General features: G+C 34.1%; 1 protein-coding gene and 1 pseudogene across 1 annotated transcript; both read left to right on the forward strand.

The window, feature by feature from the left end:
- Window positions 1-2,631: 2,631 nt before the first annotated feature.
- Window positions 2,632-2,765, forward strand: LOC145294387 (U2 spliceosomal RNA; annotated as a pseudogene).
- A 34,149-nt stretch (window positions 2,766-36,914) lies between these two features.
- LOC145293966 (ADP-ribosylation factor 4-like) lies at window positions 36,915-96,943 on the forward strand. Its single transcript, XM_080140841.1, has 7 exons — window positions 36,915-37,212; window positions 37,556-37,762; window positions 64,823-64,903; window positions 78,503-78,612; window positions 81,166-81,237; window positions 87,724-87,849; window positions 96,417-96,943. The coding sequence occupies exons 2-7, from the start codon at window positions 37,696-37,698 to the stop codon at window positions 96,504-96,506; spliced, it is 546 nt and encodes a 181-aa protein (XP_079996967.1). The 5' UTR covers window positions 36,915-37,212; window positions 37,556-37,695; the 3' UTR covers window positions 96,507-96,943.
- Window positions 96,944-124,777: the final 27,834 nt, after the last annotated feature.

A 124,777-nucleotide genomic window follows, 5' to 3' on the forward strand; every position in this document is an offset into this window, starting at 1 on the left:
ATGTCTGCCTACCCTATATACAAATTTCCAAATCTGTGCCCAAAAATGTGTGGAATATATAGGTTGAGAATTGTTCTCTCTCTCTCTCTCTCTCACACATATTCTCACTTTTATAGGTTATATAGGTTGAGAATTTTTTGCTCTTTCCATCACTCACATTCACACTTTTATAGATATAATACATAGATTATGCCAGATATATTTACATATGTCTGAATACCCAATATACACATTTTCAAATCTGTAGATAAAAAATTAGTTGAATATATAGGTTGAGAATTGTTCTCTCTCTCTCTCTTTCTCTCTCTCTCACACACACATTCTCACTTTTATAGATATAATAGATAGATTATGCTAGATATATTTCCATACGTCTGAATACCCTATATCCAAATTTTCTAATATGTAGATAAAAAATTTGTTGAATATATAGGGTGAGAATTTTCCTTCCTCTCTTTCTCTCTCTCTCTTTCTCACACACACACAAGCTGAAAATTGTTCTCTCTCTCTCTCTGACTCTCTCTCTCTCTCACACACACACACACATGGTCATTTTATAGATATAATAGATAGGTTATGCTAGATATATTTCTATATGTCTGAATACCCTATATACAAATTTTTAAATCTGTAGATAAAAATTTTGTTGAGTATATAGGTTGAGAATTGTTCTTTCTCTCTCTCTCACACACACATTCTCACTTTTATAGATATAATAGATTATGCTAGATATATTTCCAAATGTCTGAATACCCTATATACAAATTTTCAAATCTGTAAAGATAGAATTTGTTGAATATATAGGTTGAGAATTGTTCTCTCTCTCTCTCTTTCACACACATTCTCATTTTTATAGATATAATAGATAGATTATGCTAGATATATTTCCTTATGTCTGAATACCCTATATACAAATTATCAAATCTGTAGATACAAAATTTGTTGAGTATATAGGTTGAGAATTGTTCTCTCTCTCTCTCTCTCTCTCTCACTCACTCACTCACTCACTCACTCACAAACACACACACACATTCTACCTTTTATAGATATAATAGATTATGCTAGATATATTTCCATATGTCTGAATACCCTGTATACAAATTTTCAGATCTGTACATAAAAATTAGTTGAATATATAGGTTGAGAATTGTTCTCTCTCTCTCTCTTCTCTCTCTCTCTTTCACACACATTCTCACTTTTCTAGATATAATAGATAGATTATGCTAGATATATTTCCATATGTCTGAATACCCTATATACAAATTTTATAATCGGTAGATAAAAAATTTGTTGAATATATAGGGTGAGAATTGTACTTACTCTCTCTCTCTCTCTCTCTCTCTCTCTCTCTCTCACGCACACATTCTCACTTTTATGGATATAATAGATAGATTATGCTGGATATATTTCCATATGTCTGAATACCCTATATACAAATGGTCAAATCTGTAGATAACAAATTTATTGAATAGATAGGTTGAGAATTGTTCTCTCTCTCTCTCTCGCAACCTTACACACACAACCACACGCAAACATTCTGACTTTTATAGATATAATAGATCGATTATGCTAGATATATTTCCATATGTCTGAATACCCAATATACAAATTTTCAAATCTGTAGGTAAAAAATTTGTTGAATATATAGGTTGAGAATTGTTCTCTCTCTCTCACACACTCACATTCTCACTTTTATAGATATAATGTATAGATTATGCTAGATATATTTCTATATGTCTGAATACCCTATATACAAAGTTTAAAATCCGTAGATAAAAATACGTTGAGTATATAGGTTGAGAATTGTTCTCTCTCTCTCTTACGCACACACACACACACACACACATTTTCACTTTTATAGATATAATAGATAGATTATGCTAGATATATTTCCATATGTCTGAATACCCTATATACAAATTTTCAAATCTGTAGATAAAAAATGTATTGAATATATAGGTTGAGAATTGTTGTCTCTCTCTCTCTCTCTCTCTCTCTCTCTCTCTCTCTCTCTCTCTCTCTCTCTCTCTCTCTGGCTACCTCACACACACACACACATTTTCACTTTTATAGATATAATAGATAGATTATGCTAGATATATTTCCATATGTCTGAATACCCTATATACAAACTTTCAAATCTGTAGATAAAAAATTTGTTGAGTATATAGGTTGAGAATTGTTCTCTCTCTCTCACACGAAACTGTGCGCTCGGCTTCTTCCCCCCCTTCCCACCTCAAATGCTTGGGAAACTGTGCACTGTTTTTGTTGGTTTTCAAGCTGCCTCTTCCCCCCCCCCCACACACACAGTTTAACAGTAGTAGGAGGTCAAGAGAAAGAGGGTGAGAGAGAGAGAAGAGTAAGTTGGTGAGAGAGAGAGAAAAGAGAAAGAGGGTGTTGGTTTTATATTTTTATTATCGTCTAATATTTTGAAAGCTGAATTTCTAATAAAATGTGCATCTATAGGAGATAATGCCTGGGAATGTGTTCCCCCCCACAGTTTAACAGTGGTGTGACGTCAAGAGAAAGAGGGTGAGAGAGAGGGAAGAGTAAGTGGGTGAGAGAGAGAAAGAGAGAGAAAAAAAAGAAAGACGGTGTTGGTTTTGTGAAAAAAGTTGTTATTTACAATTGTTCGCATTCTTGGCCTTTTGGTCAAGATCAAAGTGTAGTATCTGTTCTTCAGATGCTGCACTTCTATTTCTTGTTCTCTTTCGGTGGAGGAGAAATCCTCCACGACTGAGACAATTTTTATTTTTGTACCTTTTCTCCACGTTAAAAAACGACCCTGGTGTCTAACTCTGTCCCGTGGGGAGGCATAGTAAATAGGTACAATTGTTCGCCATTAGTGGATGTTGACGTCACGTCACGTGACATGACTAAGCGTTTTTTTTTTAGTATGAATAACATTTTTTGTTTTAATTATAAAGTCTACACTTAATTTTATAGAAAATGATGTATATATAATAGAAAAAAAAAATTACTGGTTTTGTTGGATTCAAGTGGATCCCCCCCCCTCCAGTTTAAGAGATAGCAGGTCACGTGGTAATATACAAAATGGCTAGCGTAAATATAAAGATCGGTTTTTTTATCGACGAATATTTTGAAAGCTGAATTTTTTTTTATTCCTGTACATTTTTTCCTGATATTTTTCGTTAAAACTCTTGTATAAATACTATTTTTAACCAGTTAAATACGTTGGAGACATTGTCATGGAGTTTAATAATCTCTAGAACAAAGCAGAAGAGAAATTACAAAAGTATCGGTAAAACAAAGTGTTTGTTTACATTTGTTCGCCATTACTGGATGTTGACGTCACGTCACGTGACATGACTAAGCGTTTTTGGATTATGTAATATTAACATTAAAATGACAGGTTTTTTGGGGGCCCCCCCCTAGGAGAGAAATGATCAGTTCACCCCCTTTTAATGGTCCGTTTGGTGTGGAATTTCGATATTTGTCATGCGGGTGATCAAGGTTCAATATGATACATAATTTGTCAACTTTGGTTGTGTCTGTCAAAAGTTTGAGCTGACGTCACGTCACGTGACACGTATTGAATAACGTTAAAATGACAGGTTTTTTTGGGGGCCCCCCTAGGAGAAAAACGATCAGTTGACCCCTTTCTACTGGTCCGTTTGACGTGAAATTTCGATATTTGTCATCCGGGTGATCAAGGTGCAATATGATACCAAATTTGTCAACTCTGGTTCCGTCTTTCAAAAGTTTTAGCGTTACAAACAAACATACATACATACATACATACATACATACATACACACCGATTTTTGCCTTTTATATATATAGATGATATGATATATATATATATATATATATATATATATATATATATATATATATATATATATATATATATAATGAAGCCAGACATAACTTTTGTTGCCAAGGTTGCAACCTCTCAAGTGACGTTAATCAGGACACCCTACACTGAAGATTCCCGAAAGGATGAAGCACTAGTGTCTGTAGATATTTACTTATTATAGTATATATATATATATATATATATATATATATATATATATATATATATATATATATATATATATATATACTAGCAGAAGTACCCGTCGTTGACTGGGTTCCGAAACAGCCTACAGGAAATGGACTGTGATTGATGAAAGCATGATAGGTTATGAAAAGGAGGGGGTGTAAAGAGATAGGTTTTGATACTCAAAAATTTTACCCTAAGCAAAATATGATGAAAGTAAAGATAATTTCGCGAAAATATATTTTTTTATATCAACTTTGTTTCCATTCGTAGCCAAGAGTGACCAACAAAATGATGTTTCCTTACAAAGAGAAAAAGTTATATATATAATAATATAAATATACAAGAAATAAATGTTACCATAGTCAATAAAAGTTACTTTTGTTGTAGAAAAGTTCATTGGTTTGTATTTTTAAGTAGTTTGTAAAAAAAATTTTTTTTTTTTTTAAATTCACGAACCGGTTTTAAAAAAATCAAAATAGCAGCGACTTTGAAATGGAGAGCCCCGTTTTCAATTTGAAGGAGGGGCACCTGAGCATTCTGTGTTAATAATTTAAGAGAGTTCCGTCAACGTAAGGAATATTTATAAACATATTTTAATGTTTTCCATTATTTTGTGCTTGAGGAATATTCGATTATGGTGTGTGTAGTTTATATAAAAATTCACTTAAGTAGTTATCGCCTCAAATTTCATTTTAATTTCGGTTCATTGAAATTATTTCAAGTAAAGAGCATTAAAAACTATTTCAAAACAAAAAAAAAAACATGACCTGAACTTTTATTGACTATGGTAACATTTATTTCTTGTATATTTATTTTTTCAGTGAGTCGTTTGTTGGCTTTTCTGCTAAACACTCTTACTAAATAATATCGACGAAATATTGAAAAACAAAGAAACAAAAGCAGTTTTGAAAAATAATGAAGCTTTACTTACTTTAGTAAAATAATCCAAAACAGCAAAATGGGATATTAAAAAAGTAAACACGTAATTACTTTAGTTTTTTAAAGCAAAGAATCGATATAAATATGAATACAAAGAAAATGGCGCCCTTTTCAAGCAGAACATCTTTATTTCAGTTTTACAGTATTGAACGGTGTAGTATTGTGCCGTCGGATTCAGGGTTGTACTATTGTAATGTAAAGAACACACAGAAAGGGTTGTAATCAATTGAATTCCTTCTAGTACACTGACAAAAAAAAAAGCTTAAACAGATATATAAATAAAAATAAAATAAAAAGGTTATGTAAATGTTTTTAAAAAGACATGTAATCACGTGAGAAGGATTTTTTCCTTCTTTTGACACGATAAAAAGTAATGTTCTTATTTTTTATTATTTATTTATTTATCTATTTTCGAAAGAGTACCACGTGTAAGTGGAGAAGAAAAAAAACAAAATTATGCAAAATTTGTGTCGAGAATTGTCTAAAGTTGCGACTTTTTGGGGGGGGCTTTCACTTTAATAAGAACATGAATTTATGAGGTGAATTTATTCGACACAATATGATTCAACTCAAAAAAATAAATAAAAGCTAACATGAATTAAGATTAAAGTTAAGGTGTTATTTTGGACCCTCATCCCTTTTAAAAAACCTTGTTAAACTTTGTGACATATTTACATTCTATGGAGGTCAGGCACGAACGAACACCCAATAATTTTATTATACCATATTTCTTCAAACTGAAACATAATTATCAAAGTATACTTACGCAAATAGATATGAAAAGTCTTTGTTAAAGTTTGTGCCATATTTCTATGGAGTACAGGCGTGGACGCAGACCCCACAATTTTATTGTACCATCCCTATTTAAGTTGAAAGATACTTATCAAAGTATTCTTATGTACATCTATATCAAAAACCCTTGCAAACGGTTTTTTTTTCATTTTTTATTTCCATACTTTGGGGGCCAGGCGCAAACGCAGACCCCACAATTTTTATGAACCACCGTTCTGCCAGATTAAACATACCCATTCCTGATCCTCGATACATCTTCTATCATTATATGTAATCAGTTTTTTAAAATAGTCAACCAAATAGGAGCCTATTCGTGACCACACACACACACACACACACACACACACACACACACACACACACACACACATATATATATATTTTACTTTGAGATATTGAAATGAATTATATTACAGGTTGGTGAATCTAGTGGTTTCAAGTCTTATAGAATACTAGAAGGAAATATTCATATTAGACAATCCCAGCCAAATAAAATTGCTCAATATACTAGATAGAGCAAATAAAAATCATAGTTTATATGTTCAAACTTCATTTAAAAGAATTCATTTCTAAATAAAATTTAAAATTTATAATTTAAAATGATGAAATGAGAAATGTTTATTCGTTTAAATGACCAGTTAAACTGAAATCATAATCTATCCCTAACCCTAACCCTAGCGTCTAAAATTTATTACCAAGGCAGAAGTTAGGTTTTTGGTTAAATTTATTTGTCACATTTTATTTAGAAATTTCGAAAGGATTGGAATCGGTAATTATATCATAATTGAGAATTTAGAAAAGAATCTGTAATTCTATTCGAATCGTCCCATCACTTTTTAGGAATTGTCCCATTGAAAATTGATAAATCCAACTATTTCTTGATGTCTCAAAAAGAGAAGAGACAACGGTGTATATATATATATATATATATATATATATATATATATATATATATATATATATATATATATATATATATATATATAGGACAACAAGAGTATGAAATGAAGTCACAAATCTACTAATATATAGTTTTGTGACTTCATTTCATACTCTTGTTGTCCTATTGTATAAGCTCCAATAATAATTGTTGAGCTTGGCATTATCCGGATAAGTTTCCTCTCGTGGAATTGAACTCTCTCTTTTCCTCTTACACATTAAGATATATATATATATATATATATATATATATATATATATATATATATATATATATATATATATATATATATATATAGCAAGTTTAAAAAATGTATATGGCGATTAAGCTACACTGAATATTCCGCGTTTCATCCACTCTAGGACTCTTCAGGCTGAAGAGTCCTAGAGTGGATGAAACACGGAATATTCAGTGTAGCTTAATCGCCATATACATTTTTTAACTTACTAACTAGCTCTACCTACGTATTGAACACTTTTGAAGTAAATACTTAAAGTTTACGCATAAATATATACTTTCGTATATTAATTTATGTGAGTAAAGTAAGTAATTATATATATATATATATATATATATATATATATATATATATATATATAGTATTATATTTATTTCTTCCTCTCATAGTAGTTATGTCAATATCGATGTTAATATAAGCTCAATAATTAATAATTTCTACTGATTAGAGCGGTTACCTTATTGTTTCCACTTCACTTCCGGTTTCCTCTCCTCATGCTAAGAATGTTTTTGTTTTTTTTTCTTTTTTAATAATTACGGTATTATTTAGAAAAACTAAGAAGGGAGAGAGAGTTCCTTTAACTATTCCCTTCTCTGACTGTAATGGGGGGAGGGATAAAAAAGTAAATAACATATATATATAAGCAATACTTGAAACAGCTGCAACATGCTAAGCTGATGAAAGCAGAATAAATTATGATCTTTTCCTTTCTGGAGACGAAAGGAGAATAAATGGATATTTATATTTTTAGCAACTGAAACAATATTTGAAAGTGAATAAATTATATCTATTATTATTTTTTTTTTTTCAAAGTAAGACAGTATTTATACAATTGAAACTAAAATCTTTCAACACTGTAACAGTTGTATAGTACACTTGCATTTAAGATGAGCAAGAAAAAACATGCATTATTTGCTTTTTTTTTTCATTTATTATTAAATTCATATTGAAAAGGCGGTTAAAACACTGTAACTTGCTTACTTTTATAGAATGGTCCCTGGCTTTGGTAGAGGGCCTCACACCAATATTTAATATGCACTGGGTAAAAAAAAAAAAAAAAAAAAAAAAAAAGCTATGTTTTAATGCAGGAAGAACATGAAGAGAATATAACAGGGTGTTTCAAAAGTCTTGGGAACATTACTAGTTATTAAAAATCGTTATGTTCCCAAGACTTTTGGAAACACCCTGTATATTAAACGTGTATGCATAATAAAATTAAATTACAATGAAACATTGAAATAATAGAAGGTTCATCAGATAGCAAATGCTACCTAAAACATAAATAAAGTTATAAGAAAATCCGTCGCCTCTGTCGAAAGTTTTAGGCATACATACATACATACATACATACATACATATATTTAAACAGACAGGTGAGATTTATATTATAGATAAGACTATAGAAGTTACTTTAATATAAATAAATGTTCATAGTTCAACAAAAAAACGTAAATGTAAAAAAAGTTGAGTGAATATTATTTACAAGTCAATGTGTTCATAGTGTATTGGGCAGCATGGCATTGTGTATGTGTGTGCATTTACCTGTGTTATTTTAGTGCATGTATAGATGTGTGTGAGTGATAAATGCTGGATACATGAGTCACTGAGTTCTTTCCTCTGGCCATCCTGGCCCACAGCATGGGATGGGGTGTCAAGTAGACATTCTTGGTTCATTTTGTTCTGTCCAAACTGATTTTCTTGACAAGGTCTTATAGGAATTTGTAAGTTTGCACTGACTTACTATATTCACATATAGGTGTTATTTTTTGAGGTTTGGAAAGATTTCCATCAGTTGTGTAAAAACGTAAAAAACGTTGAGTGAATATTAGTTACAAGTCAATATGTTCATGGTGTATTGGGCAACGTAGCATTGTGTATGTGTGTGCATTTACCTTTGTTTTTGTAGTGCGTGTGTAGCTGTGCTCGAGTTGAAATTGGTATGTGAGTCACTGGGTCCTTTCAGCTTGCCACCCAGCCATAGGCATAGGATGAAATGTTGAGTAGACATTCTTGGGGTCCTTTTCTTTGCTGGCTATATGAAGGATCTCTCAAACTGATTTTCTTGACCAGGTCCTTTAGGAATTTCTAATTTCGAACTGGCTTACTACATTTACATATAGGTGTTACTTGTTTTGTTTTTTTTGAGGTTTGGAAAAATTTCCATGAGTTCAAAATTCTTGGATTGAACATCTTTATATCAAAACCTTGCTAGCTTTAAGAAGTGATGGGAACTGGAACACGAACTAGAGAAAGAAAGACGGTGAATAATTAGGACCACTTGCATTTTAGTATTCATTTGAATCATACGAGATGCATTCAATAAGTTTCCAGACTTTTTTGTACAGGCATTTAAAATTGTCATAGACTCTTTAAAATTCAGTATGTTATTTCTATACATCTTATGATATGACTGGCTAATTTTTATGATTTCACATTCAAATGAACAACAGCAGGAATTGGAATACACCCTACTAAAACTTGATTGTCACAGCTGGTAAATTTCAAAAATGCAATCTGGATGTGGGGACACTTTAGAAGAACGATATGCAATAAAATTCTGTTTTTCACTTGGAAAAATGCCACAGAAACGTATGGAATGCTTGATACTGCTTTTGGACCATCTTGTATGAATCGAGCATCAGTTTTGAGTGGCATAAGAGATTCAAGGAAGGCAGGGAGTCTGTGAGGGATGATGAGAGGTGTGAGAGGAGTAAGAAAACCAGAACACCAGATTGATTGGTCAAATAAAGAATTTCATGCATAAGGACTGTTGTGCGTCTATAGAGACAATATGTGCACAGTTTGATATCAGTGTGGCAACTGTACAGACAATTATTCGCAAGAAACTGAATATGTGGAAGATTTGCACAAATGAACCAGTTCACAATTCCATCTGTCACAGACTATTTGACTAAGATGGGCATCAAGGCAGTTCCTCACCCTCCCTACAGTCCAGACCTTGCTCTTTGTGACTTTTGGTTATTCCCTAAGCTCAAGAAAAACCTTAGAGGCTGTCATTATGAGAAAATTGAGGAGATGAAAGAGGCTATGAAGAGGGTCATTGACACGCTCACACAAGAGGACTTTCATAGGGGTTTCCAGAAGTTGTTGGAAGAGTAAAACAAATGCATTGCAGCCGGAGGAGATTACTTCGAAGGGGACTAGAGTTTCATGTTTGGACTATCAATAAAAGTGTCCATACGAAAAAATTCTGGAAACTTATTTAAGGCATCTCATATCTGGATGGTTAATCTTCAACACGTTTTCCAATTTTGATTCCGTTTTCCAAAGGATAATGATTTCAGTGATTGATACAAGTTTACAAATTAAATAAATTCTTGTGCATATGTATTTTTAATTAATTCTATTAAATAAATAGTTTTTCAGATTGAATTCAAATTCATGATATCTTTTTGTTTTTATTAAATTGTGTGGTGGAAGTACAGAAGAGTTACAAAACACTCTCCCCTCCCAATGTTAAGAATGGCTTTCGAAATAATAACGTCATTATTTCAGAGCAATACCAAAAATACATAAATACCTAAATCCTTTCTATTATTAATTTATTCATAAAACAGATACAACTTTTCATCTTTCTTAAATTGTTCCATGTTTGTGGGAAACACAGCTAACTATTTCTCTTAGTCTTGTTCCATGTTTGTGGGAAACACTGCTAACTATTTCTCTTAGTCTGTCTGTCTGTCTCTTTGCCTGTCTGTTCGTTCCACTTTCTCTCAGAAACTATCGTACTGTAGTAGGTTTGGCTGAAATTTTGCATGCACCTTTGTTATGATAAGGTGCAGCGAAAGAAGTATTATGGTATCCATTCAATGCACAGTTAGAAATTAATAGGGATTAGTATTTAATTACACATTTTCTCAGAAACTAATGAGCTAATCTGGCTAAAATTTTGTATGCTCCTTTGTTATGATAAGCTGCAGCGAACTAAATATTATGGTATCCATTCAATGCATAGCTGGGGATTAATAGCGATTAGTATTTAATGAAAAAATTGGCACAAATTTAATTATATACAACCCAAATTCCAGTAACCATGTGTTTATTCATTCTTGATGGACAGTTTCGTTAACACTTAGTTGGTTAAAATGTTATATATCTTTATTTTTATGAGTGTAAATCATACTTGTTAGCAACAGAACCAACTTAAAAAAAGCACATCTTTCATAAAGTTTGTAATACCAAATTATACATATATCTCATCCATGGAAACACCTCAGCCATCACCATGTAAAAGGAGAATTATAATTGCTTATATCAATTTGCAATTAAGGTTACCGGTGACAAATGAAACTTGTTAACTTCAGGTCGGCGAACGACTACATCGAGGGATTAACAAGATTATGAATCAGGTCGGTGCATTTTGAGTGCGAACTGGTTAACGGGATGTTACCACCCCACACATGCACCTTAATATAAATAGAGGATGCACATGCATTTCCAGTCAGAGAGTCAGAGAGTTCTTGAGTTGAGTCTGCAGTCAACCTTTGAGTTCCGAGTTATAAGTCGTGAAATGCGAAAGAAGAAAACGCGTAAAGGTCAAGATGGAGAAGGAACAGTAGGTCACTTGCAAGAAGGGTTTTCCACCGTTTGACCGTTTGGAGGAATCAGAGTAAAGACTACCCCCCCAAAAAAAAAACTCAGCGCACTTGTTTGTGCCAGAGTCATTTCCAGATCCAAGAATTAAGTTAATTTTTTTAAATTGACATGAACACTAGGATACTTCAAGAAAAAATCAAATATGAACTAGTAAAATAAAAGGCAAATCAAATGAGGTATAGGTTGTTTAATTTAGCTTAAATTTGTGTTTTTTTTTTTTAAATGACAAGTACGGACTTTCTTTTTGGCACCACATATATATATATATATATATATATATATATATATATATATATATATATATATATATATATATATATATATAACAATTAGTGTTGGAACAATGAATTAGAGTCAGAAACTGGAAAAATTAGTGTATTCCAATGACAAAAACGATTCTTTCAAATCTTTTTTTATTGCTTTTGTTGAAAATTTAATTTTCCATTGTTGGTACTCATGATAAATATTTATTGTTTTTTAAACTACCAGTAAAATTAAAATCTATCTATCTCCCACAACAAGTGTAGTTTTATGTTTGTGAAAATATACGCACATATTACATGGGCTTTTATATCATCTGAAATTAAAAAAACAAATTTATAATTAAATATTTAGAAACATTTAAAAAGAAGCAGAAGTGGAAACGGTAATTGTATCATAATCAGAAATTTAGAACAGAATCTGTAATTGTATCGGAATCGAGAAAAATATTGGAATCGTCCCATCCCTAACATATATATAATACTTGCAGGTGCACCCGGCGTTGCACGAGGTCATATCAATTTAAATACAAGTGGCATTATGTGTTATCTTTATATTACAATTTCTATCTCCTCCCTCTCTCTTAAGCTCTCTTTACCTCTCCTCTTCTTACAGTCTTTATCCATAAATCTTTTAGTATCTTTCGCCAAACTCATTCCTCTCTCTCTCTCTTGTTTTGTTGTACTGAAAAAACTGTAATTCATATACTACAGCTAGCTTTTTCAAATATAATACTGCATTCTCACGTTTATTGCTTTGTGACAACTTCAAATCGCACAAAACAGTGAATAAAAGTAATTCCATTCATACCATTTACTTTCACAATATTATGAAGAGAAATTAAAAAGAAAAGATCTTAAAAATATATATGAAATAAAATAATTGTAAGATCGTAAATTGCTTCCGCCATTTCAGGACTGATTCCATATAACTCTTTCTTAAAAATATATACAAAATGAAGTCATTTTCAGATCGTGAACTGCTTCAGCCATTTCTGGAACTGGCTCCATATGTCTTCTTAAAAATATATATGAAATGAAGTAATATTCAGATTGTAAATCGTTTCAGCCATTTCCGGGACTGACTCTATAGACCCCCACCTCTTGAAAATAAATATTAAAATAAAGTAATTTTGAGGTTAAAAATTGTTTCAGCCAATCATGGAACTGGCCCCATATACTCCCCAACTTAAAAACATATGAAATAAAGTAATTTTGAGATTGTAAACTGCTTCAGCCATTTTCAAGACTGGCTACATACATCCCCTCTTCTTAAAAATATATAAGAAATAAAGCAATTTTCAGATCGTAAACTGTTTAAGCCATTTTCAGGACTGCCTTTATATACCAACACCTCTTACAAATAAACATGAAATAAAGTAATTTTATCATCGTAAACTGCTACAGCGATTTTGAAGACTGACTTCATATGCCCTCCTCTTAAAAATATATATGAAATAAAGTAAATTTGGCATCGTAAATTGCTTCAGTAATTTCCAAGATTGACACCATATTCCCCACTTCTCTTAATAATATATATATAAAATAACTAAAAATATAGATCGCAAACTGCTTAAGCCATTTCCGAGACTTACTCCATATACCCTCCCCTTATAAAATTATATATAATATAAAGTAATTTTGAGATCCTAAATAGCTTCAGCAATTTCTGAGATTGAGCTATATAAACCCTATCTTATATATATATATATATATATATATATATATATATATATATATATATATATATTTCATATATATATATATATATATATATATATATATATATATATATTTCATATATATATATATATATATATATATATATATATATATATATATATATATATATATATATATGAAATAAAGTAATTTAGAGAGTGTAAACTGCTGCAGCTATTTCCGGAACTTACTCCATATCTTCCTCCTACTCTTAAAAATAGATATGAAATAAAGTAATTTTGAGATCATAAACTGCTTCAGCCATTTCCGAGACTTCCATATCCCCCACTCTTCAAAATATATATGAAATAAAGTCATTTTTAGATTGGAACATGCTCCAGCTATTTCCGAGACTGACTTTTTTTTTTTAATTACATTTTCACCCTAAACAAGGCACATTGCCACTTTGATATAGGGGACTACTATCAGGGACATAAGCCACAGGGATACTATGTGGGGAGTTGGGCAGTAAGATGTCAGTTCACATTACACTTGAACTTCTGCATGCCAGTACAGTTGGGGAAGCAGGGACCTGGAATGGAATTCCAAAGTCTATCGGTTCTGGGAAAGAAATTACTTGAGTAGAAGGCTCTCTTACATCTACTGTGGAGGGGTGGGATTTTAGCTGCTTGTCGGGTTTGTCGGGTGTATTTATGTCAAGGGAGTACAAGTGCTTGCAATTCGTCGGAGCATTCACTGTTAAAGTACTTGTAGAACAGGCAGAGGGATGCTACATTTCGTCGATGGGACAGAGGCTGAAGCTTAGATGACAGTTCAGGACCTATCAGGTTGACGACTCTCTTTTGAACCTTGTTTAAGAGCGAGAGACTAGTAGCAGATGCACCGGTCCAAATATAACAACAATACTCCATACATGGGCGAATGGTGACCTTATAGAGGTACAGGATACTATCAGGCATTAGTAGCTTTCTAGCATGGTAGAGAGAATCTACTTCTTCGCAGTGGTCCTGGCAATGCTCTCAATGTAATTGTTCCAACTCATGTTTACTGTGAACGTTAGGCCGAGGAGTTTAAAAGATGTACTTTCAGATAAAGAGTCTTTGGCCATTGCTATTGGTGGTAGAGAAGGTTTCTTGTAATTATTGAAGGAAACAAGTTTAGTCTTGGCAGCATTGAATGTGACCATCCATTTTTGTCCCCATTCCACTACAGATTGGAGGTAATCCTCTAGTGTTTCTGCCATTTCTTTAGATATGTGTTCATTTGTTTTCCTGTCATGTGTGTTATAGAGCATGGTGTCATCAGCATATATACCCATGTCAGAGACAATTTTTCAGGAAGGTCATTTATGCATATTAGGAATAATAGAGGTCTAAGGATAGACCCTTGAGGCACTCTCGCATTTATATCATATTGTTTAGATGTACAACCGTCAAGGACAACCTGGATTTTTCTCTTATCTAAGAAGGATTTAATTATGTTAAGTATTCTTCCAGTGATACCGCATGATTTGAGTTTCCTGAAAAGACCTTCATGCCATACCCTGTCAAAAGCCTTAGATATATCTAGAGCTACTGCTCTACTCTCCCCTGCTTTGTCCAGTGAATAGTTTATACATTCAGAGATTACAGTTAGGATGTCTACTGTGGAATGGTCTTGCTTAAATCCATATTGTTGGTCGGTTAGAAGTTTAACATCTGTAAGGTGATGGACTAGAGCTTGGTTAATTATGGACTCAAATATTTTGGCGAAAAGTAGGAGGTGGCTAATGGGGTGATAATTTACTGGGTCAGTTCTTTCGCCAGAATGATTAAAAACTGGTACCACAGAAGCAGTTTTCCAGCAAGTAGGAAAGCAAGATTCATTAAGGCATTTGCTGTAAAGTTTGGAGAGAACTGGAGTTACTTCAGCGGAGCACTTTTTTAATAGCACAGCCGGGATGAGATCAGGTCCACATGCTTTTGAAGTGTCAAGATATTTTATGATAACATGCACCTGAGAAGGGGTGATTTTCAGATCATCTAGTGTGGCATCTGTCCATAAAGGAAAGTCAGGAGGAGGTAGTTAGCAGGGTCCAGTGTGGAGTTGGAGGCAAACCGACTGGCAAGCATGTTAGCCTTCTCAGTTGCTGAGCAAACAACTTCATGATTGTTGGATAGTGGGGAAATTGTTGATTGCCCATTATTTACTACACTGTTGTAAATTTTCCAGAAGTCATGGGTTCCTAATTTCTGTGCTTCGATGCATTTTTTAGTGGTTTCAGTAAATTCTCTCTTAGCTGTCGCTATTTCTTTCTTACAGTTACTTCTGGCTTCTATATACTTCTGTCTGTTTGAACTGGACTTATGTCAATTAAATCTGCGGTATGCATGCTGCCTTTGTGCAATGACAGCTGCACAAGTAGAAGTAAACCATTGGGGAGAGTGGGGCTTGCTATAAAATTTCCGCGTGGGAGCATGTGCTCCAATTACTGTTTTGAACTGTTCAGTGGTCTCATTTGCACACTGTTCAGCAAGTGAAAAGATATTTCCCCAATGATGTGATCCCTGATGGCTTCTCAGTCAGCCTTTTTATAATATCTTGTTGTTTTGAGCAATGGCTCTTCAGGTTTGGCTCTAGAGTTTAGGGCGATTTAAACCATTATCACTGCATGATTAGCGTTCCCAGGTGGGTTGTGGGCATTCATAACACAATCAATGTGGTTAGAAACAGATCTAGAATGATGCGTGTTGTCCTTGCTGATCTGGGAAACGGGTTGGAAATGTAACCATCTGTGATAAGGAATGAGATATAGAGAAGCTGCGTCTGTGTAAGTAGAAAATCGAAGCCAGTTGCTGTGGTGGACATTGAAGTGACCAAATACGTGCACTTGTGGACTAGTGTCGAGGGAAAGTGCTGTATCTATGCTGTCAGAGACTTTGTTTATTAGGGTACAGCTCTGGGTCGAGGGTGAGCGGTAGAGAAAATAAAAATAACTAATGTTATGTTGCATGTTAAGTCTAAAGTACATAAAGGCTTGATCGTCCAATTCTAGTTTTGTTTCTCTAGTCAAGGGGAGGGTGTTTTGAATATAGACTCCAAACCCGTGCATATGTCTGTCAGAATCCTTACGGCAGAGTGGGAGATATCCAGGCATGTTAAAGTAGTTAGAGGGGATGGAGAGTGTAGGTAAGTCTCACTTAGTGCTTAGATATCCGGGGTATTTGTTAGGAGAAATGCTTCAACGTCATTTAAATTAGTTCTAAGCCCACGGATGTTCGTAAATGCAAGGGAGGAGGCAAGTTGGTTTTGTTTGCGTTTTGGCCTTGTTTAAGCATAATTTTAGATTGTACTGTAATTTTTTTTTTTTTAAGAGTTTCAATTTAGATAAGGTGTGCTGAACAAGTGGTTATGCAGAATACTAGACATGCAACACAAGTAGACCATCAGTTGACCTTCCATCTAGTAGGATTGTGGCCTCAGAAAAGCCCTCCAGGGATGAGTGAAGGGTCCCTTTCCATGTGCGACATGGCACTACAAACATCCCAATATTATTCAACTGTTGATGGAGCAGCCGCTCTAAGCTCTACCAAAGAGTAAGGGCTCCTGTAATACCAGTCGGGAACAGCAGCAAGGAACTGTCAATTCGGTACCCTCAACCCATCAGACGATAGTCAACCCAATCTACTTGCACTGGCACTATGGCATTCAAGCATTCCCAAATGCCCAGTTTAGAGGGATGGGATGTGTCGCAAATGAGGAAAATGGCGTTCATTGCCCTAGTCAGGAAACAAGATCAACCACTGAGTGTTTCTCTCAAATCTCTGTGATTCGACCTCTACGCCTGAATAATAGGCAAAGGAGTATGGAAGCCGGGCGATAGACAGTGACTATCAAGCAGTTTGCAGACCGGTAATTTGTTTGAGTCACCAGCCCTATGAAGGTTGTCATCCAAGACTGGAGAGGCCTCCCTCCTTTTAGATTTAGCTTCAAAGTTTTCCTTCTTCTAGACAGATGACCTGGGAAGATCTACAGGTCTATCAACACCTAGAGGGTTTGCCCCACGCCTGGGTCTTAATCCAGGTATTTCTGCGACCCGGCATAGGTAGTTAATGTTACTGGGTTAGTTTGTAAAGGTTATATATCTACTGAAAAATTACATTTCATTGTTACTGGAGGAGGGGTGAGTAAAAGTTCATGCAGTGGAAGCAGCTATATTTGCAACAGGTTTAATATTTTTCCTTTAAATTTATAAAAAAAATTTTTTATGTTGGCTTAGGAATAGGATAACGTGTTACAGAATGGCTTGATATTAAGTATTAACTAAAAATTTGTTGCCCAAGCTGTGGATATTTCAGATGGCAGGAGGGTTAAGATGTATATTCAATGTAGATACAAGTAACGTCAGTTTTTATATGAAGTACAATACAGTACAGGTATAATTGGAAGAAAATTATAAGCTATGGCATATTCAGTATGTATAATAAAGTAAATAGATATATGGGCAGATTTCCAGTAGATGCATATATATGGAAATTGTAGGTATTAAGTATGCTTCCACTTCTAATGACAATATCTTCAGCTTTCGTTTAAGAATCAGGAAGTTGTATTTTGCATTACAGAGTATCGGTTCAGTTTTTGCATTTATCATTGCAAAACTAAGGAAGAGATAGCTATCGCTATGTAATATAGATAGCTGTAAATCTAAGTACAGACTATAGCTAGTAAGTATCTACCTGGATAAGAATAAACTAATGCATGTCTTAGAGGTAGAAATGTATAGATGTTTAGTGATAATGACTTCCAATCGATCAGCATGTGATGGTTAAGGGCTGAGAGCTAAGGCGTGTATAATGTATGAGTGTTAGTGACAGCTTGGGGAGTAGAGCAGATTGTTAGTTTTCAGAAGAGGATTAAACTTACAGAATACAGTAGAACTAATTATTAGAATTTAGAGTGTCAAGTTTAGGTAGAGAAAACATTTTTTTTTAAATTTAACATGCAAATTAGACAAAGGCAGTCGTCCTGGAGGTAAAATATATATTGGATATACGTAGCAAGCCAGCAGGGGTGTTTGTACCGTAATGAGAGAAACAATTAGTACATGGCACGTCGGAATTCGTAGTTAAAGACAGTCAATTAGGTCAGGCACAAAGCATTGTGTATCTATTCAGAAATAGTCTTAGTGACGTATCTAAGATCACTGTATATTTCAGGTACAAATATAATTGAAAGTAAGACAAACTATATTCAGTGGTTTGATATAGATAGAAAGGAAGTCACATAATACAAACGATCTTATAGTAATTGTAGATATTCAGTGTATTACTTAAATAAGGTCCTATCTTCTTCTAATGTAGGAAAAATAAATCCCGGTTTGTGATAAATTCGGAAATTAACTTTGCCTAGGCTTTTTAATCACTAGTTTACTTGGAATATAGAAGGGGTGAACAGTGTTTTGCCCGTTCGAGGGGGCTTTACGAATTTCAGCTTAAGACAAGAGAAAGTTCGCAAAACAAGAAAAATAAAGACACAATAAATAAATATAAATAAATACATAAAACAAAACAAAAAATAAACGAGGTAGCATGTATAGATTTGTTAGGATTAAGATGAATTTTTTAAAATTAGCACTTATCGTTTGTTTTAGGCACCATGGTTTCCAGCCCGTTTTGCTGGGCCGAAAGAGAATTTGACCATATTTTTTTTTAGGTGGGAGGGTACTTTCTTAACCCGGATATTGTGTGCACATGTGTCTATCTATTTATAGAAGAATATTCTTCCTTGCGCTCATGCGTGTAAATATGTTAATTTTATTTACATTTTTTTTTTTTTGGTTTAGATAAAATCCTATCTCCTTCTAATGTAGGAAAATTAAATCCCGGTTTATGATAAATTCGGAAATTAACTTAATATTACTCAATAGTACCCCCACCCCCACCCTTGAAAATATATATAAAATAAAGTAATTTTGAGATCGTAAGCTGCTTCAGCCATTTCTGGAACTTACTCCATATACCACCCCTATTCTTAAAATCTACACATAGGGGGTAAAAAATTATATAGTCGGGGGTAAATAACTGAAGTATCTGATAATTTAAAATATAATTATTTCTTTTCAAATTGTCTTAGAAACGTAATACAAATTAATTTCATTCTTTTCTATTTAAAAAAAGGTTTGATTTTATTTATTTTTGTGATATGAATGTTATACATATCTATACAAAACCTGAAGCCTTAAACGGTACTTAGGCATCCTTTGAACCAAACATAATTTAGTGTTCAGCTCGACTTTTCCTGGAACACGACGTCAACAGCTCGGGTTTAGCTACTGTCTAACCTAACATGGCGATCAATATGCTGAGTTTCAACTCAACATGCATGCACACACCCAAGCAACAAACAAGAATTTGGAAGAGGAAAAAGAAAAATCCACCATTTCTTACATGTAAGTCAGGAAAAGTAGAGAAAATTAAAAATAAAAAAATAATTTGACCATCTTGGAACAACAGCTCCAGACACCGGATGCAGTGATAGACTTTTGTCAACAGAGGAAACTAATGGCAAAATCACTAAAATGTGCAACCTACGGCCACAAGTGTATCCTAACAAAAAGAGGGAGCATAACAGACGACTTTGGTTGGAGATGTAGCAATGTTAAATATATACGGTGGACAGCAATCAGAACTGGGACCTCCTTTGCAAAAATCACGGCTGAAAATCGCATGCATTATCAAACTGATGTATCTATAGGTGTGCAAGATGGTAACAACCTCCTTCATAGATCCTGAAATGTAGATAACTACAAATCATGTGGAGCAAACAGAGAGGAGGCCAAACAGCGCAACAAAGAAGAATGCGGAACCAGCCAGGAACTTTCGGACACCTATCTTTTAGAGTTTATATGGAGGTAAAAATTTGGTAGCGATCCGTTTGCCTCCATATTAAAAACATCTTCCTAAGGAAACTTTCCTGGCATTGGAAGAACAAAAGATTTCAACTACTCCCAGTAGAATCGACAAAAAAATAAACATGCCCAACCCACCTACTTTTGTTGTTTCATAAAAAATACTTGAAAAATTAAAAAAAAACAAAAAAACAAAAAAAAAAAAAACACCACCACCTCTAAAAAAGTTTGTTTCAGTTTTTCTTCATGAAATAAAAAAAATACTTGAAAAAAAAAAATTATCAAAAACATTTGCTTTAAATTATTTATTGGACAAAAAAAAAAACATTTGCTAACACTTATTTATTTGAAAAAAAAAATTGCTTAAAAATTATTTTTTTGACACAAAAAATAACCACCTTTTCTTTACACAGTTAATACAAACTAAAAATTATGATAGGTTTTTACTTTTTTTCTGTTGATGTTGTTACATTTAAAATTTTACATTTTTCTTTTACGTAGTGTTGTTATGATTTCATTAGCAACGCTTGGCATTATCCGGCTTTTGGTTGAGAATGGGTATTCAGTTATAATTGATATCATCCATTATACTATATTTTAAAAATTATTTTCTACTTTAACAGATTCTTATACGATATAAATACTGTTTATCCGAAAATTGCAAATAAGATACAGCATCACCTATTTCATTAAACTTTTGCAAAGTATTATTATTATTATTATTATTATTATTATTATATACAAAACTGAGCGTATGGCATCACATCTCGACCTGACCGAAGGGAAAATCCTGGTCCTTTGTTGTTGTGGCAAGGGCTTGTGCTTGTGTGCGGGGGCGGGTGTTGATACCTGCAATTGGTTTTAAAGCAGGGGTGGCCTTTGAGGTATCTCTGGCATATGGGGAAATGTTTTGGTTGTTGATGAACCTATCGATGCTGCTGCTGGTGTGGGTTGATCTGTTCGCTAGTGCTCGCACAGTTCGGTTAAGGGTGTCTGTTAGGTCAGGTGTATTCGTTCGTTGGGTTTCTCTGATTCGAGTGGTGTTTTTGAGAGAGAAACGCGGTGTCTTGGAGAGCGGCGGAGTTGGATTTTACACCACGATCTAAGTATCTCTGAACCTCAGATGCTATGCCAGTTGCGTTGTAGTGGCTGTCCATTGTTTTGACAAGGTGGGGGTAAATGTTATAGTTCCATGCTTTGACCTTTCCGCTCATAAACATTGCACCTATGATTGAAATAAGCCCGTCGACGGATAGCTTGGAATTCTTGTCCTTTTTAAATTTTCTTTGGATGTGCACAGCTGCTTCTCTAAGTGTGTTTTCAAGCCGGCCTGCAAAATACGTCAGTCTTTCATCTTCTCGCCGTTCTAATTCCCAAGCTCGGCTTAAGTGCTGAAAAGTGGTCATCTAGCTGCCGTGGGTTGCCAGAAGATACTCCTTTAGGAGGATGAAAGTGGCTGTATCCTGCTCAGAGTCGAGCATCTGTTAGAATACGCCTTGGTCCAATAAGTCTTTTGCGGACTTAATGAATTCGTCTTCCAAGCTGGGGTGAGATGGTAGTTCTGGTGCAACGTGAATCATATATATTTTGTTTAGTGTAGTAATAAACTGACTCCCGTCGTTTCCCGGGCGGAAGGTCTTTTGCTGTCTCATGGCATCTCAAATTGTTTGTTGACGCATGAGTAGTCTGTAATCGCCGTTTGCTGTGTGGGTCCGGTCATTAAGTTGAAAAGAAACTGTTTTTGTTCCTTAATTAGCGTGAACAGTTCGAACCATGTGAAAGCAGTGTAGTTGTTCATGTTTCTCTTGCTAAACGCTCTGACACCAATTTGTTATATACAAAACTGAGCGTATGGAAAACAAGAAATTGACAAACGAATGGGGTTAAGTTCAAACGTTTATTTAAAGTTTAGAACGATCGTGAAACGAAACGGCGTGTCAGGATAGTTTGGCAATAGCGGCTACTGGTTGCTGATGGAGCAAAGTTCACAGTATGGCTCACATTAGTTTTGGCGATGGCGGCGGAAGTGGCTACTGGTTGCTGACAGAGCGAAGTTCACAGCGCAGCTCACATAGGCCTAACTGCCCGTTTGTTGAGAAGGCTGACGCTTTTATAGTCATGACACAGACGTAGGTGAAGGTAAAGAGAGTTCTGATCACTGGCTTGAGTTTTGTTTTTTTAACTGTGTTTGTTTTTTGTGCTTTAATGTGTTGTAAAGAATCGTCTGTTTGGTGTATGTATGCATGTGTTATATCGATTTAAAGTTGTGAATGTAATCTAGTTAGTTTTGTATTGTTGCAGTGTTTTGTGAAATAAATATTCGTGTTTATATGCTGCAGGAGTTGCATTTACTGTGAGGTTTGTATTTTGTATTTTGGTTTTTCTTTTGATGTGCGGCCTTCTCCGGCGTTTTTCTTTGTTAAAGTGATGTGCGAGCTATTCTATTGATGGGTGTACATGAAAAAATGGGCTTTGAAGTTGTCGTGTGTTTTTAGTGAGTTCATTTGCGTTGTATCGACGAACGACTTTGTCTTAGCATTGCCATTATTGTCGCTGTCGCTGCTGCTGGTTTCTGGTTTATTATTAATATGGAGGGATATGTGATATAACATTATTATTATTATCTTGTTTTTCTTTTTACAGTAAGACAACAAAAAATGGGTGGAACGATAAATTTGTCACTCTAAAGAAAACAACACTACAGCTTTATTTAAAAAATTTTTATGGAAAAAATTAATTAAGAAAACTTGATTATGTAGTAGAGCTGATAAATATTCAATGTAGCCACCTTCAGCCTCAATCACCGCCTCGAAACAGCTCCAGAACTGGGAGCATGCCTTTTCCACAAGCGCCAATGGGAGCTCGCCGAATACTCGGTGGATCCCGGTGATCAGGCTAGCTTTGGTGTTGTGGGAGGTCATGTTGGTGATGTTCTCAACATATGACCAAATGAAGTAGTCCAGCGGGTTCAGGTCAAGGGAAGGAGGGGGCCAGTGAGAGAAAAGTACAAAGTTGTAGCACTCCTTCTGAAGCCAAGACTGGATCTATTTGGACTTGTGAACCGACGTTGAGTTTTGCTGCCATACCCAGTGTCTGCCAGCGGCCACCTGATTGCACTAGGGGATCGCCACATTTTTCAGCACATCTAGGTACAATTTGATGTTGACTTTAAAGCTAATTTCGAAGATGTGAGGTGGCATAATGTGGCCCGTACTTGAAACCACACCAAAGATCATAACTGTAGCCGGAAACTTTGTTGAGCTGTGCCCTCAAGCATTGAACCATCTTGATTTGCATTTTGAGGGTGCTGGCAATGGTCCTGTTGTCATAACATGGATCCATAGAGAGCATGAGTTGTACATTCCCAATATCGCTTGTTGAACATTGTGTCACTTTCAGACATGATAGAAGACTCCTATCGCTCTTGGGATTTGTACACATCTGGCCAACTATGAGTAGTAGATGGTCTGCAAAAAAAAAAATGAGTAGTAGATGGTCTACAACAAAAAAAAAAGAAAACTGGAAACGGAATCATGTCATCTTTTCTATCGCGACAATTTTATCATTCCACCGTATACATACTTGTTATTTTGACAGTACCAATAAAAGGCCAAATTTTTAGATCAGAATAAAAACGTAAACATTATTTGATAGGGTGAAGTATGAGTTAAAATTCTGCATTGCTTAGGAATACATCAAAACAAATATTATATTATATTATATTATATTATATTAAAACTTGACGTTGTCCGAGCATATATTAAAACAAATATTATATTGTTGATGAGGAAGGTAGAAAAGAAACTCGGTATTGGTCAAGAATACATTAACCAAGTATGCATTTCATTATATTGTTGAGGTGAAAGGAGAAGAAACTTAGCGTTTCTTGAGAATACATTAAAACAAGTATGTGTTTCATTATAGTTTGGAGGGAAAGAGAAAGAAAACAAAAACTCAGCATATATGTTTCATTATATTGTTGACAAGAAACTCGGCATTCATCAATAATATTTTAAAACAAATATATTTTTCATTATATTGTTGGAGAGAGGAAGTTTTGAAAGAAAGATGTTACACACTTTTTAATTTTATTTTTTATGCCCCAGGAGTAACACTAGGTAACCATACTAGTTAATTATAAAATAAAGTCTTTGTTAGTCTTAATAATCCCAGGCAGTGCCAGATTGAAACAGCTAGTATGATATATAATAAATACAAGATTATAAATTTAACACCATATCGACTTTAAAAGGAATGAACGTTTGACAGAGTTCAAATTGGTATTATTTGAATTTTTGGGACTACTGTTTTATCTTCAGTGTTATTCACGTTATTTTCACATTTCAATCAATATAACTTCCGACCTTTTTAGGTGTATTTTATCAAACTTGGACACAGTTTGAAGTTCCACGCAGATTTCCAAGTTCAACAGAAATATTCCCGAGTTTGATTGAAAAATAACCAAGTTCAACAAGATACACCTGAAGAAAGTCAGAGGATACATCAGCCGAAACGTTGTGAAAATAATACTCAAGATGAGAACTGTAGTTCAAAGAATCCAGATAATACTAATAATCAATCCTCATCTAAAAAATTTAGAAACATAGAATTAAAGTTTTAACACACATGCACAGTAACGTTTCTTTCTTTTTCTTTCTTTTCTTTTTTTTTCGTTTTACTAAGTTGTTACTGTTAAATACAATCTATTTATTTTTCCTGACCAGATTCAAGATAAATAGACAACAAAAAGACATACATTTTTTAAATTAAATATTGAAAATACACTATATTTGATCATCTCATCTATATGAATAAATATCAAGTTCAATATACTGGTCAACAGTCTGGGAACGATCGATATAAAGTCTCTTGCTTTTCTTTTCTTTTTTTTTTTTTTTTTTTTTTCAAAGGATTATCATGACAACTTGCGCATTTGTAAATAACTCATCAGATGACCTATTTCTGACAGATTGGTTTTGAAGTTCAAAAGCATACGTTTTCACGCACTCTTTTGATGATGTACTCCCTTTTCTGCACACTCCCACTATTCCTTCTAGACGTACTAAATCAGCAGTCACTTGGTTTATTTATTTATTTTTTTTTACTCTTTTTCATCTCAAACAAGACATATTGCCACTTGGAATGAAAGGGACCACTATTGGGGACTATGTCTAACAGGGAGCTGTAAGGGATTTGAGCAGCGAGATGTCTGTTCACATTATATTCTTGCAGGTTATCGTGGCTTAGTGGGGGATGCCCTTTTCTCTACCCTGCAACCTCTTTCCCACAGAAGAGACGTTGCGTGCCTATCCCTGTTTTATCGGTATTTCCATGGCAGGTGCTCGTCTGAACTCCAATCTCTGGTCCCCCCTCGCCAATCTTTCACGAAAAACACCCGTCTAGCCGAATCCACTGTGAAAAATTTCCCCCACTCTTTATCTGTGCCTAAATCAAAACACGGATTCCATGAACAAAGCTTCTTTCTTAGAACTGCACGCCTGTGGAACTCTGTTCCGTCTGCCTGCTTCCCACCTGACTACAACTTGGATATGTTCAAGTCCAACGTTAACAAATTCCTAATGAACCACCCCCTTAAGTAAACACTTCATCAAATCTCCAAACTAACGTAATGTACTTGCAATAACCCTTATCCCTGAGTGGCTTCCGGGCCTTGATAAGTGGTGACCACTGTGTAAAAAAAAAAAAAAAAAAAAAAGCGTTAGTACAATCAGGGAAGCCGGAAACAGAGAGGGAATTCTAAAGTCTAACAATCCAAAGAAGAAACTATTAGACTAGAAGGCCTTCCGGCATCTAGACACCTCAAGAGTGGAAGGGTGTGATTTTGTTGCTTGTTATGGCAGGATCCACAATAATTTTTTACTTCTCATTGACACTTTTTAAAAAAATTCTTTTTCACCCCAAACAAGGCATATTGCCACTTGGATCATATGGTGTTATTATTTATAGATCATGTCTAACAGGATACTGTGGGGAGTTGAGCAGTGAGATTTTTGTTCACATTACATTTAAACTTCTTCAGGTTAGAACAGTCAGAGGAGCAGGAAACGGAGAGAATTCTAAAGTCTAGCAGTCCGAGGGAAAATAACTATTAGAGTAGAAGGCTTTCTAGTATCTAGGGACCTCAACAGTGAAGGGGTGGGGATTTTCTGTTTGTCAGGTTAGTCAGGGGTATGTACGTCAAAAGGGCACAAGTGCTATGAGTTCATTAGAGCACATTCCATTAAGGTACTTGTACAAATAAACATAGAGATGCAGCATTGCAGTGAAAGGGCAAAGATCGGAGCTTGGCTGATAATGCAGGGTCTATTAGACTTGAGACTTTTTTTTGGATCCTGTCTAAGAGTGAAAAACTAGTAGTAGACACATCATCCAAGATGTGGTAATAATACTGAATGTATGGGCTAATTGTGTTTTTTTTTTGTTAAAGATATTAGAAACTCTCTGGTGTGAGTAATTTTCTAGTACAGTAGAGGGATTTCACCTTTTTTGCAGCAGCCTTGGCAATGTCCTCAATTTATTTGTTCTAATTCAGGCCGCTTGTGAATGTCAAGCCGAGGAGTTTGAAGAATGAGATCTCGGGTAGAGTGTTATTTGTCATGGCAATCGTCTCGTTAGCATTAAATGTTCCCATCCATTTACGAGCACCTTTTACTAAAGACAAAAGGTCATTTCCTTGGGTTTCTGCCATTACTTTTAATATATGTACCTTCGTTTTCCCTCTTATCTGTTATAGAGCATGATGTCATCAGCAAATACAATAATCTCAGACACAATTTTATATGAGAGGTCGTTTATGAATACCAGGAATAATAAAGGATCAACCCGGACACACACTTATATTAATATCATGTTATCCAGATTTGGGTGCATTTCAGGGTCAAACAATGGCTCATCACTAAGGACCCATCCTGGGACAGATACTTGTACTAGTTAGCAACAAATGAAAATAACGAATAGAACTTGATTCAGCAATGTCGCATAATAAAAAAACAAAAAAACAATTCATGAGAGAAACAAATACAAATGTCTCTAGTCTTGTCACAGCTGTGAAAAAGGAACTCACTTACATAACCTCATTCTCCTGAAAAAAATTCTGCATCAATAATTATATTTAACGAAAAGGTGACCCCGATATAAAAAACAATTAATCTCTTTTGATAAATAAATAAATAAATAAATAGATAAAAACACCTGCAAAATTGATAATGTAATGTATTTTTTTATATATTCAAAAGTAAATATTAATTAAGTTGCAGATGTTAGTGTACTCTAGTTATATCTGAACGGGTATATTATTTTAGTTGCTTTTTCCTCAACGTTCTTGATTGAAACACTATTAGGCCTGTGGCATCTTTATTTGGTCTTTGTCTAGTTTCACTGGTAACTTAGCTTTCCATCTGACTTTGCTGCATTTTGAGCTTTGTTCAAATTCTGCATGTCTTTGTTTACCCCCGTTTTCCGCAGACCATTCTGGTTCATGATGAATGTTCTGAAAAAGTCTCTCATGATTAATGTTTACCGGTTTTAAAAAAAGCAAACGAACTTGGTTGTTTTTCAGAATAGCAGAATATTTTTTAACTGGTAAAAAAAAAAAAAAAAAATTATTTGTATTTTAGAAAGACATTTTTCATGAGACAGTAGTGTATTACATATATTAATACTGATAATTTAGACTGTCCTAATTATCTCTTTTTTGTTATACCTCTTTAATACCTGTAGTAGTAAAGACTTCACTAATTATCTCCCCTTATTTAGAACATTTTTAAAATGCCTCAAACATATATATATATATATATATATATATATATATATATATATATATATATATATATATAGTAATTTATAAAATATATATGGCGATTAAGCTACACTGAATATTCGGCGTTTCATCCACTCTAGGATTCCTCAGACTTGGCGATTAAGCTACACTGAATATTCGGCGTTTCATCGACTCTAGGATTCCCTGAGGAATCCTAGAGTGGATGAAACGCCGAATATTCAGTGTAGCTTAATCGCCATATATATTTTATAAATTACTAACTAGCTCTACCTACGTATTGAGCACTTTTGAAGTAAATACTTAAAGTTTACGCATAAATCTATACTTTCGTATATTAATTTTATGTGAGTAAATGAAGTAGTTATATATATATATATATATATATATATATATATACATATATATATATATATATATATATATATATATATATATAACAAATAAATGACAAGTCTATATTCCAAATTTCAAGATGTTGACCATCTTACCGTTTATTCTTTTAAGTAAGTTGACATGCACAATTTTTGATAGCACCTGTTTTCGTAGCGCAAAATCACCTTAAGGGCAAATATCACATAGCTGACCACACAAGTCATGGCATTATCTTCCCAACGAACCTACATTTGTTAAATTCTGATCAATAGTCACTGAGATTTGAAACTTATAAAATTGCCAGAAAAGGTGATATATTTTTATATATATATTTCCCCAAAACCTCTGGCCTTGATAGAGAGGAGACTAAAGAGTGCTGCTATGGTTTCAAATCATCTTAAATAACAGCAAGGGGAGACTTGATCCCAAATATTTCTCATATGCTATATCTCCCCCTCTTTGGTTTTCATACGCAAAGTAAATTTCACAGTGTATAAGGATTATTTGATACTGGAGATATTCATAATTCTATTTCCAAAAGAGAGGAGGCATAACATATGAGAAATATTTGGAATCAAGTCTCCCCTTACTGTTATTTAAGATCATTTGAAACCATAGCAGCAAGTTTTAGTCTCCTCTCCATCAAGATCAGAGGTTTTTGGGAAATATATATATATATATATATATATATATATATATATATATATATATATATATATATATATATATATATAGCCAAATTGAATATTGAAATACTCATATCTTTGGTTCTATGGGGCGAAACTACATGAAAATTTGCAGGGTTTTTTTAAGATTATGATACTATTAAAATTTTATGACAATTGGTAAAAAAAGAACCTATATTTTCAAACCAATAAAATATGCCCAAATTTGCTTACGTTTGGGTATATAGTGTCCTGGAAAGCCAGCTTCAATTTTGCTGCTTTGGGATGAATTTTGCTTATGACTTTTCTTTGCTTGGTTGTCCTGTGGCCTTGCCAGGACACTAATATGGATATATTTATACTGGTAGTCAAATTGAATATTAAAATGATCATACCTTTGGCTCTCTGAAACGAAACTACATGAAAATTTGCAGACTTTTTAAAGATTAAAATACTATTCTATGGTAAAAATTTTATGACAATTGGTAAAAAAGAACCTATATTTTTAAACCAATAAAATATGCCCAAGTTTGCCTACATTTAGGTATATAGTGTCCTAGAAAGCCGGCTTCAGTTTTACTGCTTCGGTTGTCTCCTCTCTGGCCTTGCCAGTCTACTAATATATATTTATATGCATATAAAGATGTTGGAGGCAATTATATATATACTAGCAAAGATACTCGAGCTTCGCACGAGATTTTGCTGTACACTTGGGTGCCTGTTTCGCGGGCACCCTTGCAGTAAGTGGATGTTGCAAGAGCAACTATTGCTTAAAGTGTTAAAATTTTTAACTACCTCATGAAGTGACTGAAATCCAACTATGATTTTAAAGCAAATAGATTATAGCAAAGTGGACACTTATATTGTTACACATAAAAATTGAAACAATTACAAAGAATCACAATGGTTAACAGTGGTTTAATTGGTTGAGGGAATGGGGTGGAAGAGGGGGATCTGATTCAAATTCACAAAGAAGTTGGCCTGCACCATGGTGGCGGCACCCTGGGATAGTGACAAACTCCCAACTTTGTGTGCACCATCCCTAGGTGGGGAAGTTTATGAAGAGCCGCACTAAATATAACCTTAACCTTGGACCTTGACATTGAAAAATGGTGTGCACCATCCCTAGGTTTGGGACCATCATCATATCAGGTTTGGTTATGATTGGTCCAGTGATGTGGGCTGTAGGAGGGTATGTATACATAGGCTATGACCTTGACCTTTGACCTTTACCTTGGAATATGGTGTGCACCATCCCTAGGTGGGGGACCATCATCATATCAGGTATAGTCATGATCGGTCCAGTGGTGTGGGCTGTAGGAGAATACAGGGTGTTCCAATAAAATGTATACACTCTTTAAATGAACATAAAACCAACATTTATTATAAGAAGAAAAGTTTCATACATCAAAATACTGTGAACAAATATACGAACCAGTTAATTATCAAAAGTGTTCAAATTATTGGCCATTGTGCTCCATGAACAGCTCCCAACGCTCACTGATTGAATTGAAAACGTTCCTAATCAGTTCAATTGGTATGTTGACATATCTTCTTTCAATTGTTACTTTCAAGTCATTCATTGTAGCTTATTTTGTGGTATGAGCCCCGTGTTTAACATGCCCCCACTCCCCACCCCCAAAAAGAGAAAAATCCAGTGGGGGGGGGGCCGTCAGATCTGGTGAGCGTGGACAGTACTGGATACTTTCTCTTCATCCTAACTATCTGTTTCACAGGTGACTATCAAGATATGCTCCTACGTCATGATGATAGTGGGGAAGTGCTCCATCCTGCTGGAAGTGCCATTCTTTATTCCAAAACATTTCTTGGGAATGTGGCATAGCGTCTTCATGTAGCAAGTGTATACATTTTATTGGGACATCTTATATATATATACATAGGCTATGACCTTGACCTTAACCTTGAAAAATGGTTTGCATCATCCCTAGGTAAAGGATCATCATGCCAGGTTTGGTCATGATCACAGTCCAATAGTGTGGACTGTAAGAGAGTATGTGCACACACACACACACACACACACACACACACACACACACACACACACGCTACTACTTATATATATATAAAGAAACATAATTAAAATATAATTAAAATTGCAAAGATAAATATCATCTTTATATTAGAACCTATCATATAATTAATAAAACCCCCAATATATTAGATAGAGCAATTAATAAACAAGAAAAATTGATGATGAAAATAAAAATTTAATAAATTACAACATTTATTAATTCATCAAAAATTCAAACAAGGAATTATAATGAAAATAAATCCTTAACTCGCGGATTTTCAAAGATAGGTGCTTTTCATCCAAAGATAAACATTAAGAAAAAATATATTACTGATTAACATAAATTTGAAAATATATATAAAAAGATTTCTGTGAACTAAAAGCTATTTTCTACAGAATTAAAGGGTGAAAGTAAAAATGGAAAAATCAATCAATCATTTAAGTTGTAAGCTGTAAGGTTCAAACATAATAATTAGAAATCTGTAGTCTGAATGGATTATATTCAAATCCAAAACATCAGTAAAATTTGACCATTGGCCAGGGATATTTTCGTCGGGCTTCAAAATCAACAGGGATTAGACTATTCCTGTAATGATCTGGTCCTGGTTGATTGTGGTGTAATGCTGGTTCTGTGTAGTTCTAGGAGGGTCACTTTTCCAACGTTTGCCAATTCTCTTTGAGAAGAGGTTAGTTTATTGCTAATCACCTGAGGCGCCTCTGTTGGGAGATACCGAGCTGAACAGGCATCTTTTGCAGGGTCAGAGTGCTACTCTTCTGGGGTGCTGATTTTTCAATCCCACTTTCCGACTCTAGTGTCACATTTCTCATAGTGGGAGAGAAATAAATACCTCAGTTAAATTTGAACATAGCAAATAATTAATGTTTTCTGTTATATTAGGGGGAGAGGGGAATGTTGTGGCAGCCGTGGTCGGCACAACCCCCCCCCCAATGTAAACAGAATTTGTGCAAAATATTAAACAATTCTTCCGCTCAGTTAATGTTGGTACATTACTTACAGAAAAACGGTTAATTAAACTGCAAAAGCACCTGTTAAAAAATTTACAAGTTTATTGTAGTGTTGCCATCACCCTCGCAAACAACAGTGAGGGCTACTCAACTACAACAATCGTAGCGCGCAATGCATGTCTGCTTGCTAACCGATTGTCGACGCCTCTACTCTTCTAGACGAAATGCATAAAACCCAGTTGCATGCATGCGGCTGTATAAAGGGCATTTCGGTTGCGTGCACAGTTGTTTTCTACACCACACAAATATTCCACCATAAATAGCAAAACTTGGTAATTGTCGCAGACGGTGTTGTTGAAAGCACCCCACGTGACGGAGGTGTTGACTTTTCGTCCAATCGGTGCTTGGAAAAAACGCATTTTTATAAATAATTTTCTGACTGTCTCCACAAACTGGTCGAGGTCCTTATAAACTCACCATACACCAAAAATAGGCAGTGAAGCCCAGCCCAGCATGCTGTAAACAAACAATATGGGCTCCATCCTGGTGATGTGAAACTCATGCACACCTGTCATTTAATTCTCCACATGGATTGTGTACCCTCATCTGATTTTTTTGCTGAAGTAAGCAATTGAATTCTGATTGTTTTAATTTCATTTAAAAGAACATTACTTCACCAGCCAGGGTAACATTCTTGTCAAATTTTATGTTTTTAATTATTTCTGAAAAGAACTGGTTTATTCAACCTAGAATTTTAACTTTTCCTACTTCATTTCCTAAAGAACATTTATTACCTCGGTCGCAGGAAGAGACTCTTAATTAAGGGGAAACTTTCTGGCTGTTTTCATTTATTTTCAATTTTGAGGAAATAAATTTTATAATAAAATTTATTCTCCGCCTTGGTCATCTTTGTTTTGGTTGATCAACCCATTTTTAAAAAATTTTTCCTGAGTTTGCGGGGTTAAAACCGATACACAGTCCCACAACAAGTCCTATAATTGAATAATCCCCTCCAAAAAATAAAACGAAAAACATAAAATATGTTTTTGTAAACCGCTCGTGAAAACTTAATTTTTTAGATCAATTAAAAAGCATTAAAAACTACGTAACACAAAAAAAGGAACCACATTCTTTTTTTTAACTTTCTTATTTCAAATGTCCGCTAAAGATTCCTCTGTGATATGACAAGTCGATTTACTACGCAAACGTATCATGTAAGAAAAGCGTTAACGAAAGCGGTGAAATGACGTAAAATAGTACCAGGGTCCAGGGGTTAATACCATGCAAATGGTAAATTTGCGACGGGTTTAAATGCCAGATTCATTTTCAGCGGCCTCAATAACCCCTAGAATGGTCGGCATTGTGTTACAGTTAAAATAAACATTTATAAATAAATTTAATGACTTTTAAGAAGGGGGTTCACTTTCTTGTTATAAGGTTCTACTTCATTGCTACCTGACTTACTATCCATTACTTTACCGACGTATCACATGATTAGAATATTATAAAGTCATTAAATTAATTTTCTTTTCAAAATTTTGTCTTCTAATATGATGCTTAAGGGAAAAAAATTTTTTTTTAAATAAGTGAAAAACATATTTTTAGTGGATGGGCACTCTCGTACAGGTTCGCCATAAAATAAATTTATTTTTTATATAACTCATTTTTTGTGTCCTTATTTGCAAAATTCTTTTAAGCATTTGAATAGGAGGGACTCCGCGTGCCCCTAAGGGATCTCTTGAATAGTACTCTTACATATATTTATATCTATCTATGCATCTATAAAAGTGAAAGTGTCTGTCTGTCTGTGTGTCTGTCTGTGTACATTTCCCGATACAATAACTCTGTCAATTCTCAATCTACAGACTCGAAATTTGATATACAGGGTTTGGGAAAATCTTTGTAATCCGTTTTCGGCCAGAAATTTGGCTGTTAAGGGGTCAAAGTTCACCAATTTGATCTTTGAGAACTCTACCAAACTCCTCCGCCAATTTTGGGTTTAAACATTTGACATTTTAGATATAGGTTCCTTGGATATGGATCTAACTTAATAACTTTATTTGAGCCTAAAATCAATAAATGTTAGGGGGTCATAATAGGAGTCAAAGTTTAAAAAAATTTGACCGCTTCGGTCTCTACCAAATTACTCATACAATTTCTAGTCTAAACATTTGAAATTTTACATAAAGGGTATTCAGAGATGGGGCAAACTTTTTAATCAGTTTGGGTCGAAAATTTTTAGTTACCAATATATAAATGTATGTACATATGTCTGTTTGCATCTCTGCCTAAAACTTTCGACAGAGGCGATGGATTTTACAAGATCAGTATCGTTTTGAACTTTGACCCTTCAGACGACAAATATCCAAAAATTGGCTAAAAACATTCATTTCTCCACCCTCAACTGGGCACTTTTCTACAGGGAGGGCTCGCTTTTTTCACCGATATTTTTGAAAGTCATCCCCTCTTTTCGATTGTCTAGCCTTAATTTAAACCTACGTCACTTCCGATTTGGCGGTGGTCATAACAGCAAACACGTCAGGTTTTTTTCCCATTCTTTTCCTCCCTCACAGTACAGGTTCAAGCCTGCCTTCCTACTACCACTTTTTCTTTTTGTTCAACACACCTCCAAACACCTGGGTAACGCTGAACACCCATGTTAGTCTTTGTAATCAGTTTTTGGACAGAAATTTGGCTATTAAGGGGTCAAAGTTCAACGATTTGGCCTTTGAGAACTCTACCAAACTTCTCCGCCAATTTTGGGTCTAAATACTTGAAATTTCAGATATAGGTTCTTTGGACATGGATCTAACTTAATAACTTGATTTGAGCCTGAAACAATAAATGTTAAAGGGGTCATAATAGGGGTCAAAGTTAAAAAAAAATTACCTTTTTTTTTTTTGCTCCAAACACCCGGGCAACGCCGGGCAACCATGTTAGTATATCTATAAAAGTGAGTGTCTGTCTGTCTGTCTGTGTACATTTCGCAACACAATAACTCTCAATTTTCAGTCTACAGACTTTAAATTTTATATACAGGGTATGGAGATTTGAGAAAATTGTTTTAATCCGTTTTCGGACAGAAATTTGGCTGTTAAGGGGTCAAAGTTCAACGATTTGACTTTTGAGAACTCTATCAAACTCCTCCACCAATTTTGGGTCTAAACACTTGAAATTTTAGATATAGGTTTCTTGGACATGGATCTTAATAACTTGATTTGAGCCCAAAACAATAAATGTTAAAGGGTCATAATAGAGGTCAGAGTTAAAATAAATTTGACTGCTTCAGTCTCTACCAAATTACTCAAACAATTTCTGGTCTAAACATTTGAAATTTTACATAAAGGATTTTCAGAGATAGGGCGCGCTTTTTAATTAGTTTGGGTCGAAAATTTGAGCTACCAATATATAAATGTATGTATGTTTGCGTGTTTGCCTAAAACTTTCGACAGAGGCAACGGATTTTAACAGGATCAGTATCGTTTTGAAGCTCAACCCTTCAGACGACAAATATCGAAAAATTAGCTAAAAACATTAATTTCTTCACCCTCAACTAGGCACTTTTCTACAGGGAGGGCTCGCTTTTTTCACTGATATTTTTGAAAGTCATCCCCTCTTTTCGATTGTCTAGCCTTAATTTAAACCTATGTTACTTCCGATTTAGCGGTGGTCATAACAGCAAAGACATCAGGTTTTTTCCCTGTTCTTTTCCTGCCTTCCTACAACCACTTTTTTTTTTTTTTTTGCTCAACACATGCCTCCAAACACCCGAGCAACGCCGGGCACCCATGCTTGTATCTATACAAGTGAAATTGTGTGTGTGTGTGTGTGTGTGTGTGTGTGTATATTTCCCTACCAAACTACTCTGTCAATTTTTAGTCTACAGACTCAAGGTTTGACATAAGGGGTATTGAAATTTGGAAAAATCTTTTTATTCGATTTTTGGCTGTCGAGGGATCAAAGTTCAACGATTTGACCTTTGAAAATTCTACCAAAATCCTCCATCAAGTTTAGGTTTAAACACTTGAAATTTTAGATGTAGGTGACTTGGACATGAATCAAACTTTTTAATTTGATTTGAGTCCAAAACAATAAATGTTAAGGGGTCAAAATTGGGGTCAAAGTTAGAAACATTTGACCTCTGCGGTCTCTACCAAATTACTCTGCCAATTTTTGGTCTAAACATTTAAAATTTTACATAAAGTATATTGAGACATGTGGCAAGCTTTTTAAGCAGTTTTTGGCTGAAATTTTCCTGCCAAGGGGTCAAAGTTCAAAAGATTTGACCTTTGCGGTGTCTAGCAAACTATTCAGCCAGTTTTGGGTCTAAACATTTGAAATTTTACATAAAGGGTATTCAGACATGCAGCAAGCTTTTGAATGGGTTTTGGGGAAAAAATTTGGCTGCTAAGAGGTCAAAGTTGAAAGAGTTGACCTTTGCAGACTCTACCAAACTCCTCTGCCAATTTTGGGTCTAAACTCCTGAAATTTTAGATGTAGGTTACCTGGACATGAGTCAAACTTTTTATAATATGCCCACAAAGTTATGAACAATACGTAGGGCCCGAGCAAAGCCAGGCTGAACTGCTAGTATATATTCAAAAATGACAATGTAATTATTTCTTTTTGGGAGGGTGTAATGATTCTAATAATAAACATTTAGAAATTCTGCTAAAGGTATTATAGTAAAAAGATTAATTGTTAAAACACACACACACACAGAAAAGGAAAAAGGTGTTGGTTATTGGTTGAGTGTCTTGTGCCATGCTGTCTAAATACATGGGATGTGGTGGGCGTGACGTCACGCGCAAAGAAGACGCTTGTGTGTGGCTGGCACATTTGACGTGGCACTGGTCTCAAAACACAACACCACCAACTTAACAATCCTCTTTACTATATAACTTCTCCGACAACAACCAGGTTTTAAACCTGTGGATGTTGTTCGTTGTTCTTTAGTCTCCTTAAATAATCACAAGTTTTGGGGATTTTTTAAAGAAAGTTGACCCGCCTTCGTACGTGTTTTGTTTTTTTATTTTTTTCTTCTTTCTTTCTACGGACTCGGAAAAAAAAAAAGAAATTAAAAAGCCAGTCTAATATTAATCTTATGGATGAAATTATAATATTCTAGTTTTAATATTTTTTTGCTATTCGTGTTTAAAAAAAAAAAAAGTTTGCTCCTCTGGGTTATTTTATAATCTTAAATATGCAACTTTATTTTGTTTTTAAGGAAGTACGATATTCCTGGTTGAAACGTTTTACAAAAAAAACAAGGATCTAATTGTTTCGTAAATTTAACAGAAAATCTTGTAAATCGTGCAGAAATTAAAAAAAAAAAATCTCTTCTTTCTTTTCTAGATTTTTATACTCAAAGGATTTAATAAGTGTCTGTCGTCAATGAAGAAAAAGTTTAATCGAAGGAAAAACGATTAAAAAAAAATTGTGCTCCATAATACAATACTACTACTACTACTACGACAGCAGATTGCAAAATAATCATGGGTCTGACCATTTCCAATATTTTCAATCGGCTTTTTGGCAAAAAGCAGATGAGGATTCTTATGGGTAAGTAAACTCAATTAAAAAAAATGCTAATATCTGACTGTGTGTATTGATTTAATGTTTTTACACTTTTTTATAATAGTGCAAAGAAAAAAAATCTGTTCGATTTCATAAACGCATTCATCGCAACCAACATGGCGATTATTAACCAGTTTTTTTTTTCTTTTAATTTAATTTCACAATTTTATCATTAGTTACACATTATCTTCATAATTTTTAAAAATTTCGATTACATTAATTAGTATTTGATTCTAGAGCAGCTTTTTCAAATTTCTTATGCATAATCTTTTTTTGCTTTCGTAAAAAGGTTTTGTCTAAAATGACATCGTTTCTTTCTTGATATTTAAATTTTTAAATGTATTTTGTTTATTTAGCAAAATATATAGTAATAAATCTAAGGGATTTCGTTTTTTTGTTTTTGTTTAACTTATATCGCTGTATCCGTCAAAGATTATCAAATACATTATTTACACGTTTTAACACTTCGTGTCATTACTCTAGCTCAATGGTTCTCAACCTTTTTTTAATCATGACTTTCTTTTCTTTTTAATGTATTTTGGTGAACCCTTATAGCTTATTTTATTTTTCAGTAATGTAAAGAAAACCAAAGAACATATAAACAGTTAATCTTGAAGACTGAACCAATATTAACGTTATATGTACCATGGGGGTCCACATGGACCCCGGTTGAGAACCATTGCTGTAGCTGTAGCTAATGAATAAGAAATGCTACGATTTTATTAATTATTCACCTAACTTCTCATGTGTACGGAAGTTTTTTAACTTCCCGTAGAGGCTTGAAATTCAAGCCTCTACGTGACTTGCACACATTAAAAATGCAATGTAAATAAGCCCACTTTTAAATTCTATATAATTACGAAATTAAAAATCCACCAGAATGCATTTCGATTTCATAAACAGATTTGAAGTTTTTATTGAGATATGAAACCGCGTTGCGATTTTAAACTGCTATTCATTTCTGGATTACAAATATTGGCATATATATATATATATATATTAATAAAAATAAGTTAAATTCAATTTTTACGGTATTTTTTGGCTACTTTTTACGAGTGTACTCAGTAGTATAACCCCCCCCCAACCTCCCATATGTTAAGATCGGCTTTCGGAAAAAACACCCCCAACCTCGAAAGCCGTTCTTAACATGCGGATGTTGGGTGTTTATACAACGTTGGGTTAGGTCAGGTCGTAAAAAAGTAGCAATAACGTGCTGAAATGTTATTTAGAAAGCCATTCTTAACATGGGAGAGAGGGTGTTTACTGTTTTAACTATTCTCTACTTTCACTTAACAATTTAAGATATCGTAAAACTTGAATTCAACTTGAAAATATTTTTAAAAAAGTGTGGTAACAAAAGTGCATAAACACCAAAACACTTTTATGCCCTCCTCCACATTTTTAAGAATGGCTTTCTGAATGTTATTTCAACATGGTACCTAAACTGCATAAGTATTAAAGTTTTTTTGTTTTGTTTTTTTGTTTAAGCAAATCCTAAAATGTTATTTTTATTTTAAAATTATGGTGCTAATGCAATGCACTTATACTGATCCGCGCTATTTTTTAAATCGTATTTACAAGTTTAAAGCTTTTTTTGTTTGTTTTTTTTTTGTACTCATGCAGTCACTTTTTTTTTTTTTTTTTTTTTAAATAACGTTATTATTTCAGCACGGATCAATAAGTGACTTCATGAGTACAAAAAAAACAAAAACTTGGAAATACGATTTAAAAAATAGCGCGGATCAGTAAGTGCACTGCGTGCACACACTGCACTAGCACCGTTTTTTTTTTGTTTTTTTTATTCAATCGTAAGGTTAAAGTACAGAATAGGTACAAAACGCCTCCCCTCCCCATGTTAAGAATGGCTTTTTAAATAATAACGTTATTTCAGCACGGATCAATAAGTGCATGCATGAGTACCAAAATTATCGTTTTTAATTTAGTTTCACCTAATTTTTTAATGGTCAAACGAATAATTCAATTATACATTAAAAATGTGAAAAAAATTTAAATTCCAGAGTTCAACTCTGGGCAACAATATTTTTATTGCTTTTTTTTATTTCAAATATGCTTTTTTTTTTTTTTTTTTTTTTTTTTTTTTTTTTTTTTTTTTTAAACCCTTTCTGGGTTTGTATTACTGTACACATAGATTCGAAAAAGTTGTCAAAAAACAAATATTTAACAAATGTTATCAAAAGCAAGATAAGTTACTTTTCTACCTAACTGGATATATTTTTCGTGTTTTTATTCAATGTAACATGTTTATTCGGCTCGAAAAGCATAGTGTTTACCGATGTATTGGATAATTCAAAATGGCGCCCGACACTCTTTAACACGGTAAGTTCAGGAAAAGATGTTATAAATAATAAACTAGACAAAATACTGTTAGAAATTCGCTCATTATATGTTGCCGTGACATAAGTTGACATATATTCGGTGGGTTTTTAATAGTATTTTGTCTAGTTTATTATTTATAACACCTTTTCCCAAACTTACCATGTTACAGTGTCGGGCGCCATTTTGAATTTTCCAATACATCGGTAAACACTGCATGTTTTTCGAGCTGAATAAACATGTTACATTGAATAAAAACGAAAAAAATGTATCCAGTTTGGTAGAAAAGTAACTTATCTTGCCTTTGATAACATTTATTTGTTATATATTTGTTTTTTGACAACTTTTTCGAATCTGTGTACAGTAATACAAACCCCACTTTATTTTGAAGTCAAATTTATTCACAAACTAGAAGTGGAAAGAAAAATTTGACAGGCCTCCTACATATTTTCTACATTAATTTTCTTTTTCTGGTTTGAAAAACTAATGCCGCATAAAAATGTTCTCCGGAGCAATTTAACATTTTTCTCTGAGGGATAAAAGTAAAAAAATTATGCTAATTTACATTAAAATGGTGTTTGGTGGGGGAGATAAAGCTAAGGAAGGCTAATTTATATTCATCTCGATTAGTTGAAAGAGTAAAATAGTAATTTTTTGCGATGTTGGGTATTTCACTCATTCATTTCCCTTTTCTACTTGTGGAAGCAGATGTTTATTTCTGACGTGTCCTTTTTTGTTTGTTTTTTTTTCCTCTTTCAAGTGAAATGTCATTTAGAAAACCATAAAAATATTCCACTTTATTATAAAATCTTGCTATTCCTGTCGATATTTCTTTAAATTTCCCGAAAAAAATGTTCTGAAAGAATTAAAAAAATTTTTTTTTTTTTTTTTAATTCCTTTTAAAGAATAATTAATGAAAATACCAATTAAGGGAGGAAAATGACTAGGGACATGTCTGCTCTAGTTGGGGAAGGCAAGTGTCATAGTAAAAACAAATATTTTTGTTCTATCCAGAGTTTAGTTTCACTTATTGGAGCTGGGGTGGAAGGGGGCGGTATTTTTTTTTTTTTTTAACTTTACATTTCAGCAATCACCACTGTCATATTGACGACTTTCATGGCTATGCTGAAAACGTATATCACATTTAAATGTGGGGCAGACAAGTAGTTTTCCGGATATTAAAACCTTTTTATCTAATGTCTTTGTTTTTACTGGATGCCATGTTTCCCCCCCCCCCAGCTGAGAAGTACTAAGGCGCATGCGTGTTACAAAACACTCTCTCCTCCCCATGTTAAGAATGGCGAACACCACTGACAGTTATTAATACATTGGGGAAAAAATGTCTTAATATCCAAAAAAAAAATTGTCTACTTCAAAATTGAATAATACAGGTTTTCAGTAGATCCGAAAACCTGTAAGTCATCATTTAACACCTTTTTAAAGTGAAAAGAAAGTAATTTTTAGGAAAAATATTTTCTCTGGTGTGAAGAAAATCCAGAGATGAAAGACCCTTAAAGATTCGAAATTTGTAAACGAGAACACATCTTTGAATGGATTTCTGTATTTAATCTGTAGTTGCCTTCTCCAAGGAACCTATCCTTCTTGACTGAGGCAAATCAAGAATTTGGGACAATGACGATTATTCTTATCACTGTATTTGGTTGAAAAGTTCTCATAAGGTTTATGACAGGAATTGGGATGAATCTGTAATTTCCTTTACAAGTTCCTAACTGGGAATTCAACCTGCCCACAAAAAAGCAAGTTTCTGAGAATGCTTTCTGTAGGAATAAGGCAGGAAAAATTGGCCTTTGGACAAGATCAGTGTAGTATCTGTTCAGATGCTGCACTTCAATTTCTTGTTGTCGGTGGAGGAGAAATCCTTCACGACTGAGACAATTTTTATTTTTGTTCCTTTTCTCCACGTTAAAAAACGACCCTGGTGTCTAACTCTGTCCCGTGGGGAGGCATTGTAAATAGGAGCTTCCTTGGATTAGAGACGAATGTAACCCATCCTTATACGTTGAAACATAATTGGAAACTGATTTTAGGGCACCTTTTCAAAATGAAACCATGCGGAGGAAAAAGTTTAAAGGTAACTCTCGAAATGCAATAGCTGAAGTGTTCTAGATAATACGAATTCCAACACTTTGTCTCTGGAGGGACAAATGAATACGGACAAGATGTCTTTCTTGCCTATATGTAACATGTAACTTTGATGGATACATATTGACGCTTTTTTTTTTTTTTTTTTTTAGCTGTCTGTGTTCAGGCCCTATGTACTTTATGTGCATCTTTTGATTTTAGTGTGCTCAATATGACAAATCCATTGGCCGCTTATGTTTGCTTGATTAAATTTTGATGTTTTAAACAGATTTTCCCCAAACTTTAATTTTCGTTAGCCTTTTCATTCCAACCAATTGGTTGGTTCTACTCATGTTTTAGTGGGTGTAACTTGACCAGTGGGAACTCCTTACTTTATGCTGATATTTTGAATATAGTTTAAATCTCTCATAAGTTATAGTTCATACCTTCCGAAGCTGATTGTATACAAAAGGTAGAGAAAACAGTTTTATTCTCAGCAGTGACTGAAAACTATTTGGCACATAATTGGGAAACAGAACTGAGTCAGTATTTTTATATTTGGAACCTTAATTGGATAATTCGAAAACATAAGTATGAACATTTTTTTTGTAATGTTAACACTGAAGACAAAAATTAGAAGTGATTTTCCTTTTTAATTGAATTTTCTTTTCATTGGCAAATGAAGCAGTAATAATGATGTAAGCAAAGAGCAAAAAAAATTTCAGTGGTAAAAGAAAACGTCTGTGTCAATCACAGTAATTCCATTGTAGGATAACATAGAAGGCCAGCTCGAAAGAACAAATTGGAAAAGTTGATTGCTTGATTTGATTTTCCTTTAAATAAAATGACATGTTAATGGAATTTTTTTTTTTTGTGGTGTAAATACACATAGAAATGTAGATAGTTCAGCGATTCCCCTTTTCATGAAAACAATCAATTGAAAGGATGTTTATCAAGAGTTTTATTGTCAGTAAATCGAGCTTAACTTTGGTATAAAACCTCATTGTAAACATTTGTTTCTTGGTTGGGAATGTATGCAAAAAGGCTGTTGCAACTGCTCACATGAGAACAGTCAACGTAAAGTTGCCCGTGTGAAAAGCATGGCTCTACCAGATGAAGGCGGGCAACAGGTAGTTTGGCCCTAGGATTTGTTAATCGACATTGCAAATTTTTTTTTTTTTTCTTTAAAATAATAAATTTTTAGATAGGGAAAAATTATTTTAAAAATTTGAAAAAATATTTTTTTCCTGAAATATTTAAGTTCAGTTAATTTTGTATAGCAAGGAATTTAAAATGTTTAGTTTTCAGTCTTTTCAAATTTGAGTCTAAAATTGTCAAACAGAAGCATGTATATTTAAATATTGGTTTATATAGAGCCCTCCATAAGCTGTGAAACAATGTTTTGATGGAGATTTGGAGCAAAGAAGGTAACTCTTGAAATGCCTATGGTGGAGTGATTGTGACATTATCTTATTTAAAACGTGTTTTAGTTCATTTTCTTTAGTTTCATAATGTTGACCTTGTCTACACTGTCATTCAAATTATATTTGTAATTCTTAATTAGGATGATTGGTTTATTAAAATTCTGGATTGTTGATATTTTTATTTCTTTATTTTTTCTTAATTATCAAAACTTTATATTCTACATGGAACAGCATTTTTAATTTACAAAGTATTTTCATTTTAACATCTTAAATAGATGTTGATGCAATTCGAAAGTGACAAATCTATTGACTTCCATAGCAGTCCAAGATTTGTTTTATCTTAAACTAGTGGGGGTACCCGGCGTTGCCCGAGTGTTTGTTTCCGGGACGGGGGGGGGGGGGGTTAAAAAATGTTATGGTAGGTAAGTAGGAAGGATCAAACCCGGAGTCATGAGTAAAAGTAGGAAAATAAAGTGTGAAAAAAAAAACAAAAAAAAACAAAAAAAACATCTGCAACGTTAACAGTTCGGCCACCAAGAAAAGTCCATTCCAGTTGTTTAGGAAAAAAAAAAACAAAAAAAAAGAAAACGACTACGGTAGGTCGGCGCGAACGTGAAAATATAATGTGAATTGTCCAGCACGCTAACCACTACGCCACAGAGCACTGCAGCTTAGTTTAGTGATTTTTAATAACTTCACATGAAAGAACTACGAAGCCAAACCGGTGTTCTCTTCTCAACTGTTCCTTGTGAACGATCCCCAAATGGTGTTAAGTGGTGGCAGAGGGAGGAGGAATTTATTAGAGAAAATATTTTACCACTTCCATTGATCTTAACCGATTTTGGCCGTGACTTCTCAGCAGAAAAAGTATAGAAATCTAAGATTATCGAGGAATTTGAAAAATAAGCCTATAACACACCTCAGATATTGTTCTGCCGTTTGTGCATATTATATTTGCATGAAATATCTTAATTTTTAATCCTATTAATGTCAAAATCAGACGGGGGGAAAAAATGAGTTCATTTTATTTATATAGATGAGCTCTCCAAATTCATTGAAGGTTTTATTTTATAAAAGGCACTATTAATTTTTATAGTTTTGTATGAAAAGATATGAAGCCATTTGTATGTGCAAGATCTGCCATGGTGGTTTGCCTTTGTTCTCATGAGTTGATTTTTTTTTTTTTCATGTTAATATATATATGAACACCAATTTTACAAAATGAGAATGGATTCAAAACTGCAGATGGTAAGCAAAATTTATTAGCTGTATACTCCTGAAGTACAATGGATGATATCTTCCACTAAAATAGGTTGAAAACATCTGGAAAGGATCCTTTATGATATAAATTACTAAAACAAGACAGGCCTTGTGTGTTAACGGTACAGAAATTTCATGATCTCACCATCTATGTGGACAATGTTTTACATTGACGAACCAGAGGATCTAGTATACTACTAAAAACTCTAAATCTTGTTTGCCTTTATAACAGATAGATAGCATTGTCTATTAAAACAGACAAGTGGACAGTGTGTGGCAAAACATCTAGACCAGGAGGGTCTAGTATACTTATGAAACATAATCTTTTGTTTGTATATTTAGTGCTATGTACATTAATAATAGCATTATAAAACTATTATTCTTTATCATAACAATTATTGATCCATGGTGTCACAAATAGTCTAGCATACAACTAAGATGATCACTAGAAAGGCAAGTCAAAATTTTGTTTAACATCAAAACTAAATGACTAGTTCTGTGCATTTCTGTTCAGACATTAACATGTATTTAAGCTTAAAGCTGATTGAAATAAAATTGGCTGCTTAAATTCATTATGACAAATATTTGTTTTTAAAAACTTGAGTGGGTTATTGATTTAATGAATATTTATACAGACTATGACATTGTCTATACAGAGTTAGTCCTATGGGATCTATATTGATTGAAGTATATACAGTGGGTAAGGTATGAACCCATCTTTTTCCTTATGGGTAAACTTCAAGTAAAATACCTATTGGATAGCCTTTAAAAATGAGAAATCACTGTTATATTGAAGCTGTTTCTTTACTTTTTTTCCATGTGTCAATAAGTAAAATTGTTACATTGTCTTACTATTGGAAAATGTTTTGAAATATAAGGAATGTTGGTTATTTGATTATTTAAAAATCAATCTTGTCTTATTGACTATATCTAATCTTTGTAGCTTGATATTAATACAATGACACAAAAACCTAAATGGATTGCATGTTATTTATTTTTTCCTAAAGTGGCTGTCATTTAGGACAGCTTAACAACTATCCTTTTATTGACCTAAAATAGTCGGTCATAAAGACGTTTTCATTTTTATTCTTGATGTATTCGACACAAATAGCAAGTATTTAATTTCTCTATTTAAATGTGTACTGATAATTATTGGTAGTAGAATTTGCCAAAAATCCTTATTTTCTCATTCTCTTAAAGATCCGTTACTAATCTCTATTCCAGTAATTATAGAAGCAACTGGATTCATGAACAAAGAATTTCAAAAACTGCCTGGCAAATATACTCTGTGAACCAAGTGCAAAAGATTCAAACAATTGCACTTTAAAGGGATGGTTAAAATCTTAAAAAGATCTCTCTGAATATGAGTTGGCAGGTGAATTTTTGGCATCTGGTAGGATGCCCCATCCCCAGATTGAACAAACTGATAAAATTTTTAAAAATGCAGATTCATAACCTGTCTGAAGCTAAAAGTATTAATTTGATTAATTGTACTAATTTTTAATGTTCAGTTTTGAAGGTGTAGTATCTCTTGTTATATCATGCTCTCAAGCATTATCTCATCCTCTTGAGGCAGTGTAGTGTTATATATATTAGCAAAAAATATGCCCCTTCTTCTTGCATATTTTTTTTACTAATTCCTATAATCAAAATTTGTCCACTGATGCAGTTTATGCTCATTTCTTCAGGTGGTCAAAACTTAAAATAAGTTTTTAAATTTGCTTTAAATTTTAAAGCTCATTTTAAGTCTTTTTTTTTTTTTTTTTTTTTTTTTTTTTTACACAGTGATCACCACTTATCAAGGCCCGGAAGCCACTCAGGGATAAGGGTTATTGTAAGTACATCACGTTAGTGAGGAGATTTTATGAAGTGTTTAATAAGGGGGGCGGTTCATTAGGAATTTGTTAACATTAGACTTGAAGACATCCAAGTTGTAGTCCGGAGGGAAGCAGGCAGACGGAACAGAGTTCCACAGGCGTGCAGTTCTAAGAAAGAAGCTTTGCTCATGAAATCCGCGTTTTGATTTAGGCACAGATATAGAGTGGGGGAAATTTTTCACAGTGGATTCAGCTAGACGGGTGTTTTTCGTGAAAGACTGGCGAGGGGGGACCAGGGATTGGAGTTCAGACGAGCACCTGCCATGAAAATAACGATAAAACAAGGATAGGCTCGCAACGTCTCTTCTGTGGGAGAGGGGTTGCAGGGTAGAGAAAAGGGCATCCCCCACTAAACCACGAAGTCTATTTTGTACTCTGTCAAGGCATGATAGGCTGTTTTTGGCAGCTCCTGCCCAGATATGGCAACAGTATTCCATCCTTGGCCGTACTTGGCTTTTATATAGATAGAGAATTGCATCAGTAGTGAGATATCTTCTGGAGCGGTAGAAGGATCCCACCATCTTTCCTGCGACCTTGGCAACAGACTTGATGTACGTGTTCCATTTCAGATCAGGAGTAAAGGTCAAACCCAGAAGCTTGTCAAAACACGGGGCCTCACCCAGACGAGAGCCATCCATCACAATTGATGCCAGCTGGGGATCAGAGCGTTGATGATGTAAGGATAGGAGTTTGGTTTTGGATGCATTAAAGGTAACTAGCCACATCTTCCCCCACTGAACCACGCGCTCGAGATCAGAGGAGAGAGAATCCGAGAGAACTTCGTCATTTACAGCCTTTGATGTGTTGCCGTAGATGGTCGTGTCATCAGCATAGATGTCAACGAATGATTTAAGTATGTGTCTAGGGAGGTCATTGATGTAGATCAGGAAGAGAGTTGGGCCCAGGATTGACCCCTGAGGGACTCCAGCATTTATATTGCAGGCCTCCGATTTTTGTCCATCTACCACTACTCTTATGAGCCTATCAGAGAGAAATGATTTAATGATTGAGAAAACATTTCCAGTTATACCATAGCTGGAAATCTTGTGAAGTAGACCCTTATGCCATACTTTGTCAAAGGCCTTTGATATGTCGAGAGCAATTGCCCTAGAAAGGAAGCCTTTGTCAAGAGATTCACTAATCCTGTGGGATATAACCGTCAGCACATCTGCGGTAGATCTTGCAGAGCGGAAACCATATTGTGTGTCACTAAGAAGGTTATTCCTGCTGAGGTGGTTTACTATTTCTCTATTTAATATTGATTCCAGTAACTTACTCATAACACAGAGAAGACTTATTGGTCTGTATTGAGAGGGAGATGACTTATCACCTGAATTCTTAAATACAGGGCAAACTGAGGAGGTCTTCCAGGGGGTCGGAAAGCACTTCTCCTTAAGGCAGCGCTTAAATAGTTTCGTAAGTATGGGAGCAAGTTCTGGTTGAAGCTTTTTTAACACTATAATTGGGATGCCATCAGGGCCAGTTGCTTTACTGGAATCTAGGTTTTTTATTAGCTTGGCGACCTCATGCACGGATATTTGTATGTTACCTAGCTTGTTCTGTGTTATAGGAGGAAATATGGGGAGTTGATGGCCTTCGTCGCATAGGGTAGAATTAGCTGCAAAGTTCTTTGCAAATAGTTTGGCCTTGTCTGATGCTGACGAGATAACCTCTGGTCCATTGATAATGGTTGGGATAGAACGCACACTTCTGTTCAAGATCCTATTTGTTATTTGCCAAAACTGGTGGGAACCAAGCGCTGATCAGCTACCTTGGATTTAACAGACTGGGCATATAGCTCTCTTGCATTTTTTATTACTCTTTTACAGTGGTTGCTGGCAGTCCTGAAAGCAGCTTTAGTCTCAGTGCATCTATTACGTTGGTAGTTATGGAAAAAGTGATTTCTGTGCACAATAGCAGCAGCACATTCTGGGGGGAACCATGGCTGGCTGTTAGGTTTTTGTTGGAATTTTTTAGATGGTATGAATTGGTCTATGCCTACAATTAACCATTCGGTCAGATCTGATACTATAGAGGACACTTCCTTTTTAAACATGGAGTGCAGAGGTAAATCAGATATGAATGTACGGAAGCTATCCCAGTCAGCCATAGAGTATCGGTATACAGTACGGTGGAGGGGTACGTCTGATGGCTTCTTACATTTTGTTTTTATCTTAACTGATACGACGGAGTGGTCGGAGGATCCTAACGGAGAATGAACGGTACATGAACATAGCTCAGGGGAAGTTGAAAGAAAAAGGTCTAAGAGGCTTGCATATTGATTGGGTGTATCGGGCACACGGGTGGGTTCGCGAACAATCTGAGTGAGGTCATAAGCAATGGCAAAATCATGACAAAACCTCCCCTCATCATCTGTCTTATTTGAATGGGTCAGCCATTCCACGTTATGGACGTTGAAGTCACCACAGATGTGGATGTTAGCCGAGGGATGTGAAGACAGTATGTGGTCTATTTTCTCAGATATGCTCTTAAAGATAGTAACTCCGCTGTTGTGGGGCCTATAGAGGGCAAATATAAATACAGTGGTGTTAGCAAGTGCAACCCTGAAGCACATATAGGGTAAATTAGGATCTTCTCTAGAGATATCCCTGCCACATGGGAAGCCATCCTTAATGTAGGCACATATTCCATGCCCATGGCGATCTTGGGAGTCAGATTTAGCTGTTAAATTGGAGTATCCATTAATTATGAACTCATCTAGGGAAGTGGTCGGCCCTATTCCAGTTTCACATAGAAATAATATGTCCGGTTTCGTCTCCTGTAATTGGGTTTCAACCTCTGGAAGGTTGGAACGTAGACCCCTGATATTGGAGAAGGAGACCTGGTAGTAGGGGTCTACGCTGGAAGATGGGGTTCTAGGTTTAATCGAGTTTTTATTCTGGAGATATTTCATGTTGAGGTTTTGGGATTTGTGGAATAGGTCGGCATACTTGGTTAGAGCAGTACAGAGAGGGAAAGTAAGAGAGAAAAAGACAGGAAAAATTTTTTTTTTTATTTGTAGCACACGAAAAGGTAAAGCCGTAACAATTACCCACTAGTATGGCATCGAGAGGCCCCACCAGAGACTACTGCATGGTCCAGATCCACTCACCAAATGGCAATACAGCAGTCCCAGTACTTTGCGCCTGCTGATAGGACAGCCTCCTTAGTGGTTAATCCAAGGTTCGGGTCCCTGACTATCAGGCGGATAACGTCAGCCCAGACAAAACGTTTACCTCCAGCACCCTTACTAGTGACATGGCAACAAGGACAGACAAAGACAGAAAAATATCCGACATCTCAGACTACTGGTCACTAAGTACTACCGACCTTTAAGCAGCTTTTTCTTCACCCTTTGTCAGAAACATCACTCATTGAATGAGGACTGAATGACAAAATAGGAGAAGCGAGAGTTACTGGAGCTGCCGATAACACATCCACTGTATTATCTACTCTCCATTAAAAAAAAAAAAAAAAAAAAAAAAAAGGGGGGGGAGGAGAAAGGGGAATGGGTACAAGTGACTTATATCTAAGTAGTAAGTCCGGTGCGAACTTAATAATTCATGACACTTTTGGTGATAATCTCCCCTCCCATATTAATGGGTGGAAGTTTGTCGGTTATCTCTCTAGTTTGAATCATTAAAGTTTCATCTTATAATAAATTAAAATCCAATAATTAACTATTATCAATTTGTAAAGACTGCTTAATATTAATTTACATTAGAGTTTAAATAATTATTCAAGGTTTAGGAGGTCCGTTTTCATGAGTGACTTTCTTTGCACTGTATTATATTTCGAATGTACTTGAACATAAGGCTAACTATATGAGGTAGGATTCGAAAACAAGAAGAAAGAATTTTCAATACAGGCAAGCTTGCAGTAATAGTATATATTAAGTATACTACTTAAATAAAGTCCTAAGTTTATCTACTCTAGAGAATAATTTCCGGCATTTTTTTTTTTTTTTTTTCGTTAGTTGCCGGCATTTTGATTGTTTTCATGGTTCAGCTTTGTAGCAGGAGGGGGGGACGGATAAGACGGAATAAAGACAAAAAGACAGGAGAAATACAGACAAAATACATAAAACACGAAAAGTAAATTTAAAACAATGTAACAAAACATTTAGGATTAGTTTAGAAAAAAAAAATAAAAATAAATAAAAATACTTAACGTTTTTGCACTAGAGATTCCGCCAGCGGTTTTTTTATCAACTGTTAGCTAGCATATGGCTTACTAGAGTGACAGGAGATTTCTACTTCCGGATGACTTGGTCGAGTGCCTTTCTATAGAATAAAAGTGGTAACGCTTCTATGTGTAAACAATATCTAATTTACATTTTTTTTTTTGTTAAAAAAAAAAAAAAAAAAAAAAAAAAAAAAATTAAAATTCTAGCTTTTTTTTTTTTATAAAGTCCTAAGTTTATCTACTCTAGAGAATAATTTCCGGCATTTTTTTTTTTTTTTTTTTTCGTTAGTTGCCGGCATTTTGATTGTTTTCATGGTTCAGCTTTGTAGCAGGAGGGGGGGACGGATAAGACGGAATAAAGACAAAAAGACAGGAGAAATACAGACAAAATACATAAAACACGAAAAGTAAATTTAAAACAATGTAACAAAACATTTAGGATTAGTTTAGAAAAAAAAATAAAAATAAATAAAAATACTTAACGTTTTTGCACTAGAGATTCCGCCTTATAGAATAAAAGTCGTAACGCTTCTATGTGTAAACAATATCTAATTTACAAGTCTTCACCCAAAGTCATTTTAATCATCATCTAGAAATTGTTTGTAATATAGTCGACCTTTTTATTAAAAAAAATATCTAACCCTGTTTTCACTGAAAGTAAAAGAATTTTTTAAATTCTAAACCAATAGTTTCAATTAAAATTAGTCTATTTTCTTATTGGCATCAGAAAAAATAAACTTTATTTTTCATACAGATTTTATTCAACTTTTTTATTGCAGCCTGTTTTTCAGTTTATCTTATGCATGCGTTTACGTCGTGAAATTTAAACCTTTCTTTTGATTTTTTTAACAACTCTGTAGTATCTGTTCTTCAGATGCTGCACTTCAATTTCTTGTTCCCTCAGTGGAGGAGAAATCCTTCACGATTGAGACAATTTTTATTTTTGTTCCTTTCCTCTGTTAAAAACAACCCTAGTGTCTCTATCCCATGGGGAGGCATTGTAAATAGGAACTCTTAGTTTCCGATTTGATAAATACCCAATTTAAGCATTATGCCATAAAATATGTACTATTTTGAAAGTTAGGAAGTCATTAAAACTTTTTCATCAAATTTATGTCCTTAAATAAATCCTTAAGTATTTGGATTGGTATCACAATATGAACAATAGTAATAAATTAAGGATTTCTTGGTGTGTCCCTCCTCCTTTAATTAATTGCAAATATGTAGGATGACCGAAGGTTGATATAGAATAACTTTGTGTTGCAAGTACGAATCTATTTTTGTGAATAGATTGTGAGTCTAAAATTCAGGTTTATGGAAAGGGATTAATGAGTTGGAGGATTCATATTTTATCTGATAATACACATAATCCTCGGTTTAATATAGAACTAATGTTGCTTCAGATATTTACATCTGTTCAAGGCCACAATGAACCTTTCTGTTTGATGCAAAGTTTTTGTAAGTAGATGAATCATATATATAACCAGTGGTTCTTGTTTCTATGTATTAACATATATATGATCTGAAAACCAAATATAGAAAAATGCAGCCCCCCCCCCTCCCCGTAACAAGATTCAAATTTGCGACACAAAGGAGCCAGGATCCTAATGTATACAAACTGTTACAGGGCAAGTATAGTCTTAAGAAAACTGTAACCAATGCCAAGTTGACTACATTATCTCAATATCTCTTTTCAAAACTGTTTCAATAAATAAGCTGTCAGTCATATATTTGCAAAAGATTAAGACTGTTATGTATTATTGCTTAGAAAAGTAAAACTTAAGTTTATTTTGCTGATAATTTCATAAATTGATTTTCTAATTACAAGTTAATCACACAAAAATATCTATTTTCTGTTTCCTTGTTCTCAATTCTTGCTTGGGTGTGACTGGTCATTTTTAAAACTAATACACTTTAATTTTTAATTTTACTTTTATATTTTTTTAACAAGGAGTTACGACTTATCAAGGTCTAAAGGCCACTCAAGGATAAGGGTGAGTAAGTGTAAGGTGGTCAGGGAGAATAGTGTAGTGATTAGTAGTGGTAGAATTTGATTAAGGTGACGGTTCAACAAGTACTTGTTTACATTGGATTTGAAGACTACCATGTTGTAGTTAGCCGAAACTAGGTCCATGGCACAGTTCCATAGGTGGGCAGTTCAAGGAAAGAAACTTTGTTCATGGAATTTGCATTTAGATTTAGGCACAGTGGAAGAAATTGTTGACAGTGGGTGTAGCAAGATGAGTATTTGTTTACATTGTTTTTAATAGGTTTAATGTTTCTGCATTTGATGGTTGCTTTACTGCTACTTTGTTGAGTATTTCCCATAAAGTGTTTGAAGTGTTTCAATAGAATCTTATGATTTTAGATAAAAAGTTCTGCACAATCTTCACAGCATTAAGCATTAGAATGAAAGTATTGAATTATAATTGTTTTAACAACTTCCGATCACTGTGTGTTTACAGAGCAGGTGCACTTATGAGTGTTCATTAATGTGTTCCTGTTTTCACTTCAGATTTGGATATAACAATCCAAATCCTCTAGCTTTGTTTCATGGTCATGATTACATACTTTTGATCAAATCTATTGTGAAGAGGCCACCTATTATTAAGTATTATGAATTGTTGCAAAGTAGATTAATCTGAAGACTTCATTTTAGGTGTACAAGCTTTATATAGCACGAGGAAAATTTTGGATAATTTGAGGCTTCATATTAATTGTTTGATATGATTTGCAGGCTGGTTTAAATGGTTTTAGATCAAATTCTAACTGCTTGAAACAAATCTACAATTAATATTTGAAGCCGTGCAACATATCTTGCAAGAAGTTGTCCAGAAACTTTTAGTAATTTAACACTCTGGTTTTATTTGGGTGGACCTCTCCCCCCCCCTCCCCACCTTCTTTTTTTTGTTTTAAATTCACAATGACACTGCTACAGCATGGTTATAAAAAAAAAGGACTTCAATTTGAGCCCTTCATAAATTGGAGGAGAGGAAGGCTGTTTGAAATTGTTTTATCATATTTATTAATCTAAATGTGAGTTAATCAGCTTTTGTTTCTCTAAGGTTTTTTTTCTTATGTAATTTAACTAGCATTTCAGCCCAGCGTTGCCCGGGGATTTGGATGTGTGTCCCCCCCCCCCTGTAGAAAAGTTCCCAGTTGAAGGTAAAGAAATTAGTGTTTTTAGCCAATTTTTCAATATTTGTTGTCTGAAAGGTCGGACTTTAAAACAATACTGATCTTGGTAAAATCCATCGCCTCTGTCGAAAGTTTTAGGCAGACATGCAAACATACATACATACATACATACATTTATATATTGGTAACTAAAAATTTTCAACCCAAACCAATTAAAGTGTGCCCTATTTCTGAAAGCCCTTTATGTAAAATTTCAAATGTTTAGACCAGATCGTTTGAGTAGTTTGGTAGACCGCAGAGGTCATTTTAAACTTTGACCCCTATTATGACCCCTAAGTATTTGTTTTAGGATCAAATTAAGTTAGATCCAGGTCCAAGGAACCTATATCTAAAATTTCAAGTGTTTAGACCCAAAATTGTCAGTTTGGTAGAGTTCTCAAAGGTCAAATCGTTGAACTTTGACCCCTTCGCCAAGTTTCTGACCGAAAACCGATCACTAAGATTTTCCCAAATCTTAGTAGTCTGTATATATAATTTCGAGTCTGTAGATTTAAGATTGACAGTTATTGCATAGGGAAATGCACACACACACAGGCACGTTCACTTTTATAGATATATAGATAACCCGAAATACATTCTAAAATATGCTTTATTTCTTGAATTGAGTCACGCATTGAAAAAAATAACTTTTGTTCTATTTAGTCATAAATTAACTGAACAAGTCACTCATACGTTTTAGCTGTCTAGGTATTTCTCTCTCTCCCCCTCTCTCTTTGTCTATTTAAGTAGAATAGACACTGAGTGATAAAAATACATCCAGAAAAAAATGGCAAACTGAAAAATGACTTCTGTGAAGAAAGTACAATTTTGAAAATGTGCATATCTCTCTCTCCCCACTCCCTCTCATACTAGTGGTTGAATTTTGACCTCTAATAGTTTTGTATCACTGAGCATTTAGAGAAAGTCATCTAATTTGCATGCCTGTACATACAAAAATGCATGTAAATTTGATGTCAAAATAAATCTTTATATATAAAGATAATATAGAGGTGAAGACTTATTTCTAGATAAATACGAATATCTTAAAAGATGTCAGTTTATTAATTTTCAAATTAAATCAAAGAATAAATATTGATACATGTGTATATATGTAATAATAATTATGGAGTTAATCCAACAAAAATTAAAACTAAAAATTGATAAGTATTTATTCAGACTGAAGATGAAGGAAAATTTGAAAATGTGATGAGTCTAACACAAAATGTTAGACAACATTTAAGCATTTAATTAGACATTTTGTGTCTACATTCTTGTAAATTTCCAGCAGCACTACATAAATCAGAGTAAGTTAAATAAAGTTTGCAAAAATCGTATTTTGAAGAGGACGTTGGGTTTACTTTTGACAGCCTCATAACTTTGCTTCCTCTGAATTTTGTCTTTTAGTCCTCATATTCATGAACTGTTTTTGACAAAGAGGAGGGAAGAATTGTTATTTTCTAGATCGGTTGTTTTGAGTTTGTGATATATGGAAATTTTCATTATTCAACTGTCAATCTATTCATCTTAACCTTTAGTGATGTTTGACTTTTTAATAAGTGCTGACTCATTGAAGAAAAAACAAACCTGCATTTTGGAAGTGTTTGTTTACAGCTTTATTTCCATAAGTGTTAATGTTGATCAATAAATTAGATCTCTTTAACATTCCTAGTTTAGTGAAAATTATAGATTTTTTTTGTTTCCTTTTGCCTGCTCCCTTTTCCAAGTACCAAGCATAGTTGTAATGCTACAAAATCAAGCGCGTTTTTAAGCTTTATCCTGTAAAAGTAGGGCTCTGCACAAATATGTGAATTTAACTGTACATGTTCAATAAGCTATATTTATTCATAAGCCAATAAAAAATACAGTTGGACAAAGATGTTAACATTGAATGTGAATAACTGGTGACAGCTGTTCTTTGTCGTCTGACAATATTAGTATAAATTCACATTTTCTTTTTTAAAAGAAAAAATCACCTTTTCTTTCCAGTGAACACAAACTAAAGTTTATTAAATTGATTGAAGAAAGCATGTTGTGTGAAATATATTTGTTTCGCCAACCACAATATTTCTTAAGATTGCTGTTTAAAACTCGTTTGTTAGTGAGATCATTTTAACAACTTTTTAAACAATTAGAAAAGGTGAATAGGAACTGTAACCATGTGTTACATATCACATGGATGTCGACAAAAATAAAATAAAAAGAATGACGTATAAAAGATATCAAAGTCATAGGATTAATGCTTAATTTTATTAGGTGAAATTCATGAAAGATATGTTTATGTGAAAAGAGTAAGAGATAGCAATGAGTAGAAGGGAGATTAGGTAGATCGGTTTGAATGTAGGAAATCATCAAAAGAGGAAATATAGAAAAGGCAAGAAGTTAAAAAGGGGTGATCAAAAAGATTGCTAAGAACAATAGGTCATGATTCATATCCAGATGTGTCAGGGAAGGGAATATAAGCATGAAAGAGAGGTTGAACAAAAGTTGCAGTTAATGAGAGGTTGAAATTCAGCTATTTCTCCCAGTGTCAAGATTAATAGAATCGCCTATGTTTGATCAGGATGGGAATAATCTGAAAAAGAAATTCCATTCTTTGCTTTTTTTTTATATTATTGAAATCCTGATATAAAAGCAGCTTTTCTATAATGTCTGCAATAAGTTGTATTTTTCATAAGAGGTTTTCAAAATGAAGTCAAATGCATGGTTGAAATAAAACGTGTGCAACAAGAACATTTTTGTTGTTGCAGAGTTAATTGTTTGTGCATCCTCTTGTCTGCTGAGCACTGTTTTTCAAATGTAATTACTGCATGTACCATAAGGAATGGCATGTGTGGTGTTCATGTTTTTTTTTTTTTGTTTTTTTTTTTTTGTTTACTGAGATTTTTGATAGTTTGTGAGACAGCTTCTATTTCTCCATAAGGACATTTAGTTACAAGATTTGTTTTGAATGTGGGAAAATTCAGCTCCCCCAAAAGGGGGCATTTTGGATTGGAACAAAAGTAAAAGTTGCTTGTTACTGACGGAGGACAGAAAAGATGAAGTGTAAAGATATTAGACTTTGCTCGTTTCCAATGCTATTGATAATATTTATCCGTTCATTTATTTTGCTGATGTTCAAATTCATATTTTCAAACGTGATATAAATCAAATCTGACGTCACACCAAAGCAATAATTATTTCATTATGGTAACATTTTAAGCTCTGAGAAAGTCCAAACAGGTCGATTGGTAGAAACTCAGCCTGAAGATCTTAGGGTTTCCATTTCAATTTCTAATGTCATTCAATTTATTTGTTAGGAATTGTTTGTTAACTAGCAGAGGTACATGGTACAAGACAAAGGGAAAAAATATAGTTGCATTTAAACACATCTAAAAAAAAAAAAAAAATGTGTACGTTTTCAGTGTCCTAAACTCACTTATCAACAAATATTCATAAAATCATTAAAAAGGTTTTATGACAATTATTTCTTTGTGTATGGACTTATTGCCTTGTTCTAATTTTTAAATAGTATTTTCAAATTAAAATAAGTTTTATGCACAGTAAGAAAAAAAAAAGAAAAAAAAAGGGTAATGTTTAGCACTTCGCAAAACGCACAACATTTATGAGGACAGAAAATGTTTTTAGTGTCCCAAATTCACTTTTCAAAAAACGATAATATAAAAAAAAAATATTTTAATCCTGTTTAAATGCAAAAGCTTGCCGGAATAGTAAACATTTTCAAAAACCTGTTAAAAATAAAACAAAGCACCCGCTGTAAGGTGGGCGCATACTCAAAAGCTAATACTTCTCGGTAGACGCTCTAGCTCATTTGGCCATGGCGATAGTCATACCATGACATTGCAACTTAATGTATCCATGAGGTGAAACGGTTCAAGTATGCACATGTTGAAATCGTTTAGAAAGAGATGATTTTACGTGACCTCCCTATCGGTCATTAAGGTAGAAAAAATGAATCTGTCTATATAAGTGACCTTGTTTGTCCATGTGCGAAACGGTCACTACCAAACTACTCTATCAATTTTTGGTCTACAGACTTGAAACTTGATATATAGGCGATTCGGATTTGTGGAACATTTGATTTGGTCCTTGGCTGGTAAAAATACCTGCTAAATGATCAAAATTTTAAAGAATGGAACTTGCCAAGCATAAGTTGATTAAACATGTTACTTTTACGCATGTGCAAATGTACATTAATACCTTGAATAACATTTAAGTTTTTATGTGCATCAACTTAATTCAGATGGTAACGAATAATGCTGGCACGCTAAATGTTTTAGTTTTGGCACATAATGAAGGCAAGTCACTTTTCAAAACTGCTCGCTTTGTTCTAAATTTCACACATGTCAAAGTCTCTGTCCTTTAAGATAGTACTGGACTCATTCTTATTCGATTTGGATTGTGAAAGTTTTAGTGAGACAAACATACATAGTTACACACTAATAGACATTCCGCCTTTATATAATAGTAATCATTTTTAAAGTAGTTCAAATCTTTGATAGTCTGAAATGAAACAAATTCTACAATGTATTGTTTTAAAAACTGACAAAGATAGACAATATCTCTCAATTAGAATAACATTGAATGCAATGGATTTGAAGCATTCTACAATGTATACGTTAGGTTTTTAAAATTGTGACAGATGGACAGGATTTTTTTTTTATAAAAAATGTGACTAAATATTGAATACTTAGTTTTCAGGGTGGGGGTAATCAATATTTAAACAACTATATAAATTGTAAAAACTGAAGATTTAGAAAATAGATATAATTTCAAAAACCAAATGAAATTTTTAAAGCTATAAGAAAAAGGTAGACATTTGTCTACCTTTTTGTTAATTTATTGCGGACTATTATCCTCATATTTTTTTTAGTTGTTTCACGACATTTCAGCCAACTCTTCCTCTGGCCTTCGTCAGGTGGTAACCGCAACGGGATAGGAATTCCGAATCGCTTAACTGCATTCTCAGCAATTACTGCCATCCATAGTTGTCTCGCCACGTTTTGGCCAAGTACGCCTCTGGCCGGTTTTGGGTAGGACAACAACTATGGATGGCAGTAATTGCTGAGAATGCAGTAAGGAGATTTGGAGTTCCTATTCCGTCATAGTTACCACCTGACAAAGGCCAGAGGAATAATCGGCCGAAACGTTGTGAAACAACAACTCAGAAAGATAATAGTCCGCAATAAATAAATTAATAGTACTCATCTCAATGAATTCCAATTAAATAATATAAATACCTTTTTAAATTTGACTTTTGGAGTTATGATTTGGTAGTTTTTTTTGTTTTTTTTTCTAAATGTAATCCAGTGTTTATTATCTTACAAGGTGTTGCTTTTAAGACTTCCCAATTGATACTAATATTGTAGTATTTTTATATTTTTGCTGTCATGACTTTATTTACCTTTTTAATGGGGACATAACTCCCTTAAAACTTCAAATCTATCCTATTTCTATGAAATTATTAAATTATGTATAAAATTTTCCAGAGAAAACAGAAATAGGCCCCAAATCTCTACATTACTCTTTATTGTGCAGAATATTCACGTGCACCCACCTAAGTGACCTGTGGTCATCGTCATGGTCACAGCATTCACCCCGGATCAGTTGGACTGGCTCTTTCCAACTTTACCGCATTCCAAACACTGGCTGATCAGGCACAGTGATTAAGACTGCTTCTGTTATGAGTGAAAGCCATTCGTGGTTATAACAATGGACTCCGTAAAGGTGGGCACACAGAATCAGTTCAACATCCTGCTTTACAGTCCTGAGCCAGGTTTTGAGTTGACCACCGCAACGTTTTTTTTCAGCCTGGTGGTGGAACTGGGTCAATGACTTCAAGGATTAAGTCACCTGGGTGTGTCGACGAAAGGTGTGGCTGAAACGGTGAAGGCGTATGGTCAGGAGATGTTTGGAAGGAGTGGATTCTGCAGTGAGTGCAAATTGTACTGTTGACCTATGAGAACAGAACAAATTTAAAACTTCAAATATGTTTATCCAATTTTAATGGAATTTAAACTACATGTATAAGACTAGTTCAGAGAAACTTCTAAAATTTTCTAACTATATTAGCATGTTAACAAGAGGGGAGGCAGCAAAAAACAAAGAAAGTCAGTGTTATAAGCATAGTGAAAAAAAATTCATATATACGTAAGCAAGGTCACTGGTATGCTCTGCTAATATAGTTCCTAAAAGATGTAAAGGAAAGCAAGAGGAACTTGATAGTACTGTTTGGATCTTGCCAATGCCTACAGGGCCATGCCTCAATCTGGTGAGACACCCTAAAAGATCTTGCGTACCTTCTTCCGTATATGATCTTATCATTAACTATTATAGTTACCAGTTGAGAGTAGTTTCAAGACTAGCAGGCCATGGAATAAGGTACTATTACAGGTTAAACTATATCTGCTATCCTCTTGGTCATGAACATTAATGAATGCAACCAAGGTAGAATGCTGGGGTCCATTTTGTAAGTCAGGAGTTTGTCAAGCCCTAGCTTGAAGGTTTATTTTCACCGTGATATCAGCCATAGGAGGCAGATTGTATTTGATGGAAATTGAAAAAAAAATGTTTGGTGCTAAAATTAATTTTAAACCAGCAAAATCTAGGTTGCCTTAGTATTGGGAAAAGATAAGGTTAAGAGGAAAGTTTACAATTGCAGCACCAACCATCCCTATCTTGAATGAAAGGCCTCTTAAGAACTTTGACCAAACTTTCAGTAGTCATTTGAAAGGCAATGTAACAGACTATTAAACACTTCAATGAATGACTGATCCAAGTAAAAGAAATGGATTGCAGTTCTCATTTACCAGCCTTGTGGGGAAAGTTAGTTTCCCGTGCAGTTGCAGTACACAGAATTGAAACCGCAGGAATTTAGATACCATCTGGTAGGAAATGGTGCTGAAGGAGAGTTGGCATTAGGCTATATTGGGGACACTAGCTAATGACAAAACGGGGTTATTTTCTAGAGTCCCAAACTTGGCAAAGGCAAGTGTCTGATAATCTAAGTGGAAGTACGCATGAATGTAGAAGAATGATACTGCAAAATGATCCACCTAAGTTAGCAGACTCGGATAAAATGGAAAGGAGTTTAAGAAAAGAATTATCTGGTTTGATTGCTGGCAGTTGAATGTCAACAAGGTTAAATTCCATTTACAAGAGGGGAGGGAAATGTATCCAATTGCTAGTTGTCTGCAAAGAGACACCTTGTAACAAACAGTGTTCAGAATATTTTTAAAATAATTCAAGAAACATTTTACATATTTAATAGCAGTAAAGTACAATAGCTGGTTGTTTTTTTTTTTTTATTTATTTATTTTATTTATTTATTAATGGTTTTGAAAATTGGAGAACATCACCAATTGAAAAGCAATAGAAGATTGGAAGAGTGACCAGCGTTGATGAATTTAAAAACCCAAATCTTATCTGTATTTCGGTGCTCCTTGAAGGCCATGAAACCCGAGCTGGAGAATCAGAATGAAGATGTTGAAGTGTTTTTTTTAGCAGAAAAGATCATGGCAAGCATTCTTTGTCTGCACAATAAAATTTGAAGTTGCAAAAAGTTGTGATTAAGACTACTGACTTAGGTGAGAGAAATGGGTGTTCATGTAGCAACTATAAAAAAAAAATGCTTAATGAGTATCTGTGCTACGCCTCATACAAAAATTGCAAGCGTAAACTACTGTCAAAACTCAAGAGAATCGCCTTAAGAAAGCCAAAAAAGTTCTCAAAGTCAAGCTGAAGATGCTTTGGTTCTTTGACAAGAACTGCCAGGATATATAATTTGTAGAATCATGTGTTTCTGAATTTATGGTCTTGATTTCTCGATTACTATCTGTAACTGTAGGGTTAGTTTTCAGGTTAATGAGGGCATGTTTTTAACTTCGCCAAATTACAGAATGAAATTGTTTTCTATTGTCTGTTTACCTTTATTTTCGACTAGCGGGGGTACCCAGCGTTGCCCAGGTGTTTGTGTGTTAAACTTTAAAAATCGTAAAAACAAAAAAACTGCCCGGCATCGCCCTTGTGGCAAAAGAAGTTTTGGTAAGTAGGTAGGATGGAACCTTGAGGCGAAGGTGGGAAAATATCCTGACATGTAACCCACGGCAGAGTAACAGAAAAGTGATTTAACAAAACTTAAATCCGCGATTTTAATGATGAGGTCAAACATATCACGCAGTTAGCTTTCACTGCAAGGCTTTTTTTTTTTTTTTCTTTCCCCAACTTTGGCTATTTGTTTTCCCAAGATGTTGGAAGGTGAAACCAACTCCCTATAAAAAGGGAAGTGTCCCAATGTCTGATATGCGGTTTCCCCCGTATTGATCAAACTTTATTGCTTTTCTGGACGTCCCTGCCACGAGTGCCAGAGAACTCCTGATACGGATTCAGTTTCGCTTTTTTATACTGAAAAGCAAAACAGACGCAATTGAAAATAAAATCTCGAAAGTAGTGTGTAAAAGTTGGGCAAATTAAAGATAGACGCGACCTCCATTCGTAACTCGTATATATTATGATTTAGACAGTATATAAAGTTTTAAGAATGAGTGAGCACACCAAGCGCCCCCCCCCTTCAAAAGCCTTTGCCGGACATACACAAAAAGTGCACACACAAACACATTTTCGCTTTTATATATATAGATATTGTTCCCTTTTTAATAGCCAAGTATCTAGGTTTATTAACACACTCACCTCAAAAAAAATAAACCTTTACTGAAGGAAGCAAAAAAAAAAAAAAAAAAAAAAAACTTAAATTTCTTAAAAGATGATTTTTTAGGGTTACATCAAAGATAGGTGGTAACTTAAAGTTATTTATGAACATTTTGTAGATTAGGAGCCATGTCCACAGGGGCATCTTAAGTGGGGAGCTGTGCAGTTAGATGTTTGTTCACTTTACATTTTCTATAGTTGCATTTTACTGTTAAGAGGGCACCAAAGCAGCAAGTTCATTGGAGCACATTCCATTGAAGTACTTGTAAAACAAGCACTGGAGTGCAACGTTGTGGTGATGGAGCTTGGTAAACCATGAGACCTATTAGAGACTCTTTATTGGACCCGGTATAAGAGGGAGAAACTAGTGGTTGGTGCATCAGGGAAGCAAGATTTGGTAAGAGGAAAGTACAGAGGCTAGGTAAGCATTTCTTTATATAGCAGGGATAAGATCAAACTCACATACTTTGGAAGTGTCATGATTTTTACAAGATTGATGAAAGGCTAATGATCAGGTCATCAAATGTGGTGTCAGTTTTGCAATCAGAAATTTTGGAAGTGGTTTGTGTTCATATTCAATTATGTTTTTATCCTCCAAATCAATCTTCACCAACTTTGGATGTTTTGCTCAGCTGATGAAATTGATTACAAAATTAATTTTTCAATTTACAAATTTCTTGAAAAATTTAAAAAAAAAAAAAAAATTTTTTTTTTTTTTTTTTTTTTCCAAAATATTTTCCAACTCACTTGAAGGTCCAAAGTTACATTAGCCAGAACGCGAGAATAACATTCAAGATAGGAACAGTAGTTCGAATAATCCAAATCACTTTCCTTTCATAAAAATGTCATTGATTACTTATCCGTAGAGGTGGGGGGGTAGTTCAGATGAATTTTATTTTCTTGTTGATATTCATGTTGTTTTTTTTTTTTTTTTTTTTTTTTTTTAATCGATCTATATAATAATTGGCCTCTGAGTAACAAAAACCCTGTCCTTTAATAATTTGTGTATACTTTAGATTTGCCGATGTTTATCGTTAAACATCATGTTCAATTTATGAATATTTAAATTTATGGTCTGAATAAAAAGAAAATAAGATTTATTTAATGTAAAACTCAAATTTGAACAATCTTTTTCTGTAGACTTAAAGAAATTTATGTAATTTGTAACCTGAAATAAATTTAGTTGCCATCGAATAACACTTTAGTGTTAAAATATTAACCTAGAAAAAATATTTAAAAAAAAACAAAAAACTCATAAGCGCAATTACAATAAGCTAGCTGCATTATAATAAAGAACCTGCTGTTGTCGATAATTGTACTTTAAATAAAAAAATGCCTTACCAAAATCATAATATATAAAACTAAAATTGAGGAGCCTTATATAATAACATACACAAATTTCCTTCAAATCCTGATTAGGAAATCACCTTCACTTCTTCACAAACGATAGGATTAAGAGCTGCATTTATTCATAAGTTATTTCAAAGTTACAAAGCCAGGATTAGACAACAATCATGAAATGGAAAATTCTAAAAACGTTTTCAGGTCATGAGGAATACCCATTTCTTGTGTTTTCATAAAACACAAGCGAAATTTACATTTTGTGATAAACATAACCTATGAAACATCTTTAATTGTTTAGCGTATGTCAACATAGATACAACTAACCGTTTGTGTATGTATAAACCACGTAGGATAAATAAGAACTAATCAATTTAAATATAGCCGTAAAATTCCTAATATTTTTATGTAATCAGTCAACATGCCTGTTCCATCAGAACAATCACACTCTCAAATACTCGTCCCCCCTCTCCCATACCTCACACTAAAACATTAACAAAAAGATTACTTCTGGTGTTGACAAAAAAATTTGCAAGAATACACTTTCGATGATTAAGTCTATTGTGAAACTGCAGTTAAAATGTTAGTTTTAATTATTCATTGGTTTTTATATGTATCATGATTTTTGTCCTAAATTTTTCATTTTTTCTTTTATTTTACAGTTGGCCTTGATGCAGCTGGAAAGACCACTATTTTATACAAGTTAAAACTTGGAGAAGTTGTTACTACAATTCCAACTATAGGTAAGTAAAAACTGAAGATTTTATTATTCTGTACAAATTTGTAATTTAGTACTTGTCGATTTTTCTTTTGGAATTTTTTTTATACTTAAAAGTAGTGTTGGGACGATTCCTAAATTTTCTGATTCCAGGAAAATGTTGATTAACGATCCCGATACCAAGTATAATTCCAATTCCCGTAGAATTGTTATTTTGGAATATACCATTATATATTTGAAAGTTTTTTTGGGTTTTTTTTTTGTGTGTGTGGGGAAAAAATTTAGTACAGCGAAAAAGTGGAAATATGATTAAGGGAATTTCGAAAACGATTTGATTTTTTTCGTAAAATTTCTTTCATTGAAGATAAAAGTCAAAACAAATATTTTGACCATGAATTAAACATGCACCATGAAATTAATAACAATCAATTTCAGGAGTTATTTTATATATTAAAAAATATAAAGAAAAAGTAAGTCATGATTAATTCAACAAAAATACAAAAACATCAAATTTCAAGGGGAATAACATGTTTTCTTTATCTTTTGATAGTCATTTTTTCCTTTTTTTTCTCTTTATCTTCGACTAGCGGGGCCCAGGTGTGTGTAGGTGGGTTTTTAGGTAAATGAAAAGAAAAATCGTTGGCTGGGTGTCCCAGGTGTGTTTTAAAAAAAAAAAAAAAAAAAAAAAAACTGACACGCAGTTGGAAAATAATAAAGTGTGAAAAAAAAAACATGCGACGTTTAACGGCAGGTGCCCGTTTTTGATGAGTTAATGACATCAACTTCTATTTTCCAATACATTGGTAAACACTGTTTTTCGAGCTGAATAAACATGTTACATTAAATAAAAGCACTAAAAACATATCCAGTTAGATAGAAAAGTAACTTATCTTGCCTTTGATAACATCTATTTTGTTCTATATTTGTTTTGTGACAACTTTTTCGAATTTGTGTACAGTAAAACAAACCCAAAAGTAAATTTTTAGTAATTGGGTCAAGTTGAGATAAGTAGGTCCCGCAGACAAGCCTTATTCTGACATTCGGAAAATTTAGGTTAACCGGTGAAGCTACCGAAAAGTAACTCTTTTGAATGAAGATGGATATAAACAATATTTTTAAAATTAATTTCAATTTATTTAAAACAAAATGTAAACATATATAAACAATTTTAGAAAATAATTTAATTTTAAATAAAAATTGATTGTAAAGAATTTTTTTTTTTTTTTTTTTTTTTTTTTTTTAAATAATTGAAAAATATTGCAGTTTACATAGCTGGTTCTTTGGGAAAATAGGGGCGCCTGGAACCTTCTAAAACGAAAAAAGCTTTAGTGTTTTTACTATTTTTAAGCGCCTTTTTTTTTTTCTAAGTTTGAAACACGTAGTGGCTAGTTAACTTAGAATAACAAGAGCGCATGGCAGAAATTTTTCAGGGTTTAAATGTATTGTAATGCTTTTATTGGGGTCGAAAAACGTTTTCAGCTGCCATATTGCTTCCTATTTACTTGCCTCCCCACGAGGGCAGAGTTAGACACAAGGGCGGTTTTAAATGTAGAGAAGCATTTATTACTAAAACACGAAATGGTGAAATATAAAGGCAAGTTAAGCTAAAAAGTTCAAAAAAACAAAAATTTTCCTTTAAATTCCAATAATTAAAATTACTATAAACATAACGAACAAGTGAAAATAAAGGCAAGATAAGTCCATGTAAAAAGGAAAACAAATTTTTTTTAAACAGTGAAGTTCAAATGCTTGTTTGCGTAAAGCAGTTCAACAATTTTTTTATATTTTTGTAAATGAAACAATTCGGAGAGATTAAATTACTCTATATATCCATCATTCAAAGGGTTAATAATGGTAAAAGCACCGGTGTCACATTTCACGTGACCTAACTTTCCAGATTTTTCAGAACAAGGCTTGTCTGCTGGACCTACTTATCTCAGCTGCACCAATTTGACTTTGCTTGTTTTATTTTTTAAGAATATAAAGGTTGACAAGACATTTTTCATTTACTAACAGAAGTCTGTAAAAAAAAAAAAAAAAAAAAAAATTAAAAAATAAAAATTGCCAAAAAAATAAGTGCCCACTTTTTTTTCTTTTAGTTACCAGTTGGAAAAACCACTGATTTTTAACATGATTTACTTGCACTGTAAAATCTTTTCTCTAAGGGTTAAATACTCGTGGCACATTACAGTATAACTTATTTCTATCTATTATTTCTGGTATATGTTCCCAAGAGTTGCTGCTCCACTGGATATTCAGCTTTTTCCAGATGATCCAGGGGAGATATTTACACCATTGTGTTGCATTGTATAATAGCTGTTCCTCAGCAGCACTTTACAACTGGATGTTAGGTTAATCACACTCCTATGTGGCAGAATCTATACTTGTTATTACTGAGACTACTCATCTTTTTAAAAGCACTGGTTATCAAGCTTTGATCTTGGCAACCATTATCATTCTCTCCTGATCATAATAAAGTGATCTTCTTTTCAGCCACTCTACCAGAGCCTTCCTTATCTATATATTTCCTGTGATAGTTCATCCAAGAAATACTTGGCACACTGTTGGTTGGCTTATTCTTCCAGTTTTCAGCAATGGAAAATGGAAGGTTTTCATATATTTTTGCCCACTATTCTGGGTTATTTCCACTACAGACTATTTTTTTGTCTCATTGTGAATATGCTTGCTTCTGTGGTCTTTCATGGAAAGACACTACTTTGAAGTTTTTAAGTGATATCGCACATCATGCAATTTTGTGTGGCTTCACTAAGATTTTGGCAGTGTAAATTTAGAGTCAGTGTAAATTTAGAGTAGATTGAAAAAAATAACATACTTTTAATTAGATAAATTTATGTAGAATAAAATTTTATTTTGTAAAAAATTGAGCTTGAGTAAATTTTTTTTTTTTTTTTGTATATTTATAAATGTTAATAGATACAAAATTAAGCAAATAAAATCTGGGCTTCATTTTAGCAAAACCTCAGAAAAATCGGATTAGTAATGTTAAAATTTAAGTTAAATCAATTCTAACTGTAACTTAAAATTTATTCAATGGAATTCTTTCAATATTTGTAAAAGATTGCAGAAGAAATGTAACGTGCATCCAGGAGATAAGCGCCCGCGTGTTTGCGTGTTGTGTGGGTACGTGGGAGAGACGGATGAGGGGAAAAAGACTTACCTCGAGACCAGCTCAGCGTTACCGACCAAAAATAGAAAAGAGGGACCAAGATGGCGACCGCCGTCTTTTGTAAAGTATGATGTCTCGCAAAGTCACACGAATTCTCGGAATATGCAAATTTAGCCGACCTAGAACGACGATAAAAGCGGGTGAGGGGGAAAGACGTGGGGAGTGACGATTGAGTTGGCTGGGGAATCGTGTGGCTGTTGCTTCTTGTGCCGTGTTGAGGATATCTTACCGTGTTAAAGAGAGAGTCGGGCGCCATCTTGAATTTTTCCCTACATTTTTTTTCTTACAGTAATTTCTCACTTTTACAAGCTATTTCGGCCATTTGGCCTGTAGGACTATGACCGAGTCGAAATTTGACTTAAAGCTCATACCCGAGTTTGACGGGTCCACGTCCATCGTCGACTGGGTTGAAAGGGTCGAGCTGACGTGCGACCTTTGTGAGGTGAAAAGGGTACACACTGTAATTCCCCTGAGATTGGCTGGGGGTGCCTTGAGTGTATATCAGCAACTCAGTGCTGCCGAAAAGGGAGATGTCACCGCAATTAAAGCTGCGCTGTACAAGGCATTTGCCATGGATCCTTGTACGGCCTATGAAAAATTTGCTTCCCGAAAACTTCTACCGGAGGAAAGTGTGGACGTTTTCTTCGCTGAGTTAAAGAAACTCGCAGTTCTGTTCGGTGGAGGGGTGTCGGAGCGGACGCTTGCGTACGCGTTTGTGGCGGGCCTTCCCACTCGGGTGAAGCAGCTACTGAGAGCCTCAACCAGCGTTTCAACAACGACCATGGAACACTTGATGGAACGTGCTCGAGCCATCATCAAAGATGAGGAGGACCTGGGGGAACCAGTTGTGATGGCGACACAGACAGGCCAGATTGGCGCTCGGGAGATTCCGAATCAGAACCCTGCAAGCAATGGGAAATGTTTTCGCTGCGGCCGACGCGGACATTTTGCAAGGAATTGCACCAACAGGGGGCGTGTGCGCTGTTTTAAGTGTGGCGGTTTGGGGCATCTAGCCCAAAACTGTGCGGGAAACGTAGCAGGGGAGAGGACGTCAGCGCCGCCCTGCTCCCCGAGCAAAATTTGAACAAGGCGCAACCAGTAATAACCGTCTACGTAAACAGGATACCCTGCTCAGCACTTCTCGACTCAGGCTGTTCGCATACTATAGTGAGCACCAGGCTGTGTCCAAGTTGGACTAAGAGGAAGATCAAAGTCACCACGATAGGAGGCGAGACCCAGACATGCTGTGGAGCTGGAACTGTCAAGATCTACACGGACACCGGTGCAGCCACTAAGATCAATGTGCTCGTGACCCAAGGAAATCTCCTGGGGTTTGACCTGTTGCTCGGATACGATGCCATCAAGGCGCTGGGGGGAGTCGCAATTCATCGGGATGGAAAGGTGCGATTCTTAGAGGCCCCAGTGTGTGCAGCGCTCCATATCGATCGGCCGGATTTTACAGTGGACTACGACTCGCGCAAGAGGGCCTGGATTGCATCTTGGAAGTGGACCGAGGGAATGGCACCGACTAAACTCAAGAATGGGGTTGCAGAGTACCCTATACCCAGTGAGGCCCGAGCAGAATATGAAAGGGAACTAAAGGCGTGGATCCAAGATGGCTGGTTAATCCCCTACCCTGAGGACAAGCTTGGGCCTCCGAAGGGTCTAATACCCTTGATGGCAGTAGTCCAGCATAACAAGTCGAAAGTACGGCCCGTGCTGGACTATAGGGAGCTTAACAAGCATATTGAAGCCTACACTGCCGATGCTGACGTATGCGCCAGTAAGTTGAGGGAATGGCGTCAGAAAGGCACTAATGTCTCAATATTGGATTTACGAAAAGCCTATTTACAGGTGCGAGTTGATGAGACGTTGTGGCCGTTCCAGACAGTTTGGTTCCAGGGGAAGAGGTACTGCCTTACACGCCTTGGCTTTGGCCTAAATGTGGCACCACAGATCATGAAGACTATTGTCAACACAGTATTGTCCCAAGAAAAGCCCATGAGGGACTCAACGTCAGCTTACATTGATGACGTATACGTCAATGAAGATGTACAGTCTGCGTCGTGTGTCAAAGAAAAGTTGGCTCAGTTTGGTCTGGAATGCAAGAATCCCGAACGTTTAAGGGAAGGAGCACGTGTATTGGGATTGGATGTTTATGAAGAGGATGGCACCCTACAATGGAGGCGTGGCAGTGAAATTCCAAGCATCCCCAACCTTGTTACAAGGCGGACCGTTTTTTCTTGGTGTGGAAAACTTGTTGGTCACTTACCGGTCTGTGGCTGGCTCCGCGCAGCTGTTGGTGTGATTAAACGCAGAGCAAATTTAACAACCACGGGTTGGGATGACATATCCGATGATGTCCTACTAACTCTGATGATTAAGGAGACACTGGAGAGAGTGAACAAGAAGGACCCTGCCTGTGGGCGGTGGTGTGTTAACGGAGACAACGTAGGTGTGTGGGTTGATGCCAGTTCTTTGGCGTTGGGAGTATCGTTGGAGCAAGGAGGAAACGTGTTCGAGGATGCATGTTGGCTGCGGCCCGTAACAGATTCTCAGCATATCAACCTGGCAGAGCTGGACGCTGTTGTAAAGGGGGTAAATCTGGCCCTGCAGTGGCAGTCTAAGAAGTTGACCTTGTACACAGATTCTCTCTGTGTCTACCACTGGGTGTCTGACACACTTTCAGGACGGACACGAATCCGTACCAAGGCAGCAAGCGAAATGTTAATACGGAGAAGGCTAGACACGCTAAAAAACCTGGTATCTGAGTATGGGCTATCACTGAGCGTCACTCTGGTGCCATCACATTGTAATCGTGCTGACCAACTGACCCGTGTACCTCACAAATGGTATGAAGCCGCGAAGATGGGAATGGAGATTACTGCTCGATCTTGTGCAGTTGCAATCGACCCATGTCAAATACAAAAAATTCATGCACAGAGCGGACATCCGGGTATCAAGAGGACCCTTTATTTTGTGAGGCGTGCATACCCAGCAGTGACCAAGATGGATGTCAGACAGATCGTCAGAAATTGTGAGGCTTGCCAGTCTATTGATCCTGCACCAGAGCGATGGCAGAAGGGTCGCTTGGAAGTTGAGAGTGTGTGGCAGCGGCTGGCCATGGATATTACCCATTACAGTGGCAAGCCCTTTCTAACTCTCATTGATTGCGGGCCTACGAGATTTGCGGTGTGGCGGCAGATGACCAGACAGGATTCAGCAAATGTTGTTCGCCACCTATCATCCATTTTTTTTGAGCGAGGTGCGCCGGAAGAGCTCCTGACTGACAATGATGCAGCGTTTTGTAGCCAGCAAGTCCGGCAGTTGTTAGATGAGTGGGGCGTCCGTCTACGGTTGCGATGTGCGCATGTGCCATCAGGAAATGGCATTGCTGAAAGAAGCCATCGCAGCATCAAGAGAATTGCTGCCAGGAAGCGATGTACTATTGCGGAAGCAACATATTGGTACAACATTACGCCAAAGGACGGGACGTCCCCTTCAACCGCACCTGCGAATGCTATTTACACGTACCAAGTCGGAGTGAAGGGAATCAACACTACGCAGCCAACCGACAAGGGAACATATAACAGATATGAAGTGGGAGATCCAGTGTGGGTGCGGCCTCCAGGAAATCGGTGCACCGACAAGTTTAAGCGAGGACACATATCTGGAGTGATTAGCCAGCAGTCTGTTTTGGTCGATGGAACCCCACGACATGTGCGACATCTTCGCCCAGCTACCGAGGTGCGTCATACAACTACAGAAGAAAGCAGTGAAGCGTCTAGCGATGAGCTGCCGATGCACGGATTCAGTGAGCCCCTTCCAGAGACTGATAGCGATACTTCATCTGATGAGGCGGAACCAGATCCAGAGCCCGAATCTGAAACAGTGAATGTACCTCTTCGCAGAAGCACACGCACTAAAAGGCCACCCCCCCAGTGCTCTCTATGTGATCATCAGATCAGGGGGGAGTGTAACGTGCATCCAGGAGATAAGCGCCCGCGTGTTTGCGTGTTGCGTGGGTACGTGGGAGAGACGGATGAGGGGAAAAAGACTTACCTCGAGACCAGCTCAGCGTTACCGACCAAAAATAGAAAAGAGGGACCAAGATGGCGACCGCCGTCTTTTGTAAAGTATGATGTCTCGCAAAGTCACACGAATTCTCGGAATATGCAAATTTAGCCGACCTAGAACGACGATAAAAGCGGGTGAGGGGGAAAGACGTGGGGAGTGACGATTGAGTTGGCTGGGGAATCGTGTGGCTGTTGCTTCTTGTGCCGTGTTGAGGATATCTTACCGTGTTAAAGAGAGAGTCGGGCGCCATCTTGAATTTTTCCCTACATTTTTTTTCTTACAGTAATTTCTCACTTTTACAAGAAATTCTTAGAAAAAAGTTCGAGGTTTAAATTTTTTGTCATTGTGCAAATAAAAAAAATAAGTCTCAATTTTTTTATGAACATTGTATGGGTTTCATCATATATGTTTATTTTAGCATTCTATTTTAGCTGTAATGTTTGGAATAATGGTTAGTGTAAACTAACAGGTTGGGATACCAGGGTTAAATATTTGGTATAAAAGACTAAAATATGAGTTTTATTTTTTTATTTATATATATATAAAATAAAAATGCAAAATCCGATCCCGCATTTTGCTAATTCCTACCCTCTGATGAGAAGGAAAGTATTTCTTCGTAACTCCACGGATTAAGGACTATCCACTTAAGTGTTTCCTTTTCAGATTAAATATGTTTAACTTTTTCAAAGTGTTTTTTAACATGTTTTAACTATTTGCTCTTATATATATATATATATATATATATAGTACTTGATGCCTCTTAGCCCTTATAAAGTTAAGTGGAGCAATCTAGGAAAAGGACTAGCATCTTCTCCATATTTCTGTATAATAGTCAACAAAAAACGAACTCTGGTCAATCTATTTTCATTTTTATATATATATTAGAAGACAATTTACTGAAATAAGTGTTTAACTTCATTTATATACTTAATATAGTTTCCTACTACAACTACAGTCCTGATGAATTTCTAAATGTCTCAAAGTATTTCAGATTAACTTCCAGCTCTGTCAACTTCATTTTACAAACCTTTGTTTCATGCTTTTTAGAAATCAATTATTTGAATTTCCTTAAGTTATTTTTTTATCTAGTTTTATTTCTGCTTAATCTTATCAACAGAGCCAAATCTATTAATGTTTAATTGGATTATGTCTTCTACTCTTTCATGCCAACTGAACACCACACCTTTTTGATTAGATTAATTGTTTTTTTTTTGTTTTTTTTTGTCTTTTTTTATCTACCTGGATTAAAATTTGAACTAATTAAATTATTAATATCTTTACCTCTTGAAAACCTTAGACAATATTTCAATGTGTCCAATGAGTGATATTTTCTATTATATAAAGTTGTGTGTGTGTGTGTGTGTGTCCAGTTAAAAATAAAAGAACAAAACAAACTTGATATGATCTTTATCAGTGTTGCCCTGGATGAATATCTAAAATGTAGAATTCATTTGTTCTTTAATCCTAAACTGGCACAGATTTCATGGAGTGGAGAACAGTAAGCTAATTTAAATTACTAAAGAGAAATAACCTTTTTTTTTTTTTTTTTTTTTTTTTTATTAATGAAGTCCCTATTGGACACTCCTTCTTCAAATCTATATAAAAAGTTGTGTGTATATGTCCAAAGAGGACTGGTTAGAAGAGAGGGAAAGGAGGAAAACCTGGGGGGTCAGTTAGATCTAAAAAGATAAGTTTTAATAGAAATGTTACATTTTTGCCTTGTTGGAATGCTGGGTAGCCTTGCTTGTTATATATATATATATATATATATATATATATAAGTAAACGTTTCTGTGTGTGTACATTTGCCTACGCAATAATTCTGTCAATTTTAAGTCTACAGACTCGAAATTTGATCTACAGGGTACTAAGATTAGGAAAAATCTTTGATCGGTTTTCGGCCTGAAATTTGGCTGTTGAGAGGTTAAAGTTCAACGATTTGACCTTTGAGAACTTTACCAAACTCCTGACAATTTTGGGTCCAAACACTTGAAATTTATATAGGTTCTTTGGCCATGGATCTAACTTAACTTGATTTGAGCCCTAAACAAATGTTAAGGGGTCATAATAGGGGTCAAAGTTTAAAAAAAATTGACTTTTTTTTTTTTTTTTTTCTCAACATACACCTCCAAACACCTGGGCAATGCCGGGCTGAAATGCTATAAAGATCTTCAGGTTTTGCTTGCTGGGATTATTGAACATTTTAAGTGATTACAATTTTGCTATATACTAAACAATTCATTTTCAGTATGTAAATTTAAAACATTTTACAATCGCCAATTTACAATTTAACTTGTCTGCTTTTTTTTTTTTTTTTTTTTTTTTTTTTGTCTGATTGGATACGAACTTTGGCATCTTCCGTCTATTTACATAAGTAATCTAAAAAATCTTTTTGGTTTAAAAACCTTATCGGTACCAATTAAGCTTTGTCTTAAAGAGAATTACTTCTCAATACCCTGGAAAACCTCATCAGTATGCCCCATATTTAAAAATTCAGGTGATCAGTCATCTCCCTCTCGATACAGATCAATAAGTCTCCTGTGCGTTATGAGTAAGTTGCTGGAATCTGTTAGAGAAATAGTCAACCACCTCAGCAAAAATGACCTCCTCAGTGATGTGTAATACGGTTTCTGGTCTGCTAGATCTACAACAGATGTGTTGACAGTTATCTCGTAGGATCAGTGAATCTCTCTATGGAGGCTTCCTTTGTAGGGCAATTGCTCTTGACACATTAAAGGCCTTTGATAGGGTGTGCCATATTCCATTAGATCTCCAGCTATGGTATAACTGGAAATGTCTTAATTATTTTAAATCATTTTTCTCTGATAGCTTCATAAGAGTAGTGGTTGATGGGCAGAAATCAGAAGCTCACCGTATTAATGCTTGAGTTTATCAGGGGTCCGTCCTGGGCCCAACTTTCTTCCTGATCTACGTAAATGATCTCTCAAATCACATCCTAAGATCATTCGTAGACATTTATGCTGACGACATTACCATTTATGGCAACACTTTAAAGGCCATAAATAACCAAGTTCTCTCTGATTCTCTTTTCTCTGATCTTGAGCACATGGTGCAATGGGAAAAGTAGCTGGTTACTTTTAAAGCATTTAAAACCAAGCTTCTATCTTTAAATCATCAATGCTCTAATCCCTGTCTGGTATCAATTGAAATGAATGGGTCTCGTCTTGGGGAGGATCCATGTTTTGACAAGCTTCTGGATCTGAGCTTTACTCCTGATCTGAAATAGAACACGTATATCAAATCCATTGCCAAGGTTGCTGGGAAAATGGTAGGATCCTTCTACTGCTCCAGTAGATATCTCACTGCTGATGCAATTCTCTATCTGTATAAGAGTCAGTATGGCCAGGGATGGAGTACTGTTGCTACATCTGGGCAGGAACTGCTAGAACAGCTTATCTTGCCTTAATTAAGTTCAAAATAGACTTTGTAGCCTAGTGGGGATGCTCTTTTCTCTTCCCTACAACTTCTTTCCCACAGAAAGCCTGTCTCTGCTTTATCGTTATTTTCATGGCAAACGTTTGTCTGAGCTCCAATCTGTGTCCCCTCCCCTCGGGCCTGACTTTCACAAAAGAACACTTGTCTAGCTGAAACCACTATCAATAATTTCCCCCACTCTTTATCTGTGCCTACACCTAAACATGGATACCATGAACAAAGCTTCTTTCTTAGAACTGCATGCCGGTGGAACCCCTGCTTCCAGCTGATACAATATGATCGTCTACAAGTCCAATGCAAACAAGTTCTTGATGAGTCGTCCCCTTAAGTAATCCAGTTTACTAAATTTCCACTACTAAGGATTACTATATTGCCCCCATTGACTACTGTACACTCATTAGCCTGTATCCTCGAGTAGCCTCTGGGCCTTGATAAGTGGTGACTCCTTTGTAAAAAAAAAAAAAAAAAAAAAAAAAAGTTCCTTTACCCAACCTATCAAATACTATAAAACTAGTCATGGAAATATTTCATTTAAAAATTCTAAAATATTCTGATGTTTATAGACAATTTTATTTTACTTTTACATATGTAATTAACTATCTTTTTAAAAAAAAAAAAAAAAAAAAAAATCACATTGAAGAAAAATTGTTTTTATTAAAAGTTCTTAAATAATCACTCATGGAGGCAAAAAAAAAAATTGGAATTTAAAGAACCTTAAAACGAATTCTTGAAAAATCAAAATGCTATCTATATATAATACTAAGTTTATGTAGCAGGTTTAGGTCTGGGAGTTTTGATTTTGTTTCTTTCGCTTTTTAGTTTTTTATTTACATAATACTTTCTTTAAATCAAATATTTGGGCGTTGACGCCAACTAAGTAATTAGTGACACGGACTGAAAACTTTGGGTGTGCTAAGTTTGAATCCAGTCCATTCCACAGAAAATTTTCATCAAATCTACACCTGATTTTATGAATTTCATTATCGAAACGTATTCAATAATAAATCGGTCAAATATGGAATGTGATGTCTCTCTAAATGTAAATAGCAAATGCTGGTAATAGAAACTTTCAAAATGTAAAAAAGTTTTTAAATTTTAGTTTTTAAATTTAAATTTGCAATCAAAATATTTACATACATTTTTAGCTTGCTCATAATAAATAGCAAATTTATTTTTTTGAAAATTAATTGAAATTCACGTAATCAGGTGAATTTAAATATTTTTTTAAATTATCTTTTTTTATAATTTATTTCAATGACTTCTGGGAGCTGAAAATAAATTAGACTGGAATAAGAAATTGTATAATTGAACAATTATGTTAAAGTTTAAAAACACAAACATTATATTTAAAAGAAATTTAAGTAAAGCTTTGTTTAAATCGTACATTGTTTTAAAAGTTCTATAAATAATACACATGGCATTTATTTTCTCATGTTTTCAGTGGCTGAAAAGTAATTTTTTTAGAATATGCTCTTTTCATAAAAATGTATAGCAAATCTGCCAGTTATAATTCACAAACATCATTGCGTTTAAAGATGTTAATTTCACTTGTATATTTTTCTATCGGCTTTAGGGATTAATATTATGAAAAGCAATTGTATAAATGGCTGAATAATAAATCTGTTTTTATAAATGGATTAATAAAACCTGATAAATGTTTTAGAAGTTACTGAAAAGTAAATATTAGTTTATTGCCTTAATGGACTATAATGGTTTTAAAAATTTGTTTTAAAGAAAGACATGTTACATTATACTTTTGAATAAAGAGTTAAATAGATAATAAACTTACCATGAGGAGATTCCATTAATTAGGATTAAGTCCATGTTTTAAGATGCCAAGACAGCCACTACTATCCTTTCAGCAAAACATTTTAATTAGCTGATCAAAAGCAAATTATTTTACGGGCAACTGGGGACCACCTCTGAATTTGACATCCTTCAAAGGAAGTCAGTTCTCACTACTTAGGGTGAATGCTGTACAAAAAGAAAAAAAAAAAATTTATCTATTAAGATATATGAGGAATTTTAAGAAAAAAAATAGGTGCTTTTTAATGCAAACAATTTTTTTTTTTTAGAATGGACAATAATATACTTATCAGCAGCTTTTAATGTTTATTACATTAAAAAAAATGTTCTATGTTAACAATCATAAGTAAAATAAAAAATTTTCTCTGCAATTTAAATTTAAAGCATCTGGTTCGAGTATAATGCTAGGCAGATGTGTAAAGTTGATTTACAAAAAAAAAAAAAAAATGTGATTTCTTATCGGTGATTACTAACTCCAACTTTGTCTCTCTCCCTTTCAACGATATTGCAATTAGGGAGTTTTCCTTTTAAATTAGTTGCCCTTCCATCGCTTTAAGAATCTTGCCTATCCAACATTTTTGAACTCTTAGAAAGAGAAGTTCATACTTTCTGAAGAGTAACTGAATAGATGAGAAAGTCTGCAAGAGAATTCACTTATTTTTAAGAACTTGATAAAAAAAAAATTTTTATGAGACTTGAATAATTTACAGCATTTTTTCCCAACGTTTAAAAAATCTAGAATTTTAATAAAGTTAAAAATACATACTTAGAACTTCAGTTTAAATTTTTATCTCCATTCAAACACTATTATACACATGTTAAATAAAAAAATTTTATCAATCATGGTTTTGATAGTTTGAATAGCTTGTGTTTTTGAGAAAAGGTCACAGAATTCTGCAATCCTTAATGTGTAATAACCAGAGTTGCAGAGTTTGGGTTGAATCTTATCTTATACTTTTCAACCCCACAACTCTTGTAAAAATCCTGCATTCATTACAACAGATTATTAGTCAAATATCTGCTCAACTGTTTTTAGGATTTGTTACTCGTACCTAAATTTTATTTTTTGAATGTTAGCATATCATTTCTTTATTTCAGGCTTCAATGTTGAAACTGTCGAGTTTCGAAACATCAACTTTACTGTCTGGGATGTAGGTGGGCAGGATAAGATTCGACCCCTTTGGCGACATTATTTCCAAAATACACAGGTAAATAAACAATGCATGGTAGTTTTTGGCAATTAAAAAAAAAAAATGTTCATTTTTGTGATTTCATTATTTTTCAAATAAATAAATCTTATTATGATCACTTATTTTTTCTTTTAGTTTACACCATTTTCCTCCTCGCACTTATCCAACTCCTTTGCCTTTTGTAACATTTCTTTCGCCACTTCAGATGTGTGCATGATGCAAGCAGAATATCAGTTTGATTTAATAGTATTTTTGGAATATTAACTTAAGGAATTTCTTTCCAAGAATATTTTTAATAAGTTAAAAATATATATATATATATATATATATATATATTTTTTTTTTTTTATTTTTTTTTAAGTGAATAGTGAAATTGCTGTTATTAGAATGAAAAAGAAAAACTGATATGGATATGTTTATTAAATCTTATAAAAAGAAAAAAAAATATGGGCCTCTATGGACAAATTTATCTTTTAGTTGACCATTGATAACTAAATATTTTCGTTGACTAGCCAAATAGAAAAGTTACTAGCCAAACCCACGTGATTTTTGGATTATACTACTTTGTTCTGTTACGGCTATGTACATGATAAAGTTTTGTTTTTTTCTTTGTTTTTTTGTTTTAAGTGTTATTCTAAATCTACAACAAATTTTATGTTGATACTTGAAGGTATAAACATTCTAATTTTTTCAGATGTTTTTTAAACAGCTTTCGTTAAAAGTTGTTCTATTCAACTTTTGTTTAAATTAACTTTGTTTTATAAAAAAAAAAAAAAGTTAGATATTTTTCACTCAGTTGTGAGCTTTGGAAGATTTCAGTGAAAGAAATACAATCGTCAAAAGATAAGTTTCATTATTTCTAGTTGCTACTTTGAAAAAATTACTCGCAAATGTGACTGTTTCACTCTAAATGTAGAGCCCTGTATAATAGTATTCAGACATCTTTCAACTGACTCAAAATTCTTATTTACAAAAGGACAGGTGATTTTACTTATGCAGACAGATTTTAAAGTCTGAGACTGAATGAAAAATGGTCAGTGCTAAGTATTTTTTCGCCCCCCCCCCCTTTTTTTATTTTTATTTTAGGGAAAATGTTTCAGTTTGAATTAAAGTGGAACTAATAACTTTTATGGCCTGTTAAAATCTGTGATAAACTTGGATTATTCACACAATGTTTTGGCAGATGTAACCTCTGAACTTGTTCACGTGCTGAAATTGAGTCTATGCAGAATTTAAAACGGGACCTTTGTTTAATCCATGAGAATAACATACTTTTGTTCCATCAGCCATGACTGGGTAGAAATATCAAGTAATTAGCAATTACATGCTACCCCTAGAGGTTACATTGGTTAAAATGTTATGCAAATAATGCTCAAAATGAGAACAGTCGTGTGAAGAATCCAAATTATCAATCCTCATGAACATATCAAATCTGATAAACATTTAAGTGTTTTTTTTTTTTTTTTTTTTTTTTTTTCCAAAGTTCATGAAAATCTTTCAATCAAATTTAAGACGTATATTCAGAACAGCAAGAACTTTCATTGAATGTCCTGCTGACTCGGTACTTCAAGAACAGGCTTGAAGCATTTTCTTGAAGAATGGCAATGAAGAGGCGTTCATAAAATAGTTAATTCATAAAGGCTATCCTTAATAAATCAAAGCAGTTGAACTATCACTTCACTCGGTGGGAATACAAATTTGTTCAAAGGCATATTTTGATCGTTTGTAGTCATCTGCTAAAAAGTAATGTTACATCTATTAGTGCCTTGCTGTTTGTAGGGTTTAACTGTTACTGTAATTCATTTAAGCTACATTTTACCAAAAGTATTTGGTATAAACTCCATTCATGCACAGTAGAATTTAGTATAGAATTAAGAATGAAAATTACCTTAAATATTCATTGATTACATCTATAATTAAATGACTCCAGTTATCTCCCTTTGGTTGTTTTACTCTAAATTGTCTAAGTTTCTCTTTTAATAGTAAATTCATTGAAGAAATTAAAACATTTTATGAACTTAATATTTCTTCAATTTAAATTTACATAAGTAATTATTTTCTAAAACAAAATATCAGAAAAAAATACTCTTAAAAATTCTTATTCAACATTCTGTGCATGTTCTGTTAACAAATGACTGAGAAATGTTACTTTTTAAAATCAATCAAACATTGACACAAAACAAGTATATATGAATGTAAACTTTATGTATAGTCAGACAAATTTACATCCGTTTCTTTTCAGATATGGTTTAGGGAAATTTAGAGGGCGGGAGGGGGGGGGTAATGCGGAAATTAAAATGTACTCTCGTATATACAGGGCAGTACGTTTTCATTTTCTCTTCAATCACACTCAAAGATAAAATGTCCATAATCCAAGTTGAATTGATTTCCTACTATCCCACCATTAATCTGCCCATTGGTCCTTCATTTTCACCAATTGGTTCTTATTTGGTATTGAATGGATGGAAATGTATATATACACACACATCGCATAATTGTAATTGATTGTATTTTTCATGTAAATTTATTTCTAGCTTTAAAATCTATTTGAATTTCTCGTTTCCCTTGTAGGGTTTGATATTTGTGATAGACAGCAACGATCGTGAACGAATGAGCGAAGCTTCAGAAGAGTTGCAAAAAATGGTAAGTTTAATATCTCAAGCTTCCATTTGATTTGGAAGGTATTAAGTAAAATGGATACTTTCTATTTCATAAAGAGGTTAAGATCAGTTGAAATTATGGCAGACTAAAACTTGGGATTTGAAAACCATTCTTTGTTACATACTTAAAACCAGTGTGTACACAGAAAAACACCGAATGTTTTCAAAATTTGAGAATGAAATAAACAATGAATTTTTTTATAAATTTAAAATCTGAGCTTTCAACAATGCATTGTTTTCAAATGCAAGACCTTTTCTTTTTTCACGGGTCTTTCCTATTCTAGGTATACGTATAGTAAACCATTCATCTGAAGGAAATAATGGTTGGTTAAAGAAAATATCTGAGTATGAGCATGTGGCTTCAGGTTTTGAATAATGGAAAGATGGTTTTTTTTTTTTTTTGGTTTTTTTTTTGGTTTTTTTTTTTTTTACTATTTTAAACATTTGAAAAACTTTTTAATGAATTTACTTTAAAACCTAAGCTTCCAGTGCAGTGTTCCCTTTTCAAAAGCAAGAACTTTTCTTTTTCTAAGTGTCCATTTTTATTAATCAATTTTTTCTTTTTGGTATTAAAACAGGAGATTTTATTCTAATTTAAAATGGACATAAGTTGAAGTTTTGCTCGTTTCTTGACTGAATCTTATATTTTATTGGGTTTTCTCTTCATATATACATAGATTTTCACATATAGGCTAGGGTTGGTCGATTTTTAACTTTTTGTTGAAAATCTAAAATGTTGCAGCAGAGAAAGTTGTACAAACATATGAGGAGTACAAATATAAAAAAAAACTAAGTTTCTAACATCAGCTGTTAGATGAGCATTTGATTTTAAAAATCATCTACTTCGAAAGAAAGCTTTCTCTTAAGATTTATATGTGAAATTTAGTATTTTGCAGTTTTGGCTATAACAAGGAGTGTTTATTTATTTAAATGAATTATAGAATAACTGATATGATAAATATTCTAAAATTTATATCCCCCTCCCCCCCAAAATTTCTGAAACGTTGCATTTTACTTTGAGTTATAGCTGTAAAAAAAAAATGGAATTTTTTTTTTATTAATGAAAAGGTTTTAATTTTGTTTGAAAAAACAGTTTTAATATAAATACTGCGCATATTGTTTACTATTGGTGAGTTCTGTTTCTACAAAAACACTAAACTGTAGTAAAATAGAACTATTTTTGCTCCATATCAAAATTCTTGCTATATGAGCCCTTTGAAGCAAAAAAGAATGGCATCATTTCACAGCATAAAACCTAAGTATGTCTGTCTTGCTTCAAGTCCATAGACTGATTGGCATGTTTCAGGTGTTAATTTTGTGACTCTTCAGGCAAATGCAGTAACTCTTGCTTTCTGCCACTCGTCAATAATTCCTGAAGTTCATCATTATATAATCCTTCAGTAAATGCTGGCTCCGAAACTTCACTTTGGGAAAGGTCTATCAAATGTCTATAATGTAAAGCCTCAAAATTTATTCAAGTTTTTTTGTAAACGCTTTTTCACTGCTTCTCCACTCCTGAAAAGTAAAAGGGAAATTAATTTATTTAATTGACTTGAACAAATGAACACAAGTTTTATTTTTCTTATAATGAACATATAAATCAATGTATACAATTTGATTAGTTTTGGATTAATTTTTACTTGCTTAATGGCCAAGTATTTTATTGGCAGCTTCTGATCTTACTTTTCTGCTCCATAAACACAATCTAATGGTCAAATTAAGACATCTTGCCTAGTTTAAAGGTCTGATCCTCCATGTTGCATATTTACAATCTACTTTATCCCTTGAAATCCCAACAGCATACTCTAAAAGTAGTTTTTGGTCCCCAGAGAGATAAATGTTTTCAGTTAGACTAGCGGAAATACTATTTAGAGGATGACTAGTTGATAAAGTCAACTTCGGGCAAATTATGGTAATTGTTGCTAGACAATTTTCTGAGTGGACCAGTGAATGGGCAGGAGCTGCTAGAAAAGACTTGTCCTGCCTTGATAGGGTTCAAAATAGACTTTGTGGTCTGGTGGGAGATGTCCTTTTCTCTTCGCTGCAACCTCTCTCACAGAAGAGATGTTGCGAGTTTGTCTCTGCTTTATCGTTATTTTCATGGAAAGTGTTCAACTGAGCTTCAATCTATGGTCCCCCCTCGCCAAACTTTCACGAGAAACACTAGACTAGCTGAAAACATTATCAATAATTTTCCCCACTCTTTATCTGTACCTAAACCTAAACATAGATTCCATGATCAAAGCTTCTTTCTTAGAACTGCACGCCTGTGGAATTGTCTTCCGTTTTCCTGCTTTCCAGCTTTCTACAATATGGTTGTCTTCAAGTCCAACATGAACAAATTTCTGATGAGCCGTTCCACTTAAGTTAACAAATTTACCGAACTTCCATTACTATCGATTACTATATTGTCCTTTTGACTACTCTACACTCTTTAACCCTTATCCTTGAGTGGCCTCTGGGCCTTAATAAGTGGTGACGTCTATGTAAAAAAAAAAAAAAAAATTCCATCAATAGATTTAAATGACGCCTTAAAAGGAAGCTCATTCTGGTGTAGGGAGCAACCAATAGTATGTATTTTCCTATTTAGTTTCTCTAAAGATGTGACCAGTCCTGATTTACATCCAGTGTTTGTGTTATCTACATCCTTTAGCGTATCTATACTGTTGTAAAACATTGATAACTTCATCTGCTAGAACAGCACCAGTTGCTCCAACGGTAGGTATCACTCTGTGAGATACTCTCCCTTACTACCACATGCCATCTCTTTTGTGAATGTCAAATTGTGTTTTTTACCCTTAGCTTTTCTTCGATTTTTGTATCCATTTTCATTCACAATTTCCTTGTAAAATAAAGTCGTTATCATGTTTCCATTCAACACCAATACAGACAAAATTTTTAATTTTTGGATTATGCTTTTGAGAGGAATTATGTTTCTTTTTCATTATCAATTTTGGATTTATCCAAGAAAATAATTAAATCAATTTAATAAAAAAGATATAAAACTTGTACACTTATTGTACTGCGAAATTGTTTCATGGTATTTTCAAGTTTTCCGATACCGTTATTAAATTGTTAGGTGAAGGTATAGAATAGTTACTCACTCTCCCCTCTCCATGTTAAGAATGGGTTTTTATATAACGTTATTTGAGCATGATATAAGTGCATAAATACAGAAAAAATACCGGTTTCACTTACCTAACAGGATGAAACACTAGTCAAATAATTAACACACAAATAGTTTGCCAAGAAAAATGTCTTTACAAATAAGGATTAAATATCACAAATATATGAAGATATTCTGTTTCCTTAATTCAAGTTTGCTAAAATATAAAATGCAAAAGATTTATATCTGTAGTAAGCTGTGGTTAAAACGTGTAGAATATAAACAAAATCAATAAGGTGTCGGTGTTGATAAAAAATTCCTGGGTAAAAAAAAATCCTGATTTAGTACAATTTATTTTAAATGAAATATTTTGCAATTTTTTTTTTTTTTTTTTTTTTTTTTTTTTTTTTTAATCTATGCTCGTTTAGTTTTCTGAAAACAATATAGATATAACAAATAAACAAAACATTTAGTGATTATATTTCCTTCATATTTTTTCTTCAGAAAACAGTGTTAATATGACAGGGTTATTTTTCATTTAACACCGGCATAAAGTTAGCATGTTGAATTTTTTAATGTTTAAATTCATTTTTTAAAAAAACGATAAAGTTTTGGAAAAAATATTTTGGTTTATTTATTATTTAACAATTTTCTCTCCATCGACACAGGCCTAATTCCAAAATCGACCTACCCTAATGTAGAAGAGTGTATAATCCTCTTAACTGTTATTTATCATCTGGCATTAACTCGGTGATTGTTTATTATCACATAACATATTTTGACATGGCAGTAGTGCTGTGGTTCAATCCTGTCCTAGATTGGCATCCCAAACCATCATTTTATTTTCATATTTTTAATAGAGAAATTTGATACTATTGTTTTGCAAAAATCTGGGTGCTTGTCTATAAATGGGCCGAAAAAAAATTTTTTTACAAGAAAAATCTGAAAAAAAATCTTTATAATGTATGTACTTGTCACTGCATGAAGATGTCATATTCTAAAAATTATGTAAAACGATAAAGTAGTTTTTTTTTTTTTTTTTTTTTTTTTTTAAATCAAATATTATTACACGGTTTATCAAAGATTTGCTCCACGCCATCTTTGTTTGAAAGCTAACGACACTGACACCTGGCAGAAATATGGGATCAACAATTTTAGCAGGATCTAATAGGTCATTGGTTTTTGTACAGAATTCCCCTTATCTAAAAAAACGAAAATAAACATCTGATGTTAAAACCCGTGACAAAACCCGTCACGTCTAGATTTATTTACAGCGACTTTTACAAAATTATTGCTATTTTGGCTTCTCACATGTTGATTTGGCTTTTTCGTATAAAAAGCAAAACTAATTGAAAGCTAAGACACTGTTCTCGGCAATTGCGCCACGAACGTAAGCAATCAGCTTTAATGCGAGGAAAATTCCTTATATCAGATGATTGCTATTCAATTTGGACGATCCCCTTTTGATGGGGAGCTGGTTTTTCCCCAACATCTTGGGGAAACAAAACTAGCCAAAGTTGAGTAAACAACCCCCCCCCCCCCCAAAAAAAAAAAAAACCTGCCCTGCAGTAAATGTTAACTCCATTACTTCTATTTGACCTCATTAATGAGAACTTTATCGCGGGCACCTGTCAATTCAAACATCTTTCCGTTACTATTTCTTGGTCAGCAAACGGTTAACATTGGATGTTTTTTTTTTTTTTTTTTTTTTTTCTTTTTCAAAACAAACACCCGAGCAACGATTTTTTATTTTGTTTTGATTTACTCAAAACCACACATCTCCAAACACCCGGGCAACGCTGGGTACCCCCCCCCCGCTAGTTTTGAATAAATCTTAAAACAGGGGAGATAACTCTGCAATGATTCATGCTTACTATATTTATCTTGTAATGCCTGCAAATTCCCATTAATTAATAAATCATTAATTTTAATAAAAATTATTTTCTTTATAAAAATAAAACTACTTGATCGAGTTACATGGTTTTTTTTGGTTTTTTTTTCATATATTTTTGTTTTGTCATAGGTACATAAATCAAACTGATTTTCTCTTTAGTTTTGTTTTTTAATATAGTGGAAATTCTGGACAAGATCCTACTTATCAAATAAAGGAAAAATCTTTACAAATGTCACCTTGTAGTAAATTAAAATTAATGCTAATCGAAGCAATAATTATTAGTTCAAACTAGACTAAATATTGGATAAAATCTATAACATTCCAAATACAACCATCATTTAAAATTAGTATTACATTAAAATTTTATCTCTGACTCTATGTAAAGGCCATTGAAAATAGTAACTTCTACTTAAACAATATGAAATTTGTTTGCATCTTGTGCAAACACTTCAAAATTCAAGACCAACACAAAAAGGCAGTATATTCTTCAAAGGATTACAAAATGAATTTCTTAATAACAACCGTAGATTGTTTGATAAACAATCAAAAGGTTAAACAAACTGTTTGCACAAAGGTTAAACAAACTGTTTGTCTTTTACAACAAAAAATGTACTTGTGCACGTGTGGGTTTTTGCCAGTGAGCGATCAAATAAATCTTTACATATGTACATCCTTGGTCTTTCATTCTTTTTATTGTTGCTTTCCCATGTGTGGGCTGTGACCCCCTTTGTGGTTGTTTTTCTGTCTAACTGTAGACAGGTCTATTTCTACATGAAACACAATGGAGACTTGTTGGCTTGCAAAAGGTTTTAAAGAGTGGTTTACGAGAGGAGACCAATCTCTGATTACTTAATTTGTTATTTTTACTTATGGATTGAGAGATGCAAATGGCATCATCTAGATGACATTTTGGTTAGTTTCTCTGGAAAAGCAAATGTTATCTCACTTCTTGAATCTGACCCAGATGACCTAGGATATGTTTTGGTCTTTCTAGCATAAGAGTAATGATATTTGCTCCTGGTTGATTATAATCGGTTGTTTCATGATTATTAAAATATTAATTTTTTCTTCCAATTTCATTAATCACTTGGTGTAAAGTAGAAAACATGTTTTTTGCTTTCTCATTTGTCTTGTATTATTATTCCAACAACAACTTATATACAGGGTGGGCCATAAGTCGCGCACCAAAGGATTTGAAATAATTCTGATAGTAATAAACCTTATTTATTAAAATTAAACTTAACCAATACACTGAAAAACACGTACACGCTGATACAATCATAAAAGATGTATCTCATACCCAAAAAAAAGAAAATATATTTTGCCTCGCAGATTTTACAGTTTCACATCACTTAATTCTTTGGTGTGTGACTTATGGCCCACCCTGTATATAAGTAATATTCTTAATTTCTTAGCTGTTTTTTTTTTTTTTTTTTCATATATATATATATTTTATTTTACTTTTGCAGCTTTCAGAAGGTGAACTACAAGATGCTATTTTATTAGTGTTTGCTAATAAACAGGATTTGCCAAATGCCTCATCAGTGTCACAAATTAGAGACTCTCTCAAATTAGACAATTTGAGCACCAGGAAAGTAAGTTGTCCCTTTTATTTTATATTTTTATCAGAAAGGCTCGGTGTTGTATAGGATTGAACTTTTTTAAATATTCAATTTGAGTGGGGCTCTAAGATGTACTCCATATTGATTTGGTGGATAGGTATGTAAATAGCATTGATTGAAATAAATTTCAATTCGTTTATAGTCCCTCTCTAGGCACATCTGATGTTTCTCAAATCACTGCGGGTCAATGTACTCCTGTTCTAACCTGAACGCCTTAACTTTTTTTCTTTCTCCCCTATAATTTTCATATAAGTGTAAGATTTCCCTGTAATGGATGTCAAGATGCAACACATAATGTGCATTATGTTATGAAAGTCTTTGGTGAAAAGCACTATTACATTCCTTGAAAACATAATTGGTTATGTTGTATTTAGAGTTGACGGCAGGGTAACTTAAAGCTTTTGCATATGCATAAAAATAGTAATATATAACTATTACATGTATATACATTTAAGACCTATGAATAAGTCTTGGCCATAACTAATAGAACTACTTTTGAGGTAAAATTTTATTTTATTCATCAACGTAGTCTCTTTCTAGAGTGATACACTGATTTCAATACTTACAATTCGATGCCTTTTTTAAGAACGATTTATCTTTAATCTCAATATGCCTATTTCAGATGTCATTTCATTGGGGCCAAACCATTTTCTTTGAAGTATTCTTCTGTGGTTTGCAAACAATTAGTAGTTGCTGGGGACCAGATCTCAATAGTGGTTGCGGAAACAATTTGAGCTGATATTCATGTAGTTTTGCCATCTTTGCAATCAACTTGTGACGTGGTGAATTGTCGGTGAAATGGCACTTGTGGCTTTTTTTTTTAGTTTAGTCTTTCAAATGCTCTAATTCTATATAATATAGACTATTGATGGTTTTTCTTTTAAAGTGATTGATAAACAAAATATTTTATGCATCCCAAGATATAGAGGCTAAAATCTTTTTGCTTTTGAATGGCTTTTACCTGCCACTGTCCACTCTGCTGACTGAGAATGAATTGGTGAATCCATGTTTCATCCATTATCACATATTGACACAAAACTCCTTTGTGTTGCATTGAAAATTACAAAGAATGTTCTGAATCATAGAGGCATTGTTTTCGATTGACTGAGCAAATGCTTCACTCAGTTTGAACACAACTTTATCATTAACAAATATTCACACAAAATAGTAAATACAATGCTGTACACTATTTTAACTTATCAGCCAAAACATTTATCTACTTGGTCTTTCAGGAACAACTGCCAAATTTGTCTACCTTGAACATTCAACATTTTCAAAATTGTGCTTAAAGTTAGCATACCATGTTTCAATTGTTTCTAAAGGAGGAAAATTTAAAAAACACTAAACAACCTATTCCTTTGTTTGAACAGTATTTTTCCTTATCGAAAAGCAACACTTAATTTGGATTTTACCATTGTTTTTTAAATTTACAACAGTTAAATAAAATGTGTAAATAAATCTGATTAGGTTCCATTTTTGACACTTGTTATTTAAAAATAATTACTTAAAAAAAAAACTTTTAGTGATGCTATCTTTGTCAGGCCCAAAACTTTTTCAGTGAGGCCTTAAAGTATTGTTATATATATATATATATATACACACACACACACATAAAATGAAAGATGATGAATAAGTTATACCGTTATCATCAGAACAATAAGGAAAAGTGGGGGGGGGGGCAATCTATAAAAGTGAAAATGTCTGTCTACACTTCCATACCAAATAACTCTGTCAATTTTCGGTCTTACAAACTCAAGATTTGACATAAGGAGTATTGAGATTTGGGAAAATCGTTTTAATTGGGGTTCGGCTAGAAATTTGGCTGTTAAGGAGTCATGGTTCAACAATTTCACCTTTGGGAACTCTACCAAACTCCTCCGCCAATTTTGGTTCTAAACATTTGAAATTTTAGATGTAGGTTACTTGGACATAGATCTAACTTTATAATTTGATTTGAGCCCAAAACAAATGTTAAAGGGTCATGATTGGGGTCAAAGTTTTTTAAAAACTGACCTCTGTGGTCTCTACCAAATTACTCAGCCAATTTTTAGTCTAAACATTTGAAATTTTATATAGTGTATTTAGACATAGGGCAAGCTTTTTAATTTTTTTTTTTTTTTTTTTTTCTGAAAATTTAGGTTCTAAGGAGTCAAAGTTCAAAAGATTTTACCTTTGCAGTCTCTAGCAAACTATTAAGCCAATTTTGGTTCTAAACATTTGAAATTTTACATAAATGATATTCAGACATGCAGCAAGCTTTTTGATCAGTTTTTGGGTGAACATTTGGCTGGCAAGAGGTCAAAGTTTAAAGAGTTGACCTTTGCAGACTCTACCAAACTCCTTCGCCAATTTTGGGTCTAAGCGCTTGAAATTTTGAGATGTAAGTTACTTGGACATGGGTCAAACATTTTAATTTGATTTGAGTCCAAAACAAATGTTATGGGGTTAAAATTGGGGTCAAATTTAAAAAAAAATAAAAATTTGACATCTGTGGTCTCTACTTTTCTCTATGGTAGATATGGAAGCCTATTATATAGAAAATTATTACTGTACATATTCACACTTTTTAAATTATACATATGCACATAAAGTTATGAACGGTACATAGGGCCCGAGCAAAGCTGAACGAAACTGCTAGTTTAAAAGAAAAAAAACTCTTAGGCCATGGCATTTCAAAGTTAAATGTTTCTCATCAGAAGAGAAGGGCCAGAATTATACAAAATGCAAATATAAAGAAAACTGGCGTAATAACAGATATGAAATGAGAATGAAGGAATAAGATATGGCAATAAGTAATTAAAAGTAAATACAATATGTACTACCATTTCGATTTACCCTTATGTTGTATCTAATTTTAATTACTATTTACCATTTTATCCTAATCCTTCATTCTCATTTCTAAATGTGATTAAGCCAGTTTTTTCTATATTTGCATTTTGTATGATTCTGGCCTTTCTTCTCTGCTGATGAGAGGCATTAAGCTTCAAAATACCATGGTCTAAAGATTTTTTTTTTTTTTTTTTTTTTTTTTTAAATTTCCCTTCAACTTTTCCTTATTCTGATGATATAGTAGTTATTTTTTAGTTCTTTATATCTTGATAAATTTGGCTTTAAGGATTTACTCTTTGATAACACACACACACACATACATTATTTATATATATATATATATATATATATATATTAATTTTATTTATACAAACATTAATGGCTACATATGTGCATACATGTTTCTGTAATCACCCACGTTGGGGGATTACGTCTTCAGGCCAAGAACTACCTTCAAAAGTGACATTTCCACCAAATACATTTTTCTACTTCGTTTATCAAGTTAAAAATACAACCTGGGTGGGAGTCAAAAAAACAAAAAACGGTAAAAGGATGAGTGAGGTCTCTGAAGATGATAAACATCTTTTTTCTCTTCCCCTTCCCCCATCTAACCTAACTTTTGGCTTTTTATGACATAGGGTACTTGAGAGTTTAGTTTTCTTGTCTTAGAGTCTGTAAGTTAATAACCTTAGCTATGGTCAACCAAGTACTGACCGGTGCCTTTTAATCTACCTCCACCCACACATACACACAACACACACACATAACACATCCATACACAGACACTGCCAACACACACACACACACATTAATCAATATATTCAAAAGCGAATCCATGCTGAACACTCTTTGTTTTATTTACTGAAACTAGACAATGATTCTGAAACTACATAGAGGATAAAGTAAAAGTTACATTAAGGTAAATAAAAAAATATAAATGAATAAAAATAAAATACATAAATAAATAAATAAAAATAAATAAAAAATAAATAAAAAATATAAAATATAATAAAAAATAAAAAATAAAAATAAATAAAATAAAAAAAATAAAAAATAAATTAAGAATAAAGTAAAATTAAATTAAAACAAATAAACCAACAAAATGTGAATAAATATAAACCCGAAAGTTTTCTAAACCCCACATGTACCTATATGCGTGTATCAATACACTTATAAATGTCTAACATTTATCTACACCCGCGCATATATACACACACACATTACAGACATACAGAGACAAATAATAGTATTTTTCTTTACTTATGCAGCGTGGTAACATCTTCGTATATGCAATATTATGCTACCCGACTACAGACGGGTGTACATATATATACATATATATATACATATATATATATATATATATATACATACATATACACACATATACACAAACACACACATACATACATAAATACATACATATACATATATATATATATATACACATACATACATATAAACACACGCACACAACAGACATACATATACATATCAACACATACATACATATATAACATATATATAAACAACATTCGGACATCCATACATTTTTGTAATCTATATTGTTACAACAATTCTATACGAGGCCGCCTATTCTAATAGTTCAGAAATATACGTGTGTATACATACATCTACATACAATAGACACAGAGACCTATCCACATACAAACATACACACCGATACATAGATACAGATATACATATATATATATAAACATACAAACATACATGCATACGTAAAATACACCTATATATCCAAAGTCACACAAATATAGACATATATATATATACATGCAAACATGTACCGTGCCACCAAATGATACATCTAAAGTAGAAACAGACATGAATACACCTACTGTATAAATTCACTTTTTCTATCAAATTCCACATCTCTAGTTATGTTTCAGGGCCCCTTCCGCTTGTTACACTTTCTTAAGTTGTAGGTTTTTACCGTAAAAATTGACACTACGTAAAAATTTATATTGAATTCAGTATGAAGTTCATAGGGTTATCCTCATATTTAACAAAGATTCTTTCGATGGTAAGGCAGATATACATAAGATGTATCACGACACAATAATAATATATAATAACATATGACAGAAATCAGAGTATTTAGGTTATATAAACCTAGTATATAAGCTTATATATTGTAGTACTTACCTTCATCTTTGCTTATTCACTCTAATACCCTTATTCCTTTCTCTTCCATTTACCCTTCATTCCTTACTTTCTTTCATCTATTTATTTCTTCTATTTTTTTTTTTTTTTTTTTTTTTTATATTAATAAATTATTTTTCCTACCCGGGTCTATAAAGATCATATATCCATACATGCACACACCCAAAAATATCCATTAAGTGACTTACGTAACCCATATGGGTATGATTATAGTTGCGACCTCACTTATCCTCTTTTTTTTGGGGGGGGGGGGTTATTTGATGGGGGTTAGTTGTAGTAAGTATAAGTACAACTAACCCCCATCAAATAACCCCCCCCCCAAAAAAAAGAGGATAAGTGAGGTCGCAACTATAATCATACCCATATGGGTTACGTAAGTCACTTAATGTTCTACTTCATCGAGCAGTTATGTTATTACTAGCCGAAATAAGCACCTGTATGAAGGTATATTTGAACTAAATGAGTAATAGATCGTTTTGAGTGAAGCCCGTAATAATGTATGCATATGGATATTTTTGGGTGTGTGCATGTATGGATATATGATCTTTATAGACCCGGGTAGGAAAAATAATTTATTAATATAAAAAAAAAAAAAAAAAAAAAAAAAAAAAAAAAAATAGAAGAAATAAATAGATGAAAGAAAGTAAGGAATGAAGGGTAAATGGAAGAGAAAGGAATAAGGGTATTAGAGTGAATAAGCAAAGATGAAGGTAAGTACTACAATATATAAGCTTATATACTAGGTTTATATAACCTAAATACTCTGATTTCTGTCATATGTTATTATATATTATTATTGTGTCGTGATACATCTTATGTATATCTGCCTTACCATCGAAAGAATCTTTGTTAAATATGAGGATAACCCTATGAACTTCATACTGAATTCAATATAAATTTTTACGTAGTGTCAATTTTTACGGTAAAAACCTACAACTTAAGAAAGTGTAACAAGCGGAAGGGGCCCTGAAACATAACTAGAGATGTGGAATTTGATAGAAAAAGTGAATTTATACAGTAGGTGTATTCATGTCTGTTTCTACTTTAGATGTATCATTTGGTGGCACGGTACATGTTTGCATGTATATATATATATATGTCTATATTTGTGTGACTTTGGATATATAGGTGTATTTTACGTATGCATGTATGTTTGTATGTTTATATATATATATGTATATCTGTATCTATGTATCGGTGTGTATGTTTGTATGTGGATGGGTCTCTGTGTCTATTGTATGTAGATGTATGTATACACACGTATATTTCTGAACTATTAGAATAGGCGGCCTCGTATAGAATTGTTGTAACAATATAGATTACAAAAATGTATGGATGTCCGAATGTTGTTTATATATATGTTATATATGTATGTATGTGTTGATATGTATATGTATGTCTGTTGTGTGCGTGTGTTTATATGTATGTATGTGTATATATATATATATATGTATATATTTATGTATGTATGTGTGTGTTTGTGTATATGTGTGTATATGTATGTATATATATATATATATATATATATGTATATATATATGTATATATATGTACACCCGTCTGTAGTCGGGTAGCATAATATTGCATATACGAAGATGTTACCACGCTGCATAAGTAAAGAAAAATACTATTATTTGTCTCTGTATGTCTGTAATGTGTGTGTGTATATATGCGCGGGTGTAGATAAATGTTAGACATTTATAAGTGTATTGATACACGCATATAGGTACATGTGGGGTTTAGAAAACTTTCGGGTTTATATTTATTCACATTTTGTTGGTTTATTTGTTTTAATTTAATTTTACTTTATTCTTAATTTATTTTTTATTTTTTTTATTTTATTTATTTTTATTTTTTATTTTTTATTATATTTTATATTATTTATTTTTTATTTATTTTTATTTATTTATTTATTTATGTATTTTATTTTTATTCATTTATATTTTTTTATTTACCTTAATGTAACTTTTACTTTATCCTCTATGTAGTTTCAGAATCATTGTCTAGTTTCAGTAAATAAAACAAAGAGTGTTCAGCATGGATTCGCTTTTGAATATATTGATTAATGTGTGTGTGTGTGTGTTGGCAGTGTCTGTGTATGGATGTGTTATGTGTGTGTGTTGTGTGTATGTGTGGGTGGAGGTAGATTAAAAGGCACCGGTCAGTACTTGGTTGACCATAGCTAAGGTTATTAACTTACAGACTCTAAGACAAGAAAACTAAACTCTCAAGTACCCTATGTCATAAAAAGCCAAAAGTTAGGTTAGATGGGGGAAGGGGAAGAGAAAAAAGATGTTTATCATCTTCAGAGACCTCACTCATCCTTTTACCGTTTTTTGTTTTTTTGACTCCCACCCAGGTTGTATTTTTAACTTGATAAACGAAGTAGAAAAATGTATTTGGTGGAAATGTCACTTTTGAAGGTAGTTCTTGGCCTGAAGACGTAATCCCCCAACGTGGGTGATTACAGAAACATGTATGCACATATGTAGCCATTAATGTTTGTATAAATAAAATTAATATACATGCTCTGTTCACTCATTGAGCACTATTTTGGTAGACACGTGTTGTTTCATTGGATGTACTTCTAGGAAACTAAACTCTACTGGCTATATATATATATATATATATATATATATTCAGTATTTATTTCAATAGTATGAAAATATAATTATGGCAAGTTAGCTACACAGCAGCATTCAGGTTTCATTCCCATGAACATTTCCATGTAGCTTACTTGCCATAAACGTTTTCATCCTAGCTATATTTATGCCAATGCTTGAATATTTAATCCAGAAGTTATGGGACCCTCATATACTCATTAAAGACTGTCCGTATAAATAGAGGATCATTCTTCAAATTTCATACTTCTAAGTTTAATACCCTGATAATATTTGGACATATATTTAGATTAATATAAGGAATATTTTTGGTATCTATATTAAGTACAGTTCAAAGATGGTGAGTTCACTGCGGGTAAAAGTGACTCCCATATTGAGGTGAGGAGGGGGTGTAAAAAACAAACACACACACACACACTCCAACTTTCCACAAAAGGTTTTTTTTTTCTTCTTGAAAAGACCCCCCCCCCCATTAAAAAACAAAAATAAAGATCTGTACGATGTGCATTACCTGTGACAAAACGAAAATATATTCCAAAGCTCACAAATTTATCAAGTAGTTTTATTATAAATAAAATCATTTAAGAGATTAATGGGAATTCATAGAAATTACAACTAAAATATTGGAAGTTTTAATTATTTTTTAGTTATCTCCCTTTTATTTCTTGATTATTTTCAAGATTGACATGAGATAAGCGATCCTCTCTTACTCATGAAATTTGATTTTTTTTTCTTAGTTAAAAATAAAATTATTTGATTACATGATTTTTGGAATATGCTATTTTTATACCATCACAGGTATTTTACATAATACAGTTTTTATTTTCAGATTTTTAATATAGTAGGAATTTTGAACAAGAACTGTACTTTCTCAACATTTTTAAGATTAAAATGTTTCTTTTCCAGTGGTACATCCAATCAACATGTGCAACTCAAGGAACTGGTTTATATGAAGGTCTTGAATGGTTGTCCCAAGAGCTTGCCAAGCAATCTTGAGAGAGAAAGAGCATCATTCCCATTGGTTAATCGAGCAGCAGTAACAACAACAACAAATGGAGCAACATCAATAAATTTTCTGCAAGTTAAAATCTGCTCTCTTCAATTCTGACCACAGCTTCTTACCTTTCCTCCTGAACTGTGTTGGGTGGGTCGCAGACTCTTTATATGGCAACAGAATTGACACCGGGGCACTTGTTGACAATATCTTTATTAAAAGAAATAAATAAAACAAAGACCTTTACATTCACTCACTAATATCACATGCACACAGACATATATATATATATATATATATATATATATATATACACACACACACACACAAAGAACTGAACTACTTCAACATTCAATTTCTTAATACAAAAAGAAAAAAGAATATTTTCTATTTGCTCTACAAAAAAAAAATGGAGACTAAAATGACCGTCTGAATCCAATTGTATTTCTTTTCTTTGCTTTCTATTATAATTAAAAGGTTGGGTTTGAAAGCGGGCCAATAGTTATTAAAAAAAAAAATTTAACCTTGACCAAAAATTAATAAAAAAAATGGAAACCAAAAAAAATATCTATATATTTACACTTTTAAAAAAAATTTTTTTTGTATGTGTGTTTATCCTTTATTCTGTGATTTTCTTTTCTATATCTGTTAGTAGATTAATTTCTTTAAAACTAATTCTGATATTTGATTCAAAATCCGTTTTTAATGTTTGGTAATTTTTTTTCTCAATTTTAAGATTTTTGCCCTTAATTTCTTTTCTACTTGCTTAGGGTCTTTTCCCTTATCAATTTGTACGTTTCAGTCGTCTTTGCAATCTGTTCTTAAATTATTTTCATAGCTTACAATACCTGCAAAAACAGTTTAACTTGAATGATGCGTAACTGGATGAATACTTTAAATAGAGAAACAATTCAATAATTTTTCTAAGGTTTTGATTAATAAATATACATGATACTATGTAAAATCAAAGTGAATAACTATGTAATACCTATGGTTTGGAACAGAACATAATTTTGCTCAGGGAGGAAAATGCATAGTGTTTAAAACCATAGGCATCACATCACTTTGATTTTCTTTAGTATCAACAAAGATAATCTCACTTCTATGTGCATAATTCAGCCCTGCATCTTATTATTCCTAAACTTATATATAACTGTGACATATTTTTTCTGAATCGGTCAGAATAAATACATCAAAAATTTTAATTTCTATTGAACATAGTTTTCTTAAATTGATAAGATTTTTTTTATAATACAGTGAAATCGAGATATAATCAGATGTAGTCAATCCAGTCTGAAAACATTCAAGTAAAATGCTTTAAATTTATAATTCTAAACAATATATTTGCTTTTTATATATATATATATATATATATATATATAACAGATTTTTTTTTTTTTTTTTTTTTTTTGTTTAGAAAATTTGGTCCAAATTAGTTTATATACGATTTTATTAAACTGGTTACTTCATGAGAAACGTTCAATAACAATTATCTTACTATTTCCTTGCTATTTTTCATTTTTTAAAAATAATGTCCCATTACTATTCAGTAAATTTCACTTAAAAAGCTTTTTTTTCTTCAATAATTTTACAAGATTAGGAAGAAAGGTCTCGTGTACTAAAGTTTAAGGATTTGTAAGACAAATTGTGTGAATCCCTGACTTGTTATACAGAGTATGCATTTTTAGTTTAAATATTTATAACTTGAAATTTGTAGATGAAAGAATTTATCTCTAAACAGATGAGACATAGAATGTCCTTTTTAAGAAAAGGATAATATAATGGTTAAAATACATATTCTGGACCCCCACCCTCACCCCCCACAAAGCACATGAATATTTATTTATTGATTTATACTATGAGACTTCCTAAGTTATCGTTTAAAGGTCCACTGTATAAGCTCTGTATATCTTTTAGCATTTTAAGTTGATATTTGTTTCCTAAGTTTTATTGTCCAAAAGAATTTCAAATAAATAGTCTGTAGAATATTTTAAAATGTTGACGATAAAAACAAGTTAAGATAATGCAAACTTTCAAATAATTTACAACTACTTATTTAAAAAAAACAAAGCTCAAGTTAAAAAAAAAAAAAATGGTTTCCCTTGTATACTTTGAGAATCTGTACATATAATGAATAAATAAAAAAAAAAATTGAAAAATATGAAAAGGTTTTTGTAGTAAACAATTTATCTGACATTAACAGTGGACGGGGGTCAGGCTACCTTCATCAGTTCAAATTTTACCCTGATGATTATTTATTTTTTACTGTTAAATCAAAGATGTGAGATTTTTTTTAATTCAGAAAAACAATTTCCACTTTATTTTTTGTTCTATTTTTAAGATGTCTGACTTTTCCTCAGCTCATTTTTATTTCTCTTTGTTTTCCTGTTTCTTTTTTCTCCGTTTTGTTTTTCTTTCTCCTCTCTCTTTCTGTTAATGCTAATTTTACCATACTTTAAAAGATTCACAATGAGGACGAAGACTTGTTTCATCACAGAATTATTTCCTGTTTTCTCATCCCCTTTTTCAACGTATACATTTGGGGTTTTTCTCTTAACGGCCATGTATTTTATTTCTTGAACCTAGTGAGGAGGGCAGGTTGGAAAGTTCATCTAGATTTCATTTTTTTTTTTTTTTTTTTTTTTGTTATTGTCCACTCGCATTCCTGTAAATGTATCAACTCTAGATTTCTCTTTCTATGTATAAAAAAGAAAACTTGTATTCAATTAATCTAAATCGTTCATAACTGTTGGTTTGAGAATGAAATAACTCTAGAATTGATCAACCATAAAATGGTCCAATCAAATTTGATGGGGCATGTTATTTTCAGATGAAACATGGCAACAATAAAATTATCATTTTTACCTATTTTGTCAGATACTTATCCCATACAAACTAATGACAAGTAGAGGAATACATTCGTTTTGAAATGTCTCTATTTTTGTTGTGGTTTTGTAAGGATCCAGAAGAAAGAAAAAAAACTTGATAATTAGTGGAAATAAAATATTGAAAAGAAAAACAATTTGGTTATACGTCAGACTGCTAAGTGCACATTTCTTGTGTGCTAATATCGAGCAACATATCCTCACAATCTTTATAAGTGGAAAAGTTCATAATTATCCATAGGGTAACTAGGAAAGCTTAGGGGGATGCAAAGATTTTTTTTCTTCTCTTATTTTAATTAAGGCTAGGTGGGAGAATGGTACTGCCTACATAGGGATTGTAAGGCAAGTATTGTTTTGTGGAAATAAAAGTATTTCAAAGTAATTTTTCTATATGAACTTTGTGGGTGTTTTTATTTTATATATTTTTTTTCTTAGCTGAACATACGCACGTACATACATGTACACACAACTGCCCATGTCATGGGTGAAAGAATGAGGACTTGGCGGAAAGGGAACTTAGTCATTCTTATTCACATGCTGAAATTGGCTCTCAGAGAAAAATAATAGAATAGAATCTAGAAATTGTTGAATTTGAACAAAATGTATTTCTTTTTGCGGGAAACAGGACTTTGTTAGTTTTGCTTATGCAGCTATATTGGTCAATGAGATGGGGGAAATCTCTCTTAAATTTAACTATGTAAGATAACACAGAAAAATGTTTGCATTGGAAATATTATGGTAATGTTAGCTCAGGTGTATTGGTTTGGGTGTGTTTGTTTTACTACATATCAACCCTTTTCAGGTTATTTAATGCCAAATCCAGTGATTTTTGAAGACATGCTTTTTAATAGAATTTTTCAAGTCGGTTTCTATTTAACCCATAGTTCGGACCCTAACAGGTATTACCACTCTGGATCAGTGGACCTGGGAGCAATGGTAATTAAAGGGTGGCTCCACATTCCCCAAAGCCCTCAAGATGGGGCCTCACCATCAGATATAGTTTAAGGTCATATCCAGGACCAGTTCAGGTGTAAGAACATTTTCCGGGCATTATTTGTCTTGTACTGTTGGATATATTTTTTTTTTTATGTATTTAGGTAATATTATGCCCCCCCCCCTCCTCCTCCCATAGTTAGGAAGGGATTAAAAGAAAAATATAACAAAAGGATATGGTTGATTAGCAGAACAAAATATAGGACGTGAGGTTAATAGAAAGACGGTGGTCGGAAGGTCACAAAGGTGATCTGAAATAGGATGGTCGTGGTTGTCAATCGGGTGAGTGCATGGCGTTTCACACACACACGCACGCACGCACGCACGAGATTAGAAACAATAGTCTAAAGAGCTGAGTGTATTTTAATGTAACAGTGAAATTACTAGTTTAATTAAAATACAGGAAATAGAAAGTGCTCGTTGTAATTTAGATATATAATAAGCTCGATAGTTAAATGTCCTAGAGCTAATTCAATATTAAGTAATGTGATTGATAATTTAAAAATCAAATTTTAATTATATTAAAAATCCGTTTCATAAGAAGGAACAACAACAAAATCAATTATCTGTACGATCGTTTCGGAAAACAATGCTTTTTATTGTGGTATACATCAAGTTATGTACAATAATTATATATAGTTTTTTGATAAGCAAGGTCTCCTCATCAGCAAATTTTGAAGGGTTTTTATTAAATTTAAAAGACACCATAAATAAACCTAGCATTAAAAGTAAGGCAGATGAATCTTAATTTTTCGTTTTTTGAAATCAGGAACTGTGGTTAAAATAGTCATTTAGATGTTTGCTATATTCTTATTGAATATGATATAGATGTTGTTGTTCCTTCTTATAAAACGGATTTTTAATTTAATTAAAATTTGATTTTTAAATTTTAAATTATCAATCACATTACTTAATATATTATATAAGATTCACAGAAGTTAGGCTTAGAGCTAAATGGTGTTTATATTACTAAATATATATATATATATATATAGGCTAAAATATAATTTGGTTTTTGTCCAGAATTTCCCATATATTTAAAAAAAACAAAAATAAAGGAAAATCTCTGTATGTACCCATGACAAAATGAAAATATCATATTCCCAAAATCATGTAAATAGATCAAGTAGGTTTATTTTTAAGTAAGAAAATCAAATTTTATGCGTATCTGAGAATTGACTGTCTCACCCACTATTTTGAAAAAAATTTCAAACGAGATAACTCAATAATTTATACTAGATTTGTTGTAATGCCTACTAATTTTCATTAATCGTTTTTAAATGATTTCATTTATAAAAATAGAACTATTTGATTAATTTACATGATATTAGGAATATATTTTTGTTACGTCATGAGTACATAGATTTTTTGCTATTTTATAGAGGGAATTCTGAACAAGAACAATAATTTTAAGTATTGTAATGAAACTGCTTAAATTTGGATTAAAAATAATAAATGAAGAAAATAGATTTTTTTTTTTTTTTTTAATAAATAAAAGTTAGGTTGACAATAAGGTACTTGCAGAATTTTTAATTTTGATTTCAAATTATGTATTTTCAAGTTTTCATTATAACATTACGTGATATATCATTTTAAAGAGCGTTTTTCGCTCTATCTAATTGTTTAAATTACAATCAATTGTCTTTAGAACATTGGATACAAGATGCAAAAAAGCAAATTCGCGCAATTTTCTTATTTCAATTTAAGCTAGCCCAAAACACTGCTGTAACAACTCACAATATCAATGAAGCATTTAGGCCAGGAACCACTACTGAATGCACAGCACAATAGTGGTTTAAGAAATTTTGTGGCGGCGATGAGTCTTGAAGATGAGTGTAGTGGTCGGCTATCTGATGTTGACAATGATTAATTAACCTTAGTCAAAGTCAATCCACGCACAACTGTTGAGAACTTGTTTCTGAATTAGGTATAACATATATAACTATTTCCAACCACTTGAGAGATTTTTTTTTTCTTTTTACATGGAGTTCACCACTTATCAAGGCCCAATGGTCACTCAGGGATAAGGGTTATTGTGTGTATAGTAATCAAAGGGATAGTGTAGCAATAGTATTGGAGAATTGGTAAGGTGTTATTACTTGGGGGGGGGTTCATCAGGAATTTGTTTGTGTTGGACTTGGAGACATCCAGGTTGAAGTCGGGAGGGAAACAGGCAAGCGGAACAGAGTTCCACAGGTGTGCAGTTCTAAGAAAGAAGCTTTGTCCATGGTATCTACGTTTTGATTTGGGCACAGATAGGGAGTGGGGAAAATTGACGGTGGTTTCAGCTAGTCGGGTGTTTTTTGAGAAAGATTGGCGAGGGGGGGGGGCAGAGAATGGAGCTCAGACGAGCACCTGCCATGGAAATAACGATAGAACAATGACAGGCCCGCTGCGTCTCTTCTGTGGGAAAGAGGTTGCAGAGTAGAGAAAAGGGCATCCCCCACCAAGCCACGGAGTCTATTTTGTACTCTGTCAAGGCAGGATAGTCTGTTTTTTGCAGCCCCCGCCCAGATGTGGCAGCAGTACTCCATCTTTGGACGTACTTGGCTCTTATATAGATAGAGAATTGCATCATAATGAGATATCTTCTGGAGTGGTAGAAGGATCCCACCATTTTCCCAGCGACCTTGGCCACAGACTTGATGTATGTGTTCCATTTAAGATCAGGTGTAAAGGTCAAACCCAGGAGTTTATCAAATACTGGGGCCTCCCTTAGACGAGAGCCATCCATTTCAATTGATGCCAGATGGGGATCAGAGCGTTTATGATGTAGAGATAGGAGCTTGGTCTTAGATGCATTAAAGGTAACCAGCCACCTCTTTCCCCACTGTACCATACGCTCAAGATCAGAGGAGAGAGAACATCATTTACGGCTTTGATGTGTTGCCATAGATGGTCGTGTCATCAGCATAGATGTCAACGAAAGATTTTAGTGTTTTGGGAGATCATTGATGTAGATCAGGAAGAGAGTTGGGCCCAGTATGGACCCCTGAGGGACTCCAGCATTACTGTGGACCTCTGATTTCTGCCTATCAGATAGAAATGATTTAATCATAGAGAAAACATTTCCAGTTATACCGTAGCTGGAAATCTTGTGTAGTAGGCCTTTATGCCAAACCTTATCGAAGGCCTTTGATATGTCGAGAGCAATTGCCCTAGAAATGAAGCCTTTGTCGAGAGATTTGCTAATCCTATGAGATATAACCGTTAGCACATCTGCTGTAGATCTAGCAGAGCAGAAACCATATTGCGTGTCGCTAAGAAGGTTATTTCTGCTGAGGTAGTTGACTACTTCTCTATTTATTATGGATTCCAGCAACTTACTCATGACACACAGGAGACTTATTAATCTGTACTGAGGGAGATGACTTTTCACCTGAATTCTTAAATACAAGGCATACTGATGAGGTTTTCCAGGGTGTTGGAAAGCACTTCTCCTTAAGGCACTGCTTAAACAGTTTGGAAAGTATGGGGGCAAGTTCTGGTTGTAATTTTTTTAACACTATAATTGGAATACCGTCGGGGCCAGTTGCTTTACTGGAGTCAAGGTTCTTGATTAGCTTGGCGACCTCACGCACAGATATTTGTATGTTGCATAGCGTGTTGTCTGTTATAGGAGGGAATATGGGGAGTTGATGGCCTTCGTCACACAGGGTAGAATTTGCCGCAAAGTTTTTGGCAAATAGTTTGGCCTTGTCGGGTGCTGTCGAGATGACCTCTGGTCCATTGATAATGGTTGGGATAGAGCGCACGTTTCTGTTCAAGATCCTATTTGTTATTTGCCAGAACTGGTGGGAACCAAGCCGCTGCTCAGCTACTTTGGACTTAACGGATTGCGCATATAGTTCTCTTGCATTTTTATTACTCTTTTACAATGGTTACTGGCGGTTCTGAAAGCAGCTTTAGTTTCAGTGCATCTATTACGTTGGTAGCTATGGAAAAAGTGATTTCTGTGTGCGATGGCAGCAGCACATTCGGGGGAGAACCATGGCTGGCTGTTAGGTTTTTGTTGGAATTTTTTGGATGGTATGAATTGGCCTATGCCTACAAGTAACCATTCAGTCAGATGTGATACTATAGAGGACACATCCTTTTTAAACATGGAATGGAGAGGGAGATCAGATATGAATGTACGGAAGCTATCCCAGTCCGCCATAGAGTATCGGTATACAGTACGATGAAGGGGTACGTCTGTAGATTTATTATATTTCATTTTTATCTTAACTGATACGACGCAGTGGTCGGAGGATCCCAGAGGAGAATGAATGGAACATGAGCATAGCTCAGGGGAAGTGGATAGAAAAAGGTCTAGGAGGCTTGCGAACTGACCGGTACTATCGGACACACGGGTGGGCTCGCGGACAATCTGTGAGGTCATAGGCAATGGCAAAATCATGACAGAACCTCCCCTCCTCATCAGTCTTATTTGAGTGGGTCAGCCATTCCACATTATGGACATTGAAGTCACCGCAAATGTGAATGTTAGCCGAGGGATGAGCAGATAGGATGTAGTCAATTTTTTCTGATATGCTCTTACAGACAGTAACTCCACTGTTGTGGGGGCGATAGAGGGCAAATATAAATGCGGTGGTGTAAGTGCAACCCGGAAGCACATATAAGGTAGATTAGAGTCTTCTCTGGAGATCTCCCTGCCACATGGGAAGCCATCTTTAATGTAGGCACATATTCCATGCCCGTGGCAATCTTGGTGGTCAGATTTAGATGTTAGGTTAGAGTATCCTTTAATTCTGAACTCATCTAGGGAGGTGGTCAGCCTTATTCCAGTTTCGCTTAGAAAGAATATGTCAGATTTCGTCTCCTGTAATTGGGTTTCAACCTCTGGAAGGTTAGAACGTAGACCCCTAATGTTGGAGAAGGAGATATGGTAGTAGGGGTCTACGTAGGAGGATGGGGTTCTAGGTTTATTCGTGTCGCGATTGAAAAGACAAAGAAACTTGATAAATGTGTGCTTAACAAATAGAATGACAATCAAAAGAAATGCTGTTAAGAAGTGTCATCTTTCCTTCTTTTACACAAGAACGACCCGTTTCTCAACCAGGTTATAACTTTTGATGAAAAGTGAGTTTATGACAACCGGTGACGCTCAGCTCAGTAGTTAGATGCTGACAAAGCTCTACAACACTTTCCAAAACCAGAGTTGCACCAAAAGGTCATGCTAATTGTTTGGTGGTCTGCGACCTGTCTCGTTCATTACAGATTTTTGGAATGCAGGTGAAATACTGTCAAAAGCTGAATGAAATGCAGCAGAAACTTCGACAACACTCAACATTAGACAACAGAAAAGGCCCAATTCTCCTCCATCACAATACCCGACCGCACGTACCTGAACCGACCATGCAGAAATTGAACAAATTTGACTAAAAACTCTTCCTCACCCGCCATACTCCCCAAACTTCTCATCTACTGACTACCAGTTTTTCAAGCATCTGTACAACTTTCTGCGTGAGAATGCTTCAAAAACTAAGCAACTTTGTCATCAGAACGCAAGATTTTTGCATTGGCAAGTGTTGATTCTGATGGTGCTTATTTCAATCAATAAAGTTGTTTGAGCTGAGATGTTTATCTGAATTTAAAAGTTAAAAATCACAAGAACTTTGTCAACCTGATAAAACTGTATAAACTTAAATTGATAATAAAACTAGAAGAAACTATGACCTAACTCAGATTGTTCACAAGCCCGACATGACAATCAGTATGCAAGCCTCCTCAATCTTTTTCTCACAACTTGCCCTGAGCTATGTTCATCATCCATTCTGTCTCCACTGGGATCTTCTAACCACTTGTCTCAGCTAAGATTAAAACAAAATGTACTAAGTCCTCAAACATACCTCTATATGGCTGACTGGAATAGCTTCCGTACATTAATATCAGATCTACCTCTGCGTTCCATGTTTAAAAAGAACGTATTAGACCTGATAGAATGGTTAATTGTTGGTACAGACCGCTTCATACACTCCAAAAATCTAACAGCCAGCTGTGGTTCTCTCCAGAATGTGCTGCTGCCATTGTGCACAGAAATCACTTTTTCCATTGTTTCCAATGTAATAGATGTACTGAGACTAAAGTCGCCTTCATGGTTGTTTTTGTTTTATGGAATATCAACCCTTTTCAGGCTATTTAATGCCAGTTATTTCGAAGAAAAAACTTTTTAATAGAATATATATATATTTTTTTTTCAAGTCGGTTTCTATTTAACCCATAGTTGGGACTCTAACAGGTACTACCACTCCGGTCAGTGGACCTGGGAGCAATGGCAATTAAAGGGTGGCTCCACACTCCCCAAAGCCCGCAATCTGGGGCCTTACCATTGGATATAGTTTAAGGTGATATCCAGGACCATAAAGTCGCCTTCATGACTGTAAAAGAGTAATTAAGAACATGAAAGTTGTATGCTTAGTCTGTCAAATCCAAAGTAGCTGAGCAAACTGATAACAAATTTTATTGAACACTGAACAGAAGTGTGTGCTCTATTCCAACCATCATCAATGGACTTGAGATAATCTCGTCAGCATCAAAGCCAAACTCTTTGCAGCTAAATTTACCCTATACGATCAGGGCTGCCGACCATAACCCCCCCCCCCCATATTTCCTCCTGGGTCTGAAAACACTATGCGCCAAACAAATCTGTGCTAATCAAAAACCTCGATTCCAATAAAACAACTAGCCCTGATGGCGTTCCAATTATAGTGTTGAAAAAGCTTCAACCAGAGCTAGCTCCCATACTTACAAAGCTGTTTAAGCGTTATCTTGAGGAGAATTGCTTCTCAACATCCTGGAAAACCTAATCAGTATGACTCATATTTAAAAATTAAGGTGATCAGTCATCTCCTCAGTGCAGACCAATAAGTCTCTTGTGCATCATGAGTAGGGCTATGACAACAGCAATTTCTTTTCATTGTTTTAACTCTCGAGTATATATCCGACACAGTTAATCAACCGAAAACCACATCACTCTCTATAAAAGCATATAAGAGTCAAAACAATGAAAAGAATATGCTGTTGGCCTAGCCCTAGTCATGAGTAAGTTGCTGGAATCTGTGTTAAATAGAGAAGTAATCAACCACTTCAGCAAAAATAAACTCCTTAGACATGTACAATATCGTTGCCGTTCTACTAGATCTATGACAGATGTGCTAAGAGTTATCTCATAGAATTAGCAAATCTCTCAACAGAGGCTTCCTTTTTAGGGCAGTTGCTCTTGACATATTAAAGGCTATTGATAGGGTATGGCATAAAGGTCTACTCCATAAGATCTCCAGCTACGGTATAGCTGGAAATGTCTTTTCAGTTATTAAATCATTTCTTTCAGATAGGTTCATAAGAGTAGTGGTTGATGGGCAGAAATCAGAAGCTCACAGTATTAATGCTGGAGTCCCTCAGGGGTCCATCCTGGGCCCTCCCAAATCACATCCTTACATCATTTGTAGACATTTATGCTGATGACACTACCATCTATGGCAACACTTCAAAGGCCGTAAATGACCAAGTTCTCTCTGATTCTGCTCTGATCTTGAGCAGGTGGTGCAATGGGGAAAGAGGTGGCTGGTTAATTTTAATGCATCTAAAACCAATCTTCTAACTATTCTGTTTATTTTACATCATCAATGCTCTGATCCCCTATCTGGCATCAATTGAAACGAATGGCTCATCTTAGAGAGGCTCCATGTTTTGACAAATTTACTCCTGAAATGGAACATATACATCAAATCCGTTACCAAGGATGCTGGAAAAATGGTAGGATCATTCTACCACTCCAGTAGATATCTCACTGCTGATGCAATTCTCTACCTGTATACGAGCCAAGTACGTCCAAGGATGTACTGTTGCCACATCTGGGCAGGAGCTGCTAGAAGCAGCTTAACCTGCCTTGACAGAGTTCAAAATAGACTTCATAGCTTAGTAGGGGATGCCTTTTTCTCTTCTTTGCCACCTCTTTCCCACAGAAGAGATGTTGTAAGTCTGTCTCTGCTTTATCGTTATTTTCATGGCAAGTGTTTGTCTGAGCTCCGATCTGTCCTCTCCTAGCTAGACTTCCACGAAAAACACTTGTTTAACTGAAACCACTATCAATAATTTCCCCTACTCTTTATCTGTGCTTAAATCTAAACATAGATTCCATGAACAAAACTTCTTTCTTAGAACTGTACGCCTGTGGAACTCTTCTGTTTCCCTGCTTTCCAGCTGACTATAATATGAATGTCTTAAAGTCTAATGTGAACAAGTTCTTAATGAGCCATTCCTTTAAGAAATCCAATTTACCAAATTTCCACTACTAACGATTACTACAATATTTTCCCATTGACTACTGTACACTTATTAGCCTTCATCCTCGAGTGACCCCTGGGCCATGATAAGTAATGACTTTGTAAAAAAAATTTTTTAAAAGTGAAATCTTGCTATAAAACTGTTTAAAGGTTAATCATTTAAGCAAGTAGATAATTTTTAAAAGAAAAATTAATAAAACAATGATTTAAAAAAGTTTAATACTGCAATGGAAACGTTAAATTTGAATTAAAAAATGATGGTAATAATTAAAAAGAATACATAATTTTAAATTTTAAACTAGGAATTGATGAAACCGGAAGTTGGTGGAATAGAATTAAATACCACTGTAAAACTGGTGCAGTGCAAAACTTTGTAATGATTGAATGATATGAAATAAGGAACAATGAAAATCTAAGAACGAAGAGTTAAGGAAAAATATTGTCCTTTTATAAAAATTTTTTTTTTTTTTTTTTTTTTTTCCATTGATGAAAAAACTAATGGACGACATTTGAAAGAGAGGATAACGTAACTAAGTGAAAGGAAGAGAACGGTTCTGGGTTTAGTTTGAACGCATATACCATGATACACTAGTTAAGACAAGGAAGCTTGTGAGGTAGTCCTTAATATATTTAAAGCCTTTGACATGAACGCCTTCTCATAAAAATTAAATCACATGCTATTACTGAATGAATATTTAATATAATCAGATCCTTCTTAGAACAGAAAAATATACCCATCAAGGATAACCTGGATATCTCCAAACAGCATGAAATAAATGTAGGTGTCTCCTGGCTCGATCCTTGGACTTTTATTATTCCTGATATTCATAAACAATCTTCCTGGTAAAATATATCTGACATCGATATATTTGCTGATGATACTACACTCTGTAACAGACACAAGGAGAAAATGAATGTACTTATATCTAAGGCAATGACTGAATGGGGACATAAGTTATTTAATGCTGCTAAGACTAAGCTTCTTTCCTTTAACAATTACAAGAAACCTTCTCAACCACTAATTGCAATGATTAATAAGCTACCCAAGGGCTCTTCATTCAAACTCCTTGACTTAACATTCACAGACTACATGAAATGGAACAAATACATTGAAGACATTGCCAAGGCTGCTGCAAAGAAGGTGGGATCTCTCTACCGTGCTAGGAAATTAATCACACTTGACAGTACCTGGAATTGCTACAAAACCACCATTCGCTCATGCATCTACCACTAGACTCTCCCCGGGGTCCAAAAAAAGTGTCTCCAACCTAATAGGTCCCACTCTCAACAAAATTCCATCGCCACAATGTTGCATCCCTGTGCTTGTTTTACAGGTACTTTAATGGAATATCCTCTGATGAACTCATAACACTTATAACCCCTTGGCATACATACTTCCAACATCATTAACCCGACAAGCACAAAAATCAAACTTTCTTACTGTTGAGATCCCTAGATATTGGAAAGTTGTCTACCCTAGTTTCTTTCCTCGGACTGACAGACTTTGGAATTCTCTCCTAGTCTCCTGACTACTGACATGCACAAATTTAAATGTAGCATAAACAAACATCTCACTGCTCAACTCCCTACATAGTGTCGCTATAGATATGGTTCTAAATAGTAACTTCTTAGGCCCAAGTGGCAATATTACTTGTCTGTGGTGAATAAGAGTAAGAAATAAAAAAATGATACTCTGAGAAAGCTTTTTGGAAATATCTTGAATTTATTTTTTAAAAAGGTTTTCAAATGGACAGAAACGATTGAATAAAGGTATTTTTTTATTTTTTTTATTTTTTAACAAAAAGAAAATGGACATCTATTATATAAATCTCACCTGTCTGTTTTTTTTATTTTATTTTACCTTTGTTAGTTTGAAGAGATCAAGGGGCTCCTTCCTGGGGCTAACACTTGATTCTATTATAATTTAAATTTATATCCGAGGCGCTCTTTTAAGAATAGACACTGTTCCCTTTCTGGCTGCTATCTGTATTTCCTTACAGCTTGGTTTTCCAGGGATTGCTTCTAAGTATTTTTGAAGGTTCTTTTTTATTAGGCCAGTTGCTCCTGTCACAGTTGGTATGATGTTTATTTCTTTCAGAGACCATGTTGCTTTTAGATCATTTTTAAGGTCCTGATATTTTGTTATCTTTTCCCGTTCTGCTCTATTAAGACCAAAGTCGTTAGGAACTGTGACATCGATAATGAGTGCAGCCCTTTCGGGCTTGTTCCATATTACTATATCTGGCTTGATGGCCTTGTCTTTTATGTATCTGCCTGCCTGTGTGTTTGTCGTGTTCATGTATGTATGTTTATATCTGCCTAAAACTTTCAACAGAGGCAAGGGATTTTCACAACATCGGTATCGTTTTTGAAGCTCGACCCTTCGGACGACAAATACTGAAAAATTGGATAAAAACATTAATTTCTTCACCCTCAACTAGGTGGATATTTATGATAACAGAATACCCTATATAGGAAGATGGGGCGATTATGTCGTAAAATTATAAAAAATTATTGTCCAAATAAGTAATATAACCAAGAATTATGAAAAATGATGAAATGTGAGTTATTTGATTGGTGTGTTTGTAATGAAATAACTAGCCTGACAATGTCTCAAATGTATTTTTTGTAAGAGGAAGGGGATTATGTGTGTTAAATAATGAAAAATGATTGTCGAAATTAGTAACATATCCAAGAATTATGAAAAATGATAAAATGTGAGTTATTTGATTGGTGTGTTTGTAATGAAAAAACCCCCGGCCAGACAATGTCTCAAAGTTATTATTTTAGTAAAAGGAAGGGGATTATATGGGTTAAATCATTAAAAACGATTGTCGAAATTAGCAACATAACCAAGAAATATGAAAAGTGATTAAATGTAAGCTATGTGTTTATAATGAAATAAACAGCCTATATATAGTCTGAAAGTGATTATTTTAGTAAGAGGGGGTCGATTATGTGGGTTACATGATAAAAAATTATCGTAAAAATTAGTAACATATCCAAGAATTATGAAAAATGAGTAAATTTGAGTTATTTTTTTGGTGTTCTTAATGAAATATAAAGCCAAGATGATGTATCAAAGTTATCATTTTAGTAAGAATGGGGCTATAATTAGTGTTAAATCAAGAAAAATGATTATCGAAATTAATAAAATAACCAAGAATTATGAAAAATGATGACATGTGAGTTATTTGATTAGTGTGTTTGTAATGAAATAGACAGCCCAGACAATGTCTCAAATGTATTATTTTAGTAAGAGGTGGGCGATAATGTTGGGTAACTCATGAAACATGATTGTTGAAATAAGTAACATATCCAAGAATTATGAAAAGTTATGAAATGTAAGTTATTTTATTTGTGTGTTTATAATGAAATAAACAGCCCAGAAAAAGTCTGAGTTATTTCTTTAGTAGGACGAGGTCAATTATTTGTGTTTAATCATAAGAAAAATTACTGTCGAAATTAGTAACATATCCAAGAATTATGAAAAATGATGAAATGTAAGTTATTTGGTTGATGTGTTTGCAATAAAATAACTAGTCAGATAATATCGCTAAGTTATTATTTTAGTAAGAGAAAAAGGGATTATTTGGGTTAAATCAGAAAAATAATTCTCGAAATTAGTAACATATCCAAGAATTATGAAATATGATAAAATGTGAGGTATTTGATTGGTGTGTTTGTAATGAAATAACCAGCCAGACAATGTTACTAAGTAATTATTTTAGCAAAAGGAAAGGATATCATGTGGGTTAAATTATAAAAAACGATTGTCGAAATTAGTAACATATCCAAGAATTATGAAAAGTGATTAAATGTAAGTTATTTGATTGGTGTGTTTATAATGAAATGAACAGCCCAGATATAGTCTTAAAGTTAATATTTTAGTAAGAGAGGGTCGATTATGTGGGTTACATCATTAAAAATGATTTTCGAAATTAGTAACATATCCAAGAAAAGTAAAAAAGGATGAAATGTGTGTTATGTGATTGGTGTGTTTGTAATGAATGACAATGTCTCAAATGTATTATTTTAGAAAGAGGAAGGGGATTATGTGGGTTAACTCATGAAACATGATTGTCGAAATTAGTAACATATCCAAGAAAAGTGAAAAATGATGAAATGTGAGTTATTTGATTGCTGCGTTTGTAATGTAATAACCACCCCAGACAATGTCTCAAAGTTATGATTTTAGCAAGAGGAAGGAGATTGTGTCAGTTAAATCACTATAAATGATCGTCGAAATTAGTAACATATCCAAGAATTATGAAAAATGATGAAATGTTAGTTATTTGATTTGTGTGTTTGTAATGAAATGGACACCCCAGACATTGTCGCATAGTTGTTATTTTAGTAAGAGAAGAGCGATTATGTGTGTTAAATCATGAAAAATGATTGTCGAAATTAGTAACATATCCAAGAATTATGAAAAATGATAAAATGTGAGTTATTTAATTGGTGTGTTTATAATGAAATAACCAGCAAGACAATGTCTCAAAGTTATTGTTTAGCAAGAGGAGAGGGAATTATGTGTGTTATATAATGAAAAACGATTGTCAACATTAGTAACATATCTAAGAATTATGAAAATTGATAAAATGTGAGTTATTTGATTGGTGTGTTTATCATGAAATAACCAGAAACAATGTCTCAAAGTTATTATTTTAGCAAGAGGAGAGGGGATTATATGGGTTAAATCATGAAAAACAATTGTCGAAATTAGTATCATATCCAAGAATTATGAAAAGTTATTAAATGTTAGTTATTTGATTGGTGTGTTTATAATGAAATAAAAAGCCCAGATATTGTCTGAAAGTAAGTATTTTAGTAAGAGAGGGCTGATTATGCGGGCTAAATCATAAACAATGATTTTCGAAATTAGTAACATATCCAAGAATTATGAAAAATGACTAAATGTGAGTTATTTGATTGGTGTATTTGTAATGATATAGACGGGCTAGAAGATGTATCAAAGTTGTTAAAGGAAGGGGATCGTGTCGGTTAAAGAAAGGGACGATTATTTGGGCTACTTCATTAAAAATAATTCTCGAAATTAATAACATATCCAAGAATTATGAAAAATGGTCAACTGTGAGTATCTTGATAGGTGTGTTTGTAATGAAAAAAAAAACAGCCATACAATGTCTGAAAGTTATTATTTTAGTAATAGAGGATGGCGATAATGGGGATTGACTCATGAAAAGTTATTGTCGAAATTAGTAACATATCCAAGAATTATGAAAAATTAAGTTTTAGTTATTTGATTGGTGTGTTTATAATGAATTTAATAGCCTAGTCAATATAGCAAATTTATGATTTTAGTAAGAATTGGGCGATTAGATGTGTGCACTCATTAAATGAGACAGACCAGACAATGTATGGAAGTTATTATTTTAGTAAGAGGTGGCGATTATTTGGGTTACTTCATTAAAAATAATTGTTGAAATTAGTAACATATCCAAGAATTATGAAAAATGATATGATGTGAGTTACTTTGTTGGTGGGTTTTTAATGAAATAACCAGCCATACAATGTCTAAAAGTTATTATTTTAGTGATAGAAGGGGGTGATAATGTGGATTTACTCATGAAAAATGATAGCAGAAATTAGTAACATACCATAGCCTATGTATCAAAGTTTTTATTTTAGTAAGAGTGGGGGCGATAATGTAAGTTAAATCATGTGACATGGTTGTTGAAATTAGTAACATATCCAAAAATTATGAAAAATTATGAAATGTGAGTTATTTGGATGATATGTTGGTAATGAAAAACCAGCCAAGACAATGTCTCAAAGTTATTATTTTAGACAGGTGAGCGATAATGTGGGTTAAATTGTTGAAATTTGTAACAATCCAAGAATTATGGGATTCAACGAGATACGTCCACATATATACTTACAGATTACCCGGAGTCATCCTGGATTCAGTGAGATACATACAAATGTATGCAAGCAGAATACATGGCCACCTGGGATGTAATGAGATAGATGCAAATATATACTAGCAGAATACTTGGCATTGCCTTGGATTGAATTAGATTGATTGAAATATATACTAACAGAATACCTTGCGTTACCCAGGATTTAATGAGATTGATTGAGATATATACTAGCAAAACACCCAGCGTTGCCCGGGATTGAATGAAATAGGTGAGAATATATATTAGCAAAATACCTGGCATCGCTTGGGATTTTATGAGATAAATGTATTGTATATTACCCGTCCTTGCATATGCATGCTGTAAATTACCTACCCTAGGTAAGATACAATTATTTCATATGTGTAATACTCGTCTTATGTAGGTAAAATATTCTTTTGCTCGAAATAGCAAATGATACATAAACATACAAAATTCCTCTCTCATAAGAATAACAAATATATTACAAAACCAAATTCAATTTTTTCATTGTTTATACGGTCCCGAGCAACGCCGGGTAGCCCCGCTAGTCTATTATATAAATCTCACCTGTCTGTTAGTGTGTGTTCATGTATGTATGTTTATGTCTGCCTAAAACTTTTGACAGAGGCAAGGGATTTTCACGACATCGGTATCGTTTTTGAAGGTTGGCCCTTCGGACGACAAATATCGAAAAATTGGCTAAAAACATTAATTCCTTCACCCTCAACTGGGCACTTTTCTACAAGGAGAGGTTGATGTTTTTCGCTGACATTTTTGCCAGTCATTCAAACCTCGCGTCAACAACGTCGCATAAAAGACATTATTTCGACCGCCTGTGATATCACAATTGCGGTGGGCACATCTATAAAACCGTTGCTTTTTTCACCTCCTTTTTCCCTGGCGCATTACGGGTTCGAGCTTGTTTACTACACCTAATTTTTGGGGGGTTATTTTTGCGCTTACAATTTTCTTCTTTCTTTTTTTTTTTTTTTTTTTTTTTTTTTTTGCTCAACCAACACCATTACGCCCCCCCCCCCACTTTCTTTACCGCCTTTGCGTCATGGGTTTGAGCCTGCCTGCCTGCCTACTACTTCTTTTTTTTTCTTTTTTTGCTCAACACACACCTTTAAACAAACGCCTGGGCAATGCCGGGCATCCAGGCTAGTCTTATAGTATCAATCTCACCTGTCTGTTTAAATGTATGTATGTTTGTATGTCTGCTTAAAACTTTCGACAGAGGCGACGGATTTCCACGAGATCAGTATCATTTTGAAGCTCGACTCTTTGGACGACAAATATTGAAAAATTGGCTGAAAACATTAATTGCTTCATCCTTAACTGGACACTTTTTTTACAAGGAGGCGGTCGCATTTTTCACCGATATTTTTGAAGGTCATCCCCTCTTTTTGATTGATTAGCTTTAATTTAAACCTTTGCCACTTCCAGTTTGGTGATGGATGCAACAGCAAAGACGTCATATTTTTTTTTCACATTCTTTTCCTCCTTCGTGGTACAGGTTCAAACTTGCCTGCCTACTACCACTTTTTTTTTTTTTTTTTTTTTTTTTTTTTTTTTGCTCAACACACACCACCAAACACTCGGGCAATGCCGACCACCCAGGCTAGTTGATTAATAAATTTCAGATTTTTTTTTTAGTATTAACTATTTAAAATTTGCATTACATTTTATCCAGTCAGGCATAGATCAAGTAAGATTTTCTGAATTACCTCACACATAAATTGGAGACATTTTCTAGAATCAAAATCATGTCATGAACTTTGTCCAAAATTGGAGTAAGAGTCCTAAGCATTATGTTTAGTACAATGAATTAATTTGAATTTTTTTTTTTAATGGAAATTGCTCAAGGCACGGCATGGAGCCGCTTGATATAAGGAGCTAACAAAAACAAAAGATGATTATTGCAAAGACGGGAAATGCCTATTGATTGTAGTCTTGAAAAGACCAAGGCTGTAGGTAGAAGGAAAACAGTGAGCAGGAAGAGAGTTCCACAACCTTACAGTCTTTGGAAAGAAGCTACTGAAATAGTAAACTGTATTACAATGAGGTATAGAAACAGTGAATTGATGGAGACCACTATTCTAACGAGCCAAACGAGCATGAATATAGTAAGCAGGGAATAGATCAGACAATTCTGAGGAACACACACCATAATAGTGTTTGTCGGAAAACTGAGACTAGTAACACAGCTTCTCTGAGAGAGAGGTTGCAGAGAAAAAAAGGGTGGTGCCAATCAAATTAGATACATTTCTACAATTTATCAAGAACTTTCAAATCGAACAGAGATTCAACAGCCCAAATATGACAACAGTACTCCATACAACATCTGATACATTTGTAGCAATAGAGAATATCCTCAGGTGTGAGAAAGTGTTCAGAATGCTAGAGGATCCACTTTATGCAAAGCAGAAAGAGCAATGGATCTAATATATGTACGCAAAGAAAGATTTGATGAGAAAGGTAGACCAAGAAATTTAAGAGTTGATTTTTCCTCAAGAGCAGAGCCATTCATGAGAATCGCAGGAACAAAAAGGGTATGACTATGATTGAAAGACACGAGCTGAGTTTTAACAAGACATTTTATACCCCAATCTAAAACTGGATCCAAGTCAACTTCTAAATTAGCTGAATACTTTAGCTGATCCCGGAAAGATGAGCAAGAAGCAACACCAGAATAGAGAGTAGTATCCCCATCATAGATATTAATTTTCTGAACAATATTCTCTGGAATATCATTGATATAATGAAGAAACAGAGTTGGGGACTAGAATAGAGCCCTGACAAGCACCAGCATTGATAAGAAAAGATAATGAAGATACACCATCCAGAGTTATTTTCAATCTTCGATCAGAAAAAAAAGATCTAATGATGTCAAGAACCTCACCACTAATTCCATAATCCTGAAGTTTATGTAGAAGACCAAAATACCACACTCTGTCGAAAGCCTTTGACATGTCAAGTGCAATGGCCCTACCCTCTCCATAAATTATCCATAAATAGACAAATCCACTCAGTTCCAACAGTTATAAGATCAACAGTTGAATGAAAACCATGAAAGTCACACTGAATATTACTGAAGAGACACAGATTTGCCAGAAAATCAACAAGCTTGCCATTAACTAACCTTTCAAAAACTTTGCTAAAGTCTGCTAAACATGACAGAAGTAAATATGATTTTTGCAGATTTTCTTCTTTTTTTTTTTCATGGAGCAAAACTTATTGTGAGGCTGTGAGTCCGATTCCAACTAGTAGACACAACAACAGCAGCAGCTCTCCTCTCTACCTTCAAGGGTGTTAAATAATCTTTACTCTGTGGCATTATTGGTAATGAACTAGTTGATGTCCAAGCCAAAGAGAGATCTGCTACACACCAGGCCGAGATCAACTACCATTATGAGTCAGCCAAAACGGCCATAAGACGAGAGCCAACCTGGGGTCTCACAATAGAATCAAACATATCTAATGTGACTTAGAGGAGAAACTGTCTATTGGAAAGAGAGCTCAGCAGAAAGGAGCAGGTGACACTGAGCTATCTGCAAAGTGGTCACCACTTAGAATTGAAGTACTGGCTTGCGAAAATCAACCAGGCGGTCGACACCATCTGTAGGAAGTGCGACGTGGGGGAGGAGACCATGGAGCATGCGATCTATGATTGCTTCTGCACATACCACCCTCCAGCTGAACCACCATCGTTGGACACTCTTTCGGTAGACCCCCTCTTCGTTCTGGCCATCTGGGAGAAATGCACCTCCACATCGGATCTTCCTGATGTATCCAAACCAACTAAAAACAGCTAATCCCAACTCGTCTTGTTGCTCAATGGCAACAACAACAGCAGCAGAAAACACAATCTCCGGGAGCTGAGCACCTGTTTGCATGGAATATTTAAGCAACAACCCAAACACAGTTAGCAGCTAGAGACTCGACTTGCCACATGACCCTTGACCAGTTACAACACAGCTACACAGACTTCTTGCAGGCAAACAAAATTTAACCTTTGCTATCAGGCTATAGATTTTTGACAAATAACACACAAGACAAAGTCATGGAGTACTTAACACAATGATAGCCTATACAGTCTCATGAGCTCAATCACACATTTGGTCAAAAGAACTTTTCCTCCATCTGGATCTTTTGAACTCTTTAGTTTTTGTTCTAACAATTCATAAATATATCTATATATGATAACACATTTCCTGCTCGACAACATCGCTGACCCCAATGTTGTTTTTGTGTTGTGTAGCGGGTACATATTGGAGACATATATAACGGGATAATACAGAGATAACGATGATGAGAAAGAGACATTTATAACAGAGCTGAGAGAGATGCAAATTCATTATTGAAGGAATATGTAATTCAGTGTTTTTTACATCAGAGGGGGAGAATCATTACTGATGATGGAGGAGGGGGACACATAATTCTTGGAAGGGTGTTATTACAAGTATATAAGATGATAGACAAAGCACATTTACCTTTCAGTTGATGGAATGATGACACAAAGATAAACAGTTTGCAAAATATAGATGGTGATTTCTTTATTCATCAGCCGGCTGATTTATGACTCAGGAATTCAAGCTCGTATGGCTACATGGTCTACTCTCCTCCCCCTTCGCCTCTAAGGGGATCAGCTCCACTGTCGCTGTCCAACTCTCGTCTGTGACTGTGACTGTGATTCTCTGATTATCTGATTAACTAACTTGACCCCCATCTCAATATATTGAGAATCTCCTTTGTTTGTGACGTCAGACGTGTGCTGTTAACCAATGTGACTAAATTTCATGTTGATTTTACATATATCTGTTCAAACACATTTTTGGCAAACAAATAATTCTCAATTTTAACTGTTCAATATCTAACCTATTTTTAATCATTATTTGTAAACTCGCTTTGTTCATTCTTTTAACTGACATATTTAATATCCAGTTATTTCTAAAAGAATGGACAATCACTCTTTTAACTTGCATAAATAATATTTAGCTATTTCTAAAAGAATTAACAATCGACTGCATTCCTAGGATTTCAATTATCCATTATCTTTTAACACTTGCCTACAGGGTTCGATTCTAGCCTTTTCCTAATATCATTTTCACTTATCTAGTCTGCCTTCTTATTTACATGAGAAAGGGGCAGTCCTTCTTATGTAACATTCGCAGTCTTCTTCTCCTTCATCTTCTATTCTGGCCGTGTCATCATCTCTCACATTGGCGGCTGTTATGGGTGTGTGCACAGGTTTACAAGTATTAAAATAAATTAAACGATTCAAAAGAAAACAATGAAAATACATTCTGCGGATCTCAGTTGGGCTGTGGATGTGTGTGCACCACCATCGCAGGAAACTACACTCTTAGCGCTAATTTCCATATCTTAGTTTTTCTGTCAAGACCAAGTTTGTCAGTTGATGTCAGCTCATCTTAGATCGTCCAAAGCTTTTCCAATCTTGTCCAAGCTGCAATCATTTTTCAACTGAGTGAAACTCGCAATTCTTGTCAACTGTAAATGTTGTCAACAGTCGCAAACCCAAAACTGTATGCGAACTGTCTCCAACTGTAGTGAATTGCCGCAAAATTCATTTACACTCTTAAAACTAACTCTAAAATATATTGATCAATCCCTTGCTTATCCCTTTATTGCATAATAAGGCTGGTACACTCCCCCCCCCCACGGAGACAAACAGTGCCAGTTTAAGGGAGAATATATTAAGACAAAAACTAAACAGACGAAAACAAAACGAGAATTAAGAATTGCCAATTTGTATTAAAAAATTGAGATTGATTATTTTATAATTATGAACTGTTTTCCTGAAATTAACAAATAGAGCAAAGCTGAGAAAAGTTTGTAAACAGTGACAGTTGACGAATGGAGCAAAGCTGAGAAGTTTTGTAAGCAAAGCTATAAAAATATAGTAAACACAACAATGGAGATAGTTGACCGGGTCGACATTTGATACATATGAGTTATAACAATTGAGTGTTAATGTTTGGCTGATACATGCTAGCCACATGTGGTATCAAAGGTAAACTTGTAATTTGTATTGGTATACAGACACAACACTTGCCAAGTTAAAGAGAGTTTTTGTAGCTGCCATTCGCTGGAGACACCATTGGCGTTTGCTAGAAGTGACGGCTGATAGTTGCTGGGAAGCTTTATGGCCGCTTGCCACTGATGATGCCCGCTTACCACCAGGGTCCCCCAAACGAACTAAGCGTAGAACTTTGAATTGAGACTTTGCCAACTAAACACCATTCAGATCCGTTTTTAAAGGACTTGTGGAAATGTATCATTTTTCCTTTTTAACTGATAATTATCGTCTTATTCAAATCAAGGCATTTGGTTGTTCTTTTTTTTCTTTTGGCTGAAACAACCCTTTTTCCCCCAGCGACTCAGACCTTAATGACCAGCGCCATGCGATTTATCCCTTTGATTTTAACACATGGGGAAGTGGTGAGCCGTCAGACAGGACCTTTCAACGTCCAGTGTCTTCATCAGAGTGACCAACCAGGACTCAGAACGGCTGACTTTGACGACATGGCTCATTGGATGTCAGTGGAGGAAGAGTACGGTATGTTTTATTTGTGCCATGCATGACGGTTATGGTATGTTTGTACTATGCGGTGACGTGTAATAGTATACCTTTGTGTCCATCTTTGCCACACCTCAACCAACAACCCGAGTTAAACTTTCTTTTGTGTACCTTGGTGAATAACTTCCGCTCTATTGTTCTGCTGATAAAATTATTTCCTCTTTTTTTTGTTACTTTTTAACACTTGGTGGGTAGAAGGCAACGTCAATAGTATCAGATATAGATAGACTTTTTTTAAAAATAGAAGTCACCACTTATCAAAGCCCGAAGGCCACTCTAGAATAAGGATGTATGAATGTAAGGTAGTAGTGTAGTAATTGTTAATGGTGTGAATTGGGTAGAATTTTATTATTTATGGGAATGGCTCAACAAGAATTTGTTTGCATTCGATTTGAAGGCTACCATGCTGTATTCAACTGGGAAGCAGGCCAACGGAACAGTGTTCCGCAGGTGAGCAGTTGGGAGAAAAAAGCTTTGTTCATGGAATCTGCATTTAGATTTAGGTACCGGTAGAGAGTGGGGGAAATAGAATATAGTGGTTGTAACTAATCGAGTGCTTTTGTGAAAGTTTATAGAACTTATAGAATAATATTTGCTTCCTAAATAGTAGCAGAAATTTGCAATGAAGCGAACGACCAACAGAAGATATTTTTGTTTGGATAAAACAGCTTACCTTGTAGATTTATATATAACTGTGTTTATCAACTGTTTTTACTTGTGGTGCATTTCAAGTTTATCAGATTTTTAACTTGTAGGGTCTTTGATTCCGATCTCCAGATAATGTCGAATAGTTAAGAAAGAATATGCACCATTTTGGAGCCTACCTTTTCCTGTAGTCTTATATATAATAAATTGGAGTTTGGTTTGACCATTACTCCTGATCTTAAATGGAACACGTATATCAAATCTGTTGCCAAGGCCGCTGGAAAAATGGTGGGATCTTTCTATCGATCCAGTAGATATCTCACTGCTGATGCTATTCTCTATCTATATAAGAGCCAGGTACGTCCAAGGATGGAATACTGTTGCCACATCTGGGCAGGAGCTGCTAGAAAGGACTTGTCCTGCCTTGATAGAGTTCAAAATAGACTTCGTAGCCTCGTAGGAGATGTCCTTTTCTCCTCCTTACAACCTCTATCTCACAGAAGAGATGTTGCGAGTTTGTCTCTGATGTATCGTTATTTTCATGGAAAGTGTTCAACTGAGCTTCAATCTATGGTCCCCCCTCGCCAAACTTTCACAAGAAACACTCGTCTAGCTGTAAACACTATCAATAATTTCCCCCACTCTTTATCTGTGCCTAAACCTAAACATAGATTCCATGAACAAAGCTTCTTTCTTAGAACTGCACGCCTGTGGAATTGTCTTCCGTTTTCCTGCTTTCCGGCTGACTACAATATGGTTGTGTTCAAGTCTAAGGTAAATAAGTTCTTGATGAGCCGTTCCATATAAGTTATTAAATTTACCAAATTTTCATTACTAATGATTACTATATTGACCAACTTCTACTGTACACTCTTTAACCCTTATCCTTGAGTGGCCTCTGGGCCTTGATAATGTGTTGATGCCTTTGTAAAAAAAAAAAAAAAAAAAAAAAAGCATTTGCCATAAAAATAACGATGAAGCAGAGACAGGCTTACGACGTCTCTTCTATGATAAACAGATTACAGGGAAAAGAACAAGGCATTACCTACTAGGTTTTGAAGTCGGTTTTGAACTCTATCAAGGCTGGATAGGGTATGTCAAGCAGCTTCTGCCCAGATTTTAGATCATACCTGGCTCTTATACAGATAGAGGATTGCATCAGCAGTGAAATACCTACTGGAGTGGTAGAATGATCCAACCATTTTTTCAGCAACCTTGGCAACAGATTTGATGTATGTGTTTCATTTCAGATCAGGAGTTAAGGTCAATCTCAGACTGTCATTACTGTTAATTACACTACAATTTGAAAATATGTGGGGAGGTTTCACTACAGTTTGAAAATATGTGAGCTTTTTTATGTTTAGAAAATGATAAAGTTTAAGTGACGTCATATACAGCTGCAGGCTAAATCTTTTTCTTTCATCTTCTAGCATAATTGCCATGCAATAATGAACTTACACTTGGTTCAAATCAAAATTATTTTCGCACAAATCTGACGAATGGAACTTTAGTAGCAACGAAATAACAAGACAAACACACTCCAATAAATTTTCACAAAAAACACTTGTCTATGTAAACCACTATCAATAATTTCTCCCACTCTTTATCTGTGCCTAAACCTAAATGTAGATTCCATGAACAAAGCTTCTTTCTTAGAACTGCACGCCTGTGGAACACTGTTCGGTTTTCCTGCTTTCCAACTGACTACAATATTGTTGTCTTCGAGTCCAACGTGAAGAAATTCTTGATGAACCATCTCCTTAAATAATCAAATTTATCAAATTTCCACTCCTAACTATTACTACATGTTCCCTTTGACCACTGTACACTCATTAACTCGATTGGCCTCTGGACCTTTGTAAAAAAAAAAAAGAAATTTTCAAGTTTCATAAATTTCTATCCAAGGCTAAAATAAAGTATAACCAATTAAACATATTCAGGAACTAATACAAAGATATCTGCTACAAAACAAAATAGAACATATCTCCCCTGATTTACAGACAAAGGATACAAGTGAGAAAAATGGCGATGCGTAAAAAGAAATTGTATTTATTATTATAATCAAACCGCATATAACTGAAGTATATGAAGATGTCAAAAATTGCTTTTTTCCCAAATTCTCGATATCAGGTTATATTTTAAATGGACGAATAAAAACATGCGAAAAAATTGATTTAATTATTTTAAGTTCGAATAAAAGCCGCTATGATTTTGATGAAGTCACAAGGTATTCTATGATTTGAAATAATAACAAATCACAAAAAAATGCTTCGAAGTATAATTGTTTGGTGCTTGTAAAGATAGAGGCGACAGATCTTTTTTTTTTAAATATGTCATTTTAAGCAAAAACAAAATTACGGACTTAATTGTCATGTCGAAATAGTAATATATCCAAAAATCATGAAAATTCATTGAGTAGAACAAATACTATTGTGTTTTAGTAAATAAAAGTCTCTCGCTGTAGGCTATAAATATATGCCATTAACATGTAAACTAAAATATGCATTCCGAATTATGTTTCCTGTGTATGAACTCTTTACCCTCTACTTTATAACACCTACAAAAAATGCAAATTTTCCCTAATTTTCTGTAAAAATTACTTTTAACTATAAACAACTTTCTACTCAATGACGGCCCTGTTGGTGGGGCATTAGAATACACTGACTGGCCCCCTGCAGAGGGTAAAAGTCCCTCAATGGGGGTCCTGGATATGACCTTAAACTATATCCAGTGGTGAGGCCCCAGCTTGCGGGCTTTGGGGAGTGTGGAGCCACCCTTTAATTACCATTGCTCCCAGGTCCACTCTGATCCGGAGTGGTAGTACCTGTTAGGGTTCCAACTATGGGTTAAATAGAAACCGACTCGAAAATAACAAATATATTCTATTAAAAATTTTTTCTTCAAAATCTTTGGATTCGGTATTAAATAACCCGAAAAGGGTTGATATGCCGTAAAACA

The sequence above is a fragment of the Euprymna scolopes genome, chromosome 15, assembly GCF_053919585.1.
Source record: "Euprymna scolopes isolate OS-2025 chromosome 15, ASM5391958v1, whole genome shotgun sequence".
Classification (NCBI taxonomy): Eukaryota; Metazoa; Mollusca; class Cephalopoda; order Sepiida; family Sepiolidae; genus Euprymna; species Euprymna scolopes.

Bases quoted from the DNA above. Each gene is read 5' to 3' on its own strand.
- LOC145293966 (XM_080140841.1), top strand. From the start codon at position 37,696: ATGGGTCTGACCATTTCCAATATTTTCAATCGGCTTTTTGGCAAAAAG. The intron at 78,613-81,165 runs GTAAATAAACAA...TTTCCCTTGTAG, and splicing joins ATTATTTCCAAAATACACAG to GGTTTGATATTTGTGATAGA. The intron at 87,850-96,416 runs GTAAGTTGTCCC...TTTCTTTTCCAG, and splicing joins ACAATTTGAGCACCAGGAAA to TGGTACATCCAATCAACATG.